The sequence below is a fragment of the Siphateles boraxobius genome, unplaced genomic scaffold (assembly GCF_051911475.1).
Source record: "Siphateles boraxobius isolate OS27281-9 unplaced genomic scaffold, OSU_SipBor_1 6, whole genome shotgun sequence".
Taxonomy (NCBI): Eukaryota; Metazoa; Chordata; class Actinopteri; order Cypriniformes; family Leuciscidae; genus Siphateles; species Siphateles boraxobius.
In genome coordinates this window covers 4,322,501-4,450,000 of record NW_027509186.1, presented here as the reverse complement: position 1 = coordinate 4,450,000, position 127,500 = coordinate 4,322,501, and the positions used below count along the sequence as shown (strand labels likewise).

Genomic DNA, 127,500 nt, shown 5'->3' with positions numbered 1-127,500 from the left:
TTGGCCTGGTGGAAAAGACGACCAACCCTGAGAGTGCGATGGTGGAACTGATGGCGGTTGGCCTGGTGGAAAAGACGACCAACCCTGAGAGTGCGATGGTGGAACTGATGGCGGTTGGCCTGGTGGAAAAGACGACCAACCCTGAGAGTGCGATGGTGGAACTGATGGCGGTTGGCCTGGTGGAAAAGACGACCAACCCTGAGAGTGCGATGGTGGAAAAGACAAATCAGAATTCCCAGGCCAGACATGCCACCCAGGAAAGTACTGGGCCCCAGGCCAGTCTGTGCCAGATGGAGATGTGTCTACAAGCCCAGTGTCTGTGTGTGTAATAGAAGACACTGCAGTTCCAGTTCGTGCACATTTACGTTGGCGTATAACTGCCTCACCCTCCCGATTTTCAGGCTCCTGGAACTCAATGGCAACATGTCCATGTTCAACAGGTGCAGATGGGAGTTCTCTAGGCTTTGGCAGTGGCTCCTTTGCCAAACCAACAGGCTGGGGAAGCTCCACTCCTTGTAGCAAGGTGTCCCGGTCAGTTCTTTTCTGTCTGTCGAGAAGCCTGGGAAAGAATAACAGACATTTTTAGCTTTACCCACAGTACATTTACAAAACATCTCTACTGATTTGTTTTTATAAACTATGTACACTAAACTATTCAAAAACTATCCATCACTTGGATACTTCAGCATTAAAGGAACACGCCGACTTTTTGGGACTTTAGCTTATTCACCGTATCTCCGAAGCACTGCTACTTCTGTGGAGTGATTTACTCCAACTCTGAGCAAACTCTCTGCTCCTCACCAGTTCTCAGGTGCTGCGAGTAAATCACTCCGTCCAAGTAGCAGTGCTTCACCTTCTGAGAATATACTTCCCAGTATGTATATGGTTAGAAGAAGCCTGCGTCTCATATGGCCTTGTTATTTGTACACACTGTTGCTATACAAATCACAACATGTAAATAGGAAAATGTTGATGTTATTTTGTCACTTATTGGGAGCAGTATGCTAGATGGAGCCATTTGCCCCGCTGTTCGGAACTGTTAGGACCCGCTGTTCGGAACTGTTAGGACGTAATTTAGGATTGTTAGGACCTGTGTTAGGAATTGTTAGGACTTATTTAGATTGTGTTAGGAATTGTTAGGACTTATTTAGATTGTGTTAGGACTTGTGTTAGGACTTGTAACAAATGGTTAGGAATAGTTAGGCTGTCCATTCGCCGGAGGGTACGGCCACGACTACAAGCTGGCTGAAAGGGGCATGTCGTTTGTGCATTGGTGCCTTGCAGCGTCGCTGCCGGAGGCCAGTGTAGATCAGCAAGAACTCAACAACAAAACGTACCGCTCCACAAAAAGACGCTCGTTCGCCCGAACAGGGACTTGAACCCTGGACCCTCAGATTAAAAGTCTGATGCTCTACCGACTGAGCTATCCGGGCTCTTGCTCGAGAAGTGTGCGTGCTGCGTCGGAACGCACAGCAAAATGAATCGTATTGGCGCAGAAAAAAGAGTGTCCTCCAATGCATTGCGTTTCCTTCTTCGAAGATTCAGAATGGCCGTCAAAACGTCTGCTATGTCAAAATATATTTGCAAATTAGTGGGAATGCAGCCTAGTACATGATGATAATAGTAATTAATGGAAAATAATGCTAGGAAAAAGAACAAAAACTCACTGCTACTTGTCTGGAAAGCCTCTTCACACGCTTCAATGCTGTTGACTTGCCGCGCTCTTATCGTTATTGTAAACTTGTGTCAAAGGCGCAGTTGTTTGTAGCAAATAGCAAGCCCGCAGCACTCTAGGTAACAGCCAGCGAGTGTACTGACACCTAGCGATTAGAAAATATACACGCACCATATTCTCTCTGAAGCAAGATTCTTCCGAAATAAATAGGAGCATTTCGTTTTCAGTCTTTTCTCTAAGGGTTCAAACCTGAGAGCTCGTGCTTTCAAAGAAGGTCCCAGTTTCAATTCACTCGAACATCCAGAGCACAACAAGGGCACGCGCCGTGCACAAAAAGAGTAGTCTGAAAGACGGGGTGAGGACAGGTGGCGACATGGAGCTCAATTTCAATGGCACCCAGAAAATCTTGCCGTGACCCGGATTCGAACCGGGGTTGCTGCGGCCACAACGCAGAGTTCTAACCACTATACGTTCACGGCGAACTACCAGTCTACCTGACGTGTCCTTGAATACAAAGGGGCCTTGTCATCTTTAGCTTGCAGACAAAACTGTTTCTTACCAACATAACTCTTTTCAAGGGTAATCCTGTAACAGTGACTCTGGAGAAGAAGTCACTGAAAAGAAAAGGATTCTGTTTTTCCTTTTATAAAGTTTAAGCTAGGCCTCCAGAAGGTTACAAACTAAAGCAGGCTCATGCTGTCAACGTAGTCGGTAGGATTCGAACCTGCGCGGGGAGACCCCAATGGATTTCTAGTCCATCACCTTAACCACTCGGCCACGACTACAAGCTGGCTGAAAGGGGCACGTCGTTTGTGGATTGGTGCCTTGCAGCGTCGCTGCCCGAGGCCAGTGTAGATCAGCAAGAACTCAACAACAAAACGTACCGCTCCACAAAAAGACGCTCGTTCGCCCGAACAGGGACTTGAACCCTGGACCCTCAGATTAAAAGTCTGATGCTCTACCGACTGAGCTACCCGGGCTCTTGCTCAAGAAGCGTGCGTGCTGCGTTGGAACGCACAGCAAAATGAATCGTATTGGCGCAGAAAAAAGAGTGTCCTCCAATGCATTGCGTTTCCTTCTTCGAAGATTCAGAATGGCCGTCAAAACGTCTGCTATGTCAAAATATATTTGCAAATTAGTGGGAATGCAGCCTATTAGACTGATGATAATAATAATTAAAGGAAAATAATGCTAGGAAAAAGAACAAATACTCACTGCTACTTGTCTGGAAAGCCTCTTCACACGCTTCAATGCTGTTGACTTGCCGTGCTCCTATCGTTATTGTAAACTTGTGTCAAAGGCGCAGTTGTTTGTAGCAAATAGCAAGCCCGCGGCACTCTAGGTAACAGCCAGCGAGTGTACTGACACCTAGCGATTAGAAAATATACACGCACCATATTCTCTCTGAAGCAAGATTCTTCCGAAATAAATAGGAGCATTTCGTTTTCAGTCTTTTCTCTAAGGGTTCGAACCTGAGAGCTCGTGCTTTCAAAGAAGGTCCCAGTTTCAATTCACTCGAACATCCAGAGCACATCAAGGGCACGCGCCGTGCACAAAAAGAGTAGTCTGAAAGACGGGGTGAGGACAGGTGGCGACATGGAGCTCAATTTCAATGGCACCCAGAAAATCTTGCCGTGACCCGGATTCGAACCGGGGTTGCTGCGGCCACAACGCAGAGTACTAACCACTATACGATCACGGCGAGCTACAGGTCTACCCGACGGGTCCCTGAATACAAAGGGGCCTTGTCATCTTTAGCTTGCAGAGAAAACTGTTTCTTACCAACATAACTCTTTTCAAGGGTAATCCTGTAACAGAGACTCTGGAGAAGAAGTCACTGAAAGAAAAGGATTCTTTTTTTCCTTTTATAAAGTTTAAGCTAGGCCTCCAGAAGGGTACACACTAAAGCAGGCTCATGCTGTCAACGTAGTCGGCAGGATTCGACCTGTGCGGGGAGACCCCAATGGATTTCTAGTCCATCGCCTTAACCACTCGGCCACGACTACAAGCTGGCTGAAAGGGGCACGTCGTTTGTGGATTGGTGCCTTGCAGCGTCGCTGCCCGAGGCCAGTGTAGATCAGCAAGAACTCAACAACAAAACGTACCGCTCCACAAAAAGACCGCTCCCCTATGCTCCTATCGTTATTGTAAACTTGTGTCAAAGGCGCAGTTGTTTGTAGCCAGTGGCGCAAAAAGTGGGTATGCGCTATATGCGGCGCATAGGGGCGCCGCATCATGAGGGCGCCAAAGCGATGGTTACATTTTTTTTTATTTTTTATAAGTTATATACATTTATATAAAATTTATACAAGTTAAATATAAAAAAAGTTATATAAATTTTAGAGGACTAACAGGCTAGAGTAGGCGTCGGTGCCCTCATAATATTCCATCATTGAATTTATTTTGACATAGAAGGGTATCGCGAGCGGGCGGGGGCGCGCGCGTGAGCGCTGAGGAGCAGCACAGGAGTGCGTTATCGTTGAAACTCGAAAAAGATGAATGAAGCAAAAAAGCGGTCGGGGGCTAAACATAGAAAAAGAAGGAGGTTAAAGGAGATGGCATGTCAAGGGATGCGACAGGAGCTAAATAAGTGGATGGTGAAATGCAACAGGTATGTGATTTTTGTGCTTGGAGGAGGCTTGCAAATATTCATGTTAACAGACTAACGTTTGCTAACTCTGGGAATGTAGCAGCCAGAGCTAGCTAGTTTAGAATATGCAAAACCGAGGTTGATGAGCTGAAAACTAAAAAATATAAGGTAACATGTACAATAAATGACAAGAATCTGGAAAACAACTAATGCAATATCTCTGGTTTACCATGGAATCATGCGTAGATTTGCTACCAAGCTTGGAGGCTTGCAAATATTAATGTTAACAGCAAGTGTTTGCTAACTTAATGCAAAATAATATTGCTGATATCTACATTTAGATTTTGGTTAAACCTTATGGTACCAATCCCATGCATGACATATCTCAATTTTATTAAAGTAAAATAACAACTGGAAAATATAAGGTAGCATGCACAATAAATGACTAGAAGCTGGAAAACATGACTTATGCAATAAGGCTGGTTTATCATGGAAACAAATAGATTTTGTTTTACCATTCATGTATGTTCATGTTAGCTGTGCTATCAGACATACAAGCTATAGTTACATCTGCTGGGTGACATGGAAGCTGTATTTAGGGTCACATCTCTCTCTCTCTTTAAAGATCTGTGCTATATAATATGTATGATCAAGTGGCAACGCAGAGTACTAACCACTATACGATCACGGCGAACTACCAGTCTACCTGACGTGTCCTTGAATACAATGGGGCCTTGTCATCTTTAGCTTGCAGAGAAAACTGTTTCTTACCAACATAACTCTTTTCAAGGGTAATCCTGTAACAGTGACTCTGGAGAAGAAGTCACTGAAAAGAAAAGGATTCTGTTTTTCCTTTTATAAAGTTTAAGCTAGGCCTCCAGAAGGTTACAAACTAAAGCAGGCGCATGCTGTCAACGTAGTCGGTAGGATTCGAACCTGCGCAGGGAGAGCCAAATGGATTTCTAGTCCATCGCCTTAACCACTCGGCCACAACTACAAGCTGGCTGAAAGGGGCACGTCGTTTGTGGATTGGTGCCTTGCAGCGTCGCTGCCCGAGGCCAGTGTAGATCAGCAAGAACTCAACAACAAAACGTACCGCTCCACAAAAAGACGCTCGTTCGCCCAAACAGGGACTTGAACCCTGGACCCTCAGATTAAAAGTCTGATTCTCTACCGACTGAGCTATCCGGGCTCTTGCCCGAGAAGCGTGCGTGCTGTGTCGGAACGCACAGCAAAATGAATCGTATTGGCGCAGAAAAAAGAGTGTCCTCCAATGCATTGCGTTTCCTTCTTCGAAGATTCAGAATGGCCGTCAAAACGTCTGCTATGTCAAAATATATTTGCAAATTAGTGGGAATGCAGCCTATTAGACTGATGATAATAGTAATTAAAGGAAAATAATGCTAGGAAAAAGAACAAAAACTCACTGCTACTTGTCTGGAAAGCCTCTTCACACGCTTCAATGCTGTTGACTTGCCGCGCTCTTATCGTTATTGTAAACTTGTGTCAAAGGCGCAGTTGTTCGTAGCAAATAGCAAGCCCGCGGCACTCTAGGTAACAGCCAGCGAGTGTACTGACACCTAGCGATTAGAAAATATACACGCACCATATTCTCTCTGAAGCAAGATTCTTCCCACATAAATAGGAGCATTTCGTTTTCAGTCTTTTCTCTAAGGGTTCGAACCTGAGAGCTTGTGCTTTCAAAGAAGGTCCCAGTTTCAATTCACTCGAACATCCAGAGCACATCAAGGGCACGCGCCGTGCACAAAAAGAGTAGTCTGAAGGACAGGTGGCGACATGGAGCTCAATTTCAATGGCACCCAGAAAACCTTGCCGTGACCCGGATTCGAACCGGGGTTGCTGCGGCCACAACACAGAGTACTAACCACTATACGATCACAGCGAACTACCAGTCTACCTGACGTGTCCTTGAATACAATGGGGCCTTGTCATCTTTAGCTTGCAGACAAAACTGTTTCTTACCAACATAACTCTTTTCAAGGGCAATCCTGTAACAGTGACTCTGGAGAAGAAGTCACTGAAAAGAAGAGGATTCTGTTTTTCCTTTTATAAAGTTTAAGCTAGGCCTCCAGAAGGTTACAAACTAAAGCAGGCGCATGCTGTCAACGTAGTCGGTAGGATTCGAACCTGCGTGGGGAGAGCCAAATGGATTTCTAGTCCATCGCCTTAACCACTCGGCCACAACTACAAGCTGGCTGAAAGGGGCACGTCGTTTGTGGATTGGTGCCTTGCAGCGTCGCTACCCGAGGCCAGTGTAGATCAGCAAGAACTCAACAACAAAACGTACCGCTCCACAAAAAGACGCTCGTTCGCCCGAACAGGGACTTGAACCCTGGACCCTCAGATTAAAAGTCTGATGCTCTACCGACTGAGCTATCCGGGCTCAGTCAGTAGAGCATCAGCAAGAACTCAACAACAAAACGTACCGCTCCACAAAAAGAGGCTCATTCACCCGAACAGGGACTTGAACTCTGGACCCTCAGATTAAAAGTCTGATGCTCTACCGACTGAGCTATCCGGGCTCTTGCTCGAGAAGCGTGCGTGCTGCGTGGGAACGCACAGCAAAATGAATCGTATTGGCGCAGAAAAAAGAGTGTCCTCCAATGCTTTGCGTTTCCTTCTTCGAAGATTCAGAATGGCCGTCAAAACGTCTGCTATGTCAAAATATATTTGCTATTTAGTGGGAATGCAGCCTAGTAGACTGATGATAATAGTAATTAAAGGAAAATAATGCTAGGAAAAAGAACAAATACTCACTGCTACTTGTCTGGAAAGCCTCTTCACACGCTTCAATGCTGTTGACTTGCCGTGCTCCTATCGTTATTGTAAACTTGTGTAAAAAGGCGCAGTTGTTTGTAGCCAGTGGCGCAAAAAGTGGGTATGCGCTATATGCGGCGCATAGGGGCGCCGCATCATGAGGGCGCCAAAGCGATGGTTAAATTTTTTTTAATTTTTTATAAGTTATATACATTTATATAAAATGTATACAAGTTAAATATAAAAAAAGTTATATACATTTTAGAGGACTAACAGGCTAGAGTAGGCGTCGGTGCCCTCATAATATTCCATCATTGAATTTATTTTGACATAGAAGGGTATCGCGAGCGGGCGGGGGCGCGCGCGTGAGCGCTGAGGAGCAGCACAGGAGTGCGTTATCGTTGAAACTCGAAAAAGATGAATGAAGCAAAAAAGCGGTCGGGGGCTAAAAATAGAAAAAGAAGGAGGTTAAAGGAGATGGCATGTCAAGGGATGCGACAGCAGCTAAATAAGTGGATGGTGAAATGCAACAGTTATGTGATGTTTGTGCTTGGAGGAGGCTTGCAAATATTCATGTTAACAGACTAACGTTTGCTAACTCTGGGAATGTAGCAGCCAGAGCTAGCTAGTTTAGAATATGCAAAACCGAGGTTGATGAGCTGAAAACTAAAAAATATAAGGTAGCATGTACAATAAATGACAAGAATCTGGAAAACAACTAATGCAATATCTCTGGTTTACCATGGAATCATGCGTAGATTTGCTACCAAGCTTGGAGGCTTGCAAATATTAATGTTAACAGCAAGTGTTTGCTAACTTAATGCAAAATAATATTGCTGATATCTACATTTAGATTTTGGTTAAACCTTATGGTACCAATCCCATGCATGACATATCTCAATTTTATTAAAGTAAAATAACAACTGGAAAATATAAGGTAGCATGCACAATAAATGACTAGAAGCTGGAAAACATGACTTATGTAATAAGGCTGGTTTATCATGGAAACAAATAGATTTTGTTTTACCATTCATGTATGTTCATGTTAGCTGAGCTATCAGACATACAAGCTATAGTTACATCTGCTGGGTGACATGGAAGCTGTATTTTGGGTCACATCTCTCTCTCTCTTTAAAGATCTGTGCTATATAATATGTATGATCAAGTGGCAAACAGCAACGAGGCTTTTGTTGACCACTTGGACAAAATCTGTTTCTGTTTTTTGTTTTTTTGTTCACTGACATAATTTATGTCATCATTGTTGTCATTGTCACAAGTACAGGGATTTGCAAAGAAAAAAAGAACATTTTCTGGGATAAGGAAGATTTGATGGATGATCATTTTGACACAAATGACAGCTAATAGCAAGCCCGCGGCACTCTAGGTAACAGCCAGCGAGTGTACTGACACCTAGCGAATAGAAAATATACACGCACCATATTCTCTCTGAAGCAAGATTCTTCCGAAATAAATAGGAGCGTTTCGTTTTCAATCTTTTCTCTAAGGGTTCGAACCTGAGAGCTTGTGCTTTCAAAGAAGGTCCCAGTTTCAATTCACTCGAACATCCAGAGCACATCAAGGGCACGCGCCGTGCACAAAAAGAGAAGTCTGAAGGACGGGGTGAGGAGAGGTGGTGACATGGAGCTCAATTTCAATGGCATCCAGAAAATCTTGCCGTGACCCGGATTCGAACCGGGGTTGCTGCGGCCACAACGCAGAGTACTAACCACTATACGATCACGGCGAGCTACCAGTCTACCTGACGTGTTCTTGAATACAAAGGGGCCCTGTCATCTTTAGCTTGCAGACAAAACTGTTTCTTACCAACATAACTCTTTTCAAGGGCAATCCTGTAACAGTGACTCTGGAGAAGAAGTCACTGAAAAGAAAAGGATTCTGTTTTTCCTTTTATAAAGTTTAAGCTAGGCCTCCAGAAGGTTACAAACTAAAGCAGGCGCATGCTGTCAACGTAGTCGGTAGGATTCGAACCTGTGCGGGGAGACCCCAATGGATTTCTAGTCCATCGCCTTAACCACTCGGCCACGACTACAAGCTGGCTGAAAGGGGCATGTCGTTTGTGGATTGCTGCCTTGCAGCGTCGCTGTCGGAGGCCAGTGTAGATCAGCAAGAACTCAACAACAAAACGTACCGCTCCACAAAAAGACGCTCGTTCACCCGAACAGGGACTTGAACCCTGGACCCTCAGATTAAAAGTCTGATGCTCTACCGACTGAGCTATCCGGGCTCTTGCTCGAGAAGTGTGCGTGCTGCGTCGGAACGCACAGCAAAATGAATCGTATTGGCGCAGAAAAAAGAGTGTCCTCCAATGCTTTGCGTTTCCTTCTTCGAAGATTCAGAATGGCCGTCAAAACGTCTGCTATGTCAAAATATATTTGCTAATTAGTGGGAATGCAGCCTAGTAGACTGATGATAATAGTAATTAAAGGAAAATAATGCTAGGAAAAAGAACAAATACTCACTGCTACTTGTCTGGAAAGCCTCTTCACACGCTTCAATGCTGTTGACTTGCCGCGCTCCTATCGTTATGGTAAACTTGTGTCAAAGGCGCAGTTGTTTGTAGCCAGTGGCGCAAAAAGTGGGTATGCGCTATATGCGGCGCATAGGGGCGCCGCATCATGAGGGCGCCAAAGCGATGGTTAAATTTTTTTTTATTTTTTATAAGTTATATACATTTATATAAAATTTATACAAGTTAAATATAAAAAAAGTTATATAAATTTTAGAGGACTAACAGGCTAGAGTAGCCTGTTAATATTCGGTGCCCTCATAATATTCCATCATTGAATTTATTTTGACATAGAAGGGTATCGCGAGCGGGCGGGGGCGCGCGCGTGAGCGCTGAGGAGCAGCACAGGAGTGCGTTATCGTTGAAACTCGAAAAAGATGAATGAAGCAAAAAAGCGGTCGGGGGTTAAAAATAGAAAAAGAAGGAGGTTAAAGGAGATGGCATGTCAAGGGATGCGACAGCAGCTAAATAAGTGGATGGTGAAATGCAACAGGTATGTGATGTTTGTGCTTGGAGGAGGCTTGCAAATATTCATGTTAACAGACTAACGTTTGCTAACTCTGGGAATGTAGCAGCCAGAGCTAGCTAGTTTAGAATTTGCAAAACCGAGGTTGATGAGCTGAAAACTAAAAAATATAAGGTAGTGTTGTGGAAATTTTAATATTCATTTATCCCAAACAGGTATCATAAGAGAAAGAACCTATTCAATGTATAAAAGTATATGTGTGTACGTGCTTGTGCGTGACGTTTCAGGAACATATGGGACAGGACCTCTGACCTTAGGGACGGTCAGATTTGGCCAGTTTATTTCAGTACCAGTTTGTGTCTTTAAGTAGCAGTAAGGACCTTATCTGAGTGGGTGAAAGGTACAGCGGGTGAGGAGGAACCTTGAAAACAGTATAAAGGCTGTCTCATATCTTCCATTTGTGTGTCACTCTCTTGCACAGCGTAACTTCTGTGTACTAGACTGAACCTATTCTTGCAAGAATAAATACTTTTCTTTTTATTAATTTGACTCTGAGTGTCTCTTACGCAGTGATGATGTTTAACAGAATTTTTGCCACAACAATTTTGGTGTCAGAGTGGGTTTCCTTGGAAGTGCCTTCTGGACCTGAGAGCGGACGGTGTTTGGCCACCTGGACTGAGCAGTTCCAGCTCTACCTCGTAAGCTTGAGAGAGAGGGGCCGACCGCTATCGGGTCCGGGAGGGGCTCCACTGGAATCAAAAGAAAGCGAACCCGTGGCAACCAACATATCTCTGGTAAGAGACGTCTAAAATATTTTCTTTTGGGGAAAAGTATTTTGTTTCGGGTATGAAATGTGAGTGAACCATATTGGCTGAGGGCTGTTTCTGTGGTACGTAATCTGAGATTAATTGAGATCTATATATAGATCAAGAGGTTTCAAACAGATACGAGAGGAAATTATCTGAGATTAATTGAGGTCTGTAACAGATCAAGAGATTTCAAACAGATAGGTAACCTGAAAATGAGTTGTTCCGCCACGGAGCAAATTGTTTTTAGGTACTGAGGCTAATTAGGGGGAACCAGAACAGTTTTTGGTAAACCTTAATTAGGAGGGCACTAATAGTGCAACCCGACCGATTTGGGTTAAAAGAAAAAATCGGGTCTGTTGGGGACGCCTAACAGATCAAGAAAACGCGCGTTGAAGAGAAATCCACAGAGAACAGAGAAGCAGCCAATATGGGGAAGTCTCAAGGTAAGCATGCAAATTTTGATACACCGGTTTTTCTATCAAATGAGAAAATTATGGGGGAAAATTTATGTTTTAGATATTGAAAAAACTGAGAAAATACCATGATTTCCCCAGGGAGGGAACACTGAGCACAACTAGACTGAAAGTAGTGCGAGAATCAGTTGAACAGGGCAGTGAGAAACAAAAAAGGTAGTTATGGCTGTGTTCAACATGTGTAAGCAATGTGGACAAACAATGGATTGTTGTCTTAAAGGGGCAGATAAAAAGGAACTGTCGAGAGAAATAAAGTTTTTACTTCTTCATCCAGTAAATGGATGCATGACATTAGATGTCTAGAGAACTTAAATTTATATGATAAGGATTGAAGTTTCAAGCAGCAATAAGGCTGTCTGTGTGAAATAGGGGATTGTTATCAAAACAAGGGAAAGATTGGAAATTCAAGTGTCACTATGACGGGTGAGAGACTTGATGGAAGAAGGAAGTGAAAAAAAAACAAAAAAAAAACAAGAAGGTTGGTGTGTGAGATATGTTTGTGTGGGGATTGTGCAACCAATCATGTACTGGTTAGATAATGAAGGAACTGGCATGTAGAGAAAAGAAAGAATTAGCATGTAGAACAGAGGATGCAGAAGGAACTGGCATGTAGGGAAAGATGGAAGAAATATAGTAGAAAACTATATGTGATGAAAATAAAATGTCTGACAGAATTTATGGAAGTCAAATTAACTGTTTAAATGGTATGAAAAATGAGTTTCAGAATAAAAATAAGGCATTGAGTATGATTAACGGGGATTAATGTGATATAAAGATAAGGAATGTTTCATTAAGCAAAATGGGGAAAAGTTCTATATTTTAATGGTAAAATAATGATTGAAATTAGGTTTAGTTTTAGTTTGATAACCATTGTGTTTTGAACCTAGGGTCCAGCTATGCTGGGGGTACAGAAACAGGGTTTGCTTATTCACCTCGGTTTCCGGATGTTATATAAAATACTTGTTCTGTAATTAGGGTTGTTGATGATAATACCAAATTAGTAAAATGTAAAGACAACTTTGACAAAAAATTCTGGAAATCAATAATGTATAATGGTGGATATTTGTTGATATTAAGTCATTGAAGCAAAAGATATTGTCTGTTTTATAAATGAAATTATGGGTCAGGATAATTTCCTTGGACAAGTATGACTAAAGTTAAACGAAAACTTTGTGAAAACAACTTAGAATATTTTGAGCATTTCGATGCAGCTTATTAAAATTAATGTGCGGCCAATGATAATGATGAAGATTATGATTTGGCTATTGTGATTAAATCCGCCACTGGTGGACTGTAAAAGTATACAGAGAACTGCTTAATCAGTGGCTCTGTTTACATTCCTGAATGGGACACACACTGCTTCAAGGGTGTGCAGTAAGTTGGAGCCGTTTGCAAGCTCACAGTGATCAAACTATAGTCAAGGACAGGTGTCTGATGCTGTAGTTGAGGCTGACACATGAACCCACTAGATGACAGAGAGTGTCTTGATTGTGGTCAGCAGGACAATTTAACACGTAACTGTAAATGCCCACCGAGAAGGTGTAAAAAAACAAAGTGTAATATAGTGACACATTTCTGGTAATAATGTGGGTTTGAAAGTAGATCAGTGTTTATATAACGATATTAAAGTTTTCGCCTGAGAAAGAGTAAGAGATAAAAACAAGGTCAAGAGATTGAAGTATTAAAGTGAATCCTTTTAAAGAAAAGATCTATAATAGTAATTTTTAAAAGTGAATTGATGAATACAGGTTGATGTAAAATTAATGACTCCAACAAATGTGAGTAGCAAAATATATCAAAGTAACTAACAGGATGATTGTGTTGTAATTAAACATTTAAAAAAGGATTTTAGAGTATATAGAGAGACTAATCTCACAGATGATTTACAATAACTGCAAAAGTATCACAAGCAGAGAGTGCTTGCCTCGTCAAAAAGTAAATCCTAATTGAGATTGAGAAATGTGAAACGTTATTGAGAACTAGAATAATTATTTTTATGTAGAAACAAATAAGCAGAAGTAGTAGGCTACCGAATTAACAGTTGCTAAATGTAAAATGTGTTGAAAGGCATCTGATTAAACAAACAGCTTGAAAAGTTGACCATGAAAGAGCTAGAAGCTGATGTTTTGCTTTCAAAAGATAAGTCTGCTATTGGCTGTAATGAAACAGTTCGCTTATCTAAATCTGATGTGTGCTGTGGCTGAAAGTGCCAGTGCGACAGAGACTCAATCTGAGTGGAAATTTGTAATGTCTAGATTCCCTGACGTGGGCAAAAGACAACTGTAAAACTATGTTTATTTGAAAACACATGTAATTTCTGGCAAAGATGCCTTAAGCTGGGCTAGAGTTAAAATATGGTAGATAAAGTCTGATGTTAAAAGTTTTATGAAAATGCAGTGTACCAGTCCTGAATGCCTCAGAGTCTCTCTCTGATTCAATGTCAGCTAAAAGCTGTTATCTGAGCCTGTGTCATAAGTAAAGCACAGTGTTTAAGTTGAAAATCATAGACATGGAGAGGTTAAAAGAAATCATTGCCGTTCAGAGGGCAATTTGTATTTGTAAATGGATTTAAGTAAAACTGAATGACTTTAAAGAAGTCTTTAAAATAATAATACAGACCTTAAACGATAGAGGTGACATTTTGATTAGCGTATTTTAGGACCAGTAACAACTTTGTCTCATTTAGTCTCCACCATTCAGGACCGATGGCTCCGGCTACAGATGAAGTACACTGAATGTACGGTTGTGATCTAAATTCACTGAGTATAGTCTAAGTAGCTAGGTTGCTGCTTTTAAGATAGTTAATGGATTTAAGTGATTAAATACTGTTGTTATTAACCTGTCTCCCTGTGAACACTATTAGGCAATCGGAATGGCTCTGGTGACTCTTGAACGTGCCTTCCCTAAGCTCCAGAAAACAGCTGAGTTCTGTTGAAGAAAACTGATTGTATTGGGAAAGAGCGGTCACCAGTGTGTACGAGTGGCTACTCAATGACGGGATGATCTTCCTGGCCAGGGGACAGCCCAACGCAGGGGGTCACGAAACATTGGGCAACTCCGGATGGAGGTTGTTATTTGTGAGAAAGGTATGAGAGTTGAGCGCTGATTACTGGAGGCCACAGGGGTCAGCAGAGCATTGAGAGGTGAGATGGGCTGTGAGGTTAAAATTAACTTTACGGCAGTCTGACCCAGAAATGTGAGTTCCTCTATAGCACTCACCAGAAACCGCATTGATTGTATGGCTTGTTTTTCATTGTGACAAGTGTCTGCAACTATGCCAGGGGACGACACCCTGAAGAGAAGAAAATTAAAGATAAATGATTAGCGGGAGTGGACTTTCAAAAGCCAGCTGATTCCATGAGGTGATTGCCATTATTTGCTGCGGAGACAGTAACAAAACTTAATTATATGAGGGACATGATGTTGGTTGCCATATGGGCAAGTAAAATGTATAGAAGAGTTAATTTTGAGCTAATATGTTTATAACATAGTTTTAACTCCTGAAGGTCGTTAGGCATGGTGGTGGCTAAAGATGAAGACAGGCTTTTGTAGATTTGAGAAAAGTCTGGATAATAAAGCTGAATGGTAAAAGGTTAATGTAATACATTTAATATTACATTTTGTCTAAATTACAGTCTTAGGAGGCTGTTGAAAAGATTATTTGTTTATAGTGAGAGAGGCTGCTTGAGTGGAGGAAGGGATGGTAACTGTGTCTGTCTTTTTGTTATCGGCCTGCTAAAGAACAAAATAGTGATAATGAACCAAAACAACCCAGCTGACTTTTCTAAGAAATTGATCATGAACAGACATGCTTTGTAACTGGTTAAGAGACCATGTAAAATTAGGTAAAAGCTACAGTAAAATGTGAAGTTTAAAATCTTAATTAAAATTTAAATCTTTTTAGAGATGATATAATGAAAAGCGAACATTAAAAATGAACAGTTAAAATATGTGTCTAATATGAGTGTGTGTGATGGTGACTGCACTCTATGTCTTGTATGTGTTAGTTTGGGGTACGAATACTGTGTCTGAATAGTGTGTATATTGTGTCATTAACCTCTGGAATGAGGGTTTTATCATTACAGATGGGTTAAGGCAAATGACAAGTTTTAAGGAAGCTAATAGTTTTGAGTCAATCTGATGACAAGATGATGCAGAAAATGGGACGAGCTTTAAATGGATTAGTTATCCAGCTCTGTCTGCTACTGGTAATTATGAATCAATCTATGGATTAAAAGCATTTATGTAAATTGGATTTGTGAAGTTGTAGAGAGATGTCCATCATGGGTTGAGATAAACTAAAATGTTATAGATTTGCAGGCAATAACAAAGTGACATATTGGCTAAGTCAATATCAAATTATCCAGAGAGTCCTACACATTTATGAATATTGTGAACAAAAGGGGGAAAATGTTGTTTGACTGACATTGACCAAGTCTGTACAGCACGACCTGACCTGACAGAAACAATTGAAACAGAATTTTCAGAAACAATGTTTGTAGATGACGGGATTAAGAGACCAAACAACAGGCCTGAAAAGCAGGATACACTGTAAGACTGAGGGCCGTTGCCCTCCAAATTCTCTGATAAGAAGATGTGTTTGTGGCTTTAAGTCATATTTTTGTTTCAGAGGCAGAGAAAGATGTCTGGAGGAATTTTGGCTTTGGGACAACGTTTGGGTTAGTGTTGATGGCAAACTTTATCCAAACACCATTATGTTAGATTGATGCACGAGATGATTCATGCATCAAAAGGGGGGATGGTAACAATTTTGATAACAATTGACAAAATTTGGTTTATTAAGGGACGGTATATGTTGGGAGGACAAGGGGCTTAATAGGGTAAAAGCCTGGCAAGAAGCCATTCTTCTCCCTAACAAAATTGCTGTCTGTAAGTGTGCCGCACACGCTGATAACAAAATTGCAGGACTGTTTCAACAGGAGACGCCAGGGCAGATGCAGCAGCGAAGGCCGTGGCAGCACAGCAGACAAAAGAAACTACGTGTACTTTACTATCTGAAAATAACCTCGACATTTGTTTTTCTTTACAGAGCATGCAGACTTTTGATGCAGGGCAGAATGTGCCCAATAAAATAATGGTTATGGATGAATTTGACTAACTATCCTGGCCTAGATTGTTATTGTGGCAGAAAGAAACAAGGCCACACCTGCGCAGCGCTTAACTTAAGATTTTCCTTTTGCAGAATGTCAGGAAGGATTGCAGAAAACAGAACTAATTCTGTTCCAAATGTATAAATATTGTGTTGTGGACATGAGCAAAGTGGGTTGAGTGTTTTTCAGGGTAAAAGGACCCCGAGTGCTATTAAGTGAGCAAGAAATTATCCGGAGATAATGTTTCAGGTTGTTGATTCCACAGATCACACCAAAGGGGACGAGCGGCAAGACAAGCGGTCACTAACAAAACTTAAGGTCTCCATTCACAGGTGAAAGCAGTGATACTCTTCTGATGAAGAGTATAAGTGATGATATGACTTAAAATTTGTTCTATTATTTTTATTATTATGATTGGGTAATCTGAATGATAAAAAGGGGGGAATTGTTGTGGAAATTTTAATATTCATTGATCCCAAACAGGTATCATAAGAGAAAGAACCTATTCAATGTATAAAAGTATATGTGTGTACGTGCTTGTGCGTGACGTTTCAGGAACATATGGGACAGGACCTCTGACCTTAGGGACGGTCAGATTTGGCCAGTTTATTTCAGTACCAGTTTGTGTCTTTAAGTAGCAGTAAGGACCTTATCTGAGTGGGTGAAAGGTACAGCGGGTGAGGAGGAACCTTGAAAACAGTATAAAGGCTGTCTCATATCTTCCTGTTGTGTGTCACTCTCTTGCACAGCGTAACTTCTGTGTACTAGACTGAACCTATTCTTGCAAGAATAAATACTTTTCTTTTTATTAATTTGACTCTGAGTGTCTCTTACGCAGTGATGATGTTTAACAGAATTTTTGCCACAACAGTAGCATGTACAATAAATGACAAGAATCTGGAAAACAACTAATGCAATATCTCTGGTTTACCATGGAATCATGCGTAGATTTGCTACCAAGCTTGGAGGCTTGCAAATATTAATGTTAACAGCAAGTGTTTGCTAACTTAATGCAAAATAATATTGCTGATATCTACATTTAGATTTTGGTTAAACCTTATGGTACCAATCCCATGCATGACATATCTCAATTTTATTAAAGTAAAATAACAACTGGAAAATATAAGGTAGCATGCACAATAAATGACTAGAAGCTGGAAAACATGACTTATGTAATAAGGCTGGTTTATCATGGAAACAAATAGATTTTGTTTTACCATTCATGTATGTTCATGTTAGCTGTGCTATCAGACATACAAGCTATAGTTACATCTGCTGGGTGACATGGAAGCTGTATTTTGGGTCACATCTCTCTCTCTCTTTAAAGATCTGTGCTATATAATATGTATGATCAAGTGGCAAACAGCAACGAGGCTTTTGTTGACCACTTGGACAAAATCTGTTTCTGTTTTTTTTTTTTTTATATTTATTATATTTTTTTTATATTTTTGTTATACACACACACATATATATGATATGTGTGTGTGTATTGGGGGGGCGCCAAAATTGTTGCTGCATACCCCTCTAACACTGGGTAGTTGCGCCCCTGTTTGTAGCAAATAGCAAGCCCGCGGCACTCTAGGTAACAGCCAGCGAGTGTACTGACACCTAGCGATTAGAAAATATACACGCACCATATTCTCTCTGAAGCAATATTCTTCCGAAATAAATAGGAGCGTTTCGTTTTCAATCTTTTCTCTAAGGGTTCGAACCTGAGAGCTCGTGCTTTCAAAGAAGGTCCCAGTTTCAATTCACTCGAACATCCAGAGCACATCAAGGGCACGCGCCGTGCACAAAAAGTGCAATTTCAATGGCACCCAGAAAATCTTGCCGTGACCCGGATTCGAACCGGGGTTGCTGCGGCCACAACGCAGAGTACTAACCACTATACGATCACGGCGAGCTACCAGTCTACCTGACGTGTCCTTGAATACAGAATCTTTAGCTTGCAGACAAAACTGTTTCTTACCAACATAACTCTTTTCAAGGGTAATCCTGTAACAGTGACTCTGGAGAAGAAGTCACTGAAAAGAAAAGGATTCTGTTTTTCCTTTTATAAAGTTTAAGCTAGGCCTCCAGAAGGTTACAAACTAAAGCAGGCGCATGCTGTCAACGTAGTCGGTAGGATTCGAACCTGCGCGGGGAGACCCCAATGGATTTCTAGTCCATCGCCTTAACCACTCGGCCACGACTACAAGCTGGCTGAAAGGGGCATGTCGTTTGTCGATTGGTGCCTTGTAGCGTCGCTGCTGGAGGCCAGTGTAGATCAGCAAGAACTCAACAACAAAACGTACCGCTCCACAAAAAGACGCTCGTTCGCCCGAACAGGGACTTGAACCCTGGACCCTCAGATTAAAAGTCTGATGCTCTACCGACTGAGCTATCCGGGCTCTTGCTCGAGAAGTGTGCGTGCTGTGTCGGAACGCACAGCAAAATGAATCGTATTGGCGCAGAAAAAAGAGTGTCCTCCAATGCATTGCGTTTCCTTCTTCGAAGATTCAGAATGGCCGTCAAAACGTCTGCTATGTCAAAATATATTTGCAAATTAGTGGGAATGCAGCCTAGTAGACGGATGATAATAGTAATTAAAGGAAAATAATTCTAGGAAAAAGAACAAAAACTCACTGCTACTTGTCTGGAAAGCCTCTTCACACGCTTCAATGCTGTTGACTTGCCGCGCTCCTATCGTTATTGTAAACTTGTGTCAAAGGCGCAGTTGTTTGTAGCAAATAGCAAGCCCGCGGCACTCTAGGTAACAGCCAGCGAGTGTACTGACACCTAGCGATTAGAAAATATACACGCACCATATTCTCTCTGAAGCAAGATTCTTCCGAAATAAATAGGAGCGTTTCGTTTTCAGTCTTTTCTCTTAAGGATTCGAACCTGAGAGCTCGTGCTTTCAAAGAAGGTCCCAGTTTCAATTCACTCGAACATCCAGAGCACATCAAGGGCATGCGCCGTGCACAAATAGAGAAGTCTGAAGGACGGGTGGTGACATGGAGCTCAATTTCAATGGCACCCAGAACATCTTGCCGTGATCCGGATTCGAACCGGGGTTGCTGCGGCCACAACACAGAGTACTAACCACTATACGATCACGGCGAGCTACAGGTCTACCCGACGTGTCCCTGAATACAAAGGGGCCTTGTCATCTTTAGCTTGCAGACAAAACTGTTTCTTACCAACATAACTCTTTTCAAGGGTAATCCTGTAACAGTGACTTTTTTTCCTTTTATAAAGTTTAAGCTAGGCCTCCAGAAGGTTAATAACTAAAGCAGGCGCATGCTGTCAACGTAGTCGGTAGTCGTAGTAGTCAACGTACACTCTTCCTCCAGTCATCCAGGGTCAGTCCTGAGGCTGGACAGTACCACCGCCCCTTCAGCTGGGTGTGTCCAGTTCTTTTATTTTTGTCCTGGCCACACCCCTTGCAGGTGTAGTGGTAACTTTCTTTTGTCAGTCTCTTCCGTGGCGGTTCCCCCCTTGACGCTAGGTCCTCATCCTCCTGGGCAGCTTTATTCAGCCTCCAGGCACGTTGCCTTGGCTGGGATGGAAGGCACTCTGGAGGAGCTTGCTGCAATGGAGGAGCATGGGTATATGGAGGAGCATGCAGATATGGAGGCGCATGCGGTATGGAGGAGTATGGGTAAATGGAGGAGCATGGGTAAATGGAGGAGCATGGGTAAATGGAGGAGCATGGGTAAATGGAGGAGAATACGGAAATGGAGGAGCATGCAGAAATGGAGGAGCTTGCTGGAATGGAGGAGCATGCAGAAATGGAGGAGCTTGCTGGAATGGAGGAGCTGGCCCAAATTGTGGAGGGAACTGGGGAGGTGGAGATGGCGGAGAGAACACAGGCTTACTTGCTGCTAGAGTGCGCTGGCGGGGGAAAGCTTCCCCCTCGTGGTTTTCAGGCTCCTCAAATGTCATCGCTTCATGTGCATGTTGCACAGGGGCAGCTGGAAGTGTGTTCATTGCAGGACAAACATTAATTATTTTATACATGTAAGCCTATCCTCCCTCTCTAAGGTTATTACATACTTTCTAACAAGCATGCAGGTGGAGGTTTTTCTTGAGGTTAAATCTTTATATACTGTCTTGACTGTATGGGAAAGGTAAATGAAATAACACATACCATGAAGAGACTGTGGTGTTGTTAACCGGCACCAGAACCAGGTTTGTCTGGTCCAGGACAACCCTGCTGTCCTCCAGCAGCTGTCTGATGTGGCTGTAGACGCTGACAATGGACTGAGGGATGGGCATGGTTTTCCCCTTTGTGTCCTTTGGCCTGTTGCGTGACTGCTCAAACTCTTTGGCAAGTCTGAGGCAAACACACTCACTGACCCTGTATACTTCGGGGTCCTGGCTGCTTGGCCGTGAGTCATGTTTTGTCTGTGGGAGAGAAGGATGATATGATCTGGACTGTGAACAAGGATGTAAAGTGATGAACCACCAAGTTACAATGTCAATAGGGATTGCAATAAAATAATTTACACTTAATAAATTCTTTTCACAGTGACACGTGCTGTCTCTTAATCAATGATTTGTATTGAACCAAAATGATAGCAAATTGTGGTCAAGCACCTCTCTGCCGCCTGCTGTCCAGGAGCAGAGCCACTCGGCTTCCTGGGTGCTCTCCACGGTCCTCCTGACGCACATGCTTTTTTCCTTAGCCTTCTGGGTGTACCTGAACGGTGAAAGAGACATCCATATGCTTCATTCATTCCATGGAATTTATGTTTAATTTTGGTGTACAAAATAATTACTATTTTGTACTTTGAAGGTTTCTTGTCCATGGCATGGAGAGCTGTGTACAGGTGGACTATGTCCGCCTCCTCCTTGGCTGACAAGGCGGTGATGGTACGATTCAAGCCAACTAAGTAGGCTGCAAGGGCATCAACTGCCTCCCATCCCACAACGCCCCTCGAGTCACATTGGCTGGTCTGAAAAGTGATAAGTGAAGAAAAAAAACAAGCAAATAAATGTAAACTCTTGTTTCTAATATGTGAGTAATGCTGATTTTACATTCATGTATGTTATTAAAATGTAACCACATTAACTGCAGTTAAATATTGTGTTTTTGAGTAAGGTGTTACAGAAAGTGTTATTGACCTCTGTGACGAGGGGTCCGGGTTCAGTGTCACCCGCCACAGCACTTGGGGGATCACCAGCCCCTATCTCCGCTGACTGGCAGACAATGTCAAGCATGCTGATGGTGTCATCTGGCTCATCCTCCTCCTCAAGCACCTACGAGGGGATTTCAGAGACCTGCAATGGAGCCAGCAGGTCACCTCTGTTGGTCTGGGCCAATAAATATTCCACTGCCATGCGCTCGCCTGTAACCAGTATAAAACACAAAGATGAAGAAAGCACATACATACACACATCCATCTCCTACATGAATAGCACAATCTTCGCACCCAAGAAATGCATGTCCTCTGAGTAGGGGGGTGCCTAAGAAAAAGAGGAGGAGGGCATGTAATACTCTGGTCAACCAGTGTTGCTCTGAGATCTCTCTTACCAGTAGGTTTTCCGGGTGGGGTGATCTCTGGCACCAGAGCACAACCATGGACACGCTGGCTTAAGTTATTAAGGTGGGACATCAAGCGAACATCAAAGCTTCTTAGGGTTGAGGCCCCCTCCACATCTACTGCCTCCTTGGCCCGGCCCATGTTCCATCTTGATGCCCCCTCCAGCATGTACATTTGCATGTGTACAGCATTGCACTGCCAGCCTAAGAAACAAAATACTCTGTTTTTTATTGTTCATTATTATCAACCATTATTGTAAAGTGAATACATATGAATACCCGACAGTGGAAATTGTGTTATTTTGAATAATTACAACACATAACAGAAAATAACATTTAAAAAATACATACAATACAGTATGTCTTGATGCAAATGTACCTGGAATAAAAGCACACTGATGTCGGTGAAAACTCTCCAGGGAGGAGGACCCCCTACCACACCTAAGGATGTCCAGCTCTTTGCCGCCCTTCTGGAGTGTCCGCACCTTTGTGTACAGTGCAACACCTGCAGGGTCTTGGAGGCACTCCAGGTGCTTCTTCTGCACTTACCACACATGGCGCATGCTGTCATGGCTCACCAGACGCAGCCCTGTGGTGTCTGTCAGCTCCCACACTGATTCCAGCAGCCCTGAAATCATGCTCCTTATCTCCTCTACTCCACGCGTCCTCCTCCTGCAGTGTCTCTTTAGTTCCCCTGGGCTGATGGTGGCCACGAGCTGTTCTTCAGTGGGAGCATGTCCGCTGTGGCTGCTCTTCCACTCCGCTCTCTTGGCGTCCTTCAGGCGTTGCACATCCTCCTGGTCCCATTCAAAAATGCAGGAGGAAAGCTTGGCACAAAAGGTGCCATAGAGAGGGTGGTGTTCTGTAGTGAGCCCGCAGTTAAAGCGTCTCATGAAATGGAAGCTGTCTAAGCGCACTGCAGACTTCCATGGGTGAAAGAGCTTAGCCACTGAAGACACACCTCTGAAAAACAACCATTCTTAATAACATAGACCACAACACCTGTACTTACACCATGATTAAGTAAACTCTGTGTGTGTGTGTGTGTGTGTGTGTGTGTGTGTGTGAGAGAGAGAGAGAGAGAGAGAGACAGAGAGTGTGTGTGTGTGTGTGAGAGAGAGAGAGAGAGAGAGAGAGAGAGAGAGAGTGAGTGAGAGTGAGAGAGTGAGTGAGAGTGAGAGAGAGTGAGTGAGAGAGAGAGAGTGAGAGAGAGAGAGTGAGTGAGAGAGAGTGAGTGAGTGTGAGAGTGAGTGAGTGAGTGAGTGAGTGAGTGAGTGAGTGAGTGAGTGAGTGAGTGAGTGAGTGAGAGTGAGTGAGAGAGTGAGAAAGTTTTTCACCCACCTGACTGGCTGCAGCAATCCCGGTCGACATAGATGACCTCAGGTTCAGCTTGGCCCGCATTCTTGTACCGAGTGACGATGCCTTGGCACAACTCTTCCAACCCTGCACCTTCACCCGTCGTCAGAACAGAGTTCAACACCTGGCCAAACTCATTGCCGATGTTTGACATCCATGCAGCACTGTCCCCGCTCCCGCCAGCCAGCTTTTTGGTGATCTTTAAAACAAACACAAGCAATGTCCAATTTCCAATTTCCTGTTTTGTTGTAATTATACATGTTCTATTTGATATACTTTTTTACTGTTGAAACCCTAACCTTCTTTGTTGAATCCATTTTAAGAATTCTACCATAGGTAGAAGTGATCACTCCCTTCATCTCATCCACATGGCTGAGGATTTCGTTGGAGTGGACCGTCTCGAACCATTGAGCAAGTGGAAGGGGCCTGAAGGGTGGTGGAGGAAGATATACAGCTGCAGAGGGGACGAAGGTAGCCATCTTCATGTGATGCTCACAGTCTGAGAGGTAGCGGATAGTCTGCCGTGCCCACTCTTTGCTGTGCGCTTCCTCTATTGCAGACTGGAGGTAGGAGGAACTGTTACCACTGGTCCTTGGCTTCAGGAAAGTCATACATTTCCTGTCCAGAGCCAGCTGTGTTGTGAGGGCAGCGGGGAACAGGCTCCTGTGTGCCACATCCACCTGAGAGAGTATATCCTGGCTCCATGGACAGACTGGCTGAGAGCACTTGCTGCAACGTGGATAGTCCCCTCCCACTAGGTAGTAGCGGCTATCTACATCAATCACCTCCCTGACCTTTCTGTAGATCCCTGAGCTGTTCATTTTACGGGAACATTGTGGGCATTTTAAAGGAATCCCCCACATCCTCATTGGTGCCCAGATGAACATCCTCTGCCGGTAGTACCACCCAGGCTCAGGAGGAGATGGTTTGGGCTCCAGTGAGGGGTGAAACCAGCAGGCTTGGATTTTTGGTGTCAGCTGGCCTGTAGGCTCATATAGGCATTTGTCAATCCACACCTGATCTGCTTCCTGTACTACTCTCCGAAACTGCTCAGGAAGAAAACCTTTCCAATTGTTTGAAGTTGGTTTTGGTTTTGAAGTTGGTAAAGTTGCAGTGTGGTGTGGCATGGCAGAGCTACTTAACGGAGGGAGCAGAGATGGCGTTGTCTGTGATGGTAGCACTTTTGTGGTGGTAGTGCTTTTGTAGTGCTTTGGTGGTAGCTTTTGCGGTCATGGCATTATGAATGCTGCATAGTGAACCAGTTGGATATGGTTCAAAAGACCAACAGTACCCTGCACCTTGGCCCCACAGGTGTCACACATCTCCTCCGTGTGGTGGTCAGACAGGTGCTCTGAAAATTTCTCTGCCTCCACAAGCTGGTTGCACTTGTACCACTGCACTCCCTGTCCTGCCACTGATGCTCCTGTGTCTGTGTCTCCTCTCCCTGCCTCTGTGTCTCCTCTCCCTGCCTCTGTGTCTCCTCTCCCTGTCTCTGTGTTATCTCGGACTCTCCCTGCCTTTGTGTTGTCTCGGACTCTCCCTGCCTTTGTGTCTCCTCTCCCTGCCTCTGTGTTGTCTCGGACTCTCCCTGCCTCCGTGTCGTCTCGGACTCTCCCTGCCTCCCTGTCGTCTCGGACTCTCCCTGCCTCCGTGTCGTCTCGGACTCTCCCTGCCTCCGTGTCGTCTCGGACTCTCCCTGCCTCGGTGTTGTCTCGGACTCTCCCTGCCTCCATGTCGTCTCGGACTCTCCCTGTCTCCGTGTTGTCTCGGACTCTCCCTGCCTCCGTGTCGCCTCGGACTCTCCCTGCCTCCGTGTCTCCTCTACATGTCTCCATGCCTCCTCTCCCTAACTCCGTGCTGACTCGCCCTGCTTCCGTCTCAACTCCTCCTGCCTCACTGGACCCAGCACCTGATGACATATCTGCTGGCTTGGTGGGGGGGGGGGGAATTACAAAAAGAGGGACATGCTACATGCAACTAAGAATCCTACACTACTAGTTTTCTCCAGAATTGTACAGATACATATTGTTCAATAAATAAATCCACATGCTACAGTGACTCATCATGACTTAAAATAGAATAATGAATAGAATAATGTTTATTCAGACATGCTACTAGAAAACAACTAGAAAAAAGACAAAAAAAGCAGACAGGCTTTGAAAACATTAGGCATTACTGTAAAATCACTGAAGCTCACCAGAGGAAAAAACAAACAAACAAACAATCAATTAGTAAAAAATAGTAAATTTCACCTACCTTGTGGAACCCACAAGAGCACTGAAGGCTTCTCCCAAACAGATCCTTATTAGAATGGCTCTGCAGGGGGCAAGCATCAATTTTCTCCAATGCCTTTTTCCATTTCTTGGCCCCTGGCCGTTTGCCAGTTGAAAAGTGGTATTGGCCATGGGCATATTTTAAGCAGATGTCCCTCCAGTAACTATCTGGCTTTCCTGTCTTAGTCATCTGCAAACATTAAATATAAAACAGGTTAATGTCAAGCTAGGCTATGTGTGTAGACAGACAGACAAACAGAGGAAATTATACATGTCAAATACATACATACATACATACATACATTCATACATACATAACATAAATACATGTAAAAAAAATTCATTCATATTAAAAAAAATAAAACTGGCAGAAAATTCAAATTTTAGGACTTTATATACTTATTAGAGTGTTGTGTATGTAAAGCAATTACATGTACACATTTCAAGAATGTAATTAACCCTTTTTTTTGGTGAATCAGTTATTTTTCCCCATGAAAATTCCTGGGTAACGTAATGAATTTTTAAATTAATTACATTGCTACCATTGTTGGCATATACAAATGTACTGATATCCATAATTGGAGCTCAACAAACAATTAGTGCTTGGAAAACTACATTTTAATAATAATTAATATAATCAATTTGGGATTTCATATAGACATGGGCTCATTTTTGGCTGCTGATAGCTCAAAATTTAGAACCAAATAAAAAAAAAAAGCTGGGAAATGTTTACAAATGTTTTCCAATAAAGTAAATAAGACTTGTTTTATCCTTAACTCAACAACAAAAAAAAATGAATTGTGTAATCTAACACACAAATACGGGTTAAATTAATTTCCTGTGTCATTGTTAGCCGGAATGACATACTGTTAGACGGAAGGACATTCTGCAATATTTTTCAGGATTACCATGAAAACCAGCCTCGGTATCATTTTTCTTTCCAACACTTAAACTTGAAACAAAGTAAGAAATACTAAAACTTTTTTTAAATCGTTAAAAACGTGTCAATCAACATTTGTTTATGTAAATTGGTTAATTCAGCCAACACTTAAATGCAACAGCATTTCATACATTTTGTGATAAAACATTAACATATTTTATAAATACAGCTATAAATGCTTTATTCTTGATTTAAAAGCATTTCTATAATGTTAAAAAATTGTATTTTCATACTTTTACATTATTTATCAATTTATCATTTCTAAATGAAGTATTGCATTATTTACAAACCAGTTATGTAGGAACTGTCAGTGGTTCATAAGATCACTTAGAAAGTGTATGTAAATGATTAATAAACTATTGAAATGTACATTCATACATATGATTATTTAGACATAGTAATAGTTACTTAGTGTGTTAGTAAATGCTTTATTTACATGTATTTCTACTGTAATTTAGGGTTAATTCAAGTTGTTATAAAGCATTTAGTAGTGGTCAGTTAACTATTTTGTGAGCTCATCTAAAGTGAGGACTAGTTATGCCTCGTAAAGCATATAAAGGAGATTTAAAGACTCAGTTATCATCTAAACAGAATGAGGAAACAAACACAACACAGTGATTCAGAACATAGAAATATGACATAGAACTGAGCCTTTAAATCTCCTTTATATGCTTTACGAGGCATAACTAATAAACAAATAAATTAGTTATTATTGGTCTTCTGATTCTGTCATATCACCAATATCCGCACCATAGCCACCACACAGTGCTAGTATGTAGCCTAGCTGCTACAGCGAGTATTGAACAGCAACGCTATTTGTCGTCACAACACAGCTGGCTCTGGACAGGAAATGTATGACTTTAGACGCTAACTGCTATAAATATTAGCATGATATAACCCAAGTTTCCAAACCTTTTTCCCGTGTTTTGTGTTGATGTGTTTGTGTTGATTTTGTGTTTGTGTTGTAGAAAAAATGGCCGCCACTCTAAAGCGATAACCGCGCCTCCTCTCGCGTCACGTGACCTAGACTGTTTGGACCTGTGTTCGGACCTCGTTTGAAATTCTTTGATCTCGTTAGGAATGAGTAAAAAAATTTTACAAGTAAAAAGAAAACAAACAAACAGAACTGAACTATATACAACCCATCAACCTAGAACAAATAAAATAGTTTGTGTATATGTTGTGGGCAGCACAATGAATCACAATCAAATTGAATAAAAAAAATTTATAAAAAATAAAAAAATCAAATAAAAAATAGTGCAATTATTTCGGTATTAGTTTTGCAAAACAACTAAATATTTTACTATAATAAAAACAAAATCTTCACAACATAAAATACAATGATGTACTATTTTCTCATCATTCTAAGCCACTGCTCTTTGGTTAGGGTCTCCCTGTTTGGGCAGTAAATTCTGCCTTTGAACTGGCTATGGCCAGTGTCTGTGGTGCGTGGCTCTCCACATTTAGTGCATCTGTTGGCTGTGACTGTTCTAGTGTATTTACGCTTTTCCTTTTGTGGAGTGTCTTGCATTTGACAAGGGCCAGTTGTGCTCTCAGAATGTGGTGTGCAAACTCTACTGGGTGCAGTGGTCTGGGGTGGCGGCAGAAGCAGAATGCTACTTGCTGTAGTGGTTGGTGGCACTATTAGTGGCATGTAAAAAACTCCTGGCTGAGCTGTATGTTGTTTTGTCTGTATGGTTCTCAGCTCAGCTCTATCTTTGACAACTAGCTTGGTTTTTGCCAACCCAGCCGTGTCAGGTGGCATGTTGTAAGTGTGTTCATGCATGTGTGGTGTGACTTGAGTGGGCCTAGTGTTTACTGGGAGTAGTGGTTCACTGGCAACAGGGCGTTCATCAGGCAGTACCAACCCTTGCATCAGAATTGCAACTTCTTGTGCCTTGAATCTTTTGTTTTGCCACTGTATCAACGTGGTCTGATTTACAGTAACAAGTTGCAGAGTTGTATCTTTCATAATAATGCCGTTGATTAAAATGAGCTGTCAAATCTTTTTATAATCATTTAGAATTAGTGACCATCTTGAAAGGGTTTGGTGTCCAATTTTCTTGGGGCTATTATGAATGTTTCACAATGTGATAAATATTGTTTCTACAAGACGGCTGCAGTTTGGCCACTGAGCAGCTGAACCAGTAGAAACAAGTACACACCTTTTTGTGCTTTCAACTCCTGCAAATACAGCCTTCTTTTTCGGAGACCTAAACCGACCAGTGAGCAGTCTCTCCTGATGTCAGGCAGCGTAAGAAATCCGGTCCTTATCGTGTTGCTCCAAGTTCTGCCAAAGACCCACAATGGTGCTGGCCTGCTGATTGGTAAGAGTGAGGCCTTTTTCATTTCTTAGCTCCACCAAGTATTCCGCAAGCTCATCAACACAATCTATTCCTGCCAAACTCTGTTCATCCACGGCCTAGGAGGAAGTATTACATTAGATTTGAAGTATTTCAAGAAGGTCAAACATCAATAAATATAAAGCATACTGGTATTTCTCTTACAACTTGCTCTGAAGATGTAGATTGTCCAGGTAACCCAGACGGGACCCCCAGCAGGTGAATGGACTGGACAGGAGGAGCAGACGCATGTTGGACCCCCAGCAGGTGAGTGGACTGGACAGGAGGAGCAGATGCATGTTGGACCCCCAGCAGGTGAGTGGACTGGACAGGAGGAGCAGACCCATGTTGGACCCCCAGCAGGTGAGCGGACTGGACAGGAGGAGCAGACGCATGTTGGACCCCCAGCAGGTGAGTGGACTGGACAGGAGGAGCGGGTGCAGACGGGACCCCCAGCAGGTGAGTGGACTGGACAGGAGAAGCGGGTGCAGATGGGACCCCCAGCAGGTGAGTGGACTGGACAGGAGGAGCAGACGCATGTTGGACCCCCAGCAGGTGAGTGGACTGGACAGGAGGAGCGGCTGCAGATGGGACCCCCAGCAGGTGAGTGGACTGGACAGGAGGAGCAGACTCATGTTGGACCCCCAGCAGGTGAGTGGACTGGACAGGAGGAGCAGATGCATGTTGGACCCCCAGCAGGTGAGTGGACTGGACAGGAGGAGCAGACGCATGTTGGACCCCCAGCAGGTGAGTGGACTGGACAGGAGGAGCAGACGCATGTTGGACCCCCAGCAGGTGAGTGGACTGGACAGGAGGAGCAGAAGCATGTTGGACCCCCAGCAGGTGAGTGGACTGGACAGGAGGAGCAGACGCATGTTGGACCCCCAGCAGGTGAGTGGACTGGACAGGAGGAGCAGATGCATGTTGGACCCCCAGCAGGTGAGTGGACTGGACAGGAAGAGCAGACGCATGTTGGACCCCCAGCAGGTGAGTGGACTGGACAGGAGGAGCAGATGCATGTTGGACCCCCAGCAGGTGAGTGGACTGGACCGGAGGAGCAGACGCATGTTGGACCCCCAGCAGGTGAGTGGACTGGACTGGAGGAGCAGACGCATGTTGGACCCCCAGCAGGTGAGTGGACTGCACAGGAGGAGCAGACGCATGTTGGACCCCCAGCAGGTGAGTGGACTGGACAGGAGGAGCGGGTGCAGATGGGACCCCCAGCAGGTGAGTGGACTGGGCAGGAGGAGCGGACTGACCAGAAAGCTCAGGAGCACAAGAAGCAGGTAGCACTGAGATCATATCAGATGTGTCCAAAAGTAAATCGGCAAGAGTGACCTCAATATGTTCAAGTTCTTCAAAGCCCTCATCAGTCTCTACTGGCTCTTCCAACTGCTCCAGCAATGTATCCCTCCTCGGAGTCTGGCGCCATACACTGTAGAGGTTCATTGTTCTGCCTCAACAGGTACTGCACTCCAATCAGTTCACCTGAAAATGCAAAACCAATATTAAAAAAAAAAAAAAAACTACATAGAAACATAGAAAGAACTATGAGCATAAACATACAATATTAAATACAAATACCTGTGTACTTTGCGGGTGGTGTAAAAGAAGGAATCAGCTTCCTGCCAAAAACCTTCTCATAATCTTTATTCACGCTGTGAACCAGCTCGCCCGAGTATGTGCGCAGGCCCGAGGTCTCTGCCTCCAGAGCAGCTGCTGCCCTGTTGTGGTTCCAGCGATGTAGCCCATCTAGTAGGTAGATCTGGAAGTTGAGCGAGTTTGCACTGTTTCCTAAAGTAAATACAAAAAAACGGCAAAAAGGAAAAAGGTCAAGTATTTCTGTTAAACATAAACATTATTGAGTTGGACGTACCTGGAATGAACCGGTTTAAGTGACAGTGGAATGACTCCAAAGATGTAGAACCTCTGGCACAGCGCAGTGTCTGCAGTTGCACTCCTCCCTTGGTGATGGTGCCAGTCTGTGTGTACAGCGCCACACCAGGTGGGTCCTGAATGCACTTAACATGTCTCTTCTGAACACGCCAGATGTGCTGCATTCTGATGGGGTCCAGAAGAGGAACACCAAGGGCATCCTTACCCTTGTCACTGATGAGCTCACTGATGAGCTGATCCAAAAGCCGGATGGTTTGGTCTTCTCCACGAGTCCTCCTCCTGCAGTGCAGCTCTAACTCTTCTTTTTTTATGTGCCGATCTAGCTGCTTCTCCGTCAGAGCCATCAGGCCTTGCTCTTTTAGCTGTGCTCTTTTTGCCTCTCTCAACTTGTTGACATCAGCAGCATCCCACTCAAAAATACATGCTGATATGCGAGCCATGAAAGTGGGATAGAGCTGGTGTGCATCAGTGGTGCATCCCACAGCCAGGCGTCGCATATAGTGCCAGATGTCGAGGCGAACAATCAAGTTAGGCCATCCAGCAAATCTGGCCTTCAGCTTGGTCTCACCCACATCCTTGCAGCAGCCACAGTCCACATAGAGAGCAACAGGAGGGTCTACACCTGCAGCTTTATACCTGCGAGAAATAATTATCAAAAATAATTAAAGAATTTCATCATCAAACAACAGTAAATTACAAATGCAAATTGTAAATAGTAAATTCTAGACAAGTTAAATTACATGTAAGTGAAAATGTATTACAGGTAACATACTCTACCAAGCCAGCTGCCATAAGATCCAAACCTGGTCCCTCACCAGCAGTCAAGACACTGATGAGCACTTGACCCATCTCGTTACCAACGGATGTCAGCCACTGTGCAGTGCCTTTTGCCGGTCCTGAGAGCTTTTTGGTGATCTAAAACAAACATATATATTAAACCAATAGTAGCAACACCTTCAATGGTTCTATTGCATTAATATAGAGCTTATGCGTGTAATGTCATAAAAAAATTTAGTGGTTATCTCTGCAATGTTATTCTTGTTTTAATCTTTGAATTGTCCCTCAATTTGACATTCCATCTTATGTTATTGTTTAAGTTGTTCATTCATTTGAGGTTCCATTTCTATTTAGATTTAAATATAAATAGAATTTGCATAACCTCAATACTATAATAATTAAAGATGTACCTTTCTGGTGGAATCCAGTTTTAAGAAGGATCCATAAGTGGAGGTGATACTAGCCTTGATATCCTCCAGCCTGAACAGGATGTCTTGGCTGTACACCACTGAAAGCCACTTATAGCTGGGAATTGCCACAGGTTGGGGAGGCTCTTCAAATGTTGGTGGCATCAGGCAACTTTTGCTGGTAAAAGAAGCACACTCGCTGGTATACCGCGCAACCCTTTTCAGCCACTCTTCACTGTGGTTCTCTTTCAATTGGCCAATCAGTCGGACAGGGCCATTCCCCAGACCACGTTCCCGTAGGAGGCGTATCACCCTGATGTCACAGGCATATCTGTAATAAGAAATAAATTAAATATACATGGATAAGCAACTGACAAAAATCACACAATAATGTAACATACCGGCGGGTAAGAATGACCCTAAACTCAGAACGATGGGCCATGTCCAGCTGCTCAAGTATTTCCCTATTCCAAGACAGGTAGCTGCGGCGGCACTTGGAGCAAATCAGAGTCTCTGTTACCAGGTTGTAAAAGCGGTCAATGTCAAGGACCTGACGCACCCGTCTGTGAATACCTCCACTAGTCAGAGGGCTTTTACAGGCTTGGTCCGCGCACAGCAGCCTGACTTTCCACAGCCTATACGGCATCCACAGCAGTAAGGGATGGGCAAAAAATCTGGCTGATGTTGGTGCCTGGTGGTAAATAAGGGATGGCTGTGGAGGGAAATACCACAACTGGAGATGGTCCTGGAGCTCCAAATTCCCACGAGCACCAACTCTGAACAATCCTGTGGAGACCCGTTGGTGATCCTCCTGGGGCATGGTTTTAGGCCACAGGAGAGGAACTGCAGCAGAGTGCTCAGGCTGGAATGCGCTCTGTAGACAGAAAAGGACAGGTCAAATAAAGACAAAAAAATACTAACCAAACATAGTAACAAGTGCAATGTTTTACCACATTCACTCCTAAACTCTGCCCCTCCACTGGCCGATGCCGTTGTTTTGGAGGCGGTAATGGAGGAGCAAGAAAAAATTATTCTGCACTTGGAGGCTGTGGTGGAGAGATGGTTTGAGGAGGACCACCTGCTAGCACTGGAGCCTCACACACACGGGCAGCTGCATTTGTAGCAGTGGTTGAATGAGTCTAAAAATACAAGGTATAAAAAAATTGTATCATTGGAATTTTTTTTGTAGCAAAGAAATAATAATTATTCATTACTTACATGAGCTTTCCGTCCAACATGTAAATTTGGCTTTGCACCCTCCACATGCTTTCCACCAAATCTGGCCTTATTAAACTTTAAAGAGAGAAGTATTAATATGACAACTTTGAACCATTTTAAAACACATGCCATCATATGTACCGAGGAAAGGGTGAGCTTGGGCCTTTTCACCAAACTTGCGGGTGTAGTGTCAGCTGTGGGACGTTCTACTGGAGCAATGGTTGGGAGCTGAAATATGACAAGAATATATAAATAAAATATTTCCGTTATGAATTCTCTCTCACATAAAGCTATAAAATCTACCTACCATTAAGGAGCTACATTGACCACTAGTTGATTGGTCTGCACTGCTTGTGGGTCTAGATGAGGCTGTAGGCTCTTGCTGCTGCATAACAAAAATGTATAAAACAGTGCATATATACAGTATGAAATACAGTATGAAAGACTTAGAAAGATGATGGACAAAATCACCAGTGATTTAAAGAAAGCACAATACTACTGTTCTATTCTATGTTAATAGTATAAACAATAATGTATAAGAACCCCTTTCATGCAAATGACGTGACAAATTTAGATGTGGGTTTTTTATTCAGTTATTAGTGATGTAGTTAGTTTCAACCTTATGACCTTCTTTTACCTACTACGCAATTTCCTCTGCTGTGGAACAGACCTGTTGCCAAACCACCCCAGATAGAAACAACAGAAATTGTCCAAGAATACATTAATGTTAAGAAATACCACATCTTTATATTGTGTGCACACTGCATCAACTGTAGTTAAACTGAAAGAGCCCAAATTAGCCTACCTTATGAGGATGAAATCCACACAAACACATCTGTGGCTGGGAGAAAAGCGTTAGCTATCCTCTCAGCTGAAGAGGGCACTTCTCTATCTGTAAACAAAACAAAAGATGCCACTTATATTTATTTGAACAAGTTCTTGTTTTATGCTCATACTGTACATACTGAAAATATAATATGTGTACTACTCAAAATTAATATATATATATATATATATATATATATATATATATATATATATATATATATATATATATATATATATTCCTTTTGATACTTTTTCTACATACCTTCTGATACAGACTGTACCACTTATTTTGCCTTGGAGCAGGTCGGTTACCTGCATCTGATGGCCAGACACCAGTGGAGGCAAAAGACCTAAAGCGCGAGACCCACTCAGTATCATCCATAGCCTTGTGGCTTTTGGATTGTTGTTTGGACATTTTCTGTTTGAAAATAAGTTTCGTTACTGACAAAAATGTACAATTGCCAAGCTCGATGATAACGTTAGCTATAGCTAACGTAACGTTAGCTAACATTACCTATACAAAAAAAATAAGTTTTGCTTGCTGACTGAAGTTACACAAAGTCAGACAAAATCGAAAAAAACTATTTACATTACAAATTGAGCTTTGACAATTATACCCTATTACTTACAATTACAGCTAACGTTAACTTACCTGATCGTTTTAAGGAGCAATCTTGCTATTCCTAAAATACAGAAAATGTTTATTAACAATAAATACAATAACTATAAATAACATAACGTTACCTGAGCGGAATATAAATTACAGCGGTGAAGCATTTATGCTCAACGTGCGGTGATTGGTGTATGAAAAATGGACATTGCCATTTCATTGGACGGCCAAAAAAGAGAATATTAGCGGAGATTGGATGGAATCTGCTCAAACTCAAAGATGGACAAAAATGGACTATGTGCGGTGATTTGTCTTTGAAAAATGGACCTTGACATTTCATTGGACGGCCAAAAATGGAGCTCGTAACGTAATTGGTTTTGTAAAAGATGGAGCTCGACATTGTATTGGATAGACTTTACAGACGCACGGCTGTCAGGTACCGCCAACGAGGCACTTGCTGTGCGTTCAGGTCGCAGTCTCCCCTGGAGGCGTGGGTTCGAATCCCACTTCTGACAAACCTAACCTTTGGCTGCGGGCATAAGCTAGAGTCTTTAACCCTCTGGCAAGTTTATCCAGAAATGCAGTAATGTTGACAAAGCACTGCAATTAACCAAACATTAAAGTAACACTGACCTGCAGTACATGACCTTTATAGTAACACTTTAGTGCAATGTATGGGATTCTATGGCACTTGGAATTTCAAGTCATGACATTTCAGAAAAAATGGACATGTTGATTGAATCGGATTCAACTGAATTTCACGAAATAACATGTTGTGATGTTTACCGGAAGAAGATGCAGTAGAATTTCATGGCAAGGATTCTTGGAAATTTCTTGGAATGAAATGTCATGGGTTTGGGGGCATGGGGTGGAGTGTCATGACACAAGATTCAAGGAATGTCATGTAAAACATTACATTAGCATTAACAAGACATGCCATTAGAATGAAAGAATGATATAAGCCTTAACAAAACATTGTAACAACACTGACACATATGACATGAATATGAGAGTAATACTATTACTGCTTTTGTTCAACATTAGTCTTAAAAAAACACTGGATTTCAATTACAGTGCATATGAAAGAATGGACAAAGGCATTAAAAGGGAATACAGAAAGCAGCTCCTTTATTTACACGGTCCCGTGTATCAAAAAGCACCATTCTGCCCCGTGTGAGGCTCGAACTCACGACCTTCAGATTATGAGACTGACGCGCTGCCTAACTGCGCCAACGAGTCATGTGCTCTGACTCAGGTGAGCGGTGAATCCCTAGATTCTAGATCATCTGCCATTCCGTGTAGGTCCAAAAATGCTGCTCACCACTGGTTGTCATGTCAGGATGGCCGAGCGGTCTAAGGCGCTGAACGCCAGCTGCCGAAGGATAGTCTGTCAAAATGGGGATAATGTTGAACAATGTTGAACGCCACAGCCAATCACGTCGACGCGCTATAACATTTGCAGCCAATTAGAGAGCGCCATTCTCGACATTATAACATTTGCAGCCAATCAGAGAGCGCCATTCTTGACCTTTTCCTTATCATTTTCGACATTTGACCTATCAGAGTACAAGGAAATGTCGATGGCACGTTTACGCTTAGCACCGCTAGGAGGAGGAGTCAGGAAGCTAGCCAAGTGTCAATCAAGTTGCCGAACTGAGCCGAAGGTGTACGAGGTAATGACATATCCTGAGGGGCGTGTCAGAGGTCAAAAAGTTCAGACGTCGAGCATCACTGTCACGGAGGTCAGGCAGCATCATTTTAACGGAGGACTGCGAAACTTATTTTTCGGTAACTTTAACTGTATTTTCGGACAATGTAATTTTATATTTGTATATAATTGTATATATTATAATTGTAAATATCGTGTGTGCTTTTTTTAAAGAAATAATTTGTATTATAGTAGTTTTGTTCAAAACTATATAACCTAACCGTTAGCCCCCCAACAAAAAAATGTCTGGCAAAAAATCCCATAAAGCCATGTCAGATACTGACTGGATTGCAAGGCTAAAAAAGTTTGCCAGCACAGGAGTTTGGCCATCAAATGAGGGTAACAGGCCAGCTCCTCGACAGAAAAAGTGGCATGACGTGTACCAAAGGGTGAGTGTGCTTTTGTCACCTTTGCATGATGTAATAATTGTAATCCTAATCATTTAATTCAATGTCATCATTATTTATAGATATGTATGTAGATAATGTTGCAGGTATTTGAGATTTATGTTTATTTATGTAAAAAAAAAAAAATTTTTTTTTTGCACTGGAAGATTCAGAGATTTGAGGCAGTGGGGGTGGGGATGTTGAGTGAATGGATGTTTTTTTGAAGGTGTGAAATGTTCCTCTCTTGTTCTTTTAAAGAACATGAATAAAAATAAATGACAGACTACAATAAATTAATGTGGCATTCATACTGATAAGTTAGAAATGCATGTATTCTATATTATATGTGTGATAATGTTTACAGATTGAAAGATGTCCGATGCAGTCTCGCGGCCATACAACCTTGCTCGGAGCGGTCCCAAAGTGCATATGTGGTTTTCACACTCAAAAGGTAACAATGTAAAGATGTAACTTGTATTTTTTATATATATATATAATTTACTGAACAAATTCTTCTCGTTCAACAATTATTGTAGCCTATGTATTTTTGTGGTTGTCTTAAGCAGGCCACAGCCTCTATTGGACAAGCACCAAGGGTTGTTGAACAACAGTCTGCCGCTACTGGACCAGCACAGGAGGTCATGGTGCAGAGTCAGCGTCAGCTCCCACCCCAGCCTACTTCTAAAATTATACCAAGTTTGTCAAAGGTAATAACATTTTTTTTATATATAATTGCAGTTTTAATATGCGTTTAGTATAAAGGTTTAAGTTCAGTAGAAATGGCTGGTATGTTTTTACACCTACCTGCCAGCTGTGACACCTTGTACAGGGGCGGCTGTAGTCTGCTTATTGGTCAGTTTCACTGTCTCAGGTTGGTTTAGATAAAGTAAAATGGTGAAAGAACAATGTAACCTATGTGATCTCTCTTTCTTCTCTGGGCTCTGCTCTTGAATTCTCCTCTTCCTCTCTAATTGGGCTTTGCCATTATGGGTTAAAGGACACTCACGTACTTCATGGCATCTCTCTTGATTTTTCCAACTGGCTACTGAAGCTACGTCTTTCATTCTGTATTTCTCAGGTAACATTCCACTAATGCACAATTAATTATACACGTATTATTAATTAAGTCATCATGAATCTGCTTTGTTGCCATTTCAAGGGTAACCTTCTTTCTCTCAAGGATAGCTAAACTTTAGTCTAACTGGAAAGAAAGGCTTTAACAAAGAAATGGCCCCTTAAACGATTGGCTTCAATGACCCCTATATGTTTAAACACATTGAAGACCTTTCTCAAACACAAAACAAGTCCCTATTTCATTTCTGGAAGCTGTGTTAAATAAGCAAGCACTGCATTCAGATATCAAATACAGACATTAAAGAATACATGAAAAGAACATTTCAGTAATCACACTGGTAACTTATATAAATAAAGTAAAATCTCCAGAGAAGTCATTCAATTCATTTGATATTTAGAAGGAAAAATATTGATTAATACCTTAATTATAATCAATCATTACATATACATTGAAGCAGCAGTGGATTGCAATCCACCCCCTTCACTGTTAATAAACGCTTTCTCTTACAAACTATGTGCAAACTATTTTTGATTTTAAGTAATTTTTAAAAGGTACTTGTTAAATTACTATATACTCACATTCTAGCAATACCTTCCCACACATTTTTCTATTCTAACTGTGCTTATTTCAATCTGTATAAGTAGTAGAGTGTGGTAATACACAGACAAAAAAATAAGTTAAAGAAAGAAAGCAGGTCCTTTAGTTATATAATGAATGATAGGATCAATAGATATTTTCTCATTTTACATTTTATTATATTTTTGGCCAATGTGCTGTTACAATTCAATTTGTCTTTTCATTGACATTGTTTTGCCCTTTTTTAGTTTACCAAGCCAAGATTTGGTGGGTCCCACATTGCTGCTGCAAAGCCAAATCTGAGTGTGGCTAGGAGACCATCTCAGGCTGTTGACCAACCCAGCGCAGCAGTGTCCAGTGCCCCTACACCAAGCACCACTGTCTCTGTAAGTACTGGCATAATCCACATTGCATTCTAAGACACATTCCACATCTGTGCACTTTTTAGAAATATATTTTGTATGCAGGAAATCTTATCATAATGAATTAAGAGCAATACTATACAGTTTTCACACAATATGCAGTCAGTGAACACATTTCCACAATGCTTACATTTTCTTAACAGAAAAGCTATACCTCCCAACAAAATTATGGATTGTTTTTGTAGTATTTACAAATGTTAACACACACCACCCCACAATAGCAAAAACAATATTCCAAACCTTAGATACAGTATAAAAGCCTCGGCTTCTTCAATGATATCAGTTCAAAAACAATATATCTCAGCTGATAATAAACAAACAATTGAATAATTGACACACACCTGATTTATGTTGGGTAAATTGGGCCAACCATAGCTGATTCCAGTCTGGCTTAGACTCAGTGGCAGGGATTATTTTTTTCTGTTACATTGACACTTATACATTAAAAGGAGGACTTTGAGGAGTGATGTTTTTGGAAACAGAAAAAGACAAACACTGTAATGTCTGGACGAGGAAGAGTAAGAGCAAGGGGCCCAGGGAGAAGAGCAGGCCCAGTGAGATGTGCAGTGACAGATGCAGTGAGAGATGCAGTGATATGTGCAGTGAGATGTGCAGTGAGATGTGCAGTGAGATGTCCAGTGAGAGGTGCAGTGAGATGTGCAGTGAGATGTGCAGTGACAGATGCAGTGAGAGATGCAGTGAGATGTGCAGTGAGAGGTGCAGTGAGACGTGCAGTGAGAGATGAGAGGTGCAGTGAGATGTGCAGGGAGAGGTGCAGTGAGAGATGAGAGGTGCAGTGAGAGGTGCAGTGAGATGTGCAGTGAGAGGTGCAGTGAGAGATGAGATGTGCAGTGAGAGGTGCAGTGAGATGTGCAGTGAGATGTGCAGTGAGAGGTGCAGTGAGAGGTGCAGTGAGAGGTGCAGTGAGATGTGCAGTGAGAGATGAGATGTGCAGTGAGAGGTGCAGTGAGAGGTGCAGTGAGAGATGAGAGGTGCAGTGAGAGGTGCAGTGAGAGATGAGATGTGCAGTGAGAGGTGCAGTGAGAGATGAGAGGTGCAGTGAGAGGAGCAGGGCCAGGGAGAAGAGCAGGCCTAAGGACTTCCAAGGGCTGCAAGAACAGTAGTCAGTGATGAAATTCGTGCCACTATCATTGACCATGTAATCAACCACGGTCTTTCGCTAAGAGAGACTGGTACACAGTAAAGGGAAAAAAAAACTGATTTGCTTTTTACTGGAATACTGTACATGTGGACATACAGTTCCCAACCAATAAATTTAGTGTAAAAATGGTGGATTGCATGTTTTGTATGCAAATACCTGTAAAACTGAAACACAAAAGTCTATGAAGTTTTTGTAATACAATATCCAGTATTTTGAAACCTGGTGTACTTTGATTGACTGCATGTACCTTGTGAAGTGAAAACAAGTGTTATTCTTTGACAGAATAATTTCATTCTGAGTCAGATTTCCAGTGTTTTGGTAAAGTTAGTGTGTGCAGAGAAAGATGTGTTCTATTTTGAAATGAAGAGTTAGTATATATTTACAGTTTTTTTCAATTGTTTACACGCAATTTTGAAAACCTCTACCTCCTTCTCCTCTTCATCTACCTCCTTCACCTCTTCCTCTACCTCCTTCTCCTCTTCATCTACCTCCTCCTCTTCCTCTACCTCCTTCACCTCTTCCTCTACCTCCTTCTCCTCTTCATCTACCTCCTTCACCTCTTCCTCTACCTCCTTCTCCTCTTCCTCTACCTCCTTCTCCTCTTCATCTACCTCCTTCACCTCTTCCTCTACCTCCTTCTCCTCTTCCTCTACCTCCTTCTCCTCTTCCTCTACCTCCTTCTCCTCTTCATCTACCTCCTTCTCCTCTTCCTCTACCTCCTTCTCCTCTTCCTCTACCTCCACCTCCTCTTCATCTACCTCCTTCACCTCTTCATCTACCTCCTTCACCTCTTCCTCTACCTCCTTCTCCTCTTCCTCTACCTCCTTCTCCTCTTCCTCTACCTCCTTCTCCTCTTCATCTACCTCCTTCATCTCTTCCTCTACCTCCTTCTCCTCTTCCTCTACCGCCTTCATCTCCTCTTTGAGCCCCCCCCCTCTTATTCTCACTCTTCTTCTTCTTCTTCTTCTAGCTCCTTCCATTTTTGTTGAAGACAGGTGAACTCACCTGCTGCCTTTAATAGCACTCCTGAGTGATGCGTTTTCAAATTAGCACATGTGTGCTTCCACGCCTGATGGATGTGCATATCCAATTCATTCATTAGTGTGGTCAATGGCAATCCGGGGCTTTGTAATGACAAGGAAGTAACCTCACAATCCTTATCTGTGCCTAAAGTGTGAAAATGTGTGTAGAGTTTTACAAATCACTGTGTGTAATGTTTTGCTAAAAGGGTAAAGCAGACATTGTGTGTAATGTTGTGCAAATCTGTGGAGGGGTTTTGCTCATTGGAGTAGAATTTTGCAAATTGCGTGGACATTTTTATTTTAGTGTGTAAACAATCATAAAAATCTGTAACAAAATGTGTTCTTGAGAAGAAAATTATCCATGTGGCCAATTGTGTTTTGTTGGTGTGAGTCTGTGTTAAGAGTTTAGGAAAAAGTATCTGAAGTATGGGTAAGCGCTTGTTAGCGATTGAAAAAAACTGTAAATATGTCACGAAGACTGCTGCGTGAGGAAACTTCAGGAGACGGAAAGCAGGTTAACAGTCTTTAATGAAAAAACAAGGCAGAGCCGAAACGGCCGATCAACAGAAATGTCTCAAAATGTTCGTGAAGAAACAGAGAAGCGCTCGCAGCAGGTCTCGTGGACTGGAGAAGCGCAGATCCCTCACACCTCTTCTGGACTCAACACAGGTAACCGCTGATCTGGTAAAGTAGCAGGTGGATAACTGACAACTGGACTAGACAGGACATAACAAATAACAGGAGATCAATAGCGGTAACAAACGTGACGGTCAACAATAATCCGACAAACTAGAGTGGAACACAAGAGACTAGAAATAGAGAGAAGCTAATGAAATGATAGAGAACAGGTGCGATAATGAGAAGATGAGAAACAGCTGGGGAAGATAAGTGAATGAAGAGTGAGAGCGAACAAAAGGGAACAGATACAGAGAATGACCAGAAGAGGGAGACAGAGACCAATAAAACACGAGAAGGGAACCAGGATCATGACAAAATACTTTTGAAAACAGATTCAAATAAGCGGCGATCCTAAATTGCAATATTATTTCCCACTATTACTGTTTTTGACTGTATTTTAATCATATTTCAAAAACAAAAAGAATCTTACTGAACATAGACCTTTAAACAGTATTGTATAATTCCATCTAGGATTAGTTAAAATTATTGGACAGTTATGACTGTTTCTTTCTCTTGTTATATATGCAACATATATTATATTTCATTGCATGTTGTCTCGGTAAGTAATTTCAAATTTTATTGGTCCAAAATAATTGAATTTGCATATTAACTGTCACAACTCAGTAGAGTCACACAAATTAGTGCTAGCAGCTGACACAATTCTGAAAACTATTGGAACAAATGTATACATTTTATTCTATAACCTTAAGTACGTATTTGACATCCAATATTTTCTATTTTATATGAGGGTAGTCTTGGATAGATAAAGCGGTAATTAAATAAATGACCTGCTAGACTAAATGTTTTGTCTTTTTCCTTCACAGACTACTCCTTCGGGGGCATTACTGCAAGATGCATCTGCAGTTCGACTGCATCGTTTGTGGTCGGACACTTTGCCACCAGAGGATCACAGGTGGATTGCCAGCAGGCTTTTTAAAATGGGGCCCAAGGGAAAACCAGAGCTTCGAGACAACCTACAGCTCTGGTATTACCCACCACAGCCAGCACTTATTTACAACCAGGCTCCAGCTCCAGACAGATTTTTTTGTCATGCTCTGTTGCTGTGGATGCCGTACAAGCTGTGGAAGATCAAGGCTCTCTGTCCCAATTCTGCCTGCGGGCAGCATCAGCTGACTGGAGGCGGTCTGCACAAAAGGGCACGGCAGGTTCTGGACATCGATAGGATGTACAACATGGTCACAGAAACCCTCATCTGTACCAAGTGTAAAGCCTCGCATGTGTCCTGGAGTCAGACTGTCCTGCAACAGCTGGATCTGGGCCATCGCTCTGAATTTCGGGTCATCCTCACGCGGAAGTAAGGGCACTTTAATTCCACATCCAGTTGATAGCCCATCATCACATATGTTTGCAAATACTTTACAAATCAATTATGTAAAATATATGAATGTGTGGATTTTGCTTTTCCTAAGGTATGCCTGTGATATGAGAGTCATTCGGCTCCTGCGTGAGCGTGGCCTAGGCAACAGTCCCACGCGGGTCATCAAACAGCTGCGTGAGAACCACAGTGTGGAGTGGCTCCAGCGTATGGCCCGGTACACCACCCAATGTGTGGACTTCCTCAAACGACCCGGGGTGTTGCAAATACAATTCCAGGAACCTCCAGAGCCTACAGTGGTCCCAAGCTGCAAGTGGCTGCTCACCGTGTACAGCCAAGACATCCTGACAAGGCTGGATGAAATCCATGCAAGGATAACATCTACGTATGGTTCAGTCTTGAAGATGGATTCCACTAAAAAGGTTAGCAGGGGATTTTTGATAATTTATGGTGTTTACTGTTATATCATTATCAGAGCATGAGTATCATATTCTACATGGTGTGATGTTTCATTGCATTGCATGCTTCCTGTCATCTACAGCAGATCACTAAGAAGCTGGCTGGGACGGCAAGGGGAACGGGACTCTGGCTTACCTCTGTTGGCAATGAGTTTGGTCAGGTTCTCATGAGTGTGCTGACAGCACAGGAAGGAGCAGGACTGGACATGATGGTCGATGGTCTGGTGAAAAGGTACCAGCAGGCTAGTGTGGATCCACCTGCTGTTTTGTACGTGGACTGTGGCTGCTGCACTGATGTGGGCTAGACCAAGCTGAAAACCAGATTCAGAGGGTGGCCTGATCTCATGATTCGCTTGGACATCTGGCATTTTATGCGCAGGATTGCCATGGGGTGTACAACTGATGCCCATCAGCTGTATCCCATCTTCATGTCACGGCTGTCAGCGTGCATTTTTGTGTTTTATGTTTCTATGCTTCGCAAAGCAAAGAGAGAGCTGTTGATATCCCAGGGTTGGCCTGCGCTGACAGATGAAGATGTCAACAAGCATCTTACCAGGAATGAGCTGGCACTCCATTGCCGGAGGAGGACCTGTGGAGAGGAGACTACCATCCTTCTCCTTGAGCGGCTGCTTACAGAGCTCCTGAGCAGCAAGGGCAAAGACTCCCTGGGTGTTCCTCTCCTGGACCGAAAAAGGATGGAGCACATCTGGAATGTCCAGAGGAAGCATGTGAAATGCATTCAAGACCCCCCTGGTGTTGTGCTCTATACAGAGACAGGGAGCCTAAACAAGGGAGGTGTGCTTCTAAAGACCTACAGATGTGCCAGAGGCTCCACTTCTCTCGAGTCCTTTCATTTACACCTGAACCGTTTCATCCCAGGTATTGTCTTTGTCACACACACTGTGCATGTGTAAAGAAAGAGCATTAAGTGTTTTTGTGTGTTCCTTTAACACCTCCTAAACACTGTTGTGTCTATTTACAGGGACCAGTGCAAACAGTCTGAACTTTCAGATTTATCTGCTGGAGGGTCTACACCGGTGGAACCAGGACCGGGAGGCTGCTTCCCTGTCATCGGAGCCATCAGCTTTGCGCAGCTACACAGGAGAACTTGTTCACTGTGTAAACGGCAATTATGAAAAGCTGTTTGGCAGGAAAGTGGTCCCCACGTTTTGTCCCCCTGCATGTTACACCGGTGAGAATTATTGTATATATTTTTTATTTTATCAACTTGCAATTTCTGTGTAACCTCCATCTATATGTCAGATTTAACCCTATAGAGTCGATTGTATCATAATTTATATGCAAGTTTCTAAAGGACTCTAAATGATCAACATGATCAAAACTTTTTAGGAAACATGCCCTCTGTCGTCTGATTGATTATAGTCTTTTAGTATAATTGTAAAAGTGTCCACCTTCAGCTCGTGCTTCACGTTTCTTTTCATTGTGAAACCTTTACTGATTTTATAAAGTAATTGTAAGAATAACTTTTATATTGTTACTAATATTTAATGACTAGTTACTAGACTGAAGCCGCTTGGGTTCACTTGATTAGAAAATCATGTTACATGTAAATATCAAAATGATCATCAGACTTTTCTCTCAATCATCATTGTATTGCATTTCATTTCATGTTTTGCCCACATAATTAAACGTGTTGGGCCTCTAAATAAAACTGTTTTGTTTTTTTTCTCCTTGACGATGAGCTCTATATTCTCACACTATATGAGCTACTACAAAAGCCTAATGTATCAAATATGATACACAACATTCTATTTAATTTCCGTTTGTTTATTGTTTTTATTTCAGGTGAGCTCATTGGAGTGCAGTATCTGTTCCAGCAGACTGGTCAGGCACTGCAGGACATGAATCCTGACTCTGAGCAGACGGCAGAGCTCATTGAGACCTCAGTGTGTAGGAGCGAGATGAGGGCTTCTGTGACATCAGCGAGGATCACACAATAGCAGATCCGGAGGCTGTTCTGTCACCACCCTCTTCCACACTGACACTGGGTTCTTCCACCCTGGTCACCAGCAGTGCCACACCTGTACTGGGCTCCACATCCCCTTCACTGGTCCCTGACCCCAAACTTGTCCTCACACAGTCTCCTTCATCACCTGGACCCTCAGGGACTGCTGTCACACCTGTTCCCTCTGAAACATCTGTTTCAACTCTCCCCTCAGAGCCAGAGGATGCTTGTCAGGATGTTGATGAAGAAGAGACGGTAAATACTACTCCTTTGTATGTCTTTCAAATTAACTAGAATAATTATGATGAATTAACATCCAGTGCTTTAAATCCAGACTTTCCACATATTTTACATTTAAAAGTACAGCCTAAACTCATTTGTAAGCTGCAAATACACATCAAGTCAAGTCATCTTTATTTATTTGGTGCTTTGTAAAATGTCAAGAATGGCGCTCTCTGCTTTGTACTATACAGTGCTTTACGGTGATAAACAGGAAAATAACACAATCAGTTATGGAATTATGCATTAGACAGATGTGATGTAATAATTGTATTGCATGTTTGAGTTTTTTAATAGGCTGTTGACTACCAAAATATCCCGGGTTATCAAGATGTGGACCAGCTTGCAGAATATCTGGTGGATCTCCGGGACCACCCAGCCCTCAGCCTGACCAACCAGGAAGCCAACACCATAATTGCTCTTTGGCAGAACCTGGATGACCGGGACAAGGAACGGGTGGTGTATGACAGTCGATGCCGAAAGAGACTGCTGTGTGGACGCTTCAAGGTCCCGAAGAAGCCCACTCACCCTGGTGTAGAGAGCACCACCAGATGTGTGCTGGGTGCAAGCAGCGCACCTGCTCAGTGGCCTGACTGTTGCCGTCTGGTGGAGACCATCTTCATCAGACTTTGCACTGTCCACCCAAGCCCCAAAAGAAAAGGCAAGGGAGCCCTGTCAAGATGGTCTCTGATCCTGCAAGACTATCGCAGGATAAGGCAGCTTGTACTGGGCAACAGCTTGGTGATGGGAGGAACATCCATGCAGCTGGTGGAGGTTAACCAGAACACCCTGATTCAGTGGTATAACAAAAGACAGAAAAAGCAGGAGCTGTCTGTGCTGCTTCAGGGCATTCAGTTGCCTCAGCCCCTCCCTGTAGCTCATGAGCCTCTCCAGGTAGCCAAACGTCTACGGACTGAGCCAGAACAACCAGGGGAGCAGCACCAGTACAAGCTACCAGAGAGCACAGCTGGTCAGGCAAAGCAGAGGCAGACTTCTGTTGGGCGACCCCCTCTCAGACCCAAGGCACCAGCGCAGAGTCAGACGTTGCTGACACCATCTGCATCTGGAGCATCACTGCAGATGGTACCAAATATACTTATACCATCAGCACCAGGTTTCCAGGGTGTGCCAATGTTCCAGGCTGTGCCAATGTGCCAGGGTGTGCCAATCTTCCAGGGAGTGCAAATGATCCAGGGCATCCCAATGGCCCAGGGGATGCAAATGGTACAGCCACTGTTACAGCCAACAGCTGTACACGGCACCTGCTTACCCGCTTCACCAGCTGCCAATCCAGACGCCATGCCCAAGAGACCCTACAGGAGAACCGTAGAGGCCAACACTTGCAAAAAATGTGGGCAATTTAAAACAAGTGCAACAGGACATGACCAGTACAGGGGCAGGGTGTACTGCCCACAGACTGAGACTGTTTCAAAAGAGGTGTGGTTAGAGGAAATGCGGAGAACCATTTCCAAATAATGTATATATTTTCATGTATATAGCATCATGTATATAGTGTGAACAGTTGTTTAAATAGTTAATACTTGTGTTGAATATTATTTAACTGTTTTTTTAACGTTATTTAACATTTTAACTTTTTATTTCTTGTTTTTGAAAGCCTGTTTAACTCTTCATTTTATTTATTTATTTTTAAAACATGTTACCAGTATTTAACATTTTAATATTCATTACTGTTCTGTTGGCATGACTGGAAAATAAAAACAAATTGGCAAGTGATTTCTTTTTGACTTTGACTTTCATATAACACTAGTTCATCAGAACACTGCAACAATATAACTTTTGTATATAAAAAATATAATTTATACATTTTGTTATTCTTGTGATTGACATTTTCAGCATATTAGTTACTATTTAATGGGTTGCATCTTTGTTCATTACAAATAACAGATTTGCAAGTGTCTTGTTTGAATGTAACCTAAAAAAATACTTAATCAGATCAATAATAATACAACAACTACTAAATAATAACACTGTTCCATTGGCAATTATATATTTTTATGAAAGAATACCAAAGAAACACAACACACAAATTACATATGTATATTTTATTAACACTGGAACAGTATGCATTCAAAAAGAATTTGCTTATTTACTTTTACTTTCATATAACACAATATTTCATCAGTACACTGCACCAATATAACATTTGTATTTAAAAAGATAATTTGTCCATTTTGTTATTCTTGTGACAGACATTCTTCATATTAGTTACTATTTAATGGGTTGCATCTTTGTTCGTTGCATAATAATGCAAATAACATTTTTTTTTAATGTAAAAAATGTAATCATGTATCATAAGATCTATGCTAATGAAGGCATATCTTTGAACATCAAATTTCAGCCTTTCTTTTCTTCGTTTTTTCTTTCTCTTCTTCCCCCTCCCTTTTTCTTCCTTCCCCCTCCCTTTTTCTTCCTTCCCCCTCCCTTTTTCTTCCTTCCCCCTCCCTTTTTCTTCCTTCCCCCTTTTCTTCCCTTCTTCCCCACCTTTGTTGGACTATTGTTCCCCAGCTTGAACGCAGCGCCTTAGACCGCTCGGCCATCCTGACATGACGCCCAGTGGTCAGCTGGCCACTTCCGCCTACACGGAATGGCAGATGATCTAGAATCTAGGGCTTCACCGCTCACCCGAGTCAGAGCACATGCCTCGTTGGCACAGTTAGGCAGCGCGTCAGTCTCATAATCTGAAGGTCTTGAGTTCGAGCCTCACACGGGGCAGAATGGTGCTTTTTGATACACAGAACCGTGTAAATAAAGGAGCTGCTTTCTGTATTCCCTTTTATGCCTTTGTCCATTTCTTCATATGCACTGTAATTGAAATCCAGTGTTTTTTTAAGACTAATATTGAACAAATGCAGTAATAGTATTACTCTCATATTCATGTCATATGTGTCAGTGTTGTTACAATGTTTTGTTAAGGCTTATATCATTCTTTCATTCTAATGGCATGTCTTGTTAATGCTAATGTAATGTTTTACATGACATTCCTTGAATCTTGTGTCATGACACTCCACCCCATGCCCCCAAACCCATGACATTTCATTCCAAGAAATTTCCAAGAATCCTTGCCATGAAATTCTACTGCATCTACTGCATTCCTTGAATCTTGTGTCATGACACTCCACCCCATGCCCCCAAACCCATGACATTTCATTCCAAGAAATTTCCAAGAATCCTTGCCATGAAATTCTACTGCATCTTCTTCCGGTAAACATCACAACATGTCATTTCGTGAAATTCAGTTGAATCCGATTCAATCAACATGTCAATTTTTTCTGAAATGTCATGACTTGAAATTCCAAGTGCCATAGAATCCCATACATTGCACTAAAGTGTTACTATAAAGGTCATGTACTGCAGGTCAGTGTTACTTTAATGTTTGGTTAATTCTAGCATGAACTGAATTGCAGTGCTTTGTCAACATTACTGCATTTCTGGATAAACTTGCCAGAGGGTTAAAGAACCTAGCTTGAGCCCGCAGCCAAAGGTTAGGTTTGTCAGAAGTGGGATTTGAACCCACGCCTCCAGGGGAGACTGCGACCTGAACGCAGCGCCTTAGACCGCTCGGCCATCCTGACATGATGGCCAGTGGTGAGCAGCATTTTTGCAGCTACACGTAATGGCAGGTGATTTAGAATCTAGGGGTCAACGCTCACCCGAGGCACAGCACATGCCACGTTGGCGCAGTTAGGCAGCGCGTCAGTCTCATAATCTGAAGGTCGTGAGTTCGAGCCTCACACGGGGCAGAATGGTGCTTTTTGATACACGGGACCGTGTAAATAAAGGAGCTGCTTTCTGTATTCCCTTTTATGCCTTTGTCCATTTCTTCATATGCACTGTAATTGAAATCCAGTGTTTTTTTAAGACTAATGTTGAACAAATGCAGTAATAGTATTACTCTCATATTCATGTCATATGTGTCAGTGTTGTTACAATGTTTTGTTAAGGCTTATATCATTCTTTCATTCTAATGGCATGTCTTGTTAATGCTAATGTAATGTTTTACATGACATTCCTTGAATCTTGTGTCATGACACTCCACCCCATGCCCCCAAACCCATGACATTTCATTCCAAGAAATTTCCAAGAATCCTTGCCATGAAATTCTACTGCATCTTCTTCCGGTAAACATCACATGTTATTTCATGTAATTCAGTTGAATCCGATTCAATCAAAATGTCCAATTTTTTCTGAAATGTTATGACTTGAAATTCCAAGTGCCATAGAATCCCATACATTGCATTTAAGTGTTACTATAAAGGTCATGTACTGCAGGTCAGTGTTACTTTAATGTTTGGTTAATTCTAGCATGAACTGAATTGCAGTGCTTTGTCAACATTACTGCATTTCTGGATAAACTTGCCAGAGGGTTAAAGACTCTAGCTTGAGCCGGCAGCCAAAGGTTAGGTTTGTCAGAAGTGGGATTCGAACCCACGCCGCCAGGGGAGACTGCGACCTGAACGCAGCGCCTTAGACCGCTCGGCCATCCTGACATGACGCCTAGTATTCAGCTGGCCACTTACACCTACACGGAATGGCAGATGATCTAGAATCTAGGGCTTCACCGCTCACCCGAGTCAGAGCACATGCCTCGTTGGCACAGTTAGGCAGCGCGTCAGTCTCATAATCTGAAGGTCGTGAGTTCGAGCCTCACACGGGGCAGAATGGTGCTTTTTGATACACAGAACCGTGTAAATAAAGGAGCTGCTTTCTGTATTCCCTTTTATGCCTTTGTCCATTTCTTCATATGCACTGTAATTGAAATCCACTGTTTTTTAAGACTAATGTTGAACAAATGCAGTAATAGTATTACTCTCATATTCATGTCATATGTGTCAGTGTTGTTACAATGTTTTGTTAAGGCTTATATCATTCTTTCATTCTAATGGCATGTCTTGTTAATGCTAATGTAATGTTTTACATGACATTCCTTGAATCTTGTGTCATGACACTCCACCCCATGCCCCCAAACCCATGACATTTCATTCCAAGAAATTTCCAAGAATCCTTGCCATGAGATTCTACTGCGTCTTCTTCCGGTAAACATCACAACATGTCATTTCGTGAAATTCAGTTGAATCCGATTCAATCAACATGTCAATTTTTTCTGAAATGTCATGACTTGAAATTCCAAGTGCCATAGAATCCCATACATTGCACTAAAGTGTTACTATAAAGGTCATGTACTGCAGGTCAGTGTTACTTTAATGTTTGGTTAATTCTAGCATGAACTGAATTGCAGTGCTTTGTCAACATTACTGCATTTCTGGATAAACTTGCCAGAGGGTTAAAGAACCTAGCTTGAGCCCGCAGCCAAAGGTTAGGTTTGTCAGAAGTGAGATTTGAACCCACGCCTCCAGGGGAGACTGTGACCTGAACGCAGCGCCTTAGACCGCTCGGCCATCCTGACATGACGGCCAGTGGTGAGCAGCATTTTTCCACCTACACGGAATGGCAGGTGATTTAGAATCTAGGGGTCAACGCTCACCCGAGTCGGGTGGGTCGAGAAGGTCGTGAGTTCGAGCCTCACACGGGGCAGAATGGTGCTTTTTGATACACAGGACCGTGTAAATAAAGGAGCTGCTTTCTGTATTCCCTTTTATGCCTTTGTCCATTTCTTCATATGCACTGTAATTGAAATCCAGTGTTTTTTTAAGACTAATGTTGAACAAATGCAGTAATAGTATTACTCTCATATTCATGTCATATGTGTCAGTGTTGTTACACTGTTTTGTTAAGGCTTATATCATTCTTTCATTCTAATGGCATGTCTTGTTAATGCTAATGTAATGTTTTACATGACATTCCTTGAATCTTGTGTCATGACACTCCACCCCATGCCCCCAAACCCATGACATTTCATTCCAAGAAATTTCCAAGAATCCTTGCCATGAAATTCTACTGCATCTACTGCATTCCTTGAATCTTGTGTCATGACACTCCACCCCATGCCCCCAAACCCATGACATTTCATTCCAAGAAATTTCCAAGAATCCTTGCCATGAAATTCTACTGCATCTTCTTCCGGTAAACATCACAACATGTCATTTCGTGAAATTCAGTTGAATCCGATTCAATCAACATGTCCATTTTTTCTGAAATGTCATGACTTGAAATTCCAAGTGCCATAGAATCCCATACATTGTACTAAAGTGTTACTATAAAGGTCATGTACTGCAGGTCAGTGTTACTTTAATGTTTGGTTAATTCTAGCATGAACTGAATTGCAGTGCTTTGTCAACATTATTGCATTTCTGGAAAAACTTGCCAGAGGGTTAAAGACTCTAGCTTGAGCCCGCAGCCAAAGGTTAGGTTTGTCAGAAGTGGGATTCGAACCCACGCCTCCAGGGGAGACTGCGACCTGAACGCAGCGCCTTAGACCGCTCGGCCATCCTGACATGACGGCCAGTGGACAGCAGCATTTTTCCAGCTACACGGAATGGCAGATGATCTAGAATCTAGGGCTTTACCGCTCACCCGAGTCAGAGCACATGCCTCGTTGGCGCAGTTAGGCAGCGCGTCAGTCTCATAATCTGCAGGTCGTGAGTTCGAGCCTCACACGGGGCAGAATGGTTCTTTTTGATACACGGGACCGTGTAAATAAAGGAGCTGCTTTCTGTATTCCCTTTTATGTCTTTGTCCATTTCTTCATATGCACTGTAATTGAAATCCAATGTTTTTTTAAGACTAATGTTGAACAAATGCAGTAATAGTATTACTCTCATATTCATGTCATATGTGTCAATGTTGTTACAATGTTTTGTTAAGGCTTATATCATTCTTTCATTCTAATGGCATGTCTTGTTAATGCTAATGTAATGTTTTACATGACATTCCTTGAATCTTGTGTCATGACACTCCACCCCATGCCCCCAAACCCATGACATTTCATTCCAAGAAATTTCCAAGAATCCTTGCCATGAAATTCTACTGCGTCTTCTTCCGGTAAACATCACAACATGTCATTTCGTGAAATTCAGTTGAATCCGATTCAATCAACATGTCCATTTTTTCTGAAATGTCATGACTTGAAATTCCAAGTGCCATAGAATCCCATACATTGTACTAAAGTGTTACTATAAAGGTCATGTACTGCAGGTCAGTGTTACTTTAATGTTTGGTTAATTCTAGCATGAACTGAATTGCAGTGCTTTGTCAACATTATTGCATTTCTGGAAAAACTTGCCAGAGGGTTAAAGACTCTAGCTTGAGCCCGCAGCCAAAGGTTAGGTTTGTCAGAAGTGGGATTCGAACCCACGCCTCCAGGGGAGACTGCGACCTGAACGCAGCGCCTTAGACCGCTCGGCCATCCTGACATGACAGCCAGCGGACAGCAGCATTTTTGCACCTACACGGAATGGCAGATGATCTAGAATCTAGGGCTTCACCGCTCACCCGAGTCAGAGCACATGCCTCGTTGGCGCAGTTAGGCAGCGCGTCAGTCTCATAATCTGAAGGTCGTGAGTTCGAGCCTCACACGGGGCAGAATGGTTCTTTTTGATACACGGGACCGTGTAAATAAAGGAGCTGCTTTCTGTATTCCCTTTTATGTCTTTGTCCATTTCTTCATATGCACTGTAATTGAAATCCAGTGTTTTTTTAAGACTAATGTTGAACAAATGCAGTAATAGTATTACTCTCATATTCATGTCATATGTGTCAATGTTGTTACAATGTTTTGTTAAGGCTTATATCATTCTTTCATTCTAATGGCATGTCTTGTTAATGCTAATGTAATGTTTTACATGACATTCCTTGAATCTTGTGTCATGACACTCCACCCCATGCCCCCAAACCCATGACATTTCATTCCAAGAAATTTCCAAGAATCCTTGCCATGAAATTCTACTGCATCTTCTTCCGGTAAACATCACATGTTATTTCATGTAATTCAGTTGAATCCGATTCAATCAAAATGTCCAATTTTTTCTGAAATGTTATGACTTGAAATTCCAAGTGCCATAGAATCCCATACATTGCATTTAAGTGTTACTATAAAGGTCATGTACTGCAGGTCAGTGTTACTTTAATGTTTGGTTAATTCTAGCATGAACTGAATTGCAGTGCTTTGTCAACATTACTGCATTTCTGGATAAACTTGCCAGAGGGTTAAAGACTCTAGCTTGAGCCGGCAGCCAAAGGTTAGGTTTGTCAGAAGTGGGATTCGAACCCACGCCGCCAGGGGAGACTGCGACCTGAACGCAGCGCCTTAGACCGCTCGGCCATCCTGACATGACGCCTAGTATTCAGCTGGCCACTTACACCTACACGGAATGGCAGATGATCTAGAATCTAGGGCTTCACCGCTCACCCGAGTCAGAGCACATGCCTCGTTGGCACAGTTAGGCAGCGCGTCAGTCTCACAATCTGAAGGTCGTGAGTTCGAGCCTCACACGGGGCAGAATGGTGCTTTTTGATACACAGAACCGTGTAAATAAAGGAGCTGCTTTCTGTATTCCCTTTTATGCCTTTGTCCATTTCTTCATATGCACTGTAATTGAAATCCAGTGTTTTTTAAGACTAATGTTGAACAAATGCAGTAATAGTATTACTCTCATATTCATGTCATATGTGTCAGTGTTGTTACAATGTTTTGTTAAGGCTTATATCATTCTTTCATTCTAATGGCATGTCTTGTTAATGCTAATGTAATGTTTTACATGACATTCCTTGAATCTTGTGTCATGACACTCCACCCCATGCCCCCAAACCCATGACATTTCATTCCAAGAAATTTCCAAGAATCCTTGCCATGAGATTCTACTGCGTCTTCTTCCGGTAAACATCACAACATGTCATTTCGTGAAATTCAGTTGAATCCGATTCAATCAACATGTCAATTTTTTCTGAAATGTCATGACTTGAAATTCCAAGTGCCATAGAATCCCATACATTGCACTAAAGTGTTACTATAAAGGTCATGTACTGCAGGTCAGTGTTACTTTAATGTTTGGTTAATTCTAGCATGAACTGAATTGCAGTGCTTTGTCAACATTACTGCATTTCTGGATAAACTTGCCAGAGGGTTAAAGAACCTAGCTTGAGCCCGCAGCCAAAGGTTAGGTTTGTCAGAAATGAGATTTGAACCCACGCCTCCAGGGGAGACTGTGACCTGAACGCAGCGCCTTAGACCGCTCGGCCATCCTGACATGACGGCCAGTGGTGAGCAGCATTTTTCCACCTACACGGAATGGCAGGTGATTTAGAATCTAGGGGTCAACGCTCACCCGAGTCGGGTGGGTCGAGAAGGTCGTGAGTTCGAGCCTCACACGGGGCAGAATGGTGCTTTTTGATACACAGGACCGTGTAAATAAAGGAGCTGCTTTCTGTATTCCCTTTTATGCCTTTGTCCATTTCTTCATATGCACTGTAATTGAAATCCAGTGTTTTTTTAAGACTAATGTTGAACAAATGCAGTAATAGTATTACTCTCATATTCATGTCATATGTGTCAGTGTTGTTACACTGTTTTGTTAAGGCTTATATCATTCTTTCATTCTAATGGCATGTCTTGTTAATGCTAATGTAATGTTTTACATGACATTCCTTGAATCTTGTGTCATGACACTCCACCCCATGCCCCCAAACCCATGACATTTCATTCCAAGAAATTTCCAAGAATCCTTGCCATGAAATTCTACTGCATCTACTGCATTCCTTGAATCTTGTGTCATGACACTCCACCCCATGCCCCCAAACCCATGACATTTCATTCCAAGAAATTTCCAAGAATCCTTGCCATGAAATTCTACTGCATCTTCTTCCGGTAAACATCACAACATGTCATTTCGTGAAATTCAGTTGAATCCGATTCAATCAACATGTCCATTTTTTCTGAAATGTCATGACTTGAAATTCCAAGTGCCATAGAATCCCATACATTGTACTAAAGTGTTACTATAAAGGTCATGTACTGCAGGTCAGTGTTACTTTAATGTTTGGTTAATTCTAGCATGAACTGAATTGCAGTGCTTTGTCAACATTATTGCATTTCTGGAAAAACTTGCCAGAGGGTTAAAGACTCTAGCTTGAGCCCGCAGCCAAAGGTTAGGTTTGTCAGAAGTGGGATTCGAACCCACGCCTCCAGGGGAGACTGCGACCTGAACGCAGCGCCTTAGACCGCTCGGCCATCCTGACATGACGGCCAGTGGACAGCAGCATTTTTCCAGCTACACGGAATGGCAGATGATCTAGAATCTAGGGCTTTACCGCTCACCCGAGTCAGAGCACATGCCTCGTTGGCGCAGTTAGGCAGCGCGTCAGTCTCATAATCTGCAGGTCGTGAGTTCGAGCCTCACACGGGGCAGAATGGTTCTTTTTGATACACGGGACCGTGTAAATAAAGGAGCTGCTTTCTGTATTCCCTTTTATGTCTTTGTCCATTTCTTCATATGCACTGTAATTGAAATCCAATGTTTTTTTAAGACTAATGTTGAACAAATGCAGTAATAGTATTACTCTCATATTCATGTCATATGTGTCAATGTTGTTACAATGTTTTGTTAAGGCTTATATCATTCTTTCATTCTAATGGCATGTCTTGTTAATGCTAATGTAATGTTTTACATGACATTCCTTGAATCTTGTGTCATGACACTCCACCCCATGCCCCCAAACCCATGACATTTCATTCCAAGAAATTTCCAAGAATCCTTGCCATGAAATTCTACTGCGTCTTCTTCCGGTAAACATCACAACATGTCATTTCGTGAAATTCAGTTGAATCCGATTCAATCAACATGTCCATTTTTTCTGAAATGTCATGACTTGAAATTCCAAGTGCCATAGAATCCCATACATTGTACTAAAGTGTTACTATAAAGGTCATGTACTGCAGGTCAGTGTTACTTTAATGTTTGGTTAATTCTAGCATGAACTGAATTGCAGTGCTTTGTCAACATTATTGCATTTCTGGAAAAACTTGCCAGAGGGTTAAAGACTCTAGCTTGAGCCCGCAGCCAAAGGTTAGGTTTGTCAGAAGTGGGATTCGAACCCACGCCTCCAGGGGAGACTGCGACCTGAACGCAGCGCCTTAGACCGCTCGGCCATCCTGACATGACAGCCAGCGGACAGCAGCATTTTTGCACCTACACGGAATGGCAGATGATCTAGAATCTAGGGCTTCACCGCTCACCCGAGTCAGAGCACATGCCTCGTTGGCGCAGTTAGGCAGCGCGTCAGTCTCATAATCTGAAGGTCGTGAGTTCGAGCCTCACACGGGGCAGAATGGTTCTTTTTGATACACGGGACCGTGTAAATAAAGGAGCTGCTTTCTGTATTCCCTTTTATGTCTTTGTCCATTTCTTCATATGCACTGTAATTGAAATCCAGTGTTTTTTTAAGACTAATGTTGAACAAATGCAGTAATAGTATTACTCTCATATTCATGTCATATGTGTCAATGTTGTTACAATGTTTTGTTAAGGCTTATATCATTCTTTCATTCTAATGGCATGTCTTGTTAATGCTAATGTAATGTTTTACATGACATTCCTTGAATCTTGTGTCATGACACTCCACCCCATGCCCCCAAACCCATGACATTTCATTCCAAGAAATTTCCAAGAATCCTTGCCATGAAATTCTACTGCGTCTTCTTCCGGTAAACATCACAACATGTCATTTCGTGAAATTCAGTTGAATCCGATTCAATCAACATGTCAATTTTTTCTGAAATGTCATGACTTGAAATTCCAAGTGCCATAGAATCCCATACATTGCACTAAAGTGTTACTATAAAGGTCATGTACTGCAGGTCAGTGTTACTTTAATGTTTGGTTAATTCTAGCATGAACTGAATTGCAGTGCTTTGTCAACATTACTGCATTTCTGGATAAACTTGCCAGAGGGTTAAAGAACCTAGCTTGAGCCCGCAGCCAAAGGTTAGGTTTGTCAGAAGTGGGATTTGAACCCACGCCTCCAGGGGAGACTGTGACCTGAACGCAGCGCCTTAGACCGCTCAGCCATCCTGACATGTCGGCCAGTGGTGAGCAGCATTTTTCCACCTACACGGAATGGCAGGTGATTTAGAATCTAGGGGTCAACGCTCACCCGAGTCGGGTGGGTCGAGAAGGTCGTGAGTTCGAGCCTCACACGGGGCAGAATGGTGCTTTTTGATACACAGGACCGTGTAAATAAAGGAGCTGCTTTCTGTATTCCCTTTTATGCCTTTGTCCATTTCTTCATATGCACTGTAATTGAAATCCAGTGTTTTTTTAAGACTAATGTTGAACAAATGCAGTAATAGTATTACTCTCATATTCATGTCATATGTGTCAGTGTTGTTACAATGTTTTGTTAAGGCTTATATCATTCTTTCATTCTAATGGCATGTCTTGTTAATGCTAATGTAATGTTTTACATGACATTCCTTGAATCTTGTGTCATGACACTCCACCCCATGCCCCCAAACCCATGACATTTCATTCCAAGAAATTTCCAAGAATCCTTGCCATGAAATTCTACTACATCTTCTTCCGGTAAACATCACAACATGTCATTTCGTGAAATTCAGTTGAATCCGATTCAATCAACATGTCCATTTTTTCTGAAATGTCATGACTTTAAATTCCAAGTGCCATAGAATCCCATACATTGCACTAAAGTGTTACTATAAAGGTCATGTACTGCAGGTCAGTGTTACTTTAATGTTTGGTTAATTCTAGCATGAACTGAATTGCAGTGCTTTGTCAACATTACTGCATTTCTGGATAAACTTGCCAGAGGGTTAAAGACTGTAGCTTGAGCCGCAGCCAAAGGTTAGGTTTGTCAGAAGTGGGATTAGAACCCATGCCTCAAGGGGAGACTGCGATCTGAACGCCAGCTGCCGAAGGATAGTCCGTCAAAATGGGGATAATGTTGAACAATGTTGAACGCCACAGCCAATCACGTCGACGCGCTATAACATTTGCAGCCAATTAGAGAGCGCCATTCTCGACATTATAACATTTGCAGCCAATCAGAGAGCGCCATTCTTGACTTTTTCCTTATCATTTTCGACATTTGACCAATCAGAGTACAAGGAAATGTTGATGGCACTTTACGCTTAGCACCGCTAGGAGGAGGAGTCAGGAAGCTAGCCGAGTGTCAATCAAGTTGCCGAACTGAGCCGAAGGTGTACGAAGTAATGACATATCCTGAGGGGCGTGTCAGAGGTCAAAAAGTTCAGACGTCGAGCATCACTGTCACGGAGGTCAGGCAGCATCATTTTAACGGAGGACTGCGAAACTAATTTTTCGGTAACTTTAACTGTATTTTCGGACAATGTAATTTTATATTTGTATATAATTGTATATATTATAATTGTAAATATCGTGTGTGCTTTTTTTAAAGAACTAATTTGTATTATAGTAGTTTTGTTCAAAACGATATAACCTAACCGTTAGCCCCCCAACAAAAAAATGTCTGGCAAAAAATCCCATAAAGCCATGTCAGATACTGACTGGATTGCAAGGCTAAAACAGTTTGCCAGCACAGGAGTTTGGCCATCAAATGAGGGTAACAGGCCAGCTCCTCGACAGAAAAAGTGGCATGACGTGTACCAAAGGGTGAGTGTGCTTTTGTCACCTTTGCATGATGTAATAATTGTAATCCTAATCATTTAATTCAATGTCATCATTATGTATAGATATGTATGTAGATAATGTTGCAGGTATTTGAGATTTATGTTTATTTATGTAAAAAAAAAAACTTTTTTTTTGCACTGGGAGATTCAGAGATTTGAGGCAGTGGGGGTGGGGATGTTGAGTGAATGGATGTTTTTTTGAAGGTGTGAAATGTTCCTCTCTTGTTCTTTTAAAGGAGGATACAAACTTTACTCTCTCTTTATCTCTAATTTTACAGTTTGTATCTCCCCTTCAAAGAACATGAATAAAAATAAATGACAGACTACAATAAATTAATGTGGCATTCATACTGATAAGTTAGAAATGCATGTATTCTATATTATATGTGTGATAATGTTTACAGATTGAAAGATGTCCGATGCAGTCTCGTGGCCAGACAACCTTGCTCGGAGCGGTCCCAAAGTGCATATGTGGTTTTCACACTCAAAAGGTAACAATGTAAAGATGTAACTTGTATTTTTTTTATATATGTATAATTTACTGAACAAATTCTTCTCGTTCAACAATTATTGTAGCCTATGTATTTTTGTGGTTGTCTTAAGCAGGCCACAGCCTCTATTGGACAAGCACCAAGGGTTGTTGAACAACGGTCTGCCGCTACTGGACCAGCACAGGAGGTCATGGCGCAGAGTCAGCGTCAGCTCCCACCCCAGCCTACTTCTAAAATTATACCAAGTTTGTCAAAGGTAATAACATTTTTTTTATATATATATATAATTGCAGTTTTAATATACGTTTAGTATAGAGGTTTAAGTTCAGTGGAAATGGCTGGTATGTTTTTACACCTACCTGCCAGCTGTGACACCTTGTACAGGGGCGGCTGTAGTCTGCTTATTGGTCAGTTTCACTGTCTCAGGTTGGTTTAGATCAAGTAAAATGGTGAAAGAACAATGTAACCTATGTGATCTCTCTTTCTTCTCTGGGCTCTGCTCTTGCATTCTCCTCTTCCTCTCTAATTGGGCTTTGCCATTATGGGTTAAAGGACACTCGCGTCCTTCATGGCATCTCTCTTGATTTTTCCAACTGGCTACTGAAGCTACGTCTTTCATTCTGTATTTCTCAGGTAACATTCCACTAATGCACAATTAATTATACACGTATTATTAATTAAGTCATCATGAATCTGCTTTGTTGCCATTTCAAGGGTAACCTTCATTACTGTTAATAAACGCTTTCTCTTACAAACTATGTGCAAACTATTTTTGATTTTAAGTCATTTTTAAAAGGTACTTGTTAAATTACTATATACTCACATTCTAGCAATACCTTCCCACACATTTTTCTATTCTAACGGTGCTTATTTAAATCTGTATAAGTAGTAGAGTGTGGTAATACACAGACAAAAAAATAAGTTAAAGAAAGAAAGCAGGTCCTTTAGTTATATAATGAATGATAGGATCAATAGATATTTTCTCATTTTACATTTTATTATATTTTTGGCCAATGTGCTGTTACAATTCAATTTGTCTTTTCATTGAAATTGTTTTGCCCTTTTTTAGTTTACCAAGCCAAGATTTGGTGGGTCCCACATTGCTGCTGCAAAGCCAAATCTGAGTGTGGCTAGGAGACCATCTCAGGCTGTTGACCAACCCAGCGCAGCAGTGCCCAGTGCCCCTACACCAAGCACCACTGTCTCTGTAAGTACTGGCATAATCCACATTGCATTCTAAGATACATTCCACATCTGTGCACTTTTTAGAAACTTGCATTCTAAGATACATTCCACATCTGTGCACTTTTTAGAAACATTTTGTATTCCAGGAAACATCTCAGGCTGTTGACCAACCCAGCGCAGCAGTGTCCAGTGCCCCTACACCAAGCACCACTGTCTCTGTAAGTACTGGCATAATCCACATTGCATTCTAAGACACATTCCACATCTGTGCATATTAGAAATATATTTTGTATGCAGGAAATCTTATCATAATGAATTAAGAGCAATACTATACAGTTTTCACACAATATGCAGTCAGTGAACACATTTCCACAATGCTTACATTTTCTTAACAGACAAGCTATACCTCCCAACAAAATTATGGATTGTTTTTGTAGTATTTACAAATGTTAACACACACCACCCCACAATAGCAAAAACAATATTCCAAACCTTAGATACAGTATAAAAACCTCGGCTTCTTCAATGATATCAGTTCAAAAACAATATATCTCAGCTGATAATAAAAAAACAATTGAATAATTGACACACACCTGATTTATGTTGGGTAAATTGGGTCAACCATAGCTGATTCCAGTCTGGCTTAGACTCAGTGGCAGGGGTTATTTTTTTCTGTTACATTGACACTTATACATTAAAAGGAGGACTTGTGATGTTTTTGGAAACAGAAAAAGACCAACACTGTAATGTCTGGACGAGGAAGAGTAAGAGCAAGGGGCCCAGTTAAAAAAACTGATTTGCTTTTTACTGGAATACTGTACATGTGGACTGAAACACAAAAGTCTATGAAGTTTTTGTAATACAATAGCCAGTATTTTGAAACCTGGTGTACTTTGATTGACTGCATGTACCTTGTGAAGTGAAAACAAGTGTTATTCTTTGACAGAATAATTTCATTCTGAGTCAGATTTCCAGTGTTTTGGTAAAGTTAGTGTGTGCAGAGAAAGATGTGTTCTATTTTGAAATGAAGAGTTAGTATATATTTCAATTGTTTACACGCAATTTTGTAAACCTCTACCTCCTTCTCCTCTTCATCTACCTCCTTCACCTCTTCCTCTACCTCCTTCTCCTCTTCATCTACCTCCTTCACCTCTTCCTCTACCTCCTTCTCCTCTTCCTCTACCCCCTTCTCCTCTTCCTCTACCTCCTTCATCTCCTCTTTGAGCCCCCCCTCTTATTCTCACTCTTCTTCTTCTTCTAGCTCCTTCCATTGTTGTTGAAGACAGGTGAACTCACCTGCTGCCTTTTATAGCACTCCTGAGTGATGCGTTTTCAAATTAGCACATGTGTGCTTCCACGCCTGATGGATGTGCATATCCAATTCATTCATTAGTGTGGTCAATGGCAATCCGGGGCTTTGTAATGACAAGGAAGTAACCTCACAATCCTTATCTGTGTCTAAGGTGTGACAATGTGTGTAGAGTTTTACAAATCACTGTGTGTAATGTTTTGCTAAAAGGGTAAAGCAGACATTGTGTGTAATGTTGTGCAAATCTGTGGAGGGGTTTTGCTCATTGGAGTTGAATTTTGCAAATTGCGTGGAAGTTTTTATTTTAGTGTGTAAACAATCATAAAAATCTGTAACAAAATGTGTTCTTGAGAAGAAAATTATCCATTTGGCCAATTGTGTTTTGTTGGTGTGAGTCTGTGTTAAGAGTTTAGGAAAAAGTATCTGAAGTATGGGTAAGCGCTTGTTAGCGATTGAAAAAAACTGTAAATACTTTTGAAAACAGATTCAAATAAGCGGCGATCCTAAATTGCAATATTATTTCCCACTATTACTGTTTTTGACTGTATTTTAATCATATTTCAAAAACAAAAAGAATCTTACTGAACATAGACCTTTAAACAGTATTGTATAATTCCATCTAGGATTAGTTAAAATTATTGGACAGTTATGACTGTTTCTTTCTCTTGTTATATATGCAACATATATTATATTTCATTGCATGTTGTCTCGGTAAGTAATTTCAAATTTTATTGGTCCAAAATAATTGAATTTGCATATTAACTGTCAAAACTCAGTAGAGTCACACAAATTAGTGCTAGCAGCTGAAACAATTCTGAAAACTATTGGAACAAATGTATACATTTTATTCTATAACCTTAAGTACGTATTTGACATCCAATATTTTCTATTTTATATGAGGGTAGTCTTGGATAAAGCAGTAATTAAATAAATGACCTGCTAGACTAAATGTTTTGTTTTTTTCCTTCACAGACTACTCCTTCGGGGGCATTACTGCAAGATGCATCTGCAGTTCGACTGCATCGTTTGTGGTCGGACACTTTGCCACCAGAGGATCACAGGTGGATTGCCAGCAGGCTTTTTAAAATGGGGCCCAAGGGAAAACCAGAGCTTCGAGACAACCTACAGCTCTGGTATTACCCACCACAGCCAGCACTTATTTACAACCAGGCTCCAGCTCCAGACAGATTTTTTTGTCATGCTCTGTTGCTGTGGATGCCGTACAAGCTGTGGAAGATCAAGGCTCTCTGTCCCAATTCTGCCTGCGGGCAGCATCAGGAGACTAGAGGCGGTCTGCACAAAAGGGCACGGCAGGTTCTGGACATCGATAGGATGTACAACATGGTCACAGAAACCCTCATCTGTACCAAGTGTAAAGCCTCGCATGTGTCCTGGAGTCAGACTGTCCTGCAACAGCTGGATCTGGGCCATCGCTCTGAATTTCGGGTCATCCTCACGCGGAAGTAAGTACACTTTAATTCCACATCCAGTTGATAGCCCATCATCACATATGTTTGCAAATACTTTACAAATCAATTATGTAAAATATATGAATGTGTGGATTTTGCTTTTCCTAAGGTATGCCTGTGATATGAGAGTCATTCGGCTCCTGCGTGAGCATGGCCTAGGCAACAGTCCCACGCGGGTCATCAAACAGCTGCGTGAGAACCACAGTGAGGAGTGGCTCCAGCGTATGGCCCGGTACACCACCCAATGTGTGGACTTCCTCAAACGACCCGGGGTGTTGCAAATACAATTCCAGGAACCCCCAGAGCCTACAGTGGTCCCAAGCTGCAAGTGGCTGCTCACCGTGTACAGCCAAGACATCCTGACAAGGCTGGATGAAATCCATGCAAGGATAACATCTACGTATGGTTCAGTCTTGAAGATGGATTCCACTAAAAAGGTTAGCAGGGGATTTTTGTTAATTTATGGTGTTTACTGTTATATCATTATCAGAGCATGAGTATCATATTCTACATGGTGTGATGTTTCATTGCATTGCATGCTTCCTGTCATCTACTGCAGATCACTAAGAAGCTGGCTGGGACGGCAAGGGGAACGGGACTCTGGCTTACCTCTGTTGGCAATGAGTTTGGTCAGGTGCTCATGAGTGTGCTGACAGCACAGGAAGGAGCAGGACTGGACATGATGGTCGATGGTCTGGTGAAAAGGTACCAGCAGGCTAGTGTGGATCCACCTGCTGTTTTGTACGTGGACTGTGGCTGCTGCACTGATGTGGGTGAGACCAAGCTGAAAACCAGATTCAGAGGGTGGCCTGATCTCATGATTCGCTTGGACATCTGGCATTTTATGCGCAGGATTGCCATGGGGTGTACAACTGATGCCCATCAGCTGTATCCCATCTTCATGTCACGGCTGTCAGCGTGCATTTTTGAGTGGGATGCGGCTGATGTTTCTATGCTTCGCAAAGCAAAGAGAGAGCTGTTGATATCCCAGGGTTGGCCTGCGCTGACAGATGAAGATGTCAACAAGCATCTTACCAGGAATGAGCTGGCACTCCATTGCCGGAGGAGGACCTGTGGAGAGGAGACTACCATCCTTCTCCTTGAGCGGCTGCTTACAGAGCTCCTGAGCAGCAAGGGCAAAGACTCCCTGGGTGTTCCTCTCCTGGACCGAGAAAGGATGGAGCACATCTGGAATGTCCAGAAGAAGCATGTGAAATGCATTCAAGACCCCCCTGGTGTTGTGCTCTATACAGAGACAGGGAGCCTAAACAAGGGAGGCGTGCTTCTGAAGACCTACAGATGTGCCAGAGGCTCCACTTCTCTCGAGTCCTTTCATTTACACCTGAACCGTTTCATCCCAGGTATTGTCTTTGTCACACACACTGTGCAGGTGTAAAGAAAGAGCATTAAGTGTTTTTGTGTGTTCCTTTAACACCTCCTAAACACTGTTGTGTCTATTTACAGGGACCAGTGCAAACAGTCTGAACTTTCAGATTTATCTGCTGGAGGGTTTACACCGGTGGAACCAGGACCGGGAGGCTGCTTCCCTGTCATCGGAGCCATCAGCTTTGCGCAGCTACACAGGAGAACTTGTTCACTGTGTAAACGGCAATTATGAAAAGCTGTTTGGCAGGAAAGTGGTCCCCACGTTTTGTCCCCCTGCATGTTACACCGGTGAGAATTGTTTTATATATTTTTTATTTTATCAACTTGCAATTTCTGTGTAACCTCCGTCTATATGTCAGATTTAACCCTATAGAGTCGATTGTATCATAATTGATATGCAAGTTTCTAAAGGACTCTAAATGATCAACATGATCAAAATTTTTTAGGAAACATGCCCTCTGTCGTCTGATTGATTATAGTCTTTTAGTATAATTGTAAAAGTGTCCACCTTCAGCTCGTGCTTCACGTTTCTTTTCATTGTAAAACCTTTACTGATTTTATAAAGTAATTGTAAGAATAACTTTTATATTGTTACTAATATTTAATGACTAGTTACTAGACTGAAGCAGCTTGGGTTCACTTGATTAGAAAATCATGTTACATGTAAATATCAAAATGATCATCAGACTTTTCTCTCAATCATCATTGTATTGCATTTCATTTCATGTTTTGCCCCCATAATTAAACGTGTTTGGCCTCTTAATAAAACTGTTTTGTTTTTTTTCTCCTTGACGATGAGCTCTATATTCTCACACTATATGAGCTACTACAAAAGCCTAATGTATCAAATATGATACACAACATTCTATTTAATTTCCGTTTGTTTATTGTTTTTATTTCAGGTGAGCTCATTGGAGTGCAGTATCTGTTCCAGCAGACTGGTCAGGCACTGCAGGACATGAATCCTGACTCTGAGCAGACAGCAGAGCTCATTGAGGACCTCAGTGTGGAGGAGCGAGATGAAGATGAGGGCTTCTGTGACATCAGCGAGGATCACACAATAGCAGATCCGGAGGCTGTTCTGTCACCACCCTCTTCCACACTGACACTGGGTTCTTCCACCCTGGTCACCAGCAGTGCCACACCTGTACTGGGCTCCACATCCCCTTCACTGGTCCCTGACCCCAAACTTGTCCTCACACAGTCTCCTTCATCACCTGGACCCTCAGGGACTGCTGTCACACCTGTTCCCTCTGAAACATCTGTTTCAACTCTCCCCTCAGAGCCAGAGAATGCTGGTCAGGATGATGATGAAAAAGAGACGGTAAATATTACTCCTTTGTATGTCTTTCAAATTAACTAGAATAATTATGATGAATTAACATCCAGTGCTTTAAATCCAGACTTTCCACATATTTTACATTTAAAAGTACAGCCTAAATTCATTTGTAAGCTGCAAATACACATCAAGTCAAGTCATCTTTATTTATTTGGTGCTTTGTAAAATCTCTCTGCTTTGTACTATACAGTGCTTTACGGTGATAAACAGGAAAATAACACAATCAGTTATGGAATTATGCATTAGACAGATGTGATGTAATAATTGTATTGCATGTTTGTGTTTTTTAATAGGCTGTTGACTACCAAAATATCCCGGGTTATCAACATGTGGACCAGCTGGCAGAATATCTGGTGGATCTCTGGGACCACACAGCCCTCAGCCTGACCAACCAGGAAGCCAACACCATAATTGCTCTTTGGCAGAACCTGGATGACCGGGACAAGGAACGGGTGGTGTATGACAGTCGATGCCGAAAGAGACTGCTGAGTGGACGCTTCAAGGTCCCGAAGAAGCCCACTCACCCTGGTGTAGAGAGCACCAACAGATGTGTGCTGGGTGCAAGCAGCGCACCTGCTCAGTGGCCTGACTGTTGCCGTCTGCTGGAGACCATCTTCATCAGACTTTGCACTGTCCACCCAAGCCCCAAAAGAAAAGGCAAGGGAGCCCTGTCAAGGTTGTCTCTGATCCTGCAAGACTATCGCAGGATAAGGCAGCTTGTACTGGGCAACAGCTTGGTGATGGGAGGAACATCCATGCAGCTGGTGGAGGTTAACCAGAACACCCTGATTCTCCACACACAGGACAGCACAGCCTGACCTTCCAAAGGTGGTATGTTATCCACAAGACATCCACAAGACAAGCCGGTGTGTGAAAAAATGCTCTGGAGTGGGGGCCTTGTATCGATACGTTTTTATTTATTAATTACCCATATGACAAACCCACAACCTTTGAATATCTCCATTCACAATCTAGAAGTCCAATGCGCTATCCATTGCGCCACAGAGCCACAAAAGACAAGCTTTAAGCTTTCACATCAGAGAAGGTTAAATGACTACTCTTAGAAGCCACAGATTAGGGACTGCTGGGATTCGAACCCAGGATATCCTGTTTACTAGACAGGCGCTTTGACCAACTAATCCACAGCGCCAGCTACTGTCACTGGTTCGATGCTTTTGTATACAAAGTCTAAAAGAGGTAGCATGTCAGGAGAATAGCTGATTACATAATGAATAGGTCCCTTTGAAGTTACAGGATTATTTCCAAAACCTGAAATGTGTGCAGGCTTCTGTTGAGGGACAAGGGAATATCTCAAGCCATTTATTTCTGGATCGAAACTCTCAGTACTCGTGTCTCAAATGTCTCGGGAACCTCCAGTTACGATACATCTAAATGCTGTTTCAGCTTGGAGAAATGGAAAGCGTGTTTTTTCTTCTTCTTTTTCTTCTAGGTAGGTGGCCAACAATAGGTTGTTGCAGATTTTGGCCTAGGCCAGTGGATTTCAACCTATTCTTATTTAAATAGGTGACTTAAGTTAATTAGTAGAGTACTCTGTGATCTGAGTTGGGTGTGTCCAATAAGGGAAATAAGCAGAATGTGAAGGGTATGCTTCTGAAGTAGTTTGTGGATTCAAGTTTTAAGCATATGCTTGTCCAACACAAAGACATCTGAGCAAAAGAGGGTACGCACGACTCTGGTGGGACTCGAACCCACAACCTTTGAATATCTCCATTCACAATCTAGAAGTCCAATGCGCTATCCATTGTGCCACAGAGCCACAAAAGACAAACTTTAAGACGCTATTGCATGCACATCACTTCTTAGATTTCCACATTTTGTGCAGATGCACACTGTTCAGCATGCAAAGATTTACATATGTAAAAGATTAAGTGAGTGGTGCCCACATCCTGTGGCATAGGCACTGCTGGGATTCGAACCCAGGATCTCCTGTTTACAAGACAGGCGCTTTGACAAACTAAGCCACAGCGCCACTTGCTGAACCTTCTACAATGTGTTGGGATAAAAAGTCTAAAAGAGGTAGCAGGTCAGGAAAATAGCTGATTACATCATGAAAGAGGTTAGGGGATTATTTCCAAAACCCGAGGGGCATTCAGGGCTCTGTTGAAGAAAGAGGGAATATCTGAAACTCTCAATACTTGTGTCTGAAATGTTTTTGGAACCTCCAGTTACAATACATCTAAATTCTGTCTCAGCTGGGAGAAATGGAAAGCAATCTCTGCTATGCTTTCAGCTGATCTGAAAGACAAAATCCAGAAAGATTTTCATGAATTATATATTCATATTTGTAAAGTACCGTGGCCGAGAAGGGTCACAACACATACAAACCCCACAACAACTACATATTCAGAAAACACATACAAATTCAGAAAACACATGCAAACAACGCCACAACAACTACATATTCAGAAAACACATACAAATTCAGAAAACACATACAAATTCAGAAAACACATGCAAATTCAGAAAACAACTTTGTCGATTTCACATTCGCTGCAAATATTCGCAGCACGAGCAAATAGGGAAACGAACTGCAAACTGCAAAAACACAACGGAAATGTTTCCGGGGGGGGCCATAATCAGTGACGGACCCGCATCCATCCGGTTGTCTTAGCGCTATTTTTTGAATGTGTGCTGTGCTTTTCTTGTCTCAAGAGGTAAGTGTTTCTCTTTCATTATGACAGACTTGTCGATGTGCTCTGATACCGAAGTGGTTTTGTGTGTTTTTAACATATTAAGTTATTGTCCCCATAACGTATTAGTCTGCCAACGTTGTTAGCTGGAAACTAAGTTAGCTGGCTAGCTTGCGTCTGGCCATTAAATAGATGCATTACTGGCGTTTGTACAATGTTGTCCTGATATCTGAACTATTTATTTAATTTTTAGTTTGAAATGTTCTGTCCGTATTGTGCCAAGCAACTGGGGGACGCTCCCAAGTTTTGCCCGTCGTGTGGTCTGAACGTGGGGTTCCTTACGGTGTGTCCATCCACGTCATCAAGCCTAGGCCGTGGGCCTACAGGTAATATCCCCTTACTGTGCTCCCATTTTAACGTTACTGTGCTGCATTGAATTGTCCCGTGGTTTTAGCTGTCAGAAAGGTGGCAATTTATCAACCAATCACAAAGCATAGCTATAATGAATCAGTGTGTGTGTGTTAGTGAATGAGACAAGTATCCAAGGAAGAGCAGGTCAATTCATGAGGTTCAGGGAAGTTAAAGAGGCTGAGAGGAGGACCTTTTCAAAGGCTAAAAAGAAACCAAACATTATGGTCAAGGTAAACTAATATGGAGGTTTAGGTCACAATGTGACTATTACACAGTACACAGTCTTAAACATGTTTGTTTTTCTTCTTTTCTTATTTCTGTAGATTTCAATTGGCATAATGACCAGAACAAAATATGGGTTAAAACCTATAAGAGGGGAAACTTTGCCATTAAATGTTGAACCCCTGTGGTCATCAAAACAAATTTTGCCAGCTGCTATAAAAAAACAGCGAGATTTTAATCAAGACATGATGTACGATGGAGAATATGTCCTGGTATATCCTGATGGCTCTCAGGTACAAAATATACCAGGCACAGACAAACCCTTTGTCCTTGAACATTATAAAGAGGCCATTGGAAAGTCTTACCAGAGGATCGTACTGTACATCTGCCCCCTTCAGGATTCGAGTAAGTATTGAAGTACATGTATGTAAAATAATAATAATAATAATTGATAATGGTTGGTAATTAAGTGAGTTCTTAATTTAATTTGAGCTGGTTGTAAAATTGCCATATATTTTGCATATACCTAGCCTAATAATGATGCATCATTTTCTCTTTCCAAGGTCATGGAGATGACTCCTCTTCAGAATCCGATGATGAGGCATTTGCTAGCCTTCCACTGAAAATGTAAGTTTCTCCCGCTAATTTGAGACCTGTGCTAGTGGTTTTTGATTATCCACGTATTTCACAGCATTCATTTATTTTTTCTTTCAATTGCGAGAAGGAATAGATCGAGCATGTTGTGCTCTTTAAATCATATTAACAAATATCTATATTATGATTTAAATTAAATTATTCAAATTATTTGTTTGTTTTAGTTTACCAAAACAATGTCCACCAACAGTGTCCAGGCCATCTGATGGGCAAGTATGTATTATTCTGTAATGTTATTAAGTTTATGTTAATGATGTAATTATTGTTAATTTGTTTGGTGTTATCTCTACTTTCATAAACAGGCCAATGGAGCAGGACCAGGACCCAAAAACACCACATCATGTGACTTCTACAAGTAAGTCACAATGGATTCAAATTGTTCGTTCATTGCACTAATACTTTTGGCTCTGGGTTTAGCATGAAATATTGACTGCTGAATGTAATGCATTACAGTACCAAGTATAACACTTTTTTACTGTAATTTCACAACCATCTTGTTTTAGTATTTCATTGTTCCTTTAATCCACAGCACATATACCAAGATCTATGCACCAGTTGTCATTGACAGCAGTTGCTCTGATGTTGAGGACGTAGACAATTTTCAGGAGGAAGACAGGTACTTTGATAGAAATAATGCTGTCAACCTTTGTTGTTGTTTTTTTTGTTTGTTTCCTCAGATATATTACATAGTTCAAGCTACATTTGGCATTTTACCTGGTTTCTGTTGCCATACAATTATTAAAGCAAATATTCAAATTGTATATATTTGTGGCGAACAGGACGGCCGAGGGACGTGAGAGAATGGCGCGAGGCCGGTGGTGCGATTGATAATGAGCAACACCTGTGAGCACACCGGTCTCGCATCTCTCACGGAGGAGCGGAAGCATAAAGGAGGAGCGACGACGTTGATGATCGAGAGAGGAACAGGCCTGATTTTAGTTGTGTTTTTGTATTTGTGTTTTATTTTAGCCAGCAGTCGTCCGCGAGGGGCTGCTGGCCGTTATGTTTTATTTTGGGTAAGCCAGCAGTCGTCCGCGAGGGGCTGCTGGCGGTATTTTAGTTTGTTTGTTTTATTTTAAATAAAGTTTATTTTGATTGTTCGCCGGTTCCCGCCTCCTTCTTCCCTGAACATTGCTACACTGGTGCCGAAACCCGGGAAGAGGGAGGAACGCGCTGTCAGAGAGTCCTCGCCGCTGTGGGGAATCCGCGGTGTCATCGAGCATGGTGCGCGAGTCGCCGCCGCTCGCCGTGGGCCGGAGCCTGCTGCCATCCGCCAGAAGGGGAGGAGCAGGGAGCGGGGGACTCGCGGCCATGGACGCTCGAGGCGGTGCGCTGGAGAGAGTTGCCGGTTGGACGGTCGAGCTCGCTGCCGGCCGCCTGTGTATTGGAGGGGCGGCTGCCATCCGGGAGGGAGAGGAGGAGTCGCCGCCGCTCGCCGTGGGCCGGAGCCTGCTGCCGTCCACCAGAGAAGGGGAGGTGCAGGGAGCGGGGGACTCCTACCGTCTGCCCAAGGCACCCGAGGAGCCGTCGCCGTCCACCGGGCGGCGGAGGAGCGTCGAACCGTCCACCGAGGGCCATCCAGCGTCACCGCCAGGCACCGCGGAGGAGATCGCCCAGCTGGTGGGGGACCAGATGGCAGCGCGTTGTGGGAACCGGACCATTTTTTTTTTTTTTTTTCCTCTCTCCCCTCTCTCGATCTGTCGCTCCTCATGCTTCCGTCTCCATTTCCCTCGGCTTGTCGGTCCATACCCCCCAGGGATCGCCGCCGCCGGGGGGGGAGTAGGCACAGGCTCGTGGGTACCCCCCGGCCTGTGAGGGGCGATGGGGGTATGTGGCGAACAGGACGGCCGAGGGACGTGAGAGAATGGCGCGAGGCCGGTGGTGCGATTGATAATGAGCAACACCTGTGAGCACACCGGTCTCGCATCTCTCACGGAGGAGCGGAAGCATAAAGGAGGAGCGACGACGTTGATGATCGAGAGAGGAACAGGCCTGATTTTAGTTGTGTTTTTGTATTTGTGTTTTATTTTAGCCAGCAGTCGTCCGCGAGGGGCTGCTGGCCGTTATGTTTTATTTTGGGTAAGCCAGCAGTCGTCCGCGAGGGGCTGCTGGCGGTATTTTAGTTTGTTTGTTTTATTTTAAATAAAGTTTATTTTGATTGTTCGCCGGTTCCCGCCTCCTTCTTCCCTGAACATTGCTACAATATTTTTTTACTTACCCCTAAACCGAAACAAAATCTGGCAGAAATTATTGAAAGCTTGCAATGTGTGCTTCATGCTTATGCCCATCACATTTCATCACACACATATGGTGTTCTCACTGTAATGGGACCATAAAAGATTTATATTTAACTATCCAAATAAAAGGCAGTGTTAATGTTTCTCTTTCTTGTGTTGCAGAGACGCAGATATTGGACTGACGGCTGCAGACGTTCTGTCAAATCTGTCATACAACATTAACACAAAAAGCTGTAGCAGGTTAAATATAAACCGTGCTAATGTCTGGGATGGTGCTCTGAGGGGATTCAAACGTTCCTCATTTGACCCCACCTGTAGCCTTTTGGTCAAATTCACTGATGACATCGGGCAAACAGAGGAGGCTGTGGACACAGGAGGGCCTACACGGGAATTTCTGACACTCTTGATGGACGCCATTAAAACCAGTCGATTTTTTGAAGGCAAAGAAGATGGCAAATACCTGTCATTTGATAGCAAAGGTAATTCACTTTTTGTCACATTTTGACAGTATTATAAATCAATTTGAACTAACCGTGGAACATTGCCATTGTTAGCTGCAGAAGGTGATGAGTATTTCCATGTTGGAAGAATGGTTGCTGTCTCCATTGTACATGGTGGTCCAGGGCCTCGATGCTTTTCCCCAAGCTTCTACCAGTACCTGGTTGGTAAAGTTAAGACCATTGAGGCACCAATTGAGGATATACCTGATACTGAAGTCAGGAATGTTCTCCTTGAGGTAATTGTAATTATGTGTTTCTAACAATATTCAAGAATTTTTTTTTTTTATATTTTGATGAACAATCAACAATTTGGACACCCCAGTAGCTTGAAAAACCAGTGTGATATTGGAATAAAACCAGTGACTTCCATGCTTTGTCACTAATATGTAGTCTAAATTCCAACCAATACTCACTTAAAAAAGTTGGGTTAAAATCGACCCAACAGCTAACCCAATGGTGGGTTGATATAGCACCGACCTATTGTTGGGTTATTTTAACCCAATAAATTAGGTAACTAGTTTACCCAATAAATTGGGTTTCAAAAAACGAATCTGTTGGGTTATTTGGCCAAAATGCTTTAATCAAACTATTATTAATATTAATTATAATTACTATTATTTCCATGAAAATAACTCACTCACTCACAACTTAAGTATATTAACAATGCTTTATTTACATCCAATTAGACATTGCATTCAAAAGTTATTGTTGCAAGTGTTTCAATAAATAAAATAAAAAAAAGTAATGCAATTATAAACTGCCTCATAAGGCAACGTGTTGAAGGGAACACCTCCAGGCACAGAATATTAATGTTAAAATTAATTAATTTAGAGTTATGTTTTAAGTTCTAAGAAACATGGATCACAAAAACACAAATAAACAGTTGTAAACATTACAAGTTGTAAACATTTTCATTAAGTTATTGTTTGCAATTGCTTTCATTTACTTCCTTAAAATAAGAAATTCTTTCAATAAATAAATAAATAAATAAATAGAAGTAATGCAATTATAAACTGCCTCATAAGGCGACAGTGTGTTGAGGGAACAGCTCCTGCCACAGAATGCTAAAATTAATTTAATTACAATTATGTTTTAAGTTCTAAGAAACATGGAATACAAATACACAAACAAAACAAACCAAAGCTTGTCCAGCTTATCCAATTATAAACTGCCTAAGTAGGCGACAATGAGTTGATGGAACTCCTCCTGGCACAGAATATGATGTTTTATTAACAAAGTTCGGGAGAAGCACGTTCAGATAATTAACACGGGTGGAGAGCACTCAGCAATCATGATTAAAACGTGTATATATAGACTCAGCAGTCTCACCTCATTTCTCTGACAGTTTAGCAGCGTCCCTCCACCACCCCTTCTCCACTCTTCTAGTCCTAAACCACTTTACATATAGGGGGGAGTACTCTGGGTTCGGGCCGAATTCCGAGCTCGGAGCCCTCCCCCCGTACAGCACGCCAAATACATATTATACTTTATTCCCTTTAATTGTATGTAAGTGTGAACTCGTGAAATATTGTGTGTTGTAGCAACTGCCAAACAGCTGCCGCAGGCGTTGGATACTCAATGTCTAAAACATAAAATAATTTAAAGCATGTATCCACAGCTTGTAAAAGGCTGTCTTGCTCTAGTGCCGCTCCTCCCAAAATGACGAAGGCTTGTGAGCAGTTGAATTTGTCCCCAAGCTGCAGGACATGAGGGAATTGCCTCCGTTGCTCCTCCTCCTCCAAATACTTGATGATGTTTGTTCCAACCTTTAAATAGAAATTTTAAATGGTAAATATGCACAAATGGATCAAATATTACCCCAAATGTGTTGTCATAAATGATGTACCTACAGGCTGTAAATCAACAAATGCTTGTTTTGCCTCATGGTAAGAGGGCCGAACCCTCTTGCAGCCTGTTTTGTGTGGCAATGGAGGAAGGATAGCTGGCAGGGTTTTTAAAGCAACATCTCCAAGAGTGTCTTTACATAAAACAGAAAGAACAATGGATTAATCTTTAAACAAGTCCATTATATCATAGACAAAATATTATAACTTGACATGAAAGTACAGAGCTGTTGTGCAGGATTTTCTCACCAGAAGAAATGTTATTGGGTACACAAAATAACCCAACATTAGAGTGTACAGACAGTATTTTTATTTTACTCTAGATTAAGAATGCTAGGACACTGGAAGAACTCGTGGAACTCGCAGATAAGCACTCCAGCATGCTTCAGACAGCAGGATGCTATAATGCCTGAGGACACTGGAGGATAAGGAACAAGTTGTGGATGGTTACATCCAGTAGTACTTCACCTACCGCAACCATGTTTCCTTCCAGAGGTAGGTCACTCTGACTACTTTGTAAGAATTCAAACGAGAATTTGAATGAAACTCAAATGAGTGTCTAACAAATGTGAGTCCTACTGGCAATAGCATTAAGAACTTACCATGATCTGCCTCTTCCCCTCACCCACAACCCAACCCGGTAATAGGTTCAAGGATGGCCTGGCTACCCTCAACTTTTTCAACGCTCTGGAACAGCATCCCTCCATTTTCCTGCCCTACATGTGTTACAGTGCGGAAGACCTGACAGCCGAGAGTGTAGAGTCACTGTTCCGTCCAGAAATGAGCCCAACTGGTAGCTCAAATCGCCATGAGGAGGAGAGAGTGCTTGGCTACTGGCTGGACTACTTAATCGCTGTAAAAGGTATAATTTTCTGTATGTTGTTTGAAGTGAAGTTCACAAATGGATGATACATCTCAATGTGTTTCTTTACTCCCAACCCCCACAGAGGAAGGGTCAGGGATGTCCTTGCAGGACATTCTGATGTTCGCCACAGGCCTGAAAGAAATCCCAGCAGCAAAATTAATACCACAGCCTCAACTCACATTCCAGAAACACTCAAGGTTTCCTGAGGCTAATGTCTGCGCAAACACATTAAAACTCCCGATCTTACCCTCATATGAAATCTTTGAGGAAGCAAAGAATTATGGAATCAAGAACGCTCCAGGATTTGGGCTCCATTGAGGTGTCAATCAGAAATTAATTATCAGTGGCAAATTTGCATTACTGTTGTTACTGTTTGCATTGCACTTTGCACTGTTACATTGTTTACAGAAATCCATTTTTTTTTTATAAGAAAAGGTGCAAGTTTCTCTATTTGGAAACTTTTCATGGCAGATTTACATTGCTGTTACTGTTCGCACTTTACTATTTGTATGGTTACATGGTTTACAGAAGTCCAATGATTTTTTGTATAAGAAAAGGTGCAAGTTTCTCTATTTGGAAACTTTCCGTGACAGATTTACATTGCTGTTACTGTTCGCACTTTACTGTTTGTCAGTATTTTAACAGTTAAAAGAAATAAAATAATTTTTATAAGAAAATGTAAGTTTGTCTATTCTGAAACATTTTGCAAGAGCCATCAGAATGAAGTTTATTTGTTGTTGCATAAATTGGTCATGAAATGTTACCGATCTAGCATGAAAGTCACCATTAGCTTCAGCATACCGTATTTATCAACACTGTTAACACCAAAAGCATACATTGTGATGGTGGAAAAAGTAAGGGAAGTCATTGCAATCGATTAATATCTTTGCTTTTAATTTAACCTTTAATTTAAGGTGTCCATATCAGTACACCACACTGCGGGCAATGCTGTCTGAAAGAAAATAAACTGCCTACACGTCTGTTAGTTCTCTCTCTCAAAGACCAGCCATTTCCTTAAGTCTAATGTAGTTGTCAACAGCAGCTGGCCAGTTGATGGGTGGAGCGAGCTGGCTCTGTCTCTCCAAGTTGGCAAAATATGCTTGGAGGCTAGCATCTCCACACAAACTGTTTGTGGGTGGCAGAAGGTCTTTGAACTCCTGTAACACTTGGGGATCCACTGGGAATCCACAATCCCTTCCACCAAACCTAAGGCCGCACAGAAAGCACAACAGTGAACTCATTTGAATAGTGTTTAAATCTCAAAGGGAAACCAACCAAACATTTATTGAAAATGACAATACAGGTGTTACATACAAACCTGTGAGGCAGGTTGTAAATGGTATCAGGTTTCCCAGATGGACAGAGAGACTGCCGGACGGGTCTGATGGTATGGTTATTCCAAAGCTCTCGGTGTTCATCAAGCTCTTTCTGAAAGATGCCCAGGAACACATACCGTACAAGGCACTTGTGTTCATGGGTGCCATTGAAGTAGTGTCTCTCTCTCAGGTCACTGAATAAATCCATCCAGAACTGTGTCCTAATAATGGAGTACAGTGATTTTAGTTTTGTATAAATGTTTCTAATACAAATACTTAAATTATGTGACAGTCTTGGAAAACAACATTCTGCACTGCATTCACCAGTGCAGAATGGACTGTCAACACTTATTACAATTTGAAACAGTCAACCATGCACACTAATCCTTTTACTTATCATAACTATTGCACAATCGGCAGTACACAGCCTGATCCATGTATGACGCTCATATAAATAAGCCTACATTTTCAAAGTCAGCATTGTATGGTGCCAACCCAGCATAATATTACGAAAAGATTACAGAAATATGAAACAGTATTGAAAAATATGTGAGTAACAGTATTGTTAAACGTACCTCTGTTTCCTGAAAAAGGACCACCAACTTTCAATCCTTTGATTGGCAGTTGAAGTGCCATACATGTGGCTGAGAGAACCTGCAAAGTCATTGGTGTGGTCCTCTCTTAAAGAACAGTGGATGGCAGCCATGTCTCCATTTTCTGTCCCACAGTCTGTCCTAAGACGAGCCGGAAGGCCACAGCTCGAAACACACTGCAGGTAATGGTGAGCTATTACTGCAGGGTCGTTGTTGGTGCTGCCACTACTGAGCCACATAACCCGCCTTGAATACCCATCGATGCAGCCACTGATGGCAATCCCAAAGGGCTTGAGCTTGTCATAGCCATCCACGTGCCACACCTGATTGGGTCCTGCAGAGCAATAGGATCGCCTAACAAACCTGCGCCTATGACGGAGAGATACTCCTGTTGGATTTAATAATCTGAGGGCTTGCATGACATCGTCTTGTTTCACTGTCAGTGAATGCTTCTGTCTCAGGGTCTGCCACATAGCCCTGTAGCCCAACAGCTGTCCTGAGCCGTTCAATTCACTAGTGATGGCAGCATTCACAGTCTCCAGTGGACTGTAATTTGCACTCCGACTTAGATTTAGCCGTTTCAGCCTTCTTTTTTAGAGTTTTCAGGCTCATTACAATACCATGCTTTGACTCCAAAAAATCGCGAATAACGTCGTTGGAGTGGTCCTTTCTAAAGTAAGCACGTATTAGGTCATCCTCTGGACTGACACAACACACACACACACACACACACACACACACACAGAAAGATTAATTATAAAAACTAATATGCTTTAATGGGGTTGATAAATTTATAAATAGGAACACAGTAAGGGGATGTTACCTGTAGGCTGACGCTCCGTAAGGAACCCCACGTTCAGACCACACGACGTGCAAAACTTGGGAGCGTCCCCCAGTTGCTCGGCACAATACGGACAGAACATTTCAAACTAAAAATTAAATAAATAGTTCAGATATCAGGACAACATTGTACAAACGCCAGTAATGCATCTATTTAATGGCCAGACGCGAGCTAGCCAGCTAACTTAGTTTCCAGCTAACAACGTTGGCAGATTAATACGTTATGGGGACAATAACTTAATATGTTAAAAACACACAAAACCACTTCGGTATCAGAGCACATCGACAAGTCTGTCATAATGAAAGAGAAACACTTACCTCTTGAGACAAGAAAAGCACAGCACACATTCAAAAAATAGCGCTAAGACAACCGGATGGATGCGGGTCCGTCACTGATTATGGCCCCCCCGGAAACATTTCCGTTGTGTTTTTGCAGTTTGCAGTTCGTTTCCCTATTTGCTCGTGCTGCGAATATTTGCAGCGAATGTGAAATCGACAAAGTTGTTTCCTGAATTTGCATGTGTTTTCTGAATTTGTATGTGTTTTCTGAATTTGTATGTGTTTTCTGAATATGTAGTTGTTGTGGCGTTGTTTGCATGTGTTTTCTGAATTTGCATGTGTTTTCTGAATATGTAGTTGTTGTGGGGTTTGTATGTGTTGTGACCCTTCTCGGCCACCGTAGTAAAGACTGTTTTGAATACATCCAGAGGCTGGATCTCAACAATAGGAAGTAGCAGATTCTGGCCTAAGCCAGTGGTTTTCAAACCATTCTCGAAACCTCCCAGACGCTATACATTTTCGTTATCTTCCTTATTTCAAAAGGGTTAATTGAGCTACTTAGTAGAGTACTCAATGATCTGACGTGGGTGTGTCCAATAAGGGAGATGAGCAGAATGTGAAGGGTAGGCTTCTGAAGTAGTTTGTGGACTCCAGTTTTAAACATATGTCTGACTCACAGAGACATCAGAGCAAAAGAGGCCACTGACTATTCTGGTGGGACTCACAACCACAACCAGGGAATTTCTCCATTCGCATCCTAGAAGTCCAAAGTTCTATCCATTGTACCATAAAATGACACACTTCAGGGAAGTATTGCATGCGCAGCACTTCTTAGTTTTTCCAGTTTTGTGCAAGTAAACACAGTTCGTCATGCAAAGACTTTCATATGTGAAAAGGTTAAGCACTCCCATATCCTGTGCCAAAGGCACTCCTGGGATTTGAACCCAGGATCTCCTGTTTACAAGACAGGCGCTTTGACCAGCTAAGCCACAGCGCCAGATATGGTGAAATTTGTTGGTAAAACAAGTCTAAAAGAGGTACCACATCAGGAAAACAGCTGATCACGTCATGAACGAGGTCCCTTAGAGGTAAGAGGATTGTTTCCAAAACACGAGGGCCTTTCACGCCTCAAGGGAATGTCTGAACTCATTTAATTTTGGCTCTACACTCTCGATAGTCATGCCTAAAATGTTTCCTGAGCCTTCTTCTGATATGAAAGGGCAAAATCCAGAAAGATATCCATGTATTATTCTTCATATATGTAAAGACTTTGTTTGTACAAATATCCATAGGCTTGACCATATCAATAGGTAGTAGCAGATTTCAGGCCTAAGCCAGGAGCTTGCAAACCATTCTTGAAGCGCATCTGCATCACATATATATATTTTTTTATTATCTCTCTCATTTAATACAGATGAATCAAATAATTGATTGATAAGTAACGTACTCGACGATCTGACTTGGGTGTGCTCAATAAGGAAAAGAAGAAAAATGTGTTGCGTAGGCTTCTGAAAAAGTTGGAAAACCCCAGCTTTAAGCAAATGTCAGTCTGGTAAAGACGTCTGTGCAAAGGGACACCATTCGTGACTCTGGTGGGACCCAAAAAACGACAACCTTTTTAAAACCTTCATTTGCAACCAAGAAGTCCAGATTGTCTTTCCTGCCAAGACTTTCACATCCGAGAAGGTTGAATGACTAATCTTAAAAGCCACAGATTAGGCACTGCTGGGATTTGAACCCAGGATCTCCTGTTTACTAGACAGGCGCTTTGACCAACTAAGCCACAGCGCCAGTTACTGTCACTGGTTCGATGCTTTTTTATACAAAGTCTAAAAGAGGTAGCATGTCAGGAGAATAGCTGATTACATCATAAATAGGTCCCTTTGAAGTTACAGGATTATTTCCAAAACCTGAAAGGTGTGCAGGCTTCTGTTGAGGGACAAGGGAATATCTCAAGCCATTTATTTCTGGATCGAAACTCTCAGTACTCGTGTCTCAAATGTTTCGGGAACCTCCAGTTACGATACTAGCCTGGTAATACCAGACTCTGCTACTTCACTTTGCTTCGTACACAGAGTCTGGGATAGCATAATAGAGAAGTGTTTTCTCTCTCGCTAGGGCGCGCGTACTGAAGTTTAAAATCATTGGTTACCCGTAAGCCAATCAGATAAGTTTGTTTATGACGCATGTTATGCGCCGACACAGCCGCATCGAACCACAGACATCATGCATCGAACTCAAATCTATGATCGAACTTCCACTGTAAACACTTGATGATGCGAGCGAAATACCCGAGTGAACATGGCTGTAAACGACTTTTTTGATCTGTGAGTGATGTAATAGAATGACTGCTGCGCTTGACAGGGCACAAACGAGCAGAGAGAGAGAGAGAGAGAGAGAGCCCCGGCCGCGCGCGCGCACTCCCACGTCTACAAACAACACGAGCGCTGTCTTGCTCTCTCTCCCTCGCGCATATTCATAAAAATCAATCGACAAGATAGTAAGAGGTCGGAAGACCGCGGTTTCATGTGGAGCATTTGGAGATTTTTAGAGATTATAGACTCTAGGAACAACATCTCAATGAACAACATCTCAACTATAAAGGCCTGTCTCATATAAGTTAGACGCCTATCTCAAGTACAAGCCGGTGCAGTTCGACGATTTGGGCAAATAAAAGCCCGGGCTATTATTTGAAGTTTTACGGTATTTAAGACCTGGAAAAGAAAAGAGACACTGACCTGTCAAAAGGCTCCCCAGTCTCTCGCTGACGATCGGTAATAGTTGATAAATTAAACTTTTCCCAAAGGGAGTAGGGCCACAACATCACCTCCATTCAAAATGTTTAATACACACTCTTCGTGTTCGGGCTTCAAGTCAAGTCAAGTCAAGTCAAATATATTTATATAGCGCTTTTCACAATACAGATTGTATCAAAGCTGCTTCACAGTATCAATCAAAACAACTTAATGTTTGTTTATTACTGGAAAAAAGACATCCAAGTTTGGTAGAGCTGATCAATGGTATGATTGGTTAATTAATTTGAATATCCCCAACTGAGCAAGCCAAAGGCAACAGTGGCAAGGAACCGTGTGGCTTCAGTTTGCTAATGCCGGGAATATTCTCCACAACAGAGCGAATTGCATCCGCGTCTCCATATCAGCGGTCGTTTTCGATTTCCCTGACCTAATCTTAAACACGGCGCTTACCGACTACGTCACGGCTTTCAGCCCGCCCTCTGTTCGTTGATTGGCCAGGCTGTTTTCAGGCCGGTGGAAAACAGAAAGATAGGCTGCTATCTCAGACTGACTACAGGAGCGAAATGAAATTAGCGGAAGTAGGAAGTCTGACGTAGTCAGGCTATTACGATACATCTAAATGCTGTTTCAGCTTGGAGAAATGGAAAGCGTGTTTTTTTTCTTCTTTTTTTTCTAGGTAGGTGGCCAACAATCGGTTGTTGCAGATTTTGGCCTAGGCCAGTGGATTTCAACCTATTCTTATTTAAATAGGTGACTTAAGTTAATTAGTAGAGTACTCTGTGATCTGAGTTGGGTGTGTCCAATAAGGGAAATAAGCAGAACGTGAAGGGTATGCTTCTGAAGTAGTTTGTGGATTCAAGTTTTAAGCATATGCTTGTCCAACACAAAGACATCTGAGCAAAAGAGTGTATGCACGACTCTGGTGGGACTCGAACCCACAACCTTTGAATACCTCCGTTCACAATCTAGAAGTCCAATGCGCTATCCATTGCGCCACAGAGCCACAAAAGACAAGCTTTAAGACGCTATTGCATGCACATCACTTCTTAGATTTCCACATTTTGTGCAGATGCACACTGTTCAGCATGCAAAGATTTACATATGTAAAAGATTAAGTGAGCGGTGCCCACATCCTGTGGCATAGGCACTGCTGGGATTCGAACCCAGGATCTCCTGTTTACTAGACAGTTGTTACAATGTTTTCTTAAGGCTTATATCATTCTTTCATTCTAATGGAATGTCTTGTTAATGCTAATGCTAATGTAATGTAATGTTTTACATGACATTCCTTGAATCTTGTGTCATGACACTCCACCCCATGCCCCCAAACCCATGACATTTCATTCCAAGAAATTTCCAAGAATCCTTGCCATGAAATTCTACTACATCTTCTTCCGGTAAACATCACAACATGTTATTTCGTGAAATTCAGTTGAATCCGATTCAATTAACATGTCCATTTTTTCTGAAATGTCATGACTTGAAATTCCAAGTGCCATAGAATCCCATACATTGCACTAAAGTGTTACTTTAAGGGTCATGTACTGCAGGTCAGTGTTACTTTAATGTTTGGTTAATTCTAGCATGAACTGAATTGCAGTGCTTTGTCAACATTACTGCATTTCTGGATAAACTTGCCAGAGGGTTAAAGACTCTAGCTTGAGCCCGCAGCCAAAGGTTAGGTTTGTCAGAAGTGGGATTAGAACCCATGCGTCAACGGGGAGACTGCGACCTGAACGCAGCACCTTAGACCGCTCAGGCATCCTGACATGACAGCCAGTGATGAGCAGCATTTTTGCACCTACACAGAATGGCAGATGATCTAGAATCTAGGGCTTCACCGCTCACCCGTGTCACAGCACATGCCTCGTTGGCGCAGTTAGGCAGCGCGTCAGTCTCATAATCTGAAGGTCGTGAGTTCGAGCCTCACACGGGGCAGAATGGTGCTTTTTGATACACGGGACCGTGTAAATAAATGAGCTGCTTTCTGTATTCCCTTTTATGCCTTTGTCCATTTCTTCATATGCACTGTAATTGAAATCCAGTGTTTTTTTAAGACTAATGTTGAACAAATGCAGTAATTGTATTACTCTCATATTCATGTCATATGTGTTGGTGTTGTTACAATGTTTTGTTAAGGCTGATATCATTCTTTCATTCTAATGGCATGTCTTGTTAATGCTAATGTAATGTTTTACATGACTTTCCTTGAATCTTGTGTCATGACACTCCACCCCATGCCCCCAAACCCATGACATTTCATTCCAAGAAATTTCCAAGAATCCTTGCCATGCCATTCTACTGCATCTTCTTCCGGTAAACATCACAACATGTTATTTCGTGAAATTCAGTTGAATCCGATTCAATCAACATGTCCATTTTTTCTGAAATGTCATGACTTGAAATTCCAAGTGCCATAGAATCCCATACATTGCACTAAAGTGTTACTATAAAGGTCATGTACTGCAGGTCAGTGTTACTTTAATGTTTGGTTAATTCTAGCATGAACTGAATTGCAGTGCTTTGTCAAAATTACTGCATTTCTGGATAAACTTGCCAGAGGGTTAAAGACTCTAGCTTGAGCCCGCAGCCAAAGGTTAGGTTTGTCAGAAGTGGGATTCGAACCAACGCCTCCAGGGGAGACTGCAACCTGAACGCCAGCTGCCGAAGGATAGTCCGTCAAAATGGGGATAATGTTGAACAATGTTGAACGCCACAGCCAATCACGTCGACGCGCTATAACATTTGCAGCCAATTAGAGAGCGCCATTCTCGACATTATAACATCTGCAGCCAATCAGAGAGCGCCATTCTTGACTTTTTCCTTATCATTTTCGACATTTGACCAATCAGAGTACAAGGAAATGTCAATGGCACGTTTACGCTTAGCACCGCTAGGAGGAGGAGTCAGGAAGCTAGCCAATTGTCAATCAAGTTGCCGAACTGAGCCGAAGGTGTACGAAGTAATGACATATCCTGAGGGGCGTGTCAGAGGTCAAAAAGTTCAGACGTCGAGCATCACTGTCACGGAGGTCAGGCAGCATCATTTTAACGGAGGACTGCGAAAAATTTTTTCGGTAACTTTAACTGTATTTTCGGACAATGTAATTTTATATTTGTATATAATTGTATACTATATTATAATTGTAAATATCGTGTGTGCTTTTTTTAAAGAAATAATTTGTATTATAGTAGTTTTGTTCAAAACGATATAACCTAACCGTTAGCCCCCCAACAAAAAAATGTCTGGCAAAAAATCCCATAAAGCCATGTCAGATACTGACTGGATTGCAAGGCTAAAAAAGTTTGCCAGCACAGGAGTTTGGCCATCAAATGAGGGTAACAGGCCAGCTCCTCGACAGAAAAAGTGTTATGACGTGTACCAAAGGGTGAGTGTGCTTTTGTCACCTTTGCATGATGTAATAATTGTAATCCTAATCATTTAATTCTATGTCATCATTATTTATAGATATGTATGTAGATAATGTTGCAGGTATTTGAGATTTATGTTTATTTATGTAAAAAAAAAACTTTTTTTTGCACTGGGAGATTCAGAGATTTGAGGCAGTGGGGGTGGGGATGTTGAGTGAATGGATGTTTTTTTGAAGGTGTGAAATGTTCCTCTCTTGTTCTTTTAAAGGAGGATACAAACTTTACTCACTCTTTATCTCTAATTTTACAGTTTGTATCTCCTCTTCAAAGAACATGAATAAAAATAAATTACACACTACAATAAATTAATGTGGCATTCAAACTGATAAGTTAGAAATGCATGTATTCTATATTATATGTGTGATAATGTTTACAGATTGAAAGATGTCCGATGCAGTCTCGCGGCCAGACAACCTTGCTCGGAGCGGTCCCAAAGTGCATATGTGGTTTTCACACTCAAAAGGTAACAATGTAAAGATGTAACTTGTATTTTTTTATATATATATAATTTACTGAACAAATTCTTCTCGTTCAACAATTATTGTAGCCTATGTATTTTTGTGGTTGTCTTAAGCAGGCCACAGCCTCTATTGGACAAGCACCAAGGGTTGTTGAACAACGGTCTGCCGCTACTGGACCAGCACAGGAGGTCATGGCGCAGAGTCACGTCAGCTCCCACCCCAGCCTACTTCTAAAATTATACCAAGTTTGTCAAAGGTAATAACATTTTTTTTTATATATAATTGCAGTTTTAATATACGTTTAGTATAAAGGTTTAAGTTCAGTGGAAATGGCTGGTATGTTTTTACACCTACCTGCCAGCTGTGACACCTTGTACAGGGGCGGCTGTAGTCTGCTTATTGGTCAATTTCACTGTCTCAGGTTGGTTTAGATCAAGTAAAATGGTGAAAGAACAATGTAACCTATGTGATCTCTCTTTCTTCTCTGGGCTCTGCTCTTGCATTCTCCTCTTCCTCTCTAATTGGGCTTTGCCATTATGGGTTAAAGGACACTCACGTCCTTCATGGCATCTCTCTTGATTTTTCCAACTGGCTACTGAAGCTACGTCTTTCATTCTGTATTTCTCAGGTAACATTCCACTTATGCACAATTAATTATACACGTATTATTAATTAAGTCATCATGAATCTGCTTTGTTGCCATTTCAAGTGTAACCTTCATTACTGTTAATAAACGCTTTCTCTTACAAACTATGTGCAAACTATTTTTGATTTTAAGTCATTTTTAAAAGGTACTTGTTAAATTACTATATACTCACATTCTAGCAATACCTTCCCAAACATTTTTCTATTCTAACTGTGCTTATTTCAATCTGTATAAGTAGTAGAGTGTGGTAATACACAGACAAAAAAATAAGTTAAAGAAAGAAAGCAGGTCCTTTAGTTATATAATGAATGATAGGATCAATAGATATTTTCTCATTTTACATTTTATTATATTTTTGGCCAATGTGCTGTTACAATTCAATTTGTCTTTTCATTGAAATTGTTTTGCCCTTTTTTAGTTTACCAAGCCAAGATTTGGTGGGTCCCACATTGCTGCTGCAAAGCCAAATCTGAGTGTGGCTAGGAGACCATCTCAGGCTGTTGACCAACCCAGCGCAGCAGTGTCCAGTGCCCCTACACCAAGCACCACTGTCTCTGTAAGTACTGGCATAATCCACATTGCATTCTAAGACAAATTCCACATCTGTGCACTTTTTAGAAACTTGCATTCTAAGACACATTCCACATCTGTGCACTTTTTAGAAATATATTTTGTATGCAGGAAATCTTATCATAATGAATTAAGAGCAATACTATACAGTTTTCACACAATATGCAGTCAGTGAACACATTTCCACAATGCTTACATTTTCGTAACAGACAAGCTATACCTCCCAACAAAATTATGGATTGTTTTTGTAGTATTTACAAATGTTAACACACACCACCCCACAATAGCAAAAACAATATTCCAAACCTTAGATACAGTATAAAAACCTCGGCTTCTTTAATGATATCAGTTCAAAAACAATATATCTCAGCTGATAATAAACAAACAATTGAATAATTGACACACACCTGATTTATGTTGGGTAAATTGGGCCAACCATAGCTGATTCCAGTCTGGCTTAGACTCAGTGGCAGGGGTTATTTTTTTCTGTTACATTGACACTTATACAGTAAAAGGAGGACTTTGAGGAGTGATGTTTTTGGAAACAGAAAAAGACAAACACTGTAATGTCTGGACGAGGAAGAGTAAGAGCAAGGGGCCCAGTGAGAGGTGCAGTGAGAGGTGCAGTGAGAGGTGCAGTGAGAGGTGCAGTGAGATGTGCAGTGAGATGTGCAGTGAGATGTGCAGTGAGATGTGCAGTGAGAGGTGCAGTCAGAGATGCAGTGAGATGTGCAGTGAGATGTGCAGTGAGATGTGCAGTGAGAGGTGCAGTGAGAGGTGCAGTGAGAGGTGCAGTGAGAGGTGCAGTGAGATGTGCAGTGAGAGGTGCAGTGAGATGTGCAGTGAGAGGTGCAGTGAGAGGTGCAGTGAGAGGTGCAGTGAGAGGTGCAGTGAGAGGTGCAGTGAGAGGTGCAGTGAGATGTGCAGTGAGATGTGCAGTGAGATGTGCAGTGAGAGGTGCAGTCAGAGATGCAGTGAGATGTGCAGTGAGATGTGCAGTGAGAGGTGCAGTGAGAGGTGCAGTGAGAGGTGCAGTGAGAGGTGCAGTGAGATGTGCAGTGAGATGTGCAGTGAGAGGTGCAGTCAGAGGTGCAGTCAGAGATGCAGTGAGATGTGCAGTGAGAGGTGCAGTCAGAGATGCAGTGAGAGGTGCAGTGAGAGATGCAGTGAGAGGTGCAGTGAGAGGTGCAGTGAGAGGTGCAGTGAGATGTGAAGTGAGATGTGCAGTGAGAGGTGCAGTGAGAGATGCAGTGAGAGGTGCAGTGAGAGGTGCAGTGAGAGGTGCAGTGAGAGATGCAGTGAGATGTGCAGTGAGAGGTGCAGTCAGAGATGCAGTGAGATGTGCAGTGAGATGTGCAGTGAGATGTGCAGTGAGAGGAGCAGGGCCAGGGAGAAGAGCAGGCCTAAGGAGAGGGCAAGGTAGAGGTGTAAGAATGTGTGGTGGTGGCATTCCAAGGGCTGCAAGAACAGTAGTCAGTGATGAAATTCGTGCCACTATCATTGACCATGTAATCAACCACGGTCTTTCACTAAGAGAGGCTGGTAAACAGTAAAGGGAAAAAAAACTGATTTGCTTTTTACTGGAATACTGTACATGTGGACATACAGTTCCCAACCAATAAATTTAGTGTAAAAATGGTGGATTGCATGTTTTGTATGCAAATACCTGTAAAACTGAAACACAAAAGTCTATGAAGTTTTTGTAATACAATAGCCAGTATTTTGAAACCTGTTGTACTTTGATTGACTGCATGTACCTTGTGAAGTGAAAACAAGTGTTATTCTTTGACAGAATAATTTCATTCTGAGTCAGATTTCCAGTGTTTTGGTAAAGTTAGTGTGTGCAGAGAAAGATGTGTTCTATTTTGAAATGAAGAGTTAGTATATATTTACAGTTTTTTTCAATTGTTTACACGCAATTTTGAAAACCGGGTTCTTTTTTTCAAAATGTAATCACAATTATCCAAACACCACACTCAATTGGCATAATTCCTAGATTGTTTGGAAAATGACACACTTCTGTCAAAACATACACACTTCAGTCAAAAGATATACACATATTTGTGAAAATGCTATTAGTTTTCATTTAACCAACACAGTCCTCAATGATCAGACACTATTGTAACCAGTTTCACACTGTTGTGATAAATAAAAAACACATTTGTAAAAATACTATTTTTAGGAAATAGCATGTGCTAGATTTTTGGCCAGACATTGTTATGTAAGGGATAATTTAGATGAAAAAAAAAAATTGTGACACACAAACAACATTCTTCATGATTAGTTTGAGATATAGGGAGAATGTACACAAATAGGCCTACTATAAACTTACCAAGCACTGCACAACACTGATTTCTGCAGACTCATATTTCAAGTATTTATTTACAGTATTTCTTACCATAATCAGTTACAGAAATCAACCAACAATGAAATCAATGAAAAAAATAAAATCTGTAGACAAATTAAAATTACTGCATGAAGTACATACAGTTTGACTCTGAAGAAAAACTGCTGTAAAAGCAACAAGAATACTGTAACTATTCAGTTGCAGTATCAACCAGAGATTTGGTTGAACTCTTTGTCCAGCTTCCATCGGTGTCAGTCCATGGTCCCTCTACCTCCTTCACCTCTTCCTCTACCTCCTTCTCCTCTTCCTCTACCTCCTTCTCCTCTTCATCTACCTCCTTCACCTCTTCCTCTACCTCCTTCTCCTCTTCCTCTACCTCCTTCATCTCCCCTTTGAGCCCCCCCTCTTATTCTCACTCTTCTTCTTCTTCTTCTTCTTCTTCTAGCTCCTTCCATTTTTGTTGAAGATAGGTGAACTCACCTGCTGCCTTTTATAGCACTCCTGAGTGATGCGTTTTCAAATTAGCACATGTGTGCTTCCACGCCTGATGGATGTGCATATCCAATTCATTCATTAGTGTGGTCAATGGCAATCCGGGGCTTTGTAATGACAAGGAAGTAACCTCACAATCCTTATCTGTGTCTAAGGTGTGAAAATGTGTGTAGAGTTTTACAAATCACCGTGTGTAATGTTTTGCTATAAGGGTAAGGCAGACATTGTGTGTAATGTTGTGCAAATCTGCGGAGGGGTTTTGCTCATTGGAGTAGAATTTTGCAAATTGTGTGGAAATTTTTATTTTAGTGTGTAAACAATCATAAAAATCTGTAACAAAATGTGTTCTTGAGAAGAAAATTATCCATTTGGCCAATTGTGTTTTGTTGGTGTGAGTCTGTGTTAAGAGTTTAGGAAAAAGTATCTGAAGTATGGGTAAGCGCTTGTTAGCGATTGAAAAAAACTGTAAATACTTTTGAAAACAGATTCAAATAAACGGCGATCCTAAATTGCAATATTATTTCCCACTATTACTGTTTTTGACTGTATTTTAATCATATTTCAAAAACAAAAAGAATCTTACTGAACATAGACCTTTAAACAGTATTGTATAATTCCATCTAGGATTAGTTAAAATTATTGGACAGTTATGACTGTTTCTTTCTCTTGTTATATATGCAACATATATTATATTTCATTGCATGTTGTCTCGGTAAGTAATTTCAAATTTTATTGGTCCAAAATAATTGAATTTGCATATTAACTGTCACAACTCAGTAGAGTCACACAAATTAGTGCTAGCAGCTGACACAATTCTGAAAACTATTGGAACAAATGTATACATTTTATTCTATAACCTTAAGTACGTATTTGACATCCAATATTTTCTATTTTATATGAGGGTAGTCTTGGATAGATAAAGCGGTAATTAAATAAATGACCTGCTAGACTAAATGTTTTGTCTTTTTCATTCACAGACTTCCTATTGGACAGTTATGACTGTTTCTTTCTCTTGTTATATATGCAACGTATATTATATTTCATTGCATGTTGTCTCGGTAAGTAATTTCAAATTTTATTGGTCTAAAATAATTGAATTTGCATATTAACTGTCACAACTCAGTAGAGTCACACAAATTAGTGCTAGCAGCTGACACAATTCTGAAAACTATTGGAACAAATGTATACATTTTATTCTATAACCTTAAGTACGTATTTGACATCCAATATTTTCTATTTTATATGAGGGTAGTCTTGGATAGATAAAGCGGTAATTAAATAAATGACCTGCTAGACTAAATGTTTTGTCTTTTTCATTCACAGAATACTCCTTCGGGGGCATTACTGCAAGATGCATCTCTAGTTCGACTGCATCGTTTGTGGTCGGACACTTTGCCACCAGAGGATCACAGGTGGATTGCCAGCAGGCTTTTTAAAATGGGGCCCAAGAGAAAACCAAAGCTTCGAGACAACCTACAGCTCTGGTATTACCCACCACAACCAGCACTTATTTACAACCAGGCTCCAGCTCCAGACAGATTTTTTTGTCATGCTCTGTTGCTGTGGATGCCGTACAAGCTGTGGAAGATCAAGGCTCTCTGTCCCAATTCTGCCTGCGGGCAGCATCAGCTGACTGGAGGCGGTCTGCACAAAAGGGCACGGCAGGTTCTGGACATCGATAGGATGTACAACATGGTCACAGAAACCCTCATCTGTACCAAGTGTAAAGCCTCGCATGTGTCCTGGAGTCAGACTGTCCTGCAACAGCTGGATCTGGGCAATCGCTCTGAATTTTGGGTCATCCTCACGCGGAAGTAAGTACACTTTAATTCCACATCCAGTTGATAGCCCATCATCACATATGTTTGCAAATACTTTACAAATCAATTGTGTAAAATATATGAATGTGTGGATTTAGCTTTTCCTAAGGTATGCCTGTGATATGAGAGTCATTCGGCTCCTGCGTGAAAGTGGCCTAGGCAACAGTCCCGTGTCATCAAACAGCTGCGTGAGAACCACAGTGAGGAGTGGCTCCAGCGTATGGCCCGGTACACCACCCAATGTGTGGACTTCCTCAAACGACCCGGGGTGTTGCAAATACAATTCCAGGAACCCCCAGAGCCTACAGTGGTCCCAAGCTGCAAGTGGCTGCTCACCGTGTACAGCCAAGACATCCTGACAAGGCTGGATGAAATCCATGCAAGGATAACATCTACGTATGGTTCAGTCTTGAAGATGGATTCCACTAAAAAGGTTAGCAGGGGATTTTTGTTAATTTACGGTGTTTACTGTTATATCATTATCAGAGCATGAGTATCATATTCTACATGGTGTGATGTTTCATTGCATTGCATGCTTCCTGTCATCTACTGCAGATCACTAAGAAGCTGGCTGGGACGGCAAGGGGAACGGGACTCTGGCTTACCTCTGTTGGCAATGAGTTTGGTCAGGTGCTCATGAGTGTGCTGACAGCACAGGAAGGAGCAGGACTGGACATGATGGTCGATGGTCTGGTGAAAAGGTACCAGCAGGCTAGTGTGGATCCACCTGCTGTTTTGTACGTGGACTGTGGCTGCTGCACTGATGTGGGCTAGACCAAGCTGAAAACCAGATTCAGAGGGTGGCCTGATCTCATGATTCGCTTGGACATCTGGCATTTTATGCGCAGGATTGCCATGGGGTGTACAACTGATGCCCATCAGCTGTATCCCATCTTCATGTCACGGCTGTCAGCGTGCATTTTTGAGTGGGATGCGGCTGATGTTTCTATGCTTCGCAAAGCAAAGAGAGAGCTGTTGATATCCCAGGGTTGGCCTGCGCTGACAGATGAAGATGTCAACAAGCATCTTACCAGGAATGAGCTGGCACTCCATTGCCGGAGAAGGACCTGTGGAGAGGAGACTACCATCCTTCTCCTTGAGCGGCTGCTTACAGAGCTCCTGAGCAGCAAGGGCAAAGACTCCCTGGGTGTTCCTCTCCTGGACCGAGAAAGGATGGAGCACATCTGGAATGTCCAGAAGAAGCATGTGAAATGCATTCAAGACCCCCCTGGTGTTGTGCTCTATACAGAGACAGGGAGCCTAAACAAGGGAGGTGTGCTTCTGAAGACCTACAGATGTGCCAGAGGCTCCACTTCTCTCGAGTCCTTTCATTTACACCTGAACCGTTTCATCCCAGGTATTGTCTTTGTCACACACACTGTGCAGGTGTAAAGAAAGAGCATTAAGTGTTTTTGTGTGTTCCTTTAACACCTCCTAAACACTGTTGTGTCTATTTACAGGGACCAGTGCAAACAGTCTGAACTTTCAGATTTATCTGCTGGAGGGTCTACACCGGTGGAACCAGGACCGGGAGGCTGCTTCCCTGTCATCGGAGCCATCAGCTTTGCGCAGCTACACAGGAGAACTTGTTCACTGTGTAAACGGCAATTATGAAAAGCTGTTTGGCAGGAAAGTGGTCCCCACGTTTTGTCCCCCTGCATGTTACACCGGTGAGAATTGTTTTATATATTTTTTATTTTATCAACTTGCAATTTCTGTGTAACCTCCGTCTAAATGTCAGATTTAACCCTATAGAGTCGATTGTATCATAATTGATATGCAAGTTTCTAAAGGACTCTAAATGATCAACATGATCAAAAATTTTTAGGAAACATGCCCTCTGTCGTCTGATTGATTATAGTCTTTTAGTATAATTGTAAAAGTGTCCACCTTCAGCTCGTGCTTCACGTTTCTTTTCATTGTAAAACCTTTACTGATTTTATAAAGTAATTGTAAGAATAACTTTTATATTGTTAGTAATATTTAATGACTAGTTACTAGACTGAAGCAGCTTGGGTTCACTTGATTAGAAAATCATGTTACATGTAAATATCAAAATGATCATCAGACTTTTCTCTCAATCATCATTGTATTGCATTTCATTTCATGTTTTTCCCCCATAATTAAACGTGTTTGGCCTCTTAATAAAACTGTTTTTTTTTTCTCCTTGACGATGAGCTCTATATTCTCACACTATATGAGCTACTACAAAAGCCTAATGTATCAAATATGATACACAACATTCTATTTAATTTCCGTTTGTTTATTGTTTTTATTTCAGGTGAGCTCGTTGGAGTGCAGTATCTGTTCCAGCAGACTGGTCAGGCACTGCAGGACATGAATCCTGACTCTGAGCAGACAGCAGAGCTCATTTAGGACCTCAGTGTGGAGGAGCGAGATGAAGATGAGGGCTTCTGTGACATCAGCGAGGATCACACAATAGCAGATCCGGAGGCTGTTCTGTCACCACCCTCTTCCACACTGACACTGGGTTCTTCCACCCTGGTCACCAGCAGTGCCACACCTGTACTGGGCTCCACATCCCCTTCACTGGTCCCTGACCCCAAACTTGTCCTCACACAGTCTCCTTCATCACCTGGACCCTCAGGGACTGCTGTCACACCTGTTCCCTCTGAAACATCTGTTTCAACTCTCCCCTCAGAGCCAGAGGATGCTGGTCAGGATGATGATGAAGAAGAGACGGTAAATTCTACTCCTTTGTATGTCTTTCAAATTAACTAGAATAATTATGATGAATTAACATCCAGTGCTTTAAATCCAGACTTTCCACATATTTTACATTTAAAAGTACAGCCTAAATTCATTTGTAAGCTGCAAATACACATCAAGTCAAGTCATCTTTATTTATTTGGTGCTTTGTAAAATGTCAAGAATGGCGCTCTCTCTGCTTTGTACTATACAGTGCTTTACGGTGATAAACAGTAAAATAACACAATCAGTTATGGAATTATGCATTAGACAGATGTGATGTAATAATTGTATTGCATGTTTGTGTTTTTTAATAGGCTGTTGACTACCAAAATATCCCGGGTTATCAACATGTGGACCAGCTGGCAGAATATCTGGTGGATCTCCGGGACCACACAGCCCTCAGCCTGACCAACCAGGAAGCCAACACCATAATTGCTCTTTGGCAGAACCTGGATGACCGGGACAAGGAACGGGTGGTGTATGACAGTCGATGCCGAAAGAGACTGCTGAGTGGACGCTTCAAGGTCCCGAAGAAGCCCACTCACCCTGGTGTAGAGAGCACCACCAGATGTGTGCTGTGTGCAAGCAGCGCACCTGCTCAGTGGCCTGACTGTTGCCGTCTGCTGGAGACCATCTTCATCAGACTTTGCACTGTCCACCCAAGCCCCAAAAGAAAAGGCAAGGGAGCCCTGTCAAGATTGTCTCTGATCCTGCAAGACTATCGCAGGATAAGGCAGCTTGTACTGGCAACAGCTTGGTGATGGGAGGAACATCCATGCAGCTGGTGGAGGTTAACCAGAACACCCTGATTCAGTGGTATAACAAAAGACAGAAAAAGCAGGAGCTGTCTGTGCTGCTTCAGGGCATTCAGTTGCCTCAGCCCCTCCCTGAAGCTCATGAGCCTCTCCAGGTAGCCAAACGTCTACGGACTGAGCCAGAACAACCAGGGGAGCAGCACCAGTACAAGCTACCAGAGAGCACAGCTGGTCAGGCAAAGCAGAGGCAGACTTCTGTTGGGCGACCCCCTCTCAGACCCAAGGCACCAGCGCAGAGTCAGACGTTGCTGACACCATCTGCATCTGGAGCATCACTGCAGATGGTACCAAATATACTTATACCATCAGCACCAGGTTTCCAGGGTGTGCCAATGTTCCAGGCTGTGCCAATGTTCCAGGGTGTGCCAATGTTCCAGGGAGTGCAAATGATCCAGGGCATCCCAATGGCCCAGGGGATGCAAATGATACAGCCACTGTTACAGCCAACAGCTGTACAGGGCACCCGCTTACCCGCTTCACCAGCTGCCAATCCAGACGCCATGCCCAAGAGACCCTACAGGAGAACCGTAGAGGCCAACACTTGCAAAAAATGTGGGCAATTTAAAACAAGTGCAACAGGACATAGCCAGTACAGGGGCAGGGTGTACTGCCCACAGACTGAGACTGTTTCAAAAGAGGTGTGGTTAGAGGAAATGCGGAGAACCATTTCCAAATAATGTATATATTTTCATGTATATAGCATCATGTATATAGTGTGAAACAGCATCCCACCTGCAACTTATTTGAATGGCCTGTTCGTCCACGGCAAATCTAAGTGATAGCCCATGGCCCTGCCCATTGACCACAGAGAGCCTATTTGTCCCACTGACCGCCTATGTGACCACGAATGGCCTATGTGTCCCATCAGAAGAACTATGCATTATTAGACTTAAAATGGCATGTCCATGGACAGCTTACAGGGACTCTGTCAAATAAGTTAAAGGTGGGATGCTGGTTTCGACTTTTTTGGAGCGGGTGAGTTCTTGGAAACTATGGGTGAGTTTTTGGAAAACTCAAATTTGTGAGGTCAAACCTACTGTAAACCACACTGGGTACACAATACAACACACTGATGTACATTAAAGCTATTAATTATGCATAGTTAGCCTAAAAATGGACTGTCCACGAACAGCCTATTTGGATCCTGTCAAATAAGTTACAGGTTGGCACAGAAAGGTGTCCTCAGACATCCTATTTGGACCCTGTAAAATAAGTTACAGGTGGGCAAAGTAAGGGCCCACCTGTAACTTATTTGACAGGGTCCAAATAGGCTGTACGTGCTCAATGCATTAATAGGTCATATTTCATAATTACAGTGGTTTTATAAGGTGAAACCTACTGTACACCACACTGGGGACACAATACAACACACTGATGTACATTAAAGCTATTAATTATGCATAGTTAGCCTAAAAATTGACTGTCCACGAACAGCCTATTTGGTCCCTGTCAAATAAGTTACAGGTGGGCAAATTAAGGGCCCACTGCAGCCTAAAAATGGACTGTCCACGAACAGCCTATTTGGTCCCTGTCAAATAAGTTACAGGTGGGCAAATTAAGGGCCCACTGTAGCCTAAAAATGGACTGTCCACGAACAGCCTATTTGGACCCTGTCAAATAAGTTACAGGTGGGCAAAGTAAGGGCCCACATGTAACTTATTTGACGGAGTCCAAATAGGTTGTCCGTGGTCAATGCATTAATAGGCCATAATTCATAATTACAGTGGTTTTTTGTGGTCAAACCTACTGTACACCACACTGGGGACAGAATACAACACACTGATGTACATTAAAACTATTATGCATAATTAGCCTAAACATGGACTGTCCACGGACAGCATTTAGGGCACCCGTCAAATAGGTGACAGGTGGGATGCTGTTTTTGACTCTAACGCACTTAACGGGGTACTACGGACCCCAGTCTTTGTGGACCGTCTGAGGGGACCCTGAGGGGCCACAGATTTCAAATTGGAGCCATTCGGAGCTATTGGGACCGTTCCGTGGGGATGTCCACCAAACGCCTATGAAAATGAATGGGATAAGTTGCATGTGTCAGTGGCTCCCGCGCGGCCGCCAGGGGTCCGAGGGGCCCCAAACTCGAAAAAAGTTGCGTCACGTGGCCCTCTGCGACAGACCGAGCGGGCTAGGTCGAGACATGCCAAGTTTATTTTTAGCTATTTTTTATGCACCTCTCTGTCTCCCATTGATCTCTATGGGAGCATGTGTCTGCTAGGGTTAATTCAGCAGTTAGGATTAGAGGGCCTCCTAGGCTCGGGAAGCATCTAGAGCCACGATACTCTGGGGCCCGATTCGGGGGCCCGTGGCGGTCGTCCGTGACGAATCTCGAGCTCCTACGACCTTTCGACCCCTTATGGCGACTGTTTATTTCATTATCAGAAACTTGATTTTGACGTCAGTCCCACCGCTTCTAGCGTACGCTTGTTCAAAAGCGACTGAAACTATAGACTGCCCAGTGTTTTTAACATGGCAAAATGCTGCTAATTTTGTTGGCAGACCGAACATTTTATATTACTGTACAGGAAACCTCAATGGTCATTTGTTTTATTTTTGTCCTTTTCTGAAGAGATTAAACCACAAACATCCCTGCAAGTGTACTGACCTGCTCAACAGAAAATCGCATACGAAATTTTTGCAAAAACCACCCACAGTTTCCGCCCAGTTTCGAAATGGGGACCTTTCGCGTGTGAGGCGAACGTGATAACCACTACACTAAGGAAACACATCTTCATGTTGCAGACATAAATCTTTAGGTGCATGCTTATTAAAAAGCATATAAAGGAAATGAGCGCTGCACCCAACTAGTGTGGCAAACAGTTTAAAATTCTGTCAGAATCCAACCACTGTTTCTGCTCGGTTTCGAACCAAGACCTTTCGCGTGTTGGGCGAACGTGATGACCACTACACTACAGAAACCTACTGATGAGGTGCATGTGCTTTTTAGAAGATGGCTCCTTCCCATAATCTGCTCTGCAAGCAGTGTGACAGTCTGTAAATTCCACAAACAACAGAACAGAGGTTATTCGCCATGGCAATCTGCCTACAGCTCCTTGGTACGATGGCCTTCACCTGTCTCAAAAGTAAGGGTTTTGTAGCGAATTGCAGCATTTATATTTAACATGCCTCCACTTGTTTCCACCCAGTTTTGAACTGAGGACCTTTCGCGTGTAAAGCGAACGTGATAACCACTACACTACGGAAACTTGGTTTGGACGTCAGCCCCACCGCTTCTAGGGTACGCTTGTTCAAAAGCGACATAAACTATAGACTGCCCAGTGTTTTAACATGGCAAAATGCTGCTAATTTTGTTGGCAGACCGAACATTTTATATTACTGTACAGGAAACCTCAATGGTCATTTGTTTTATTTTTGTCCTTTTCTAAAGAGATTAAACCACAAACATCCCTGCAAGTGTACTGACCTGCTCAACAGAAAATCGCATACGAAATTTTTTGCAAAAACCACCCACAGTTTCCGCCCAGTTTCGAACTAGGGACCTTTCGTGTGTGAGGCGAACGTTATAACCACTACACTACGGAAACACGTCATCAGGTTGCAGACATAAATGTTTAGGTGCATGCTTATTAAAAAGCATATAAAGGAAATGAGCGCTGCACCCAACTAGTGTGGCAAACAGTTTAAATTCTGTCAGAATCCAACCACTCTTTCTGCTCGGTTTCGAACGGAGGACCTTTCGCGTGTTAGGCGAACGTGATGACCACTACACTACAGAAACCTACTGATGAGGTGCATGTGCTTTTTAGAAGATGGCTCCTTCCCATAATCTGCTCTGCAAGCAGTGTGACAGTCTGTAAATTCCACAAACAACAGAACAGAGGTTATTCGCCATGGCAATCTGCCTACAGCTCCTTGGTACGATGGCCTTCACCTGTCTCAAAAGTAAGGGTTTTGTAGCGAATTGCAGCATTTATATTTAACATGCCTCCACTTGTTTCCACCCAGTTTTGAACTGAGGACCTTTCGCGTGTAAAGCGAACGTGATAACCACTACAATACGGAAACTTGGTTTGGACATCAGTCCCACCGCTTCTAGGGTACGCTTGTTCAAAAGCGACAGAAACTATAGACTGCCCAGTGTTTTTAACATGGCAAAATGCTGCTAATTTTTTTGGCAGACCGAACATTTTATATTACTGTACTGGAAACCTCAATGGTCATTTGTTTTATTTTTGTCCTTTTCTAATGAGATTAAACCACAAACATCCCTGCAAGTGTACTGACCTGCTCAACGAAAATCGCATACGAAATTTTTGCAAAAACCACCCACAGTTTCCGCCCAGTTTCGAACTGGGGACCTTTCGCGTGTGAGGCGAACGTGATAACCACTACACTACAGAAACACGTCTTCAGGTTGCAGACATAAATCTTTAGGTGCACGCTTATTAAAAAGCATATAAAAGAAATGAGTGCTGCACCCACCTAGCGTGGCAAACAGTTTAAATTTTCTGTCAGAATCCAACCACTGTTTCTGCTCGGTTTCGAACCGAGGACCTTTCGCGTGTTAGGCGAACGTGATGACCACTACACTACAGAAACCTATTGATGAGACACATGTGCTTTTTAGAAGATGGCTCCTTCCCATAATCTGCTCCGCAGGCAGTGTGACAGTCTGTGAATTCCACAAACAACAGAACAGAGGTTATTCGGCATGGCAGTCTGCCTACAGCTCCTTACGTACGATGGCCTTCACCTGTCTCCAAAGTAAGGGTTTTGTAGTGAATTGCAGCATTTATATTTAAAATGCCTCCACTTGTTTCCGCCCAGTTTTGAACTGAGGACCTTTCGCATGTAAAGCGAACGTGATAACCACTACTCTACGGAAACTTGATTTGGACATCAGTCCCACCGCTTGTAGGCTACGCTTGTTCAAAAGCAACTGAAACTATAAACTGCCCAGTGTTTTAAACATGGCAAAAAGCTGCTAATTTTGTTGGCAGACCAAACATTTTTTATTACTGTAAAGGTAACCTCAACGGTCATTTGTTTTATTTTTGTCCTTTTCTAAAGAGATTAAACCACAAACATCCCTGCAAGTGTAATTTTTGCAAAAACCACCCACTGTTTCCTCCCAGTTTCGAACTGGGGACCTTTCGCGTGTGAGGCTAACGTGATAACCACTATGCTACGGAAACACGTCTTGTGGCTGCAGACATAAATCTTTAGGTGCACGCTTATTAAAAAGCATATAAAGGAAATGAGCGCTGCACCCCCCTAGCATTGCAAACAGTTTACATTTTCTGTCAGAATCCAACCACTGTTTCTGCTCGGTTTCGAACCGAGGACCTTTCGCCCTTTAGGCCACCGAGTAAGGGAAGGGGTCCGCGGACAGCTTAAAAGGTAGTGCCTTGGACCAGCGCGCAACGCCCCCTAGGCGATTTTTCAGGGCCCGGCCGACCGCGCCCGGCCGCGGGGGGGGCCCCGTGGGGCGGGCCGGAGGCGTCGCGTCGGGCCCGGCGGCCCCGGGGGCCCAGCGGGAGCCCGACAAAATTCGGCCCCCTTGCCCGCAACCCGGGCCTCGGCCACAGGGGGGCTCACCGACCACGGAGCGCACGCGTGTCCCCCTGACCGCCTTTTCGCGAAATTCCCTGACCACACCCACCGACCACCAAGCGCCCGTTCGTCCCACCTGTGACCTGTGAGCAGCCCGTGACCGCCCCCTGACCACGCCCACTGACACGAACAGCCTATTCGTCCCCCTGACCGCCTGTGTGACCACGAACGGCCTGTTCATCCACGGCCAATCTGAGCGACGGCCCGTGGCCCCGCCCACTGACCACGAACAGCCTATTCATCCCACTGACCGCCTGTGTGACCACGAACAGCCTATTCATCCCACTGACCAACTGTGTGACCACGAACAGCCTATTCATCCCACTGACCGCCTATGTGGCCACGAACAGCCTATTCATCCCACTGACAGCCTATGTGACCACAAACGGCCTGTTCGTCCACGGCCAATCTAAGCGACAGCCCGTTGCCCCGCCCACTGACCACGAACAGCCTATTCATCCCAATGACCACCTATGTGACCACGAACAGCCAATTCATCCCACTGACCGCGTGTGTGACCACGAACAGCCTATTCCTTCCACTGACTGCCTATGTGGCCACGAACAGCCTATTCGTCCCCCTGACAGCCTATGTGACCACGAACGGCCTGTTCGTCCACGGCCAATCTAAGTGACAGCCCGTGGCCCTGCCCACTGACCACGGACAGCCTATTCGTCCCACTGACCGCCTATGTGACCACGAACGGCCTGTTCGTCCACGGCCAATCTAAGTGACAGCCCGTGGCCCTGCCCACTGACCATGGACAGCCTATTCGTCCCACTGACCGCCTATGTGACCACGAACGGCCTGTTCGTCCACGGCCAATCTAAGTGACAGCCCGTGGCCCTCCCCACTGACCACGTACAGCCTATTCATCCCACTGACCGCCTATGTGACCACGAACAGCCTATTCATCCCACTGACCACCTATGTGACCACGAACAGCCTATTCATCCCACTGACCGCCTGTTTGACCACGAACAGCCTATTCATCCCACTGACAGCCTATGTGACCACGAACGGCCTGTGCGTCCACGGCCAATCTAAGTGACAGCCCGTGGCCCTCCCCACTGACCACGTACAGCCTATTCATCCCACTGACCGCCTATGTGACCACGAACAGCCTATTCATCCCACTGACCACCTATGTGACCACGAACGGACTGTTCGTCCACGGCCAATCTAAGTGACAGCCCGTGGCCCTGCCCACTGACCACGGACAGCCTATTCGTCCCACTGACCGCCTATGTGACCACGAACGGACTGTTCGTCCACGGCCAATCTAAGTGACAGCCCGTGGCCCTCCCCACTGACCACGTACAGCCTATTCATCCCACTGACCGCCTATGTGACCACGAACAGCCTATTCATCCCACTGACCACCTATGTGACCACGAACAGCCTATTCATCCCACTGACCGTCCACGGGGAGCCTATAGGGGCTCCGTCAAATAAGTTGCAGGTGGGATGCTGTTTTCGACTTAGACATTTTCAGCGGGTGAATCCCTGTAAAGAATTGGGGATTTCATCCTGTGCTCATCTGGACATGCCCTGCCCATGGTGTGAATTTCAAAGAGATTGGAGAAACTTGAAAATCCGACCCAAAAAATCTCAAAGGGAGAACTTTTGAGTCGGATTTTCAAGTTTCTCCAAACGCCCTGAAATTCACAGCACGGTCTGGGCACGTCCAGATGAGCGCAGGAGCGCAGGTTTCAGCTCCAAATTGTGTCCAGAGGCTGAGATCTGGACGTCCCACGTACAATCTATCCCATTCAAAAATTTAGGCTGTTCGTGGACAGTGGAATTTCGGGGTTATGAAGGCTGCAAATCGCTCAGGGGGGCCCAGAGATTAACGTAAAATTGATATTTAATCAATTTTATTCATTTTTATCAGTCATGACATCAAAATATAAAACAGCATCCCACCTGCAACTTATTTGAATGGCCTGTTCGTCCACGGCCAATCTAAGCGACAGCCCGTGGCCCTGGCCACTGACCACAGATAGCCTATTTGTCCCACTGACCGCCTATGTGACCACAGGAAGGTGTACACGAACATCCTATTTGGACCCTGTCAAATAAGTTACAGGTGGGCAAAGTAAGGGCCCACCTGTAACTTATTTGACAGGGTCCAAATAGGCTGTACGTGGTCAATGCATTAATAGGTCATATTTCATAATTACAGTGGTTTTATAAGGTGAAACCTACTGTACACCACACTGGGGACACCATACAACACACTGATGTACATTAAAGCTATTAATTATGCATAATTAGCCTAAAAATGGACTGTCCACGAACAGCCTATTTGGACCCTGTCAAATAAGTTACAGGTGGGCAAAGTAAGGGCCCACTAAAAATTGACTGTCCACGGACAGCCTATTTGGACCCTGTCGAATAAGTTACAGGTGGGCAAAGTAAGGTCCCACCTGTAACTTATTTGACGGAGTCCAAATAGGCTGTCCGTGGTCAATGCATTAATAGGTCATATTTCATAATTACAGTGGTTTTATGTGGTCAAACCTACTGTACACCACACTGGGGACACAATCAACACACTGATGTACATTAAAGCTAATAATTATGCATAATTAGCCTAAAAATGGACTGTCCACGAACAGCCTATTTGGACCCTGTCGAATAAGTTACAGGTGGGCAAAGTAAGGGCCCGCCTGTAACTTATTTGACGGGGTCCAAATAGGCTGTCCGTGGTCAATGCATTAATAGGTCATATTTCATAATTACAGTGGTTTTATAAGGTGAAACCTACTGAAAACCACACTGGGGACACAATACAACACACTGATGTACATTAAAGCTATTAATTATGCATAATTAGCCTTAAAATGACATGTCCACGGACAGCTTACAGGGACCCTGTCATATAGGTGACAGGTGGGATCTTTTCTATATTTTAATGTCATGATTGATAAAACAAAATGCATAAAAATGATTAAATATCAATTTTACGATAATCTCTGGGCCCCCCTGAGCGATTTGCAGCCTTCAGAACCCCGAAATTCCACTGTCCATGAAACAGCCTAAATTTTTGAATGGGATAAGTTGCAGGTGGGACGTCCAGATCTCAGCCTCTGGACACAATTTGGAGATGAAACCTGCGCTCCTGTGCTCATCTGGACATGCCCTGCCCATGGTGTGAATTTCAAAGAGATTGTAGAAACTTGAAAATCCGACCCAAAAAAATCTCAAAGGGGTACGTACCATGCTGCAAATCGCTCAGGGGGGCCCAGAGATTAACGTAAAATTGATATTTAATCAATTTTATTCATTTTTATCAGTCATGACATCAAAATATAAAACAGCATCACACCTGCAACTTATTTGAATGGCCTGTTCGTCCACGGCAAATCTAAGTGACAGCCCGTGGCCCTGCCCATTGACCACAGAGAGCCCATTTGTCCCACTGACCGCCTATGTGACCACGAATGGCCTATGTGTCCCATCAGAAGAACTATGCATTATTAGACTTAAAATGGCATGTCCATGGACAGCTTACAGGGACTCTGTCAAATAAGTTAAAGGTGGGATGCTTTTTTCGACTTTTTTGGAGCGGGTGAGTTCTTGGAAACTATGGGTGAGTTTTTGGAAAACTCAAATTTGTGAGGTCAAACCTACTGTAAACCACACTGGGTACACAATACAACACACTGATGTACATTAAAGCTATTAATTATGCATAGTTAGCCTAAAAATGGACTGTCCACGAACAGCCTATTTGGATCCTGTCAAATTAGTTACAGGTGGGCACAGGAAGGTGTCCTCAGACATCCTATTTGGACCCTGTAAAATAAGTTACAGGTGGGCAAAGTAAGGGCCCACCTGTAACTTATTTGACAGGATCCAAATAGGCTTTACGTGGTCAATGCATTAATAGGTCATATTTCATAATTACAGTGGTTTTATAAGGTGAAACCTACTGTACACCACACTGGGTACACAATACAACACACTGATGTACATTAAAGCTATTAATTATGCATAGTTATCCTAAAAATGGACTGTCCACGAACAGCCAATTTGGTCCCTGTCAAATAAGTTACAGGTGGGCAAATTAAGGGCCCACTGTAGCCTAAAAATGGACTGTCCACGAACAGCCTATTTGGTCCCTGTCAAATAAGTTACAGGTGGGCAAATTAAGGGCCCACTGTAGCCTAAAAATGGACTGTCCACGAACAGCCTATTTGGACCCTGCCAAATAAGTTACAGGTGGGCAAAGTAAGGGCCCACCTGTAACTTATTTGACGGAGTCCAAATAGGTTGTCCGTGGTCAATGCATTAATAGGCCATAATTCATAATTGCAGTGGTTTTTTGTGGTCAAACCTACTGTACACCAAACCGAGGACAGAATACAACACACTGATGTACATTAAAACTATTAATTATGCATAATTAGCCTAAATATGGACTGTCCACGGACAGCATTTAGGGCACCCGTCAAATAGGTTACAGGTGGGATGCTGTTTTTGACTCTAACGCACTTAACGGGGTACTACGGACCCCAGTCTTTGTGGACCGTCTGAGGGGACCCTGAGGGGCCACAGATTTCAAATTGGAGCCATTCGGAGCTATTGGGACCATTCCGTGGGGATGTCCACCAAACGCCTATGAAAATGAATGGGATAAGTTGCATGTGTCAGTGGCTCCCGCGCGGCCGCCAGGGGTCCGAGGGGCCCCAAACTCGACAAAAAGTTGCGTCACGTGGCCCTCTGCGACAGACCGAGCGGGCTAGGTCGAGACATGCCAAGTTTATTTTTAGCTATTTTTTATGCACCTCTCTGTCTCCCATTGATCTCTATAGGAGCATGTGTCTGCTAGGGTTAATTCAGCAGTTAGGATTAGAGGGCCTACTAGGCTCGGGAAGCATCTAGAGCCACGATACTCTGGGGCCCGATTCGGGGGAGGTCCTACGACCTTTCGACCCCTTAGGGCGACTGTTTATTTGATTATCAAAAAGTAAGACTGTTAAGTTAGCACTTTTAAACATCCGTTCACTTAAAAATAAATCACTTTTAGTCAACGACTTAATAACCACATACAACCTGGATTTTATGTTGCTGTTTGGGAAGAATCTAAATGCGTCTCTTCGCTGTGACATTTTCGATACAGCACTTGATGTAGAAGAGGACAGACTCTGTGTGTGTGTGTCCAGGTCCTGATCTTCAAAAATACTCCACTCTGTGCAGACGAAGCAGTTTTGCAGCTGGATGAGAGCATTTTCAGGCCAGGCTGTGATGGTCTGTGTGGCTGGTTTTGTTTGCCTCCTGAGGGGGGTGTAGGCCGGGAAGAGGAGCAGGGAGAGGTGGTCTGATTGTCCGAGGTGGGGGAGGGGGTCGCTCTGTAGTCATGTTTAATGTTGGAATAAACATGATCTAATGTGTTTTCTCCCCTAGTGGCACACTTGACGTGCTGAGGGAATTTGGGGAGAACAGTCTTAAGGCAAGCTTTATTAAAGTCCCCCGCGATGATGTGAACGCCATCCGGATGAGCCCTCTGTTGTTTAGTTACCATGAGCTGAAGCTGGCCGAGTGCCGTGCTAATGTTAGCATTGGGATTGATGTGATTTACTTTTCCCTCCACTTGTTAATGCCACATTATCACCAATACATGACCAACTTTAGATGTTGATGTATCATTGAAAATAAATTATGGTGATTATTGTTTGCTTTAGTTGGGCTCTTGACCCTTGACGTCTTATCATTAGTTTGTCTCTGGCTGCTGTAACTGTGTATTTCTTATAATATTTGTTATGCCAAAAAATGCAGGAGAAAATGTCATCAGATGAAGTTGGTCATGTATTGGTGATAGTGTGGCATTAACAAGTGGAGGGAAAAGTAAATCAAAATTTAAAATAATCCGACTATGCCACAATGTGGCATTAACCATTGGAGGGAAAAAAACACAAATGTTATGGCGAAAAATGCAAGCGAAACTTAGATGATGTTGTTCACTTGTTAATGATTGTATACCGTAATTCCTCAAATAAAAACCGGGGCCTTTATTTACCTGAACTGCAGGAGGTAACAAGCTTTTATTTGAAGCAGGCTTTTGTTAGAGGCAGGCCTTTATTTCTAATTCCATCTTTTTGATAAATAATAGGATTGGGCCGATGGACGATGCAATCATCTATCGCGATGGCTGACAGACATCACTATGTTGAGACGGCATCGCGATCCCCCCCGCCCCCCCATGTTTCCATGGTGACGCGTCATGCTTGGCATGTGATTCACCACAGCCAAAATAGCGCTGTATGACAGATGTAGCACTTTTATTTCTAAATATTAACAAACTTGCTTACCATGTTATCAACTATCTTCTATTCCGATTCTCAAATACATGCAAGTGAGTTTGTTTTGTCGTTTAAAAAACCTTTATCAATGATCTTTATCTGTAACGTGAGATGTTTGTTTGGGCCGCAGCAGTTAAGAGATTCCTGTCTGTTGGATTTATTACAGCACGTGAATTCATCAGTTTCTCCTAAAATACATGAAAGTAAGTGGCCGGTGAACTGGAAGTAGAGTAAAAAAAAATTATGTTCAGAATCAGCACGAGCTTTATCCTTTCGCAAATCCCCCCATAAACAACAAAGTCTAGATGCGATATAAATAAGAAATTCACTGTGCAGTGCAGACAACTTCAGGGTTTATGATGAGATTTTAGTGAGAGTGCGGAACGCGGTAAGTCAGTCATGGCTTAAAGGGAGCGCTATTGACAATCTAAATAATAATTTTGTTCGACTACGGCAGCTGGTTAAGTCCAAAAATGCGCAGTTCTTTGGCAGTTGGGTCTGTTCGAGGTCGGATCACGTTCTCACCACAAACAAACCGCTCCAGAGTTCGCTTGAAAGCGTACGGAGACCACCTCTTCGAGGAGGTCTCGGTACGCTTATTTGGTCCGCTTTTGGTGCGCACCCATGTGCGATTGCTGCTTTCACACCTGCCCAAACGAACCGCACCAAGGGGGAAAATGAACTCTAGTGCGATTCAACCGAACTAAATGAGGCAGGTGTGAAAGCACCCTAAAACACCTCGGCAAATATATTTGAATGAATAATTATTGCTGGTTCCATAGACACCATTGTGTATTTTACAAACTATAAATGTATTGTTTTGCTATAAATTATATGTATTTATGTCTGAAACCTAAAATAAAAATTATGGGGTTAAAAACACTGAATAGTTGTGATATATACGGACGGTATGACCAGCGCTGAAAGTCCGTCTTTAGCTCAGCGCCAGCCATAGCGCGAAAGCACAGTTTGAATTTGGCAGTGATGTCACGTCACTGTACATCCGCTCCTCAGTGGTCAGCTCCTGCAGTGCGTGCCAAAATCGAAATTGCTGATGAGATGTAACGTTAGAGGGAAATATCTAGTGGAAAATGAGTATGTTACGTTATGTCATTACATGAAAGGCACTTAGGAGATTACCTATCAACACTAAATTTTCCCCAGCCTTAATTTAAAACCGGCCTTTAATTGTCTGTGTTGACCCCGCCCCCGGCCACTATCAGAGGCCCAGCTGGCGTTTAATTGACTACCGGTTTTTATTTGAGGAATTACAGTAGTCATCTTTTAGTGGCCTGATTGACGGATATCAGAGTCTCTGATTAAATTGTTTAATATTAATTCTTAATTTAACATCCCAATACTACTGCAGAAATTCATGCAGTGCCATGATACTCTGAAAGATTTCACACGTCACACGCATCACACACATGACCAGTGTCGGCCAATAGTGAGCCAATTTAACGACACAGAAGCGCTGCGCTATTACACTAGTAAACTCACTCTAGGCCCACAGAGAAGAAAATCCCTTAGAAGCCTGTGGAGGAGTGACCCAGCTCTCAGATTTCATCACAAATATCCTAATTTGTGTTCCGAAGATGAACGCAAGTCTTACGAGGTTGAAACAACATGTAGATGAGTAATTACTGACAGAATTTTCATTTTTGGGTGAACTAACCCTTTAAAAGTAATTTGAATAACAGATTGTCATAATACTGATGCCACAATATCACAAGGCTACTGTAAATTAGTGTTAATTTTACCAGCCATTTTTAAATTTAGTTTCAGTTTTAGTCCAGTTTCAGCATCGCTTGTTAGTTTTTATCACATTTAGTCGACATCATCCCATTTTTATTTAGTCTAGTTTAAGTCGACTATAAGTCGAGCATTTTAGTCTTTATTTTAGTCCAAGAAAACATAATTTTATTCGTTTAGTTTTAGCCAACAAAAACTGTCAACATTTTAGTCTAGTTTTAGTCAGGAGATCATTTTAACCTTTTACTTTTTTGTCAGCAGATAATATTTAACATTTCCTAAAATTATTTCACATTTCAACATTTTCTCATCTTTTTGATAAAAACACAATTTTAAGGAATGTTACATTATAAACAACCACCAACAATCTCTCTGTTAATTTACCCCAATGTCTTTGTGGTGAACTGCGACGCGTCTCTTCAGGTTTGTTGTGTTTTTTCCAGCTACCATGTGGCCACATTCCTTCCCTTCGACTAAAATCAAGCATTTGGTTTTGTTCTCCACTTCAATGAAGCGAAAATGTGTCCATATATCACGTCTCCTCTTTCTCCCGAGCCCCGTGCAAAGCATGTTTTACTTTTAACCTGTCGCCGCCTCGCCGTGAATCCAGCTCCTGCCTGCTCCATGTGTTGTGTAGGCTACTCTGTGCCCGGCCCGCCCGCTCCAGGTTTGAAAGTGGGTGTGTGGCGGAAGAGCTGACGAGGAGGAGGCGGAGGAGGAGACAGGATTTGACAAAACCATATCATATAATAATATGTAATTTTCGTCTCGCCTTTGTTCGTGAACTAAAATGTCCATAGATTTTAGCACAGTCTTTTATTTACCGAACTGCATTTTCGTCTCGTCTTTATTCGTCTACGAAAATTATTTATGATTTACTCCCAGTTATTGTTTATTAGTGGGGATTTTAGTCTCGTCTCGTCTAATTTTCTTTCGGTGAAAAATGTGCGTTGACGAAAATATTTTCGTTTAGTTTTCGTTAACGAAATTAACACTACTGTAAATCATGTGAAATTGACTGCTACTGTTTTTTATGTAATATTATTGTGGCAGAATAAGTTATTTTATCATCTGATTAGTTTAGTTTGGGGTATGGATTGGCTGGCCAATGGGGTGGGGTCTCCTCTCCCTGGCATTTCCGTTCCCATTCCTATTCAGGTATGTTAAGACTGTAGCTTGTTTATTGAGGATGCAGGACAGCCAGCTAATAAAGCATTACAGTAATCTAGTCTCGAGGTCATGAATGCATGAACTAACTGACTAAGGTGGAAAAAGGCTATTCTTGTAACATATGAAATATGATTTTCGAAAGACAAGTTGCGGTCTAGTATAACACCCAGATCTTTTACTGTAGTGGATAAAGTAACAGGACATCCTTCTAAATTAAAGTTGTATTGTACAAGGTTGTGGGGGTAGTTTTTTGGACCAATAAGTAATACCTCCGTTTTATCTGAATTTAATAGCAGGAAATTACACGTCATCCAGCATTTTATATCTTTGAGACACTCTGTCAATTTAGATGAGTTAGTGTTCTCATCTGGTCGTGATGAAATATATAATTGAGTGTCATCAGCATAACAGTGGAAATTAATTCCACGTTTTCTTATAATATTACCAAGTGGCAGCATATATATTGAGAATAGCAGAGGGCCTAACACCGATCCTTGCGGCACTCCATAGCCTACTGACGTTATCTTCGATTTTGCCACATTTAAACAGACAAAATGATAACGGTCTGATAAGTACGATCTAAACCAGCTTAATGCCTGTCCCTGAACACCAGTGTAGTTTTGTAGTCGATCCAAGAGTATTTTATGATCTATAGTGTCGAACGCAGCGCTAAGATCGAGTAGAACTAGTATTGAGATACAGCCTTGGTCAGAAGCTAAAAGTAAATCATTTGTAATTTTAACTAGCGCAGTTTCTGTGCTATGATGCGGTCTGAATCCTGACTGAAATTTTTCATAGATATCATTTTCTTGCAAGAAAGAGCACAATTGAGCGGACACAACTTTTTCTAGAATTTTAGACATAAATGGAAGATTTGAAATGGGTCTGTAATTTGCTAGGTTATTTGGATCTAATTGCGGTTTCTTAATGAGAGGTTTTATTACTGCCAGTTTGAATATTCTTGGAACATGACCTAAAGATAAAGACGAGTTAATAATATTGAGAAGAGGCTCTTCCACTACAGGTAACACTTCTTTCAGTAGTTTAGTGGGTATTGAATCTAATAAACATGTTGTTGGTTTAGATGCAATGATAAGTTTATTTAACTCTTCCTGTCCTATAGTTGTAAAGCGGTGTAGTTGTTCTTGAGGGGCGATAATTAAGGCTGAATCATAAGACACCATAAAAGATTGTACATTTACAATTGTGTTTCTGATGCTTTCTATTTTCTCATTGAAGAAATTCATAAAATCATTACTACTATACTGTAATGGAATATTTTGCTCTGGTGATGTTTGTTTATTTGTCAGTCTAGCTACGGTGTTGAATAAAAACCTTGGATTATTTTGGTTATTTTCTATTAGTTTGCGGAGATGCTCAGCCCTGGCTGCTTTTAGAGCCTTTTTATAACGTGACATACTGTCTTTCCACGCGATTCTAAAGACCTCTAAATTAGTTTGTTTCCATTTACGCTCTAAGTTACGCTCTAAGTTTCTCTCTTGATAACATGCGTAGCACTGTTGTACCATGGTGCTTTAGTTTTCTCTCTAACCTTTTTTAATCTAATTGGTGCAACAATATCTAGTGTACTAGAGAAAATGGTGCTCAAACTGCTAGTCATTTCCTCTAGTTCATCTGTTTGTTTGGGTTCACTGAGCAGCTGAGATAGATCAGGTAAGCTATTTGAGAATCTATCTATAGTGGTTGGAAGGATTGTTCTGCCTGGTCGATAACGTGGCGCAACATGACAAATTTCAGGAGTACGTATTATGCAAGTTATCATGTAATGATCAGTGACATCATCACTTTGCGGTACAATATCTATATCAGTTGGATTGGTTCCATATGATATAATTAAATCTAGTGTATGATTTAGACGATGAGTGGGACCACTGATGTTTTGCTTGACCCCAAAGGAGTTTAATAAATCTGTAAACGCAGCCCCTAACGCATCATTTGTGTTATCTACGTGTATGTTAAAATCTCCAACAATTATTGCTTTATCGACATTGACCAATAGATCTGAGAGAAAGTCTGCAAACTCTTTTAGGAAATCAGCATAGGGCCCTGGAGGTCTATATACAGTAACCAAGGCTAGAGATAATAGGGATTTCTTTCTTACATCTAAGAGCGTAACATTTAGCACAAGTACTTCAAACGAATTAAACCTGTGACCTGTTTTCTAAGTAACATTTAGAATATCTCTATAGATTGTTGCAACACCGCCGCCACAACCGATCAGACGGGGCTCATGCTTATAACAGTATCCTGGTGGAGTGGACTCATTTAGACCGAAATAATCATTTGGTTTAAGCCAGGTTTCAGTAAGGCAGAATACATCGAAACTATTATCTGCGACCATTTCATTTACAATAACCGCCTTAGGTGTGAGCGATCTAATGTTTAGAAGACCTAGCTTTAGAAATTGTTTTTGTTCACTGATATTGAGATTTTCAGGTTTAATTACAATAAGATTTTTCCTAGATCCTACAGTAGATTTATTGTTTGGCCTCACTAAACGAGGAATAGACACAGTTTCTACATAATGTTCTACACTACTTATATCAATTAAGTTGGGACAGCAAAGACTGTGATTTGGACTTTGACTTACTAGTCATATGGTGTGTAACGTCTTGGAGATGTTGTCTGACAGAACAGCCGCTCCGATTCTGCTGGGGTGCAGGCCATCAGCACGGTAGAGCCTAGGTCGTTCCCAGAACAGATTCCAATTATTTACAAAGAGCAGTTTCTGTTCATTACACAATGACATTAACCATTCATTTAGTGCAAATAATCTACTGAACCTTTCCTGTCCTTGTCGGTACGTGGGAAGCGGTCCAGACACGATGATCGTTGCTTCAGGTGATGTGCTGCGTACCGTCTCGGTCAGGCTCCTGTAGTCCTTCTTCAGAACCTCCGTCTGCCGCAGACTGATGTTGTTCACTCCCGCGTGCAGCACAACAGCTCCGACGCGTTCGTCAGCGTTCAGGATCTCGGGAACATGTGCAGCGACATCTAGAACACAAGCGCCAGGAAAGCAGTGAGTGCGCACCTTACCCTTACCTGAGGTAGCACGGACATGACGGACGAACTGCTGATGATCACGGCGTCGTCGCGTTCCGACTCGCGAAGAGGGGAGAAGCGGTTCCGGGTGGAGATCTCGAAGACCGGGAGAGGTGGAGAGGTTCTTGGTCTGGTCCTGGCTCGTGTCTTCCGCTGAGGAATCACCCAGGGCCCATGGTGTTGTGCCGGTGCCGGAGTGAATGAAGCCAGGGATGATCGCGTCCTGGGTGCTTGCGTCCTGTGCAGGAAGCACACGGAGTAGACGAGGTCGGAGTCAAAAAGTTACTAACCACTGACTTGTGAGCATCGGCGCTTGATGTTTCAAGCGCTGAACGCCGATCTCGCAGCTCGGCTTGCCTCTCTAGCAGACCAAGGATCTGCTTCTCCACGGACTCCAGCTCCAACAGCACCGAATGCAGCTCTAATGTGTCCTCACCTGCACTCAGAGGTAACGTTAGACACACATCCGATATATTCGCCATTATAACAGATTAACAGTAAATTAGTAGTGATACTACCAATATCACTACTAATTTAGGACTGAAATCCTGGATATAACCCGTATCCTTTCAGTGAAACGGGTGTAAATGAGATCAATAGGCGAGAGGCCACGTGTGCGATGCTAGCGGGCTAAAGGCTAGTAGCGGAGATTCGAAAAGTTGGATCTAAGTAGCGAAATCAAAGCAATCCGATTGTTTTTATAAGGAAAAGTATCGAAGATAAGTTCACATGCTATAAAAACAGAAAGTGCTTGTTTATAAATGAGTGGTAAAGAAGAAAATCAAGGATTTATGAATCAATTCGACGGAGATCCAAACACAAACCGCACGCCCATGCGCAAAGAGTTGTGTCTTAGAAATGCATTTCCAATCACATTTGGCTGGCTGCGTCAGTTAATGAGCATGAGGTTTAATGAATTAACGGAGAACGTGCTTCATGAGGCTCAAACGCACACACACGCAAAGGTCTCTCGCTCTCTCCCTCTCCGCCGTGCGCGCGCTACACGGTTTGGAGCACAGTTCTCGCATGCGCGTCTCTTGCTCGCTCACTCTAGATTCCAGGAGATTTGAACTAATTTGCGGGCATCAGGAAGCGGGCATCAGGGAGCCGCTATCAATATGCGGGAGACTCCCGGAACTTCTGGGAGACTTGGGATGTCTGCAATATTAAATTACGGAAAGAACTGAGTTTCACTTTGCAGTGTATTCTTGTAGTTTTAATAGGTTTTCAAAGTAACTTGAAAGTAAAGTAATTAGTAATCTGATTTTACTTGCAGTAATCAGTAATGTAAGCAAATTACAATTTTAAAGTAGTAATTAGTGATTTGTAGTGGATTACTTTTTTTGAGTAACTTACCCAACACTGGTAACCATACAGCTTTACATCTGGTGTTTGTGCTTTTTTTACATTTGGAGTTTTGTGAATTTAGTTTACCTCTTAGATTTTTTTGTTAAAGGTAAAGGGGGAATGGAACATAAAACTCTTTAAACCCTACTTTTGTTTTTTATCTATTTTGCAGCTTTACCATAGCCTATTCCCAATTTATTTTCTCTTTTTTTTCTGCAATGTATTATATTGTTTTATTGTAAAGTGCTTATGCTTCTCGCCTCATTCAATGTCCTGTTATACTGTATATCTGCTCTTGCTGTATGTGGTGTCGTCAGGGATCCTGAGTGCTATAGCCTCATATTTACGACACAGTGTCTGTAAACTTTTTTGCCACTTCTCCCTTGGGTGTCTTCACTTTCAACCGTAGGGAATATCTTTTGGTAAGGACAGTCTTCTTCATCCCCCCGACTCCATGGACTATAAGCCTGATATTCTCACCGCACAGTCCAAGGCGATCAGCTGTTTCATTGGTGATATAATTGGTGTCAGATGTGAGGTCGATTAGTGAGCCAATAAGGCAACCCGAGTTTGTCGTTACTTCCATCAGCATCATCACCACTGGATGTTCTTGCAGTCCATCTCCAGCCTTGGCACATACAGTTGATGATATTTTGTTTGAGAACACATTCTTGCATTTCTCTCTTTGTTCTGGAGTAAGCTCTGCAAGAAACTCTTCGTGTTTGTTGGTTAGGCCAAGTTTCTTTCCTCCAATTTTTATGGTGCTCTGCTCCTCACTGCTGCTGTATTTCTTTGAAGTCGGTGGCTTAAGACACAGAAGGTAATTGTGGTCCGATATCCCTCCTTTCCGACAGTCTACTTTTCGGCAGAGGTATCTGGGTGTGCATCCTTTCCCATCCTTGGGTTGGGGCCGCAAACACTTGGAGCACAACCATAGCTTCTTCACATGGGCCCTTTTTCTTAAGAGATCTTCTTCCCTGGAGACCTTGCACGCAAATAGCTTGCCGGCATGGGAGTCATCTTCACAGACAGTACAGCTGGGATAGTCGTCCTTCTGACCTGCTGTGGATTTAGTGAATGCCTTCCTCCCTCTCTTATCTGGGTATTCTGCAGCACCCTTTTCCACAGGGCCTTTATCTGCAGGGCTTGGCTCCACCTGTTCCAACTCCTCAAGAATCTCCTCCTGCTTCTTCAAGAATCCTATGAGGCAATCAAAATGATGCAGTGGAGAGAACCTGTTTTCCGGGTCAGTTTTGTGCATAATCCACTCCTTCTTGAGTGAACTGGGAAGCTTGCTTTCAAGAGATTGAGCAACAACACAGTTCTTCACGGCGTCTTCTTCACCAAGAATCTGGAGGTTGCACAGTGCCCTTTCCAGAGCCTGGATCAATTCAATGGTTCTTCTTGGATTGTTTCCTTTATCGGGGGGAAGAGACTGGACCTCGTTGGTGACCATTAAGACTATTTTCGCTCTGTTCCCGTATTTGCTGTCCAGTAGCCTAAACATATCGTCGGCGGATCCACAGCTAGATAGGACAAGATCCTTCTTGACCTTTTCGTGGAGACTATTTAATAAGTGGAACCTTTTTAAACATTCCACACCTTGTGGGTTACCCAATTCTTGTAGGTCCTCCCACTCAGTCTTCCAGCAGTAATAGTCCCTCATGTCACCAGAGAAAGTGGGTAGCCGTGCTTTTTCAAGGCTGATTTGAGGTTTGAGATTAGAGTATCCTTTGGTTCTTTCTGGGCTGCTTTGCTGTAAGAGAGGCCGGGTGTTCATGTTTAATGCCCCAGTGTACCTTTTGGACTTCAGCTTGCGATCGGCAGACATGTCAGGGAGAGAGGGGAAAGAAGCATCTTGTATCGGATCCATAATATATCATACATAATATATCATAAATTCTGAATAATACACAAATATAAATAAATATAAATTCCAATATAGCCAATACTATAAACACTATGGAATAATATATAATATATTATGGAATTTAATCAACATTCAATATTATAAATATTATAATATACTTAGTGTTTAAACTAAATGACTAAACAAAGCATACACATTTAAACACAGAAATGCTACAGTTTCACACACACCAAATATACAACAATGTCAATGTTATACACTAAACCATTCGCCCAAAACCACAAAAGGTATTCTCAGTGTTTTGGCCCAAAATTAAACCAGTGAGTGTAGTTTTAAGTAGTAACGCTGAGCATAGTAATCCATTATCAATGTAAAGCAATTAACTGCATTACCCATCCGGCACCGCAAACAGGAAGTAACTCGTGTGACAGTGAAACGCTCCAAATCCAAACATTTACTTAAAATATAACCACGGATACTATAAAGCCGACATCGTTAAACATCAGGCCGCAAACAAGGTTTTATCAACGTGACCAAAGTAACAGTTATCAGGCATACAAACCGCGCACATATACAGCGGCAGTACAGCGGTAGCGCAAACAAACAAACTTAAAACCGCAGCACAATGGATAGAAACAGCATCTTTCCGGTGATCACATCTCTCCTGACGAGACAACATGCCAAAACTAGTACTCGCTCCTGCTTATAGCCCGTACTCATTCATTACTGGATTCTAACACACCGTTTTTTGGGGATTTTTACTGGTCCACGTTTCAACTCTTGACTGGCCCGTCCTTCAATCAGGGAAGTGAACCTCCCGCCTATTAACCTGCGTTACATTGCTGCTTAACACCCGTGAAGTAGTGAACACGACAGAGTGAGTTCAACAGCAAGCAGTAAAATCAGCCGCATCACAGGTGGACTCCACATGCACAAACAACAGGTTCTTCTTTGCTGCTTTTTAATCTAAGTTGAACTGCATTAGACAGTTTGTCACACAAAGCATGACATTCCAAAGATTTGGATTACAGGAATAAAATCTGGTGTATTTTATGACAGCATATTAATAAAAATATGCCCCACGATAAACAATATTACAGAAATATTGCATGATTATGGTTAAATGATCACACAATTATTTTATGAATTCAATATTTTAAACTGTAGTATTGTTTAAAATGTATCCTTTGAAATGCCAAATCATAACAGAGTAAAATTTTATAATTTCAAATGAAATAAGTTCATAATCCTGATTTGGACCAAATGATCACTGGATTGATCTGGGCCACATTCCTTCCATCAACAATCGGCCCTCACCGTTGCCACAATGCCCAGTTCTGGCTGAAAGGATACGTGCTATTGCCGACAGAAGGCCAGCAGTGCTAGCTTGAGGCCACATTCGGCCAAAGCTTGCTTGCGATGTGGGTTTGTGTGGATTAATCATGACATTAAGATAACAGGTAATTGTTTCTTTATACTGTGTTTCGATCATTAAAAGTGTACTGTCTCCATCTGATTCAGCTCATCACTTTGTCAATAGAAAGGGGACTAAAAATATATTTTTTTCCCCAATTGTCCCCAAAGACAAATGAAGAGATATGTCTAACAACCAACAACACAGTGATGTGCTCAACACAAAACACTACTGGGAATATCCCGTTTTTATGTTTACATACCTTTTGCATTATCAGTATTACACTTATATTATTGTATACTTGTGTTATTATATACTTGTATTACACTTACATTTATATTGTTACAGCAGTACAGTAATGCGTACTATTATATGGGGGAAGCAAGAATGGCAGACAGGAAAAATGTATTTAAGTGCAGGTGCGGTACCTTAATGAAAACAAAGCCAAAACCAAACCAATACAAGGGAACACGGAGAGCAGGGCACCATGGCGGAGCAGAGACAACACCAAATTATGTTTTTTGAAAATGTAAAACTGCAGAAAGTTTTCAGTGATGGGTAGGTTTAGGGTTAAAGGGATGGAGTCTATACAGTATAAAAATCATGCCTATGAAAAGTTCGCATAAAACAGGGAATACCAACCTGTGTGAGTGGTCCAGGACCAAATGTCCCTACAAGGATAGTAAAAAACATTTTGTGGGGAAAAATGTAAGTTCTTATGAAAAGAAAAATCTTATAAATCAGGGATTTTCAACTCTAGCCCTTTCCTGCAGTTTACCTCCAACCTTGAAAAAATTCACCTGCTTGTAGCTTTACCCTTTACTTTAATTTGCTTTTTAAGGTGTGATTGATTAGGGTTGGAGCAAAACTCCTGTTAAAAAAAAACGCTGTTATCTATGCAGAAACAAAAGTGTGTCTTGGGTTGTTGGGTTGTTGGGTTGTTGGGTTGTTGGTTGGGTGGGTGTGTTTTTTGGGGTTGGGTGGTGGTATGTGTGTAGATGTGTGTCTAAAACAGAGGATTATTACGGAGCGCAATCCTCTCAGCTGACTTGGCTTTGGGAATATTTGGGAAGAACGTTCTGAATACCATCCACTTTCTTTTAACAACATAAGATGTTGAACCATAATATTACAGCATAACAAAGAAAAAAAAAAATTTGATAGAAAAAAAAACATTTTATTCTATGCACATACTCAATGGATTTAAAAACAACTTTTTATCTCCTTTTTAAAACATGTCTAAGCATTTTCTTTTATGGAAATAAACTTCTTTGAGTTTAACTTCTTAAACTCCACTCATTTTCACAACCAAATGGACTGAATTACAGTAATAGCCTACCTCAAGATTTCAGATAACTAAACATGTATAAATGGTTTTTCAAAATGCAAAGATGGACTCTGACATTTCAACTGGGAGCCAAGGTGGATATGAGGTAAATTATTATTATTATTATTATTATTGTAAGTAGTAGATGTATCCATGGTATAATTTATTTGTTATTTATACAACATTCAGTTTTGGTTCTAAACTTTGTTTTAACTTTCAAAGAATGTTTTCTGCAACCCAGTTTTTGAGCTTGATGAAGAAAATGAGGAAAACAAAGAAAATTTCAAAATTGACATATACCTTGAATCTACTAAAAATCCAGCTGCAGGTAAGTGTGCATACCTTCTGATATATTTAATATAGGATATTCTGGGTTAAATGTTTAAATGTATACATTTTATAACACACTTGTAATATGTACAGATTTAAAGATTTAAGACATGAAGTTGTATGGAATCCTTACCAGCACTATAGTGCATACACACTGACCCACTCTGTAGTCACCTCCCTGGTCAGAGTTCTGGCCGCTGGAAGTTTTTCAAGAAAGTACTACCGGTTAGTTTCCTGGGCCCCAAAACTGTGCGTTTTTATGTGAAAAAATTATTTGCGTTTCAAAGCTTGATTAATTTAACACACAAAAAACACGCCGGTCAAAATTCATACCTCAGTTTTAATCGGCACTATTTTCTTTCCATTTCTGTCAATCCGCGCTGCTGTCAACGTCAACAGTGCGCACGTTCCGACCAGCTGTTCCATAGTGTTTACACAATCGATTACGAAACAACGTAAAAAGTAGAAAATGAACGATGGTGCGAACTTGTAAATTTCCAGGCTGTGACCACAAGAATGTGCCGGGATTACCGTTCAGATTCCATCGTTTTCCTGTTTCGGATATAGCTACGAGACAGCTTTGGCTGGTTGCAATCGGCTACTCTGCGGGAGCTAAAATATCCAGAATCAAGGATTATCGTGTGTGCACAGTGCTGTACCAGTACCACGGGTACGCTCTATTTACTAACTTTATGATCCCATGTCTAAACTGTACGGTAAACAAGCTGATGTTTAGACTCCAGTGGAAAATACATGAAAAGATGTCTAATATAAAAACATTATATAGGGATATAGGTACAATTTGCTGAGAAAACTATTTGATTTAGTTCACTCTCTCTTCCCGTTCTATCTCCATCTGTTGAAGTACGGCATCGGTACTCCGGTTCATAAAGGTATCCCTTTGGCGTTGTGCTAAAATTACTTTCATCCTCATCTGTTCCGTCTGACATTGTGCTAAAATTGGTTTTATCATCAGAAGTTTCGCAGTCAGACATGTTGTCAGCGAGTCGCGCTATCAACAGCTGATCGGAACGTGCGCACTGTTGACGTTGACAGCAGCCCGGATTGATAGAAATGGAAAGAAAATAGTGCCGATTAAAACTGAGGTATGAATTTTGACCGGCGTGTTTTTTGTGTTAAATTAATCAAGCTTTGAAACGCAAATAATTTTTTCATGTAAAAACGCACAGTTTTGAGGCCACGGAAACTAACCGGGAGTACTTTCTTGAAAAACCTCCAGCGGCCAAAACTCTGATCAGGGAGGTGACTACAGAGTGGGTCAGTGTGTATGCACTATAGTGCTGGTAAGGATTCCATACAACTTCATGTCTTAAATGGGCGAACTAACCCTTTAAGAACCTTTCATTGTTGCAGTGAATCTAATCTATGTATTCCATTTACTATATTTTTTGCTTAATGTCTTTATAAAAGGTCACAGTGTGGTAAATGACTGTTTGATGACTTTAAGAGAACAGCTGGGTGGCCATGGAACAATAATGGTGTCAACCGGTGTGTTTTTGATTTCGGCTGTTCTTTGCATCATACTGCTCCTTGTTCTCAACCGTGAGTAAGCAAATCCAATTTTTTTTTTTTATGGTATCTTTACACGCTTCAATGCTGTTGACTTGCCTCGCTCTTATTGTTATAGTAAACTTGAGTCAAAAGGCGCAGTTGTTTGTAGCAAATAGCAAGCCCGCGGCACTCTAGGTAACAGCCAGCGAGTGTACTGACACCTAGCGATTAGAAGATATACACGCACCATATTCTCTCTGAAGCAAGATTCTTCCGAAATAAATAGGAGCGTTTCGTTCCCTTTCGTTGTCACTCCGAGTTACGTCGGATGACGACGAATGGGGTTTCGCTTAGAAAGCCTATCAACTTCGAGTATTACAAAACGAGCCAATGGCAAAGAAATGCCATGGGTCTGCGGAATTTGCATGGCGTAACTCCGCCCCACCTCGTGGGTATAAAAGGAGGAAGCCGGCAGCAAGCAGATATGTTTTCGCTTCGGAGCCAAGTGTATTCTTCTCTCCACAAGCCATCTCTGAATTGTCAGCTTTACAAACGAGTACCTCGAGTGTTGGTGTGACGGCGATCTACGGCGAGAGCGTGCTTCCTGCTGATCTGTTGCAGTGGTCTGCCAGTCGGTGCGTTTCTCCCCGGGTGCTTCAACACTTGAGTTTTCTCTCACTAAAAGAGCTTACACGTGGCACGTCTTTTTAAAGACGGCTCGCCCGTGCATTTCTGGTTGCAGCGGACTGGTATCGGACTCTGATGGGCACGAGCGCTGTCTAGTGTGTTTGGGCTTTGATCATGCTTGAACAGCGCTCGTGGGTGACTCATGTTCTCCCCGGGAACGTGATCATCGCGTCATATATAGGTCGAGACTCGGTGAACTCGCAAGAGTGAGAGTCCCCTCATCCACCCCCCGATCTTCGGCTGGTGGCCAGGGTGACCTGAGGGTTACGGTCTGGATCTAGGCGCCGACTATGTGTCCGTGTCCCCAGCCCCCCTCTTCAATGACGGTGCCCGCTAGTGAACTGCTGATTCCCGCGAGTCTACCCTCGGTGGCCCGCGTGTTTCAGTTGAAGCTACAGAGGAAGATGCCATGTCTGTTGCAGCATCACTAGGTGGGTTTGAGTCTTCTGGAAGTGAGGGCTCGTCACAGCTGCCACCTTCCGGTGTGCATACGGCTGTGCCTGAGTCTGATCCGGAGATGACGACCATGCTTTCCTGGGACGATGGGTTTTGGGTAAGGCCGCCGACCCTCGTCCACGGCAAACCCCAATACCTCTCTTCCCGGACGTGCATGATGAGATCTCGAAGTCCAAGAAGACCCCCTTGTCTTCTCGGGACCGCTCGCTGATCTCATCCGCCTTTCCTCCCCTCGATGGGGCCGCCGCCCATGGGTACACTGGGGTTCCCCCGGCTGAACGCTCTGTTGCGATGCTATGTGTCCTCAGAGTGCTTCTTCTCGGCGCAATCCTAAGCACCCGCCCGTGGCCTGTAGTTTTTCGTCTACGCTTGTGGCGAGATCCTATAGCGCCACGGGACTGGCAGCCGCCTCACTGCATGCCATGGTCATTCTGCTGGTCCACCTGACCCAGATGCTCATGGACCTGCACGAGGGCGGGACTGACCCAGGGCTCTTCACTGAGCTGCGCGCCGCCACTGACCTTGCTCTCTGAGCGACGAAAGTGGCCGTACGCTCCCTGGGTCAGGTGATGCTCACCAGTCTGTGGCTGAACCTGTCTGATGTGCTGGATGTCGCGCGGACCCGTCTGTCCGACATTCCCATATCCCAGGTCGGCCTCTTCGGCGGTGCGGTTGAGGGCTTGCCCAACAGCTCTCAGCCGCCCATGAGCAGAGTGAGGTTGATTCTGTCCCGACGGCCCCGCCGTCCGCTCAGATCCCTCGTCTGCCCACCGCCGAAGGCGCCCTCCCGCGGCTCCCACCCCGCCCGTTCACGGGCCGGCTCTGGGGGCCGCGGGCGGACGCCACAGCCCTCTCCAGCCCCGCCCCCCGCTACACGCCGGGTTAAGCGGCGCTCGTGAGACGGGCACCTCGGCGATGGAGCAGACTGAGGTTGATTCTGTCCCGACGGCCCCGCCGTCCGCTCAGATCCCTCGGTCTGCCCACTGCCGAGGGCGCCCCCCGCGGCTCCCACCCCGCCCGTTCACCCGGGTCGGCTCTGGAGGCCGCGGTCGGACGCCACAGTCCTCTCCAGCCCCGCACCCCGCTACACGCCGGGTTAAGCGGCGCTCTTGAGTTGGGCTCCTCAGAGATGGGACTCAGTTCTTTCCAGGAGTTGGTAGCAGGACCACTCCTTTCCCCGGGGAGGGCCGGGGAAGAATCCTTATTCTCCAAAGAGCTGATTCTCCCGTCTCTGAGCACAGAGTTCTCGGACGTCACAGAGCGCCGCCCACAAGCCGTGCTCTCCTCGTCCCCCTCTGTCCCAGAGGTGGTTGACATGGCGTGCCGTCCACGGACCGCTTCGCCGCTGTCCCCCTCTGTCGCCAGACCCCTGGCAGAGCAGGCCCCCGCGGGACGACCAGCCTGGTCCTCCCCTGGCCCCCTTTGCCAGGGCGCGGTTGCTAACTGTGCCCCCTCTCCGGGCCGCTATGCCGTCCACATCTGGGCCAGTTACTCCGCTTCGCTGCCCCTCCGGGGGGACGCCTGTGGCTCGCATGATCCCGTTGGTTCAGTTCCTGGGAGCCTGGCTAGAGCTTCCCCGTCTGTCCCACTGGATCGTGCGTACCGTCAGGCTCGGCTATGCGATTCAGTTCGCACGGTCTCCTCCCCGCTTCAGGGGAGTCCGCTCCACTTTGGTCGGTGGCAATGCCCCTATCATGAGAGCAGAGATTGCCACCCTGCTGGCGAAGGGTGCAATCGAGACTGTCCCTCCAGCCGAGATGAGGTCCGGCTTCTACAGCCCCTACTTCATTGTCCCCAAGAAAACCGGTGGGTTACGGCCAATCCTGGACTTGCGCGTGCTGAACCGCTCCCTTCACCGGATGCCGTTCAAGATGCTCACCGCCAAACGCGTTTTCGAATGCATACGGCCCCAGGATTGGTTTGCAGCGATCGACCTGAAGGACGCCTACTTTCATGTCTCCATTCTTCCTCGACACAGACCGTTCCTCCGGTTTGCTTTCGAGGGGCAGGCATACCAGTACGCGGTTCTCCCTTTCGGGCTAGCCCTGTCTCCTCGCATCTTCACGAAGGTCGTCGAGGCGGCCCTTGTTCCCCTTCGAGAGCAAGGGGTTCGCATCCTGAGTTATATCGACGACTGGCTGATCCTAGCTCACTCTCGAGATCAGGTTTGCGAACACAGGGACCTAGTGCTCCGGCACCTAGCCCGTCTGGGCCTTCGGGTCAACTGGGAGAAGAGCAAACTTTGCCCCGTGCAGAGGATCTCTTTTCTCGGTATGGACATCGACTCGGTCGCCATGTCCGCGCAGCTTACGAGCGAGCGCGCGCAGTCACTGCTGACTTGCCTAAGACAATTCGAGGGCAAGAGTGCGGTTCCACTGAAACTTTTTCAGAGGCTCCTGGGGCATATGGCATCTGCAGCCGCGGTCACGCCGCTCGGATTGCTTCATATGAGACCGCTTCAGCTTTGGCTTCGCGACCGAGTCCCGAGGTGGGCATGGCAACACGGCACGTTCCGAGTACCAGTTACTCCGACCTGCCGTCAGTTCTTCACCCCGTGGTCGAACCTCGATTTTCTCAGGGCCGGTGTCCCCCTGGCTCGAGCTTCCCGGCATGTTGTTGTCTCAACAGATGCCTCCACCACGGGCTGGGGCGCCATGTGCAATGGACATGCTGCTGCGGGCTCCTGGACAGGACCCCAGCGGCTGTGGCATGTCAATTGCCTCGAGTTGTTGGCAGTACGCCTTGCCCTGCACCGCTTCCGGGCGTTGCTCAGGGGTCAACACGTACTAGTCCGCTCAGACAATACCGCCACTGTAGCGTACATCAACCATCAAGGTGGTCTACGCTCCCGCCGTATGTCACAACTCGCTCGCCACCTCCTCCAATGGAGTCAGAAGCATCTGAGGTCGCTTCGAGCCATCTTCATTCCCGGAGCGCTGAACTGTGCAGCCGACGAGCTCTCACGGCTTCAGCCCCTCCCTGGAGAATGGCGACTCCATCCCCAGTCGGTTCAGCTGATTTGGGACCAGTTCGGGGACGCGCAGATAGATCTGTTTGCCTCTCACGACTCGACCCACTGCGCCCAGTTCTATTCCCTGACCGAGGGCACGCTCGGCACAGATGCTCTGGCGCACAGCTGGCCGCAGGGCCGCAAGTATGCGTTTCCCCCAGTGAGCCTTCTTGCGCACACTTTGCGCAAGGTCAGGGAGGACGAGGAGCAGGTCATTCTGGTTGCCCCTTACTGGCCCAACCGGACCTGGTTCCCCGAACTAGTACTCCTCGCGACAGCACCTCCCTGGCCGATCCCTCTGAGGAAGAACCTTCTTTCTCAGGGACGGGGCACCCTATGGCACCCTCGTCCCGATCTTTGGAACCTCCACGTGTGGCTCCTGGATGGGACGAGGCAGGTTTGAGTACCCTACCACCAGCGGTGGTGGCTACCATCACTTCCGCTAGAGCGTCGTCCACGAGACACGTCTATGCGTTGAAGTGGAACCTCTTCGTCAACTGGTGCTCTTCTCTCCGAGAAGACCCCCGGAGATGCTCGATCAGTGTTTTGCTTTCCTTCCTTCAACAGGGGCTGGAGCGAAGGCTGTCTCCCTCCACCCTGAAGGTCTATGTTGCCGCCATTGCCGCACATCATGACCTCATCGAAGGTAAGTCGGTGGGGAAGCACGACCTGATCATCAGGTTCCTGAGAGGAGCGAGGAGACTGAATCCTCCTCGTCCTCCTCTCGTTCCCTCTTGGGACCTCTCAGTGGTTCTAACTGCCCTGAAGAGTGCTCCCTTTGAGCCCCTGCAATCAGTTGAGCTTAAGTTCCTGTCTATGAAGACAGCGCTCCTGGTTGCACTGGCCTCCATCAAGAGGGTTGGGGACCTGCACGCATTCTCCGTTGACGAAGCGTGCCTGGAATTTGGGCCGGCTTACTCTCACGTGATCCTGAGACCCCGGCCTGGATATGTGCCCAAGGTTCCTACCACTCCCTTCCGGGACCAGGTGGTGAACCTGCAAGCGCTGCCCTCGGAGGAGGCAGACCCAGCCTTGGCACTGCTCTGTCCAGTACGCGCTCTCCGCGCCTATGTAGACAGAACGCAGTGTTTCAGGACCTCAGACCAGCTCTTTGTCTGTTATGGTGGGAAGCTGAAGGGAAAGGCTCTCTCCAAGCAAAGGTTGTCTCACTGGATAGTGGACACCATTGCCTTGGCTTACCAGCAGCAAGGTCGACCGTGCCCCCTTGGTGTGACTGCCCACTCCACCCGGAGTGTGGCGTCCTCTTGGGCTCTAGCGCATGGCGCCTCGCTAACAGACATCTGCAGAGCTGCAGGCTGGGCGACACCTAACACATTCGCCAGTTTCTATAATCTCCGAGTGGAGCCTGTGTCCTCTCGTGTACTCGCTTCAACCAGCTAGTACCGGACCCGCTCAGGTGTCTTCGCTTGCTCGCCATTCCACTCCACGGACTGGATACGTGCGATATTTTCTCAGGTGAGCTTCTCCGAAAGCCCTGAGCTCCTCCAGCACTCCTGACGTCGGCGCCAGTGTCTATTGCCTGTGCGTCGGCTAGGTGCCTCCCGTGTGCATGGTCCCTCCTCTGAGCGACCCCCACATGTGTATTTCCACTGTAAGCCTCTCTGAGCGTGTGTCTTTCCCTTGGCAAGCCACCTTGCCACCCCTGGGGTTGAAATATTCCACCTGCGGCTGGACACCCCAGTGTTTCCCATATGCTTCCTTCGGGTCATATGTGTATTCTCTAAGTCCCCCCCCTCCGGGCTGGCATTAATTGCATACTTCCCCTAGCTTGGGATATGCTTCCCAGTGTACCTTGGTATTCCTGTGTTATATGGAGTCCTTTGTCCAGGCTGACAGGGATCTCGATTACGCAGGGCACTGGAAGACAGCTGAGAAGGTGGCGTGATTAGACTGGTAACCCCATTCGTCGTCATCCGACGTAACTCGGAGTGACAACGAAAGGGAACGTCTACGGTTACGTATGTAACCCTCGTTCCCTGAGTAGGGAACGGAGACGTTACGTCTGCCTGCCACTTTCCGCTGTACCGCGGGGATCGCCTGAGCTCAGTCTTGGCTCCTCAGCGAAGAAACATATCTGCTTGCTGCCGGCTTCCTCCTTTTATACCCACGAGGTGGGGCGGAGTTACGCCATGCAAATTCCGCAGACCCATGGCATTTCTTTGCCATTGGCTCGTTTTGTAATACTCGAAGTTGATAGGCTTTCTAAGCGAAACCCCATTCGTCGTCATCCGACGTAACGTCTCCGTTCCCTACTCAGGGAACGAGGGTTACATACGTAACCGTAGACGTTTTCAGTCTTTTCTCTAAGGGTTCGAACCTGAGAGCTCGTGCTTTCAAAGAAGGTCCCAGTTTCAATTCACTCGAACATCCAGAGCACCTCAAGGGCACGCGCCGTGCACAAAAAGAGTAGTCTGAAGGACGGGGTGAGGAGAGGTGGTGACATGGAGCTCAATTTCAATGGCACCCAGAAAATCTTGCCGTGACCCGGATTCGAACCGGGGTTGCTGCGGCCACAACGCAGAGTACTAACCACTATACGACCACGGCAAGCTACCGGTCTACCTGACGTGTCCCTGAATACAAAGGGGCCTTGTCATCTTTAGCTTGCAGACAAAACTGTTTCTTACCAACATAACTCTTTTCAAGGGTAATCCTGTAACAGTGACTTTTTTTCCTTTTATAAAGTCTAAGCTAGGCCTCCAGAAGGTTACAAACTAAAGCAGGCGCATGCTGTCAACGTAGTCGAAGATTCG

The 127,500-nt window shown here is 43.1% G+C and overlaps 1 protein-coding gene, 3 long non-coding RNA genes and 43 other non-coding genes across 47 annotated transcripts; 11 read left to right on the top strand and 36 right to left on the bottom strand.

Moving 5' to 3' along the window:
* Positions 1-1,360: 1,360 nt before the first annotated feature.
* trnak-uuu (transfer RNA lysine (anticodon UUU)) lies at positions 1,361-1,433 on the bottom strand. The gene has a single exon. It is a non-coding gene; the product is annotated as a tRNA-Lys (tRNA).
* Positions 1,434-2,378: 945 nt separating this feature from the next.
* Positions 2,379-2,460, bottom strand: trnas-aga (transfer RNA serine (anticodon AGA)). The gene has a single exon. It is a non-coding gene; the product is annotated as a tRNA-Ser (tRNA).
* Positions 2,461-2,582: 122 nt separating this feature from the next.
* On the bottom strand, positions 2,583-2,655 carry trnak-uuu (transfer RNA lysine (anticodon UUU)). The gene has a single exon. It is a non-coding gene; the product is annotated as a tRNA-Lys (tRNA).
* Positions 2,656-3,305: 650 nt separating this feature from the next.
* On the bottom strand, positions 3,306-3,377 carry trnah-gug (transfer RNA histidin (anticodon GUG)). The gene has a single exon. It is a non-coding gene; the product is annotated as a tRNA-His (tRNA).
* Positions 3,378-3,600: 223 nt separating this feature from the next.
* Positions 3,601-3,681, bottom strand: trnas-aga (transfer RNA serine (anticodon AGA)). The gene has a single exon. It is a non-coding gene; the product is annotated as a tRNA-Ser (tRNA).
* A 2,415-nt stretch (positions 3,682-6,096) lies between these two features.
* On the bottom strand, positions 6,097-6,168 carry trnah-gug (transfer RNA histidin (anticodon GUG)). The gene has a single exon. It is a non-coding gene; the product is annotated as a tRNA-His (tRNA).
* Positions 6,169-6,596: 428 nt separating this feature from the next.
* trnak-uuu (transfer RNA lysine (anticodon UUU)) lies at positions 6,597-6,669 on the bottom strand. The gene has a single exon. It is a non-coding gene; the product is annotated as a tRNA-Lys (tRNA).
* Positions 6,670-8,715: 2,046 nt separating this feature from the next.
* Positions 8,716-8,787, bottom strand: trnah-gug (transfer RNA histidin (anticodon GUG)). Its single transcript has one exon. It is a non-coding gene; the product is annotated as a tRNA-His (tRNA).
* Positions 8,788-9,011: 224 nt separating this feature from the next.
* On the bottom strand, positions 9,012-9,093 carry trnas-aga (transfer RNA serine (anticodon AGA)). The gene has a single exon. It is a non-coding gene; the product is annotated as a tRNA-Ser (tRNA).
* A 122-nt stretch (positions 9,094-9,215) lies between these two features.
* On the bottom strand, positions 9,216-9,288 carry trnak-uuu (transfer RNA lysine (anticodon UUU)). Its single transcript has one exon. It is a non-coding gene; the product is annotated as a tRNA-Lys (tRNA).
* An 8,969-nt stretch (positions 9,289-18,257) lies between these two features.
* On the bottom strand, positions 18,258-18,329 carry trnah-gug (transfer RNA histidin (anticodon GUG)). Its single transcript has one exon. It is a non-coding gene; the product is annotated as a tRNA-His (tRNA).
* A 213-nt stretch (positions 18,330-18,542) lies between these two features.
* On the bottom strand, positions 18,543-18,624 carry trnas-aga (transfer RNA serine (anticodon AGA)). The gene has a single exon. It is a non-coding gene; the product is annotated as a tRNA-Ser (tRNA).
* Positions 18,625-18,746: 122 nt separating this feature from the next.
* trnak-uuu (transfer RNA lysine (anticodon UUU)) lies at positions 18,747-18,819 on the bottom strand. The gene has a single exon. It is a non-coding gene; the product is annotated as a tRNA-Lys (tRNA).
* A 16,949-nt stretch (positions 18,820-35,768) lies between these two features.
* trnam-cau (transfer RNA methionine (anticodon CAU)) lies at positions 35,769-35,842 on the bottom strand. The gene has a single exon. It is a non-coding gene; the product is annotated as a tRNA-Met (tRNA).
* Positions 35,843-49,181: 13,339 nt separating this feature from the next.
* trnal-cag (transfer RNA leucine (anticodon CAG)) lies at positions 49,182-49,264 on the bottom strand. Its single transcript has one exon. It is a non-coding gene; the product is annotated as a tRNA-Leu (tRNA).
* A 94-nt stretch (positions 49,265-49,358) lies between these two features.
* trnam-cau (transfer RNA methionine (anticodon CAU)) lies at positions 49,359-49,432 on the top strand. The gene has a single exon. It is a non-coding gene; the product is annotated as a tRNA-Met (tRNA).
* A 664-nt stretch (positions 49,433-50,096) lies between these two features.
* On the bottom strand, positions 50,097-50,179 carry trnal-cag (transfer RNA leucine (anticodon CAG)). The gene has a single exon. It is a non-coding gene; the product is annotated as a tRNA-Leu (tRNA).
* A 95-nt stretch (positions 50,180-50,274) lies between these two features.
* Positions 50,275-50,348, top strand: trnam-cau (transfer RNA methionine (anticodon CAU)). The gene has a single exon. It is a non-coding gene; the product is annotated as a tRNA-Met (tRNA).
* A 665-nt stretch (positions 50,349-51,013) lies between these two features.
* On the bottom strand, positions 51,014-51,096 carry trnal-cag (transfer RNA leucine (anticodon CAG)). Its single transcript has one exon. It is a non-coding gene; the product is annotated as a tRNA-Leu (tRNA).
* Positions 51,097-52,001: 905 nt separating this feature from the next.
* Positions 52,002-52,084, bottom strand: trnal-cag (transfer RNA leucine (anticodon CAG)). Its single transcript has one exon. It is a non-coding gene; the product is annotated as a tRNA-Leu (tRNA).
* A 95-nt stretch (positions 52,085-52,179) lies between these two features.
* On the top strand, positions 52,180-52,253 carry trnam-cau (transfer RNA methionine (anticodon CAU)). The gene has a single exon. It is a non-coding gene; the product is annotated as a tRNA-Met (tRNA).
* A 666-nt stretch (positions 52,254-52,919) lies between these two features.
* Positions 52,920-53,002, bottom strand: trnal-cag (transfer RNA leucine (anticodon CAG)). Its single transcript has one exon. It is a non-coding gene; the product is annotated as a tRNA-Leu (tRNA).
* A 95-nt stretch (positions 53,003-53,097) lies between these two features.
* Positions 53,098-53,171, top strand: trnam-cau (transfer RNA methionine (anticodon CAU)). Its single transcript has one exon. It is a non-coding gene; the product is annotated as a tRNA-Met (tRNA).
* Positions 53,172-53,835: 664 nt separating this feature from the next.
* trnal-cag (transfer RNA leucine (anticodon CAG)) lies at positions 53,836-53,918 on the bottom strand. The gene has a single exon. It is a non-coding gene; the product is annotated as a tRNA-Leu (tRNA).
* A 95-nt stretch (positions 53,919-54,013) lies between these two features.
* On the top strand, positions 54,014-54,087 carry trnav-cac (transfer RNA valine (anticodon CAC)). Its single transcript has one exon. It is a non-coding gene; the product is annotated as a tRNA-Val (tRNA).
* A 1,653-nt stretch (positions 54,088-55,740) lies between these two features.
* trnal-cag (transfer RNA leucine (anticodon CAG)) lies at positions 55,741-55,823 on the bottom strand. Its single transcript has one exon. It is a non-coding gene; the product is annotated as a tRNA-Leu (tRNA).
* A 95-nt stretch (positions 55,824-55,918) lies between these two features.
* Positions 55,919-55,992, top strand: trnam-cau (transfer RNA methionine (anticodon CAU)). The gene has a single exon. It is a non-coding gene; the product is annotated as a tRNA-Met (tRNA).
* A 666-nt stretch (positions 55,993-56,658) lies between these two features.
* Positions 56,659-56,741, bottom strand: trnal-cag (transfer RNA leucine (anticodon CAG)). The gene has a single exon. It is a non-coding gene; the product is annotated as a tRNA-Leu (tRNA).
* A 95-nt stretch (positions 56,742-56,836) lies between these two features.
* Positions 56,837-56,910, top strand: trnam-cau (transfer RNA methionine (anticodon CAU)). Its single transcript has one exon. It is a non-coding gene; the product is annotated as a tRNA-Met (tRNA).
* Positions 56,911-57,576: 666 nt separating this feature from the next.
* On the bottom strand, positions 57,577-57,659 carry trnal-cag (transfer RNA leucine (anticodon CAG)). The gene has a single exon. It is a non-coding gene; the product is annotated as a tRNA-Leu (tRNA).
* A 9,846-nt stretch (positions 57,660-67,505) lies between these two features.
* trnat-agu (transfer RNA threonine (anticodon AGU)) lies at positions 67,506-67,579 on the bottom strand. The gene has a single exon. It is a non-coding gene; the product is annotated as a tRNA-Thr (tRNA).
* A 538-nt stretch (positions 67,580-68,117) lies between these two features.
* On the bottom strand, positions 68,118-68,206 carry trnar-ucu (transfer RNA arginine (anticodon UCU)). The gene is given in 2 exon segments: positions 68,118-68,153; positions 68,170-68,206. It is a non-coding gene; the product is annotated as a tRNA-Arg (tRNA).
* Positions 68,207-68,345: 139 nt separating this feature from the next.
* Positions 68,346-68,419, bottom strand: trnat-ugu (transfer RNA threonine (anticodon UGU)). Its single transcript has one exon. It is a non-coding gene; the product is annotated as a tRNA-Thr (tRNA).
* A 943-nt stretch (positions 68,420-69,362) lies between these two features.
* Positions 69,363-69,870, top strand: LOC143715524 (uncharacterized). The gene is made up of 3 exons (XR_013195795.1): positions 69,363-69,466; positions 69,606-69,721; positions 69,815-69,870. It is a non-coding gene; the product is annotated as an uncharacterized LOC143715524 (long non-coding RNA).
* Positions 69,871-72,768: 2,898 nt separating this feature from the next.
* Positions 72,769-75,372, top strand: LOC143715523 (uncharacterized). Its single transcript, XR_013195794.1, has 3 exons — positions 72,769-73,083; positions 73,159-73,340; positions 75,272-75,372. It is a non-coding gene; the product is annotated as an uncharacterized LOC143715523 (long non-coding RNA).
* A 41-nt stretch (positions 75,373-75,413) lies between these two features.
* On the top strand, positions 75,414-76,224 carry LOC143715522 (G2/M phase-specific E3 ubiquitin-protein ligase-like). The gene is made up of 3 exons (XM_077207334.1): positions 75,414-75,443; positions 75,596-75,810; positions 75,896-76,224. The coding sequence occupies exons 2-3, from the start codon at positions 75,669-75,671 to the stop codon at positions 76,129-76,131; spliced, it is 378 nt and encodes a 125-aa protein (XP_077063449.1). The 5' UTR covers positions 75,414-75,443; positions 75,596-75,668; the 3' UTR covers positions 76,132-76,224.
* A 701-nt stretch (positions 76,225-76,925) lies between these two features.
* On the bottom strand, positions 76,926-77,794 carry LOC143715521 (uncharacterized). The gene is made up of 3 exons (XR_013195793.1): positions 77,705-77,794; positions 77,267-77,350; positions 76,926-77,019 (listed from the first exon to the last, which is right to left on the bottom strand). It is a non-coding gene; the product is annotated as an uncharacterized LOC143715521 (long non-coding RNA).
* A 1,970-nt stretch (positions 77,795-79,764) lies between these two features.
* Positions 79,765-79,838, bottom strand: trnat-ugu (transfer RNA threonine (anticodon UGU)). Its single transcript has one exon. It is a non-coding gene; the product is annotated as a tRNA-Thr (tRNA).
* Positions 79,839-80,558: 720 nt separating this feature from the next.
* Positions 80,559-80,632, bottom strand: trnat-agu (transfer RNA threonine (anticodon AGU)). The gene has a single exon. It is a non-coding gene; the product is annotated as a tRNA-Thr (tRNA).
* A 1,879-nt stretch (positions 80,633-82,511) lies between these two features.
* trnar-ucu (transfer RNA arginine (anticodon UCU)) lies at positions 82,512-82,600 on the bottom strand. Its single transcript is given in 2 exon segments — positions 82,512-82,547; positions 82,564-82,600. It is a non-coding gene; the product is annotated as a tRNA-Arg (tRNA).
* Positions 82,601-83,461: 861 nt separating this feature from the next.
* trnam-cau (transfer RNA methionine (anticodon CAU)) lies at positions 83,462-83,535 on the top strand. The gene has a single exon. It is a non-coding gene; the product is annotated as a tRNA-Met (tRNA).
* A 14,218-nt stretch (positions 83,536-97,753) lies between these two features.
* Positions 97,754-97,825, bottom strand: trnav-aac (transfer RNA valine (anticodon AAC)). The gene has a single exon. It is a non-coding gene; the product is annotated as a tRNA-Val (tRNA).
* Positions 97,826-98,039: 214 nt separating this feature from the next.
* Positions 98,040-98,112, bottom strand: trnav-uac (transfer RNA valine (anticodon UAC)). The gene has a single exon. It is a non-coding gene; the product is annotated as a tRNA-Val (tRNA).
* Positions 98,113-99,197: 1,085 nt separating this feature from the next.
* Positions 99,198-99,270, bottom strand: trnav-cac (transfer RNA valine (anticodon CAC)). Its single transcript has one exon. It is a non-coding gene; the product is annotated as a tRNA-Val (tRNA).
* A 123-nt stretch (positions 99,271-99,393) lies between these two features.
* On the bottom strand, positions 99,394-99,466 carry trnav-aac (transfer RNA valine (anticodon AAC)). Its single transcript has one exon. It is a non-coding gene; the product is annotated as a tRNA-Val (tRNA).
* A 215-nt stretch (positions 99,467-99,681) lies between these two features.
* trnav-uac (transfer RNA valine (anticodon UAC)) lies at positions 99,682-99,754 on the bottom strand. Its single transcript has one exon. It is a non-coding gene; the product is annotated as a tRNA-Val (tRNA).
* Positions 99,755-127,222: 27,468 nt separating this feature from the next.
* On the bottom strand, positions 127,223-127,294 carry trnah-gug (transfer RNA histidin (anticodon GUG)). The gene has a single exon. It is a non-coding gene; the product is annotated as a tRNA-His (tRNA).
* Between the last annotated feature and the right edge of the window lie 206 nt (positions 127,295-127,500).

What these genes read in the sequence shown, in the direction of transcription:
- LOC143715522 (XM_077207334.1), top strand. Translation starts at nt 75,669, where the DNA reads ATGTGTTACAGTGCGGAAGACCTGACAGCCGAGAGTGTAGAGTCACTG. An exon ending in CTACTTAATCGCTGTAAAAG is followed by an intron (nt 75,811 to 75,895) that starts GTATAATTTTCT and finishes CAACCCCCACAG; the next exon opens with AGGAAGGGTCAGGGATGTCC.